The sequence below is a fragment of the Juglans microcarpa x Juglans regia genome, chromosome 4S (genome assembly GCF_004785595.1).
Source record: "Juglans microcarpa x Juglans regia isolate MS1-56 chromosome 4S, Jm3101_v1.0, whole genome shotgun sequence".
NCBI lineage: Eukaryota > Viridiplantae > Streptophyta > Magnoliopsida > Fagales > Juglandaceae > Juglans > Juglans microcarpa x Juglans regia.
Window position 1 is genome coordinate 5,785,074 of NC_054601.1, and position 144,179 is coordinate 5,929,252.

At 35.0% G+C, this 144,179-nt stretch overlaps 11 protein-coding genes across 21 annotated transcripts; 6 read left to right on the top strand and 5 right to left on the bottom strand.

Moving 5' to 3' along the window:
• Positions 1-3,165: 3,165 nt before the first annotated feature.
• On the top strand, positions 3,166-7,724 carry LOC121262884 (VIN3-like protein 2). Of its 4 annotated transcripts, none has more exons than XM_041165558.1 (5): positions 3,166-3,813; positions 4,385-4,495; positions 5,169-5,805; positions 6,264-6,574; positions 6,766-7,724. In XM_041165558.1, the coding sequence occupies exons 2-5, from the start codon at positions 4,444-4,446 to the stop codon at positions 7,584-7,586; spliced, it is 1,821 nt and encodes a 606-aa protein (XP_041021492.1). In that variant the 5' UTR covers positions 3,166-3,813; positions 4,385-4,443; the 3' UTR covers positions 7,587-7,724. The 4 variants fall into 4 exon arrangements, with proteins under 4 accessions (XP_041021492.1, XP_041021494.1, XP_041021493.1 ...); XM_041165559.1 differs by lacking the exon at positions 4,385-4,495 and having other exon boundaries at positions 3,167-3,536; positions 3,737-3,813; XM_041165560.1 differs by lacking the exon at positions 4,385-4,495 and having other exon boundaries at positions 6,769-7,724.
• Positions 7,725-10,379: 2,655 nt separating this feature from the next.
• LOC121263030 (double-stranded RNA-binding protein 1) lies at positions 10,380-15,446 on the top strand. Of its 2 annotated transcripts, none has more exons than XM_041165801.1 (3): positions 10,380-10,615; positions 11,751-12,016; positions 14,282-15,446. In XM_041165801.1, the coding sequence occupies exons 1-3, from the start codon at positions 10,591-10,593 to the stop codon at positions 14,981-14,983; spliced, it is 993 nt and encodes a 330-aa protein (XP_041021735.1). In that variant the 5' UTR covers positions 10,380-10,590; the 3' UTR covers positions 14,984-15,446. The 2 variants fall into 2 exon arrangements, with proteins under 2 accessions (XP_041021735.1, XP_041021736.1); XM_041165802.1 differs by having other exon boundaries at positions 11,754-12,016.
• A 1,041-nt stretch (positions 15,447-16,487) lies between these two features.
• LOC121262864 (geranylgeranyl transferase type-2 subunit alpha 1) lies at positions 16,488-21,382 on the top strand. Its single transcript, XM_041165524.1, has 8 exons — positions 16,488-16,647; positions 16,754-16,916; positions 17,236-17,396; positions 17,476-17,580; positions 18,499-19,293; positions 19,393-19,573; positions 20,398-20,584; positions 20,797-21,382. The coding sequence occupies exons 1-8, from the start codon at positions 16,532-16,534 to the stop codon at positions 21,183-21,185; spliced, it is 2,097 nt and encodes a 698-aa protein (XP_041021458.1). The 5' UTR covers positions 16,488-16,531; the 3' UTR covers positions 21,186-21,382.
• A 2,550-nt stretch (positions 21,383-23,932) lies between these two features.
• LOC121263164 (60S ribosomal protein L21-1-like) lies at positions 23,933-24,844 on the top strand. Its single transcript, XM_041165990.1, has 2 exons — positions 23,933-24,263; positions 24,519-24,844. The coding sequence occupies exons 1-2, from the start codon at positions 24,021-24,023 to the stop codon at positions 24,750-24,752; spliced, it is 477 nt and encodes a 158-aa protein (XP_041021924.1). The 5' UTR covers positions 23,933-24,020; the 3' UTR covers positions 24,753-24,844.
• A 1,268-nt stretch (positions 24,845-26,112) lies between these two features.
• On the bottom strand, positions 26,113-26,748 carry LOC121262757 (anaphase-promoting complex subunit 7-like). Its single transcript, XM_041165352.1, has one exon. It carries the CDS (start codon positions 26,746-26,748, stop codon positions 26,113-26,115), a length of 636 nt encoding a protein of 211 aa, XP_041021286.1.
• Positions 26,749-29,864: 3,116 nt separating this feature from the next.
• Positions 29,865-45,588, bottom strand: LOC121262823 (serine/threonine-protein kinase CTR1-like). 3 transcript variants are annotated; one of them, XM_041165446.1, is made up of 15 exons: positions 44,064-45,586; positions 43,483-43,781; positions 43,239-43,383; positions 41,978-42,093; positions 41,308-41,516; positions 40,435-40,872; positions 40,302-40,342; positions 39,839-39,907; positions 38,990-39,090; positions 38,796-38,880; positions 38,615-38,713; positions 38,428-38,496; positions 30,910-31,041; positions 30,638-30,732; positions 29,865-30,245 (listed from the first exon to the last, which is right to left on the bottom strand). In XM_041165446.1, the coding sequence occupies exons 1-15, from the start codon at positions 44,823-44,825 to the stop codon at positions 30,143-30,145; spliced, it is 2,763 nt and encodes a 920-aa protein (XP_041021380.1). In that variant the 5' UTR covers positions 44,826-45,586; the 3' UTR covers positions 29,865-30,142. The 3 variants fall into 3 exon arrangements, with proteins under 3 accessions (XP_041021380.1, XP_041021381.1, XP_041021382.1); XM_041165447.1 differs by lacking the exon at positions 38,428-38,496 and having other exon boundaries at positions 44,064-45,587; XM_041165448.1 differs by lacking the exons at positions 29,865-30,245; positions 30,638-30,732 and adding an exon at positions 31,392-31,443 and having other exon boundaries at positions 30,908-31,041; positions 44,064-45,588.
• A 14,814-nt stretch (positions 45,589-60,402) lies between these two features.
• LOC121263054 (GATA transcription factor 25-like) lies at positions 60,403-67,859 on the top strand. Its single transcript, XM_041165836.1, has 7 exons — positions 60,403-60,938; positions 61,284-61,364; positions 61,451-61,587; positions 65,544-65,651; positions 65,836-65,941; positions 67,161-67,220; positions 67,352-67,859. Exons 1-7 carry the CDS (start codon positions 60,621-60,623, stop codon positions 67,457-67,459), a joined length of 918 nt encoding a protein of 305 aa, XP_041021770.1. The 5' UTR covers positions 60,403-60,620; the 3' UTR covers positions 67,460-67,859.
• Positions 67,860-83,458: 15,599 nt separating this feature from the next.
• LOC121262798 (E3 ubiquitin-protein ligase UPL2-like) lies at positions 83,459-111,591 on the bottom strand. Of its 3 annotated transcripts, none has more exons than XM_041165401.1 (17): positions 111,367-111,591; positions 111,026-111,159; positions 97,610-97,705; positions 97,328-97,534; positions 90,677-97,223; positions 89,437-90,527; positions 89,038-89,337; positions 88,798-88,933; positions 87,954-88,231; positions 87,572-87,864; positions 85,963-87,082; positions 85,704-85,850; positions 85,521-85,601; positions 85,205-85,430; positions 84,930-85,069; positions 83,855-83,961; positions 83,459-83,734 (listed from the first exon to the last, which is right to left on the bottom strand). In XM_041165401.1, the coding sequence occupies exons 2-17, from the start codon at positions 111,119-111,121 to the stop codon at positions 83,632-83,634; spliced, it is 10,968 nt and encodes a 3,655-aa protein (XP_041021335.1). In that variant the 5' UTR covers positions 111,122-111,159; positions 111,367-111,591; the 3' UTR covers positions 83,459-83,631. The 3 variants fall into 3 exon arrangements, with proteins under 3 accessions (XP_041021335.1, XP_041021334.1, XP_041021336.1); XM_041165400.1 differs by having other exon boundaries at positions 88,729-88,933; positions 111,367-111,590; XM_041165402.1 differs by lacking the exons at positions 111,026-111,159; positions 111,367-111,591 and having other exon boundaries at positions 88,729-88,933; positions 97,615-97,700.
• A 13,973-nt stretch (positions 111,592-125,564) lies between these two features.
• Positions 125,565-128,390, bottom strand: LOC121263197 (transcription initiation factor IIA subunit 2-like). Of its 3 annotated transcripts, none has more exons than XM_041166029.1 (5): positions 128,264-128,373; positions 128,148-128,184; positions 127,917-128,065; positions 127,758-127,808; positions 125,565-125,904 (listed from the first exon to the last, which is right to left on the bottom strand). In XM_041166029.1, the coding sequence occupies exons 3-5, from the start codon at positions 128,043-128,045 to the stop codon at positions 125,764-125,766; spliced, it is 321 nt and encodes a 106-aa protein (XP_041021963.1). In that variant the 5' UTR covers positions 128,046-128,065; positions 128,148-128,184; positions 128,264-128,373; the 3' UTR covers positions 125,565-125,763. The 3 variants fall into 3 exon arrangements, with proteins under 3 accessions (XP_041021963.1, XP_041021964.1, XP_041021962.1); XM_041166030.1 differs by having other exon boundaries at positions 128,167-128,184; positions 128,264-128,367; XM_041166028.1 differs by lacking the exon at positions 128,148-128,184 and having other exon boundaries at positions 128,264-128,390.
• Positions 128,391-130,963: 2,573 nt separating this feature from the next.
• LOC121263201 lies at positions 130,964-131,670 on the top strand. The gene is made up of 2 exons (XM_041166035.1): positions 130,964-131,232; positions 131,522-131,670. The coding sequence occupies exons 1-2, from the start codon at positions 131,074-131,076 to the stop codon at positions 131,645-131,647; spliced, it is 285 nt and encodes a 94-aa protein (XP_041021969.1). The 5' UTR covers positions 130,964-131,073; the 3' UTR covers positions 131,648-131,670.
• A 627-nt stretch (positions 131,671-132,297) lies between these two features.
• Positions 132,298-139,770, bottom strand: LOC121262875 (probable rhamnogalacturonate lyase B). The gene is given in 16 exon segments (XM_041165541.1): positions 132,298-132,619; positions 132,741-132,867; positions 133,440-133,556; positions 133,741-133,897; positions 134,030-134,171; positions 134,560-134,600; positions 134,603-134,649; positions 135,137-135,243; positions 136,102-136,266; positions 137,495-137,665; positions 137,895-138,036; positions 138,151-138,270; positions 138,408-138,527; positions 138,713-138,772; positions 138,952-139,073; positions 139,409-139,770. Coding segments are annotated over 16 exon segments (1,914 nt in total). The 5' UTR covers positions 139,448-139,770; the 3' UTR covers positions 132,298-132,382.
• Positions 139,771-144,179: the final 4,409 nt, after the last annotated feature.

Consider the following 144,179-nt stretch of genomic DNA (forward strand, 5'->3'; position numbering starts at 1 on the left):
TAATTTTAAATTAGTCTTAGATCTTCTCATATTTCGTATAAATCTCAAACAAAGAGAGAGGACAACAATTTGATCAGATCCACCAACAATCACAAGGATTGGAAAAGCAACAAAGATGCTTAAATGATAAAATTATGAATCAACTTTGCAAAAAAAAAAAAAAAATATGCCACCAGACGGAGAGACGGAGGAAAGGGAAAGAGATTAGAGTGCTCGCCGCTCGATCACAAGATGTCGGATGGACTACAAAGGAATTGGGAGTCTGAGAGAGGATAGAGGCATTGGCTGGGACACGGCAACCGTGGGGCGTGGGGGTTCGTCGATGGCTGGGATTGAATGGGAGGTTGAAAGAGGAGCGAGGGAGTCTGAGAATAGAGATGTAGAGTGGAGACTTGGAGTTCGGTAGAAGAAGAAGGGGGAATCATGCGATTCTTAACCCTAGCCCAGAAACAGGCATTGTTTCTTTTAATTTTTTTTCATACGTTTAAAATAAAACGATGTCGTTTCACGTGAAACACCATTTTTTTGTATAAAAATATATATATATATATTATATCGGTTGATTTGGTCAACGACGTCGGTTTAGGTTATTTTCTCCTGTCGGCAGACTGGTTCTCCACCGATTTCGGCTGGTTCCTGAATCCGACGGTCGATCTCCATCGACGATGGTCGGTCCAGCCGATTCTTTTTCACCCCTAGTTGTTCGACTAGTGTTCCAAACTCCTAACACTATTGGCAATGATTGTCAAGTCTAAAATTTATCTAAAAATTAAGGTTTTGGCTTTAGCCATTAGAAAGGTTAATCTACATTGGACTATCTATCAAAAAGTCAAAATAATAATAATATAATATTAGATTTTTTAATATTATTTTTTTTAAAATTTTTTTATATTTTGTAAATACACTTCATATATTAATTATTGTTTCCCAACTATTTTTTTCCTCAACCTAATTATCCAATAGTAGTCATTGAGAATATTTTTAGAGTAAAATATTATTTTGAAGATGAATAGCAGCTAACCAAATATGGAGAAATGGATGCATTTACTGTAGCTCAAAAGTGGAGTTTTAGAGTTTTGACTACTCTAATGCAGACCACTTTTGAACTACTTAGCCAAAATTTGGCTAAGCCAATATCAGTGCTCTAATACTCAATACACAGTGATCTCATCAATTATCCTTTACATATACATTGTACGATGCTTGTTCGATATTCTGCATTAAGCTTAGGCTGAAGTTACGACAGGCTCCTACTCGTTTGGATATTAAAAATATTTTCTATAATTTATAAATAATAATAAAATAATTTATGAATAATAGTGAATAATAATTAATGAATATAAATGAAGTAATCTCAAAATATCTGAGAACAATTGTATTTTAAAACATGTCGTTACACGTCTCTAAGAATAATTACGCAACTATACCATTATTAATTTCCTAGTCTTATATCATGATGAGGTAATGCTGTCCATCGATATTTGAAATTTCCTTTTAAAAAATAAAAGATAGTTCAATGATGAGATACAAATATGATAATAATGTAGTATGTTATACGAAAAGAGGGGGGAGTTTGAAAATGGTTTTGTTTATATCAAACTTAATTCTAATTATTATGCTAAGTATAATCTCAGAATATGCAAATATCGTACTGTCCATTTAAAAGAAAGTGAGACCAATTATAAAAAAAAGTTCATTTTCTAATAAAGGTTCCACTTTTTTTTTTTTTAAAGGTTGAGTTCATTTTCCTAATTCTAAACTTTAAATTATGTCAATTTCTTTCTCTACACAGTTTTGCATTGAAATTAACAATGAATATGCAAAAATATGAGTGGGAATACTAACAAAAACCTCGTTCCAATCAACAGAGCATATGAAAAATAAAATAAAAAAGTGGATAATGAATCATCACTCCTGATCTAATACCATCAATCTCCTTGACTCACAAGTATCACAGTAGGAATTGTATTGTCATGAGTTGGAGCTTAGAGCAAGGATACTTTATATATTTTACCTAATGACTTTTCAAATTCACTTAATAAAATCAAAGATACAAGAGTAGACTCTAGAGATGAGAATCTTGAACAAAAACCTCATTCCATTGAATACAGTTTGTCATTCTCAGTCATATTTGTTGATATCAAATAAAAAATGCGACCAAAATTAAAAATAAAAATCTAAAAACTAATAAAATCACTTGTCAAAAAAAGATGAGAATCTGGCCCGTTTGGATATAGAGGTGTCTTCTCATTTCATCTAATTTAATTTTAACTAATAATCTCATTACTATTTAGAAAACATTTCAACTCATCTCGTTTGAGTATTAGTAGTGGACTCAACAAAATTAAATTTTAGTCAATGAATAGTAAGGTGTAAAATAAAATGTAACAATGGGTTCAATAAATGAACAGTAATTTTAGCTTCAGATTATATCACTAGCTAAATATTATCTTCTTGTTGATTGATTTCTGGATTATAGGAGATTGCTATATTTCCTAGCAAATGACCTTCTAGGCTCTTAACTTTTTCCAAATCCTGGGTTCCGCCTCCATAAAATCAAATATTATTTAGATCCGAACTTAGTTCGAAAAGGTATAGGATTTAATTGTTCTCTTGAGTTCTAAGATGAGAAGGCATAGTTTTTTTTTTCCCTGGGATTATAGGAACTTGATTTCTGGATTCTTCTTTAATTTATGGAGCACCAGTAGCCTTGTTCTTCTTCCTTGCGATTTGTTTGTTATGTTGTTTTTAATGGTTCTTGGTTTGACTCTCTGGTCATGATTCTTGATTTCTACATATACTTTTTAAAATAAATAAAAAGTTAAAAATTAATATTTTAATAAAATAATAAAAAATTTATTGAATTTATTATTTGATATTATTAAAAAGTAACAAATAAATTTCTTAATCAAATTTTAATCAAAATTTATTGGATCGACAATTAATGCTCTTACTATCCAAACCGGCCGGAAGTGAATAATGAATAGTAGCTACAGGTATTGAACAATAAATCACATTGACTCAGTTTGAATTACAGCAGGAATTGTATTGAGATGTACGATGAATGGAGCTAATTAGAAGTACGTTGATTGGGTAAAAATCGAGTAGGGAAAGGCCCACAATGTGGTCCTGCACAGGCGCAGGCACATCAACAAAAACAGTGGGGCCGTAAGTGCACGGCAACCAAAAGGAGGGACTCGCCCAATAGCGGGAGAGGATCAGAGGACACACCGCCGCGCCGTGCCACTACCAATACCAACCAGAGTCGAGGCGCTGCTTTTTGTCTCACTCTCGAGCGAGAGAAGAGAGGAGTGAATAAGGGCGAAACCCGAAATCCTGTTATCCTCTCGACTCCAGCGAATTCAAAGTGAGAGCAATGGGGTGCGCGTGGGCTTTGCTATATGGATTATGGTGGTATGGAATAAACTAAAGTCATGCAAACTGGATAGCCAGAAAGCAAGAGGAGACACCAACCCCTCCAAGGACTCCAATCGCTTTGTTCGCTCAGTTTTATGGAATTTTGATCCCTGATTCGCGTATGCGATATATCCATACCGAATCTCTCTATCATGTCTCTTGTTTTCTATTTATTACTTGAATGCCACTTTTGCATCTGACTCTCTCTCTCTCTCTCTCTCTCTCCGCTTTCCGTTCTGTTTTCGTCAATTTTGTTACTTGTATTCCTTCTCTCTTTGCTTCTTGAAATCCCTTCTCTGTCTAAAAATATACTGGTTAGATAAAGGGTTATTTTTTACCCGAGCATGATGAGCGAACCAGAAGAAAGGTTTTCAGGCATGGACTCGGTGTTATCAGGTCGGTTCACTTTTCTCTTCCTTTTCTTTTTCTTTTTTTGTTATTGTTTTTTTTGTTTTTTTTTTTTTTTGGTTTTTTGATATATGTTTTTCGCCCTACGCTCTTTCAATTGATGGTTATGTGTTCTATGCTCGTTATTGTTTTCTCGGACAATGCCTGTGACATTATTTTACTTTTTTCCCTTTGCCTTTTTGGGTTTTGTTCCTTTTATCACAAGTGGTAATGCCTGCTGTATTGTTGAGAATGAATGTCGGGCAATGCGTGAGTTTTTCTGGGTTTTTTCTTTCACATCCATTTAGTAATTTGTGGGTTCTTGATAATGATTGTACTTTGGTGGTTGTTTGGGTTATTTATTTATTGTTTGGGTAAGATTGTTTGGGATATTTTCCTCTGGATTTTAACATTGATTATCAATCTTACAGTCTTATTGTTCTTCTTTGGATATTTATGCACAAGTGCGTGCGCTTTATTTCATCTTCTTAATATAAGCGTTGATAGAAATATCTGTGCATGGGTACTAATATTAGTTGTGGGTGTCAAAGCTTTAAGGAAGATTTTTTCAATAGCGTAGGCACGTTTTAAGAGCATACTTATTTATATCAGCTACATTCGGAGTGGAAATTCAAAGAGATGTTTTTATCAGAGGATATAATTGAAGCATTCTTGTTTGTCAGAGATTTGGGTATGATTTTTAGAAAGTACTTGAACTTCACGTAGCTTGTTATGATTCTTAAACGAGGTTTTAATATCACCAATCCAATAATTCTATATTTTCCTAAAGCCAATATGTGAGATTTCCACATTTTTTAATGTCCAGAGTTGATTTATCTTGTTTACTAGAATAAGCGATGGTTGGAAAATTTGGGAATGAGTTTATGTGACTGGTTTTTTTCAATTAATTTTAAAGGGTTTTAAAACAGCTGGACAAATACTGGGCAATAAAAATGAGGATTCAATGCCAATGAGCTCATGTCACGCAAGATCATGTTCAAGCATGTGGTGATACTTTTGGAATGTGATGCCTTTTTTTTTTTTCAGCAAGGCTTTTTTATTCGAGTATGGATCTCTGGGGGTTATGGGTGTTGTTCATACAGTCATTTTCAGTTCTGCAATTGCTGCTTGATTGACTACCTCAGTTAAGAGAAAGCACGCACACACACGCGCGCGCATTGATAAGTAGATTATATATATATATATATATATATATATACATACTGTGGACACTTGATTGGAGAATGCGAATGACAACTCTTTCCTTCATAGATTTTTGAGAATTTTTCCTTCATGTTAAACTTGTTCTAGATGTGACCTTGGATATCTGAAGTTGAAGTTAGATTCCTTTTTCATATTTGAAGGTTGTGCACTTGATCCTGCAAAATATAGCCAGCTAAGCTTGGGAGAGAAAAGAGCACTAGTCCGCGAGATTGCCCGATGGTCAAAAGACGCCCCAGAGATTCTTCGTTCTTTTACGCGTCCAGAGCTTCTCGAAATCATCTGTGCTGAAATGGGCAAAGAGAGAAAGTACACTGGATATACAAAATCTCAAATGATAGAACACCTTCTAAAGTTAGTTTCTCAGAATTTTGAGGGGCAAAATTCATTTGCCTTTTCTCCTGCTCGTATTGGATTAAAAAGGAAAAGGAACGTAGTCCCTCCTTCTCAACTATTGACTGACCTAAATCATGCTCCTCCAGAAAACAATGAAGAAGAACATGTGAAAATTCTGCTCTGTCAGAATGTCGCTTGCAGGGCTTCTTTAACTCCAGAGGATGCCTTTTGCAAGAGATGTTCTTGCTGTGTCTGTCATTATTATGACGATAACAAGGATCCTAGTCTGTGGTTGACCTGTGAGAATGACCTCTGCGGATTGTCTTGCCATCTTGAATGTGCGTTGAAGCATGAAAGAGCTGGTATTTTGAAGAATAAGTGTTGTAAAAAGTTGGATGGAAGCTTCTATTGTGTATCATGTGGAAAAATCCATGGGCTAATGAGGTAAATCCTATGAACTTCTAGACAAAATTAACTTTTGCTGCCAACTTGATGAATAGTATCTAGTACAGCTGGGCAGTTGCAACCAGACCTTGAAAACTCAACTAATCGTTGATAGCTGTATAACACATTGACACTTTTTATTTAAAAATCTATCACACATCGACGCATGCAAATATATAGGCAATGTTACTGCCAGTTATACTTGTTACTTCCTCAGCAGTTTGAAGAACCTGGCTAGGCACTTGCAATTCAACTGCCTTGACATATTTGAATTATATCTCCAACATGCCAACACAGTAGGGTTAGAAATCGAGCTAACCAACCTAATCCCAAAGCAAACTATGACATGGTAACTCAATGCACTTAGTTACTTGGTAAATTGATCCTACCAAGTTCTTAGATTTTATTGCTAAGATACTATGCGAAAGAATTGGCTGGTTAATATTACGTTTCTGCAGAACCTGGAGGAAACAATTGCTGGTTGCCAAGGAGGCTAGAAGAGTGGATGTGCTATGTCTACGGTTATCTTTGGCTCAAAAGATTCTCTTGGGAACAGCACTATACAAAGAAGCACATAGGACAGTGGATTCTGCGGTGAAAATACTGAAAGATGAAGTGGGGCCTCTAGATCAGGTATGCAAAAGTATGGCACGCTGCATTGTCAACAGACTCCCTTGTGGTGCTGAGGTCCAGAAGTTATGTGCTTCTGCTGTGGCATCTTTTGATTCAATGTTTTGCCTGGATTATATGGAAGAGAAATATCCATTTGGTAAGCTTATTTCTTTTTCAGAATGTGAATTCTCAATTTTTCATGACCCGATGTGGGTTCATTTTTCGAGTTTTTGAATTTGGAATAACATAGCGAATGTGTAAATATGAAGAAAAAATAACATTTTTTTTACCCCTTTTAGAACTTGCTTTTATTTTTTCGCTGATGATATTTGATCAAAATCTTTATAGCAGCTTGTCGGATCCAGTTCGAAGAGTCCACCCCTACCTCGGTGATCATTGTGCTAGAATATGAAGATCATCTGTTAAAAGAATACCTAGGCTGCAGACTCTGGCATCGCAAGTCTGTCGTGAAGGATTATCCAGAGCAACCCACTTTCATTGTATTTAGGCCAGAGAAGAGATTCAAGATAAGCCACCTGCAACCTTCTACTGAGTATTCCTGCAAGGTTTCTTTGTTTAGCAGCACAGGGGTATTGGGTGTTTTGGAAGCTAAATGGGAGACACCCGCATCAGATAGAAGCTGTTTTACAGCTTTAAAACATGGAAAGGCAGAACATACAATTATAGCGCAAGATCATCTTCAGGTGGAGTCAACCAAGTTTGGTAACATTAAATTAGCACCTCCTGCAAAGCTTCAACCGTTGGTCGACATCAACAAGAGCAAGAGTGAAAGGTTTTGCTCGCCGTCTCTTTTCATTGAAACTGTTTCTCCTTCCACTCCTTGTAAGTGCAGTGGAATGCGAGCAGTTCCCGATATGGGTTGTAAAAAGCGCTTAGAGGAAAGTGATTATGAGCATTCCGTGCAATTGGTCAAATGGTTAGAGCATGAAGGGCACCTGGATGAAGATTTTAGAGTAAAATTTCTCACTTGGTTCAGCCTCAAAGCCACAGACCAAGAGAGAAGGGTGGTTAATGTCTTCGTGGCTACTTTGCTTGACGACCCTCCTAGTTTAGCCGGACAGCTTATGGATACCTTCATGGACAAGATATGCTGTGAACAAAAACCAGTTGATTCTAGGCATGGCTTTTGCTTTAGCTTGTGGCATTAATGCTGAATAGTTATTTTGTTTTGCATGAACATTTTAGAGAGTAACCAAAGACATGTAGGCTTTTGCTGGCAAAACAGAAAAATATATTTGGCTACTTCAAGCCAGAAAAATGTGAATCTCCTTGATTTCTCTCTCTCATTATGAGTTTATGTTTGGCATTGCCGGTTAAAAATTGTACATTTTGAGTGCATATGAATGGAAGAAAGATGGTATTTGGTCCATAACCACAACGTTCTTCCAGCACTAGAGAGAGAGAATTTGCAAATACTGAAGCTTTGATTTCGCCTCTTCAATGTGGCTTTGGTTTATGCCCACCCATCAAACCCCTGACAAGAATTTATCTTTTCATATGGGAGAATGATTCGGGTTTTTTCAAATAAATATATTTTATATTGATTAATGATATTTATAATCTTGGAGTGTACAATCTTGTTAGTTTTCGAAAGTAGCAAGCACAAACATCTCTTTCTGTTTGGTGTCGTAAAAAGGATGGGAAATGGAAATGGAAAGAATAAATAGATAGGAGGGGAGACAGAGGTGAATATAGTCTGGAGAGAATATTTTTGAAAAGTAGAAGGATGAAAAATGAAAAAATTATTTATATTTTTTTCAAAGGATTGCGAGTTGCGACAACCGGCGACTGGATACCACTGTTATCATTTATCAACGACATGTTATGTCGGTAAAAATATTTTCATGACTCTCGGACTCGGACTTCCCTCAAATAAACTGAGAGAACTGCATTGTTACTAATTACAAATCTTAAATGTATAAAATTTATATAATTTTTTTGTAAAAATATGGATTCTGTAAAAAAAAAAAAATTGAATTTTTCATATTTTTTCATGATGAAGTTCATTTTCTTTTATAAAGATCTTATATAAGACTTGTACATTTAAAACTTATATATATTATTTATCTATAACATGAGTGTTGTTTAGAAAACAGTAACTGAATTTATATATAGTAATGTTATCTAGTGTCTCTTTTATTATTCTTTCATCATTTTATAATATGGCATTTAATAATAAGAAGTTATTTATTATATTTTATTTATATATCAATTATTTAATATTACGTAAAGTGATGTTGAGAGAATGAGATTAAAAATAATAATAAATAGAAATTTTTTTCATATATATAATATTCATTTTCCACCATTTTACTAAATACTAAAGTACAAACTAGTAAGTAGTAACAAAGCATCCCATGCATCATGTCGTGTCACACAAAATCAAAAACATGGATCAGAAAACAAAAATTACAACACATGCATGCCTATAGAACCATGCATATTTTTATATGAAGTAATCTGACGTCATCAAATATAGAGTCATAGAGAGGACAAATTAATAGCGGAGAGATAACAAATTACCTAAAGAAATTGACACACATTGTAATTATTTTTGTTTTATTTTTATTATTCAAAACTTTTTTTCATATATTGTTGATGTGACAAAATTGACAAATGGTCATTGTTAAAAAACTCTATTATCACTTAAGTACTACGTATCACACGTAATTTTTTTTTAATTTTTTTTTATTAAATGTATGATGTATGGATAATGAGTAATTTTTTTTTAATTTAATAAAAATAAAATAAAATTAAAAATTAAGTGTGATATATAATATAAAAATAATGAGTAGAAGGCGTATTTGTTATAGGGTGACAAACCCATTGACTATGAACCATGATACATACGGGTGAAACCATACCGAGGGAAAATGAAGGACAATCAGTACGTTAGTGTTCATGTACTCTTCTGGTCGATCATTTTTTTATTGGCTTTATATATGGGTTACTTTTTTAAAAAAAAAAAAAATTAATTAATACAATTCAATTTATAAAATAATTTTTAATAATGATTTTTTAACCAAATGTTTCTCAAAACAAGTTCATTTGTAGTTTGGTGAATTTAATATCTAATGAATAATCTTAGATATAATTCTAAAATATGGATGTCTCGTATATTACTTTTGAAAAAAATAAGACTCATCATGAAAAAATTAATTTTTTAATATATCTCAATTTTTTTTTTTAAATATGTATAACTTGTATATTCTAAAATTATATAAATCATTTCCTATTCTATTTGAGCAATCATCGCCAAAACTTTGAAAAAAACTAGTAAAGTTTTTGTTTGAATTAAAGAGTTTCAAAGGGACTTCTTATGGTATTTATTAATTAGATGTTGAGGCGATGAAATTGTCATAATAACTCGGGATTAGAGCACTGGCATTAGACCAGCTAAATGCCAACTAAGTCTAAATTTTGACTAAATTTTTTCAAAACCAATTGTATTGGACTAGCTAAATCATTTCAAGTTAAGTTATGAGTTATAGTAAATGAAAAAGCAAAGTCATATTTAGTGAGTTACTATTCACCAATCAAAAGAATATTTTATTAAAAAATATTTATTTTCTCTTACTTTTTTCTTCCTTTCTTTTCATATTAAATAATTTATTCAAACAGTAAAAATTAAATTATTAATTAATATATACAATATATTTGTAAAATATAAAAAAAAGTATTAAAATATATAATATAATATTATTAATTTAATTTTAAAATAGCTAGTCTAATATGAATTAATCTCTTCAAAGATTTTAACTTTAGCTAAAAACTTAAGTTTTAGTCAAAATTTAAACTTGGAAATGACTAAACCATTACCAATGTTTTATTGATTCGATGGCGGAAAACTTGCGCCATCGATCGGCTCAGAATGTCACCTCCATGGTGTCGTGGAGGTGAGTCTTTCAGCTGAAAAAACCTCTCACGTACGCCGATTCCAATAAAGTACATAAATGCTATTCCCTCTCCTCGCTTCATCGCGTGAGGTTCTCGACTCACGCCTCCCGATTCTCCGCAATCGTATGGACCCAACAACTCCAGAGGCTCACACTCCCAGCGTCTACTTTGCTTAGTCTCGCACCTTCAATCTCTCACGCATTTCCTTGGAGAGACCAAGACCTTCCTCTCTGTTCCATTAAATATTCCACAGCTATGCCCACCAACGAAGGTTTCCAAGGTATTCCCCATTTCCGATTTTTATTTTTTGTTTGTTAATGTTATGTTTTATCTCTGTTGTGGGTATTTTTTATTTCTGGAAAACTGGGTTTTTTTTCCTGGAATAGTGAGCATAGGAGACAGTCAATTGAAGGCTGATAATCGATAGAAACATAAGATTTATCAAGATTTGAGGAGGAAATAGCAGAAAGGGTTAGGACTTGGAGAAAATACAGATTATGGGTTCGGTTATTTGAAGATTCGAGATGTACAAAAACCGAAGATATGACATGAACGGGAGAACCTTTCTCCCCCTCTGCCCTCGTTGCCGTCGGTGATGTCAATGATTTAACACGATGGATTCGATTATTTCGAAAGATGATAAAAATAATAGTTCGTGAACGAGGGATTTCTGAATTCATTATCTGACATAAAAGTATTGAGAGAGTCTACGAGTCGTGTGCGAAGTTGTAAAACTGGTTAAAGAATGAGCAAGTGCAGTAACATTCCCACAATTTGGTTTCTTATCTGAAAAGAAAAAAATGACTTTGTTACTTATCTATCTGAACCAAGGATATCGTGTTATAGCTACAAGTGTAGCAGTTAATGGATGAGGTTTCTCTGAGTGGTATTGGTAAGGGTTTCAGCTATCTTTGACATAACACAAAGCACTCTCTCACTTCTTTCCTTATAAGCATTGAAAGATGTCTCAATTGGGAGGCAACATGCAGGATGTAAATAACATATTATTGGTCTTATACTTGTTTTAAAAATGAGATGGACTGGTTCTGATTTTTGCCCTTCATACTTTATGTACTAAATGTGTTCATACGGTTGTACCTGTTCCTCCACGATGGACAATGGTGGGTATTAGCATAAATGAATGCTTTTGAAGAGCATTATCTAGTCAGAGTTGGTTTGGATTAGCAGGTCTACCCACTCAGACGCAAGAAATTCTTGAAGGGATGCACCTATAGTTTACTGACCTGTTTTGCATACAAAGGTTGAATGAAATCTTGGAGTTTAGGAAGAAGAGTAATCCTGTATGCAATATTTGCCTGAAAATTATGTATTAAATATTTTACCTTTCATGCCTTTTATGTTCATGTTTGGTGAGATTCGTACTTTAATTATTTTTCTCACTTTCTGAAGCACAGCAGGTGTTTCAAATTGCTATGTATTCAAGAGCCGTCTGCAGGAGTATGCTCAAAAAGTTGGACTTCCTACACCTGTGTACGAAACTATCAAAGAAGGCCCTTCCCATGAACCTTCTTTCAGATCAACTGTGATTGTCAATGATGTTAAATATGATTCTTTGCCTGGGTTTTTCAATCGTAAGGCAGCCGAGCAGTCAGCTGCCGAAGTTGCTCTGTTGGAGTTAGCTAAATCTTGTGAAGTTAATCAAAGCATCTCTCAGCCTGTTGTAAGTTGAATTATGGTTTCAATGAATAACTGTAAAAGCTTGGTAATTGAGCCGTCTTGAATGCAATCTCATAAAATTTTTGCTTCCCTGACTCTATACTGGATCCCCCCTCCCCTGGGGGCAAGCACACATATGCACGAGTTCGCAATTCGTCAGTCTATACTAGATCTAGTAGTGTATTTATATAATCTTCAATGGTTTATTCGCTACCAAATTTGGAAATTGTCAGCTTTTCTGCCGAATAAAGTAATGATTTATAATTTTGTAGAGATTGGGTCTTCTTGATCTTAAGGATCTTAGTTTTATGCAACACTAACCCCCGCCGTGAAACAAGTAAATAGGCATAGCCCAAGTACACAGAAAGTATACATCAGAGAACACGTAGTTACAAGTTAGGAGCTAGAAAGTGATACAAAAAAGTCATGAAAGCTGGCTCCATTAAAAACACTAGGAGAAGCCCAAAGAAATAAGTATGGAAAAAGAAATCTCTAAGCTCATCCAAAGAATGTTCTTTATCTTCAAAGCTTCGACCATTCCTTTCAACCAAAACACACCACACATGCAAGTCCAGTCTTGTTGAAGTTCTCAGCCCATAACATCCTTGCCACCTCACAGTGAAGTAAAAGATGATCCACAGACTCACCACTCTTCTTACACATAGCACAAGTCCCTCACTACGAGTCCACACAACACTCTCCCCTTTTTTTAAGTAAGAAGTAAACACATCACTCCCCCTTTTAAAATTCATTTGAAAATAAGGGCTCCATCAATTGAAGAGCATCATAGTTTGTGGGCCATTGGGCTTTCACGTGTGTTTCTGCATAATTCATTTAGTTTAGAGTATAGGTTGGTAGTTTTGTCTTGTAGGACACCTTTAGTTTGACGTTCAGTGTCCCATATCACAATGTTCTATTCATACCCCTATCCTTTTTAACAGCATAAAACATAAAAATGCCTGATGGTTTTAGATAAGATATACATGCTTTTTTTTGTTCTTATAAGCTTTGTTAAATTCTTTCTATCCTCTTTCTCTACCTGTTGTCAGCTAAACTTTTATTCTTCTATCGACAGTAGTTTACATGGCATGCCTTAGTCAGGCAGCTTGTATACAAGATTATGGCAATTGATTTAATATTTCCAAAGCAAAGTGCCCTCTCTTTGCCATTATAAAAGTTTTGTTATGGATTGTAGACTCGCTAAACATGCATATGTGCACTGACAAGGTATATCATGTGATCATCGCCATCATATTCAAGTACCGTCTCACCCAGTAGAATTTCACTTTTATCATATCCTTCCCACTTGCTGTTGGGCTCCTTCAAAGTGAGGGAGTTTGATATTAGATCATTCTACAAAGCATTTCTTCCTTAGGGTAGCTTCTCTCCCTTGGAAGCAAATTTGGAGGAATATGGCTCCATTGAGAGTGACTTTCTTTGTTTGAACAGCGGCTCTAGAGAATGATCCTCATGTGTGACAATCTTTGAAAGAGGCACATGATAGTGTTGGGTTGTTGTTATACTTGTAAGAAGAGTGGAGATAGTACTACCGATTAAAAAAGAAAAAAGAACAAAGAAAAATAAGAGTGGAGATAGTATAGATCATCTATTGCTTCACCGTGAGATTGCCAATGCTTTGTGGAACACTATTTTTAGTTGTTTGGGCTCAATTTGGGTTATGCCAAATAGAGTGGTAGATCTATTGGTGTGTTAGAGTGGCAGGTTTGATAGCTACAAGAGCTACTTTAGGAAGCTGATCCCTTTTTGTGTTATGTGATTAATATGAAAGGAAGGTCTGAAGGGAATGACTGGACTTTTGAGGACTGCAAGAAGACGATGGCAGATGTGAAGGATGTTTGCTTTAGAACCCTTTTTGTCTCGGATCACTGACCAATCTTGTTTATCTATTTACAGTTTGCACTATTTTTTAATTTTTTTTTTTTTTTTTTTAAATTAGGTTTATATTTTGTATACTCCCTGTGTACCTACATAACATCCTCTTTTTTTTTTTTTTTTTTTTTTTTTTTGTCACTTGTAATATGTAGAGCCTTCATTATAAAAAAGTTTTTTTTTTCAACTGCCATATGGTAAACAAAAGCCATTTGTGTTTCATTTGACTTGCTCATTGCTCTTATTAGTTGGTAATTTTCTATTTCTCACTTATAATAATGATGATGATAATAATAATAATAATTTGCTATCTCTCGTAATTTTTTTGACCTGGATATCTCTCACTCATAATTGATATTAGCTTCTGTATTTATTGCAGCATGAAACAGGACTATGCAAAAATCTACTTCAGGAATATGCTCAAAAGATGAATTACGCAATTCCATTATACCAGTGTCAAAAGGATGAAACCCCAGGCCGAGTACCACTTTTTTTGTGTACTATTGAGATAGGGGGGATTCGTTACATTGGAGCTGCAGCAAAAACAAAGAAAGAAGCAGAGATTAAAGCTGCTAGAACTGCTCTTTTAGCCATTCAGTCAAGTACGACTCAGTCATCCGAGAAACCCTTTCTCAACTCACAGTTAACAGTAATCCCAAGCAAGAAAAGGGGGACCAAATCCGTCAATGATATCGAGGAGGCTGCGAATCCTCCAAAGGCTAAGAAAGCTCGATTCAAAAAGAAAATGTTGAAAAAGAAACTTTCTGGAGACAAGCTAGGCAACAGTCAAGGTGAGAATGCAGGCACTATGGAATCCCTTTTGGAGAATAATGGACCAGAATCAGATCAAATTGATGCAGCTGCGGTCCAAGAAGCAGGCATGGGAATGTCGTCCATCGAAGCTATTGGGAATCCCCAAAATGTTAGATCATATGTGAGCTCAAGCGAGAAAGAAATATCTGCTGGGGAAGGTGCCTTGGCTCAACAAGTGAATGGAAATTATGAAAATGGGAAGTCATCAGCTTCAAATTCTACTCTAAACAACGACATGGGGCATTCTCCATATTTTCTGGAGATCTGACTGTACTGACGAAGGAGATGAATGAGGTATCTGAATTTGAAGATATAGTTTCGGTTGCAGACAGTGCTACCATGGGTCACGTAGGGCTTCAAGTATCCAGCCAGCTTAAATCAGTAAGAAAAGAGGATCCAAGTGGGTGCAAATCATGTTGGAGAGATCAAGGGTGAGGTTCAATTGTTTGGAAATCATTTTGCAGTTAGGAGAAATAGTAAATTGAGGTTTTTAATAGATTTTTAGACATTTCAAGGATTCTATGATCAGTTTATACTTCAGTCAAAGACTTTACAATCTTATGGTCTCCATCAGCTTCATTTGCATGTATTGGTGGATTTGGAGCATAGACCGCAACAAAGAACCTACTGTTATGGTTTCAGCTTATTGTGTTGTCATGAGAATGAGAATGGTACTACTTTTTTTAAGGATCTTTTTAACAGTTTATGTTGCGAAAATATTCAAGATTTGCCATTAATGGTTGCAATATGAGCTCTGATTTAAGTTATCAACACCATCATCATTTTGGTTGTTATTTACTCTTCATCTTTCCATGTGATGATTCTCCCCATCTTCCCGTTCTGAATGTGAGGAAGAAATCTTTTAGCTCTTGTTATTATTTTGAATCAAATAACCTGCAAATTATTTTTATTTACTCCTTCTCATACTCATACATTTTCGAGAGACCAATTTACTTCTTTCCATTTCATATAGATACTGTAATATATTATCATTCGTATAAATTCTGAAAGAATAATGCATTTTACATGGGTAGCTCATAAAAAAGGAAATGTGTATAATAACTACTAGTTTAAAAAAAAAAAAAACCTACTAGTTATATAACTTAGACACATATATATAAGGTAAAAACGACAAAAAGAATATTAGTGGTTGAACTTCCAAAATCCACGAGCATGTAATTAAAATTTTTTATCTAAATTTTAAAATTGAGTTTTGCTATAAATCAGCTACTGTTCACGTCACACATCCCACACCTATAGCTTTTCATAGGGTATGAGAGTATTTTCATAGGGTGTATGAATGTTTTTCATAAAGTGTAAGATGGTAAATAGTGATTGATGAAAATAATTTTTCTTTAAAAATTAGAGATAAGAAAAAAATAATTATATAAGGCGAGTCGTATGCAATTTCTTATTGCATATATAAATATAATAACATATGAATTCCAATCGTCACATAATTAATTATTAAATAATATCAAGATATAATTACATGCTATTCTACACTGATTTGTGGTGATACGATTTGATTTATAATATTTAAATTTACAATTTCTTCTTACAAATTAAATTTTATTACGTTAACAGTATACAGTATCTGTTGACTGTAATCTACACTTATTTGTGAATATAATTTTTCTTTTAAAAACTAATAGGTGTGTAATTAATATTAATATTTACTGAATAACTAATAAAATTATTAGTTATCAGAAATTCTATAAGCAAAACGGATTTTATATAAATCGTTAATCCGTGGGCCAAAAATATTTCCTATCTTAAAGGATCTTTAACTCTCTGAAACTCCATTCGCCCGAAAATGCACGGTCGGCCTCGCAAGGACCCAAAGCCAGAGGATGCGGCTGCTTCGGTAGCCAAAGCTGAGAAGCTTCGCTCTCTCCAGTCTCAGTTCCTCTCCAACCACCACAATAAGATGTACCCATTTTTCTCTTCTTTTTTTCCCTCTCGTTTTCTTTTCGATCCTGGGATCCAAACACCTCCTTCTCTTCTTTTAATTTTCGTTTTTATGAAAATATTTCAGTTATACTAATGAAGCTCTAGAGGTTAGCGCGAAGCTGCTAGAAGTCAACCCCGAGTACTATACGGCTTGGAACTTCAGGAAGCTCGCAGTTGAACACCGCCTGAGTCTGTCCGACCCTGATCCTGACTCGATCAAGTCGATTTTCAGTGAAGAACTCAAAGTGGTAGGTTGTTTTTTTTTTAAAAAGATTATTATTATAGCTCAATTTCTTTTTTCTTTCCTCTTTGTTTGCTTGCCGAGGGGAAAACTAGACTTGGGAAACAAAAAATTAAATGAATTTGGATCTCACGTATACATTCTCTCAGAACTGGAAGTAATCTTGGTTGACTGTGCCTATGGGCAAAATATTTGATCCCCGCTAATTTTTTTGACAAGTAAACTGAAAATTTGTTTGCTAATTTTCTCAGTGTCTAAACCAGGGTTCTTTCGAACTTAATGTTTGTGCAACATTTTTTTTTATTATATGTATCAACTTTATGTAGGTTGAGAGCGCATTGAAGCAGAATTTTAAGTCGTACGGAGCGTGGCATCATCGAAAATGGGTGCTAAGCAAGGGTCATTCATCCATAGATCACGAGATGCGGCTTCTGGATCGGTACCAGAAGCTCGATCCTCGGAATTTTCATGCGTGGGATTACCGGAGGTGAAATATTGACCTTAATTTGAATGCGTGCAACCTATAAGTTCCTAGTTAAATTTTGTATTTAACATTTTTTGGCCAGATTTGTGGCAGCATTGATGAACAGATCAGAGGTGGACGAATTACGGTATACGACAGATATGATAAATTCCAATTTCAGCAATTATTCTGCATGGCACAATCGTAGGTGTGATTCCATTTGCTAATAAGTTTTTAATTTTCCTGTTTGGGTTTTACTCGTTGGAATTGGAATTTTTTATCATTGGTTCTCTGGATATAAAAAAAAATTAACTCAATCTTCTGATAGTTCTGTCTGGCTCGTATATTCTAAAATCATTTTAAGGCTGCATATATGAGTCTTTTCATATATTTAAAGTTGTATTAAGGAAGGTGACCTGTCTTGATTTAACTCAATATAGGCATGAGGGTAATCTCACCCATTGGTGGAATATGTATTGGTGGCTGCTTGGGCTTCCATTGGTTCGATTTCTCTACCCATGTTGTGTTTGCAGTGTTCTTACAAACATGAAAAGGACAAAAACGATAAAGTCCAATTGAGTTGATGGGTAAAATATTTAATATGAGACACATTTGTTAATCTGCGATAGAAGGATATGCATTCCAGTGTTCCCAATTGCTCATGGAGGACCACTTTGAAAGCTTAAAAATGACTGGTAATGGCTGTAACCATATCTTCATATTTTCTTCAACTGAGAATGTCTACAAAGAGTTCTTTTCCCCTGGGTTCAGCATAAGAATTTGAGATTGGAATTAACAATTTTATTCATAAACATAGTTGGAAGCCTCACAAGGAATACTAAAGGTGATTGTTTGATATATGGACCTTGTTTAATTGTGCATGAAACATGCCAAAGTTGCATCTTTAGGTTTGATTACCGAGTAACAAGGAACTTCTAAAATTATGAGTAACAGTATCTTTATGTTTTATTATCTTCTAGATAATCGTGGTGCCATCCTTCTGGTTTTGCATTTATTTCATCTGATTTTCTTTATGAGAAATTTACCCCATTTGCAAACTTTCAATAGTTTTAGTGTACATTTCGCTGCTTGTTGCTATTTTTACCTTACTGAAGGACTTTTGCAGTATACTTCTATCTAATTTGCTGCAAAGAAAGGTTCAAGGGTTTTTCCCAAAAGAGGTGGTCTTGAATGAGGAATATGAGCTTGTCCACCAAGCGCTTTTTACAGATCCAGATGATCAAAGTGGCTGGTTCTATTATCTTTGGCTTCTTGATCAAACAGTGAAAGCTGATGCTCCTCGACTTGTTTCTTCTTGGCCTGCGCGTGATTCTAATCTCATTATATTGGAAGATCAGTGTCTGGATGACTGTGCCTTGTCTCCATTCAATACATTCCATTCTGATTCAGGAACATTTCCACTCATTGTTTATTTTAATCAAGCTGTGGAAGGTGTAAATTCATCGACAATATCTGTCGAATCTGTTCTTAATGCGAACAGTGAACTTAATTGGAAACCACTTTCAACAAATAATTCTCAGACTGCCCAAGTTTGGGTGACTTATCTCAATTATCCCAAAGTAGATGTCCATTCAGAAGCTTATCCTGTGGAGGTTAGCATTGGACATTCTGGAGGCATCATTTCCTCTAGTGGTTTTCACTATAGCCATCCCTCTAGATTTGCCTTTAAAGTGTTTGCACGGCCTGTTAAAACCCCTATTGGGCATGGTGGAGAGATCATTTCTTGGCAAGATGGTAATTTTGCTTTATATGAAACATCTCCTGAGGAACCAAATCCAACTATTTCTTTAGATCAACTAAATATTAAGGATGACAATGAGAAAACATCTTCAGAGTGGCGTGCAGAGACTATAGCTAATGAAATAGCTCTTTTCCGGGAATTATTGTCAGAAATCAGCTGGTAAGCTTCATACTTTTGATGGGCAAAGATAAAATGTAGAAATAGTTACAACCTTGACCTTTAGCAATAGTAAACTTAAAACATTTCTTGTCTATGTAGCAAAATTGGAAAGCTTACACTTGCAAGATTGTTGAAGGCTCATGACTTGTTGCTATCTCCATGTGCTAATAAAATGGTCTATTCTGAAGAAGTAATCAACCTTTATAGTGACTTAAGAACCTTGGACCCACCACATTCTCAATTCTACAAGGACGAACACAGCTTAACTTTATTGCAGCAGGTGAGTCTCTTCTCTTTGATGTAATGGTTGTCTGAGTTATCCGTCCTCTGTTGGTAGTAATTCTGCATGTACATCTAGTTGTTGAATCTCTCTTTGCTGAATCAATGTGTGATATAAGATATTCCAAACCGTTATAATTAATGGAATTGAAGTGATCTCTAGGCTGATCATAAAATTCTTACAATTGGCTAGATTTTGTTACTGTACATAACTGGTGACCTTATGGATCATATTGAATATTTTCTGACCACCTCACCAATTCGCTGGAAACCAATCCACTTCTTTGTAAATTTATATTTGTAAATCCCTTTGTTAATTTAATTTTAAGAAAACCCAAATTGATACAATCGCCCTCAATATATAGGTATTCTGAGTCTTCAAAAGGCAACTAATTATAGGGACCCCTTCCTTGGGATCATACTAAAAATCTTTTGCATTTGGATGTGAAGAAAATCCCTCTTTTATATGTGGGTGGCCATATTTATTTCTTCTTACTGTTCGAAATGGACCTGTGAATAAGATCATTCCAATAAAAGGGTATTATTACTTTTATTATATCGAAATCTTGTTTTAGAGTAACTGGTAAGGGAAGATATTGTTTTAGCGTAATTGGTAAGGGAAGGTGTTATTTTACTCACCTCAATTTGATGCATAGAATTCAGTTCATGCGCACAGTGTGCTACTCGCGGTTCTTTCAGTAATATTGGGTTATCTCTTTTTAAGAACTCGTAATAAGTATGCATTTTATTCTTGCTTTGATTTTGGATACTGATAGCCAGAAATTGCTCAGACGTGTAGAATCTGATATTGTGCTAGTCCTGTAGATAACTTCCACTGGAGAGTCTTTACTGAGATACTGCTTTCTTCATGGAGATGGGACTTCATCATTTATTGGTAATTCTATGTGCTTACGACTGAATAATTTATCACTGTCGCGGATGGGATCTTTTGAGAGGTTATTATGGGTTCAAATGCTAGACCTGAGCTACAATGAACTCAGATCAATTGAAGGTAAACTTATTAACTAATATTGTGAACTCTATTGTACAATATTTCCTTTTCTTTGAGTTCCTTTTTTGTGGTGTCTCTGCTCTTTAAAAATGAGCCCAGGTCTAAGTTCTTTACTGCTTCATGATGCATCGTAGTAGTTACCAATCATCATTGTATTGCTAAAGGAAATAGCCTTATATTGGGTCTTTTTCTTATATGGGGTCTTCTGACAGGGTTGGAGGCAATGCAGCTTCTTTCTTGCTTAAATCTTAGCAACAATAAACTCAGTGGTTTTACTGCTCTGGGACCTTTGAGACTGCTGAAATCGCTTAAAGTGTTGGATATTTCATGCAACCAGATAGGTTCACACTCGATTGATACAACAAGGTATATGTGTTCATCGCCTTTGTGTCATACAGAAGAAATTGATTGGGGTCGTGATGAAATGGTGACTGGTGATGTCAACCTGGCAAATTATTGGGAAGCTTTTGTAATATTTAGAGGCTTGAGCTTGACACAGTTAGATATTGTGGGGAATGCAGTTGCTGATGAAAAATTAAAGTCATTTTTGGTCAAGATTGTGCCTACACTTAAGTGGCTAGATGGTGGAGAATTGCATTAACCTGAACTTTGTGATGGAAGTTTTAATATTTTTTCCCTGCTTTCTCCATATTTTGGGATACGAATTAATACAATCCATTAAACTTGTTGGAGAACCATTTACTTTGGTATACTGATCCTGGACATGGGACATTTTTTCCAGTTATGTTAGCTTGTACGGTGACACTTGCTAAAGGGATGCGAACATTTTTTAATCTCTGTGCAAGCTTCAGGTATGTTTCAACTTTTGTAAATAGGTAACTTTATGTTTGTAACCATGTTAATGCATGTGCATATGCATGTTTATATCATTGGCGGTTCTCAGGCTCCACCTTACCCCTTAGCTACAACTGCCCTAGGAAAAGGATGGGATGTCCACTGTAAGAGTGTTCCTCGATCAGATCAATTTTACAGACCAACTTGATAAATTTTTAGGTGTTGATTATTTTGCAATCGCTTTTTCCCACCTTTCAGCTCACTTATATGGTCATTATGTGCTTGATAGATCTGGTTTACCCTGTTTTAGACAGTAGTTTGTTAATTTTCTATACCTATTAAGTTTGTAAGTAGCTCAAATAGGACAATGTTCTTGCAAAGGTTCTGGTTTTGTGATTGTTGGTAACCTCCAAAGTTTCTTATTTTGTACACGAGTGTCCTCTGCCATAAGTGAGTTTATATAAATAAATAAGAAAATATTGGTACATCTACAAAAGAATTATATAAAAATAATCCCACAAAATGACTTGGCTTCATCTGATCCGTTATATCTATTTTACAATAAAATTAACTTTATAATCTGACGAATCACATCAAGTCACGTCAGTTTGTGAGATTATTTTTATGTAATTTCTTTGTGGTTAGAGTATTTTCCTAAATAAAATGGGTAACTCCCTTTTGTTAACAAAAAATGCATTCACTTTTCGCCATCGACCAATCAGCTTGCATCCAATGATAATAATACAAGCAGCTCTATTGCACATGCGTCTAGTGAACTTTTATTTTTTTAGTAAATAAATAGAGAACTTTGCCACGATTCAAAAAATAAAAATAAAAGGCACAGAGGAGAGGGTGGGAAATATGAGAACGAACAGATGTGTTGAAGTAAATATTACAAGGAGTCATTGGACATGGATGAAATTGCCCGGGTGAAAGCTACCCAGAACAGCATTGAGATGGTAGAAGTTGCTGGCAACAGTGGTGGCAAATACCTGAACTGTAAACACCTTGAGACGAAGAAATGTAGAAATTTTATTGCCAAAGTGATGAACCCATGGTGAATAATTCTTGCTGCATTGCTCTGTAAGTGAACTGCACATTAAAATCAATACATCATTAAGAAATACCCTGCCATGGAGAGAGAGAGAGAGAGAGAGAACGAGAGAGAGAGGATAATGAAAGCTCACCGAGATGTTCTACCAAGTTGCCTCTATTCTCTTGCTCCAAATTTCGAAAGCCATTGAAACATGAGATAACAGTAACAATGGCTAGCAGCCCTAATAAGGACTGCAGATATATAGTTTTATTCACTTTGTTACACTTCGACTCCATTGTTATCTGACTTGTTGCTTTCTGTTTTGCACTCTCTTTTTTGGCTAATGCTGAGTCAACTGAAAAATGCTGAGGACACTGTTCTCTCCTCCTCCTTCTACAAGAAGCACTATAATTCCCCTTTAAATACCCGATAACATCGTTGAAAATATCAACAATAGAAAATTCCAAGTCATCGTCAGTACCTAACATTTTACAACAGGCTGCCAAGCCTTTATTGCCTCTCCTCCCAGTATTGACTGACCAAAAGACACGCTTCAGTTTACGTGTTTTAGATAATCTATAAATAATAATAATAATAAAATAATAAATATATGAATTGTTTGTAAATAATAATAAAATAGTTTGACTACTTCACTTACCAAATTCACTTTTAATGGCATATTGGGAATGTAAAGAGCTACTCTTCAAGATCAAACGGCTAATATTTCTTGGCAATTTGGACAATATATATCAACATCAATTCTGCTGATTTCGATATTGTATCAATCAAGCAGAGTCTCGTGCTCAATTAATCGAAATCATCCGACACGTATTATGGGTGGAGAAACATTATTCTAAGACCTTTACATCACGCATGATTATATAACATAATTTAATATGCAATATTTAAATTTGAATATAATAGAGATTCGAGAGATTCTTCATCTCCCGTATATATATATATATATATATATATATATATATATATATATATATATAAACAAAAAAAAAAAAGGGAAAAATTGTTCTTGAGGAGTACGAACAAGGAATTGATGAATAATTGGGGAGAATGATTGAAATTAGAGATTTCTTTTTTTTTTTTTTTTCTGGACATCTGTAATACTGAATAATTGTTCTTGAGGAGCACGGTGTCTAATGTCAACGGACTACTTGAAGGGAAACTTCCTGACACTGTCGTGTGGAATACGTAGTCAACACCGACTTTAGTACTTTTGTTGTGTCTTTTGGTTCGGACATTTGCTATACCTCGCTATTCATTTTACAATATATATTTATAATTTTTTTATAAGGATGATTTTTATAAAATATAAGAATAGTTTTCATAAAATAATTGCTGGTGAGAAAAAAAGTCGAGAGGATCAGGCCCAACCCAAACCCACCTCGGCCTTCAATTTTCTTTCTCTCCCAGTTGATTGGGCCTCTGCTTTGTTCAAAAAGGCCAGCATTGATTTTTAAGCCGACGAGGCCCGGCCCAAATATCTCCCGAGAAATAGAGAACGAACACTGTGAATGAAACCCAAAGCGCACAGGAACGATTTCAGAGCATTTGGCTGCCACGCTCTGAAGAGAGGGACAGTGAGCAAACATGGCGGCTGGTAACGGTCTTCGTTCTCGGATCAGAGATCTGCTTGCTAGGCCCTTCAGAAACAGCGGAGTCCATGAGGGCATACACCATAAGTTCACGAGGCCCCACAAGATCGGTGACTATGTGGACATCAAGGTGAACGGCGCCGTTCACGAAGCCATGCCCCAAAAGTTCTACGACGGCCGAACCGGTCGAGTCTGGAAAGTCACAAAGCGCACCATCGGCGTCGAGATCAATGAGCAGGTATCATGAATTCAATGCTCTTATTTGGGATTTTGGCTCTCTGGGTTTTGCGTAAATGACAGTTTAGGTTTGTTGAACGTTTATAGGGTTTTGAGGAGACGTGGAATCTTTTCATTTCCGATTTCGCTTTTGTTTCTTTATTGATTTTTCTTGTTTGAAGTTACGGATTCGTGGTTTTCGTTTTATACGTTTGGTTCTGTAGCTAGAGTGTTTGATGATTTGCTGGTGTTCTTTTTTTCTTTTTTCTTTTTCTAGAAATGGTGGTACAGGTTTGAAAACTCAAGTTCGACTAGATTGGCTTATGGTAGAGCCGACCTCGAGCATCGAAGCTCTTCTGGATACGGCTCGATTGAAACGCAACCCATTTCTCACCATCGAGGTGAAACGAGGGCGAGAAGAAGAAAGAATGAAATGGTTTGGCATAGCGGTACCCAATGGAAATGCCGGACAAAGGAGTATCAGCTCGGTTTTAGATCGCACCCTTACTAAGAATCGTGTCATTGTGCCTGGTTCGTGAAGGAGATTATTCTTCTTTCTTGTTCCACACATTTATATATAAAGATTGAAAGGTGAATTCATCATTTTCATTTGTTTGATCTTTTGAGACAAATGATGGTTGCGTGCTTCAAAATTTGATTGTTTTGAGTTCTTTAACCGCACAAGCATGGAGTCGACAAGGAATGCAACCCTTCGTTTTAAGGCTGTGCTGTCTCTAAAATCGAAAGAAACTAACACAGCCTTAAGAAGGAGAAGAAGACAATCGTATTTAGTGTGAGCGTCATCGGATAAAAGAAAACATAGTTCTTTCTGATTCACGCTGCCAATCTTATTTCTTCCCCGACTGGAAGTCGAGAACTTGCTGATGTTGGTCTAAATGCATTTTAGATGTTTCTTGACTTGATTTCCCAGTTTTTTTTCTACCTGGGGAATTGATTGCTACGTAAACAAAGAAATTTTACAAAAATAAATTTGAATGAACCTTACAATCTGTCGTGATATTAAGCTACATAAAAAAGATTTATCTTTCTACATGACGTTCAATCAGGTGTCAATAACATTTGATTCACTTATATGTATAAAAGGGGTCACCTGAAAATTGGCTTAGGTGATTTAATGCACCAAAGAGTTTACCCAGGCCCGTAATTCAACTGTAATTAGGAATTGAAAACTGATGCCCACTTCTTTTGAAATGAAAAACTCGGTTTCATGCATAATGTTATAGCTCAGATCCAGCGTCTGGAGCTCCTTCAATCCACAGAAATTCAGATATCAACTGCAGAAAACTGTGACTGAAAACTGCTTTTGAGAACCATAAAGGGTAGACCTTCAAGTTACAGCAGTTTTGAGATAGTCCCCAAAAGCCATAAATATGAAATATAGATCTCATCTCCAAACTCCAGTGGAGCCTCTGCTCTTTGCATTGCAGCCATAAACAAGAATGAAACGGGGAAAACACAAAGCTAATGAGCACAAAATAGACAAATGAAAAGGCATTACTTTCTAGTACTTCTCACTTTCTTCGAACACCTACTCTTCGTCTTCGGCATACCGAGAAGAAAAACGATTGTCCCCAAGCAAAAAAATCTTTGGATGGTGCAAATCTGACATCGAATTTTCTATTTTTATATGGATTTGCGAGCCTAAACTGAAGTAATTAAACAATAAGCTGCGAATCAGTACTGCCATCTCGTTCAAAAAAAAAAAAAAAAAACTCTGGAATATTAATTTCCTCATTTGATCGTATACAACCCAACAAGAAGAAATACAGATACAGAAAACAGAGTAGGGAGTGCTGTTTTTTTTTCTTTCCTCCGGATCTCGAACCAAAATCAGATCTAGCCTTTTCGAACTATGAACCCAGCCGGTCCAGTGCCTCGCGAGCTGCGGTCAGTTCAGGTTCGACCCTTAAGGCATCCTCGTAAGCCTTCTTGGCTTCCTCTTTCATTTTCTTCCCCTCATAACACTCCCCTAATAGACGAAACGCCTTGGCGTTTTCCGGACTCAGAGTCACCGCGTCTTCCAAGTCCGCCACGGCAGAGTCGGTCCGGCCGCGCCTAGCGATGGCGACCTTCAACTCGGCCCTCTTGAAGAGCGCGTCCCCTCGCTCCTGATCGCTCAGAGACTTGGCGCACAGAGGGGAAAGAGCGGCGTCGAGCGAGTCGAGGGCGGAAGTCTTGAAGCCCTGGAAGTCGAGAGCCAGGGACTTGAGGATGTGAGCCGCGGCGTCCTTCGGGTCAAACGCGATGGCCTTTTCGGCCTCTTCCAGGGCCTCTTTGGCCAGAGAGGTGGAATCGGAGCGATTCTTGGAGGATCTGGCGCGGGCGAGTAGCTGGGCGCCGAGGACGAAGTGTCGCTTGGCTTGGAAGTCGGCACGGTTGCGGTACCGGATCTTGGATAGGACCTTGTTGGGAATTCCGTGCATAGCGAGGAACAAGTAAATCATCAAGAGGATTAAACCCACTTGTAGAAGAATATCGAACAACATCTTCTGATTTTCTTTCGTCGTTTTGGTGCGTCAGTGTTTGGTTGATCGGAAACTATATGAAGGGAAAAGGGAGAAAATAATAGGAAGTCGTCTATTCTGTCTACGGAGTGTTCGTAATAGGTGGACCAAAGTATATAGCCATCTACTGCTTCGCCGCCCAGTTTTAGGCTCCGTTTGTACGTTGATTTGAATTGGGTGGATGATAAATATTATTAAAATATTATTTTTTAATGTTATTATTATTTTAAAATTTTAAAAAATTAAATTATTTATTATATTTTATGTTAAAATTTAAAAAAATTATAATAATGAATTGAGAGAATTTTAATTCTAAATATACCCTTACTTTTCTTAATAGAAGAAAGTCTCATTTTCTAATGATTTATTTCTTATTTTTTAATAAAATGATATTTGGAGTTTTAAAATATGTAAAATTTGTATTTTTTTATAAAAAATTAATAATTTAAAACTTATATAACAAAATATTTTTTTAATAATAAACTCAACTTTTTTAAAAAAAATTTACACTTTTTTTCTAGCATTACTCTTAAGAACCTGTGTGGATATAGAAATAGTTTCATCTCATCTTATCATTACAATTTTTTTAAATTTTCACACAAAATATAATAAATAATTCAATTTTTTTTAATTTTAAAATAATATTCTAATAATATTTTTTTTTAATTTTTAATTTTTATATAAAATTATTTCATTTCATCTCACTATCCAAACGAAGTTGAGTGAAAAGTAAAAGATTTTTATCTTTTTGTACAAATTTTCTTTTAAAATAAAATCTAGTGGCTAATAAAGAATTAATAAAAGTCCAATATCTTTCCAAAATAATGATATCATGTGGGATACAGTTTCTTCTTACCGTCAATATTTGTTGAAATGTACGAGTAATTAATAGTATAAAAGTTTCTGTAATCATTGACAGTGATCTTATATAGCTTGAGGATACCTATTTCCTATAATTCCAATTTCTTCGTATTAGGAAAAAGAAGTTAATAGTTTTTAGTATTACAAATACAAACAACAATCAACTCATTAATATACGTATCTCTATACACATACATATATTCTCAAAGCCTACGCATAAATTTGGCTTTTAAGTATTTTTACAAACTACTATAATTTTTATTATTAACACCGTGTTTCGTACGCCTTTAGATTAGATTTAAGCAATTCAAGTCTTCAAACTTAATAAAATATTTTAAAAGTTTGTAAATAATGAGAAGTCCAAAGAGAATTCTCGTATCTAGAAATTGTTATTTATATCGAGAGTTTAGGGGGGATAGATCGTGTTTGCCCCTATGGAGTTTATGTCTTTTTTACTGTTCCTTATGTCAGAGTCATTTCAATGCGGTATGTTTTAGCAACGACGTTATTAATATGACATGTAGATCGAGTAATGATACCGTTAATGCAGGTTCCCTTACTTTTTAATGGTGTCATCGGTGGTCCATTGATGTTACTTTGTCAGATGATCGAGGGTCTATTTTACTTTCCGCTCGTTCATGTGGGCATGTACTTAAGGATTGAACGTTGTTCGATTGATCTCCAGGACAACGAGTCTCATCCCCTTTATAGTATGCTCCCACATGAGAGTTACATCTAAGCGAGTCTATTTACAGGTCGGTCCGAGGGCTTATTTATTTTGGACTAGATTTTTTTTTTATTCTCTTAGTTGCTCCTCACCCACGAGAAGGGAGAAAAACCTGTTACATTTCTGTTCACGAGTCCGTGCACAAAAGAAGTTAAAAATTGAAGGAGAAGGAGAAGAAACAAAACGAAAAAGAAAAAAGTGGGATGAATATGGTATGGGCTTCTTAGGCTCGTTGAAACCAAAGGCCCAAGCCCAGAGTAATCTATTCACCCTGCCTATAGGGCCTAGGCTATAGAGCATTGCTAGCAAACAAGTACCACTTTAAGGCATAATAATGTTTTTGTCGGGAAAAATTATGAAAGAGACTATAGCTAGAGCCTAGAAGCCTTGCCAAATCATAGAACAAAATTATTTCAAAAAATTAAAAAAAATAAAAATCATAGAACAAAATTAGAGTAGAAACCCCAAACTTATTTTTCTGTCCTCATTGTAAATTTTTTAGAAAGAATTCAATGCTGCAAGGCCACTTCTATTTATTTATTTATTTAAATTCTTAAATTTGAGTAAAGACTTAAAAAAAAAAAAAATCGGAACCTAATGAACCACATGCGTTCGTATAGACAGACTCGGCTTGTATAAAATGCTATAGGGTGTGCATCCAAACCGAAATTTTTTCCCTTACGATCCGAAATCCAGAAATTCAGATGAATCTGAGAGGTTATCCACTGATTGGACTTGAGCGGATAGAACAGCGGACTATTGTTATTTTGTGTAATACAAAATCGTTAATTTTTTGCACTAGAGTAGATAATATTTGGGAGCCAAGCTTGGATTTCCAACAAATTCTATATGTTTTCGCGTAGAAAAATTCTACTCATCATCCTCACATCAAACATGATTTTTTATTTTTTTATTTTTAATTTTTTTCCTAATCAAATATGTGGTCTATGAATGATAAGTAGAAAAAATCAATTAATTTAGAAGAAATAAAACCGATTTTTTTTTTAAATGTGATATATGTAGGATGATAAATATCGAAACTCTTTCATATAAATCCTTAATTTTGGAGCATTAGAAAATCCAAGCATGGATTTTCAAGATTCAAAAAATTCTCAAATCCATCACAGCTAATCAATTAATTACTTCTCATCTCAGCTCATTTGGATTCGAAAATCTCATTACTATTCACTACTATTTATCAACTTTAACTTATAAATCTCACTACTATTCACAATCTATCTTACTACTATCAATCAAAAGTGAAAGTACATTTTCCTCCCTCTAAAACGAGTAATGTTATTCTTTATTATTGATTTGATTGATCTTAGTCGTATTGATTGATGCTATACATTTTAAGTAGCTTTACAACTTAACCACACCATAACTTTGCACAATTTACACAAAATACCATACATTTGGCAAATTCCATTGTCTCCATTTATTATTATTACTATCATGTCAAAAGATTTGCAGTAGCATATTCCCAAATTAAAACATAACAAAGTTGGAATAAGAAATAGGTTATAAATATAAAGATAAGATGCAGTCTCCACTCAACAACACATGAACACGCAGAAGGCACTTCTGTGCAATCTTATGTACAGGCTTGAGCTTGGTGGGTATTGTCTTTTGGACAGGGTTAGAGAAAAAAAGGCATCTATAGTTGCCAACAACCAAAAAGGCGGCAGTCAGTCACCCTTATTTGGTTAGTCAACTCCCCTTTAGTTTAGGATATTGGTTCATATTTATGAATTATATGTAGAGTGGCATTGGGTGGAGTACTTCACCTTACGTTGCGTTCTCGCCCATCTGTATTAGCTGCACTGGGGACTTCAGCAACTTCTTCAGAGATTCAACTATACTTGCAAAAGATGGGCGCTGAACAGGATCACTGCCAAGCAAAGTAAGCCACTATTATATTCGAATGACACTGGATAAAATAAACTATACACTGCATATAGGACGTCTGCAAATCTCTAGAAGATTCGTCTACAAGTAAGAAACATTATGGCAAGCATTAGACATTCTCGGAAACCGAAGACAGTCAATCGATCTGATGGAATACAAGATTCCCATAGTCTAAAAGGTCGAGTGCAAGCTACCCTTGCTTTGCTGGAATGCTGGGTTAGCTGTACATTTCGGCGTGCAGTGGTGTTCTTGTGTCCCCAAAAAACTAAAATCTCAAGTTCAGGATTTTGATAAAATGTCCTGCTTCCCTTAATTCAAAAGGTTAAAACATCGCTGACATGCTACAAATGAACTAGTCGATGCAGACACACTTACTCGGCCCAGCAAGATTCCATAAGGGAAGCCAAGACTGGGGAGACATTCTGCCGGATAACAAGCTTTCTGTTTTGGAAAGCAACAGCTCCAACAACCTGAAAGTTTACACGATCATGTCAATCAAATTCAATGTTATTAAACACAAAATTGACAACTGATCCTCCAGATTTTTTCCTTTTTATATAAGAACTGATACAGAAGATGTGAATGGGTCAAAAGTGGAAACAAACTTTTAAAAGTAAACTATATGAATCTTGATCCTCATTGATTACCTGTGCAGGGCTAAGTCCACTCCAAGGCTGTTGCATGGTTACAAGCTCCCACAGGATCACTCCAAAACTGTAAACATCAGACTTCTCATTTGAGGGCTCTCCTCGAAGGAACTCTGGAGCCATCCACTCAGGCTGAAAATAAAAGCAAGAGTGTTACATGTTGATCACTATGCAATACCAAGAACTTCAACCTGAAAATTTTGATTGAATTATCTGACTTTCAATCGAGAGAAGACATTGAACCCTAGAGCAGATGAGAACATTCATAAATAACTTTGATGAAGAATGAATTGCCAATTCTTGTCAAGGAAAATTGAGCCAAGATGTCTACCATTTTCTTCTTTATGACATTGAAAATTTGCTTCCTGCTACTTCATTTTATAAAACAAAAACCTGTCCCATAAATTTGCTTCTAGTATAATGACGTTTTGAAAGTTAGGAGTTGGTTAGAACAGGCTGGGGGTGTTTATAAAGGAGTGAACCTTTTTGCCACTAAGCGAGCACTGGACACTTCCTCTCCCCCTTTGAAAAAGCCTGAAGTTGATTCGCAAGTCTTAGAAATGGGCCTAACCAACACTTTATGATTTGTCTTTTCGAAGGGAAAAACAAAATCCAACATTTACCAATGATAATTCAATTTGTAAAAAACACTGTTATTCACAGAGCCTTAAACTTATCTGCTATAACTAGCTGCAGTATTTCTGGAACACAAAACTCTGTCCTAAGTAGGTCCTAATGTGATCTAAATCGGCTTCATTTATTAGAGCATACACAGTAGGCATGTGCAAAAACCTGCCCGACCCGACCCGAACCAAACAATCGGTTTTAATTACGTCTCGGGTTCGACCCGTACAACCCGCCTCTTAAAACACGAAACCCTAGCCATTCACATCCCACTTCCCCTCTTCTCTTTGCATCGCCTCCGTTCGCCCCCTCCCCACTTCTCTTCGTCACGACGCTATCATCCACAACCTGAGAGTCTGAAATGATTTACTTGGAGCGACATACGACGCGTGGCGAAAGCTACAAGTTTTACTAGGAGAGAATCAATAGATTGTTTTGTTTGCTTCGTTCGGTTTGCATCGACTTCTCTTCTCTTCTCTTCTCCTTCCAATGTTCAAGTTTTGGTATTTTCGTCTCTGCTTTTCCTTTATTTTTTACCTCGTTTCCTTTCCCTGCTTTCATGGGTGATGGGCCTTGCTAGCTATGGCATTCAGTGGCTTGTGATTACCAGTATCATCACCTTACCTTACGTTTCGAATAAGACGATGATACGTTGATGGGTCTTCCTGCTTTGTTACACATGTAATCTGAACATTTTGTCTTGATGCCGTTTAACAAGGATAAAGCTTATTTCTTTTTTCCTTTTCAATAATTGTATGCTGTGGGAATCTCCGATTGATACCGCGTCTCTGTGCGAAAACCCGATATTTTCAAAGTACTCGATTCTGGGTAAAGCTTTTCTTTGACACTAGTGGAAAGCAAATATGTGTGTTTGTTTGCATCGGAGATGCCGATACTTAGAGGCGAGTCAGTACACACCCAAAGTTCAAACCAACAGCCAAATTAAATTTACAAAAAAGAAAGGAAAAAAAAAATACCGGGTCGAACACGACTAGAAACCGTTAATATGCGGGTCGGGTTAGTCCAAAAATATGGACGGTTTGCTTGGGTTGCAGGCCTAATACACAGCATGGAATCAGCACCTTTACATCACCAAATGATGAAGAATCAACTGCTCTTGGCAACATGAAGGGTTCTGATATGAAGGCTCAATTATCATCAAATGAACACACTGCTTGTAATACTTTTTTCATTTGATTTACTAGAAGGCCCTTCCTTCAGCTGAGGTGTAATGTACCTTTGTGTAAAATTGTTGTATAGCTGTACAAAGGTTGATGGAATAGTCGATTAGTTAGTTAGGATTTATTTCTCTCTTTTAGTATAAAGCAGCAGCACCATGCAGCAATGTACTATGCATGATGGAATAAAGTAGAAATCATTTTTCCATTCATTCTCTCTCTCTGCTTCTCTTCTCCTCAACCTCTGACTTCTTTTCATTCATCCTCTTTTGCTTTTCTTCTTTTAGCTTTTGTTATTCTTACATGGTGTCAAGAGCCACAGAGTGAGAATATTTTGCTATGGCTACTGATATAAACAATTCCATTTTTCTAAATTTCACAAACATCATCAACCCCTATCGCCTTGATCATGGGGACATTGCTTGGTTTCATTCCCTTGGTCCCTGACCTTCTCACCTCAGAGAATTATACAACCTGGTCAAGAGCTATGTGCAGAGCTCTTCGTGCCAAGAACAAACTTGGTTTCATTAATGGAACCTTGACCAAACCAACAGACCTTACTGACCCTTTCTATGATGCTTGGGAGAGATGCAATGACTTGGTAGTCTCCTGGCTCCACAATTCCATTAACCCAACCCTCAAATCCAGTATTGCATTGGTGGATAATGCACAACAAATATAGACTGAACTCAAAGACATATTCACTCAACAAAATGGGCATCGAATTTTCCAGCTCAAAAAGGCTCTCACAGGTTTGCAACAAGACAATGATTCAATTAGTGTTTATTTTGGCAAACTTAAAACCATTTGGGATGAACTCATCATCTATGATCCTATGCCTGATTGTACCTATGGCAAACTTGCTGTACTTCTTGATAGATACCAAAGGGATTGTGTAATACAATTCCTTATGGGCCTAAATGACTCTTATAACATTACCCGTGACCAGATCATGCTGCTAGATCCCTTGCCTCCCATAAACAAAATTTTTTCTATGATTCAACAGCAAGAAATGCAGCATCTAGTACTTCATGGCCACCCTTCACCTGATTCAATGGCCCTTGCTGTGAAACAGCCATACCCATCTTATAAGCCATTTTCCAGACCAACTCAACCTCCCAAACGTGACAGACCTTTTTGCACTCACTACAAAATTCAAGGGCATACTCTAGATAGCTGCTTCAAAGCAGGAAATGCTCAAGCCCCTATTTGCACACATTGCCATCTGAAAGGACACCTAGCAGACAAGTGCTACAAAGTGCATGGTTATCCACCTTGGCATAAATTTCATGGCAAACCCAAACAACTTGGCTTCCCCTCTGCCAATATGACCTCACTTGAACCAGAGAGTCCATTCAATGACAACTTAACTTTTACTAAAGACCAATACCAGCAACCCCTTTCACTATTGCCATCAAAGGACATCTCTATTGCCAATTATTCAGTCAATAATGTTCAAGCAGCTTGTACCTCTTCTACTACTATGACTGGTAACCCTCTTTGTTTCACTTCTTTCACTCCAACACATCACACAAACACACACCCACCTTGAATTATTGACACTGGTGCTACAGATCACATGATTTGTACCACCACTCTCTTTTCATCTATCACTTCTCATGTTTCTTTTCTTATCAAACTTCCAAATGGCCACACTGCACCTGTCACTCACATTGGCACTATTCATCTTACTCTTACCTTGATTTTGCATAATGTGCTATGTGTTCCCTCTTTTGCTTTCAATTTAATCTTAGCCAAACAACTAACCACTTCACTCTCTTGCTGTTTTATATTTCTTTCACAAATATGTTTTCTCCAGAACCTTTTGACATGGACCACGATTGGCATGGGTGAGATGAAGAATGGCCTTTACCATCTACTTACAGAACCAGTGTCTCCATCAGCTCTCCTTGATTACTTTTCTTCTTCTTTACAAAAGATCGTTTCTGTTTCTGTTGTTTTCAAAAATGTTGATCAAGTTTATGATCTTTGGCATTGTAGACTGGGCCATACTCCCATTTCAAGGATTCATGTAATAACAGATTCCTCTATTACAAATCATGTCTCCACTATTTTTGATACTAACCCATGTCATGTGTGTCCCATTGCCAAACACCATAAACTTCCATTTCCAGATAGCACTCATAAAACCAAAACCATCTTTGAAATTATACACCGTGACATCTGGAGACCCAACTCAATAGAAGTAGATGATGGCACCAAATACTTCTTAACAATTGTAGATGATTTCTCTAGGTGCACTTGGATTTACATGCTCAAAGCTAAATCTAACACCAGACTATGCATAGAGGCATTTTGCAATCTAGTAGAAACCCAATTTCAAACAAAACTCAAAATCCTTAGAAGTAACAATGGTCTTGAGTTTCAAATGAGAGACTTCTTTAATAAAAATGGAATCATTCATCACAGAACTTGTGTGGCAACCCCTCAACAAAATGGGGTTGTTGAGAGAAAACATCAACATCTATTGAATATAGCTCGAGCTCTCAAGATTCAGGCTGCGTTTGGATGTTGAACTGAGTTAAGTTGAGATGATAAAATATTGTTAGAATATTATTTTTTAATATTATTATTATTTTGGAATTTGAAAAAGTTGAATTGTTTATTATATTTTGTATTGGGATTTGAAAAAGTTGTAATGATGAGTTGAGAGTAGTTTAAATTCCAAACATACCCTCAATCTAATCTTCCCAACATCTACTGGAATGACTACATTCTCACTGCAACATACATAATCAATCGAATTCCCAGTCCCTTACTTGCAAACAAAACCCCCTTTGAACTCCTTTTTAACACACCTCCCACCTATTCTCACATGAGAATTTTAGGCTGCCTATGCTTTGCCTCCACTTTATCTCAAACCATAACCAAATTTGATCCTCGAGGAAGACAATGTGTCTTTCTTGGTTACCCTTTTGGGGTAAAAGGCTACAAGCTGCTGGACCTCAACTTTAAGACAGTTCTTATTTCTAGGGATGTAACCTTCTATGAACATGTTTTCCCCTTTCATCACTTCTCCCATTCCTCAACACCTACACCACTAGCATCACCCTATCCTTCCATTCCTTCTTATTCTCATTACACTCCTTTACCTTCAGTCTCCACTAATCTGCCTACCCGTTCACAAAATTCCATCACAACACCTATCTCTCCTCCATCAATGCCTTCCTCTACTTCCTCTATGGCAACCATTTCAAACCCTTCTTCTACTTCCTCCATACCAAACATTTCAGACCCTTCCTCTACACCAACCATTTCAGACCCATCCCAACTTGTTCTTAGGAGATCCACTCGAACTAGAAGAGCTCCACAATACCTCCAAGACTTTCACTGTCAGCAAGCTAGCTCCATCTCACCCTCTCAATCAGTGGACATGGCAACTTCTACATCAGGTATTCCATTCCCTTTATCTTCTTTCATTTCTTATAATCATTTATCCCCTGCCCTCTCTTTATTTTTTGCAACCATCTCATCAAATCATGATCCACACACATATAAACAAGCTATCAAGGACCCAGATTGGTGTAAGGCAATAGAGACTGAACTTGAGGCTTTAGAACTAAACTAAACCTGGACTCTTACTGACCTACCCCCTGGCAAAGTTCCAATTGATTGCAAATATGTTTTTAAAACCAAATATCACTCCAATGGCACTATTGAGAGAAAGAAAGCCCGTTTGGTTGCCAAAGGTTTTACCCAACAAAAAGGAGTGGATTACCATGAGACTTTTTCACCAATGGTTAAGATGGTGATTGTCAGAACCATCCTAGCCTTAGCTGCCATGCATCTTCAACAATTTGATGTCAACAATGCTTTCCTTAATGGCGAGCTCAAAGAAGAAATCTACATGAGAAAGCCACCTAGTTACACTAAGGGTCATCCTAGACAAGTATGCAAGTTGCTCAGAAGCATATATGGCCTCAAACAGGCCTCACGCCAATGGTATGACAAGTTCTCTGCCTCTTTAATTCAATTTGGTTTCACTCAGTCTAAGGCTGATACAACCTTTTCACTTACATCACTGCAACCACATTTATAGCACTACTAGTCTATGTAGATGACATAGTAGTTGCAAGTAATTCCCTTGAATCCATTTTTGTCCTCAAGAATTTTTTGAACACTCAATTCAATATAAAAGACCTTGGATCCTTGAGATATTTCCTAGGCATTGAGTTTGCTCGATTCCCCACTGGAATTCACCTCTGTCATAGAAAATATACCTTAGATCTTCTTGTAGATTCAGGTATGTTGGCCTCCAAACCTTTGAAACTTCCAATGGATCAGAACCACAAAATGAGCAAATCATGTGGCACACCCTAAACTGATCCTACCCCATATAGATAGCTCATTGGTTGACTCCTTTATCTCACCATCATAAGACCAAATATCAGCTATCCAACACAAGTTCTTAGTCAATTCATGGATCACCCTTCCACCTCCCATTTTGCTGCAGCTCATAAGGTATTAAGATACCTTAAAAACTCACCTGGCCAAGGCATCCTCTCATCTTCTTCTTCTCCTATTCATTTAAAAGGATACAGTGATTCAGATTGGGCCTCTTGCCCTGATACTAGAAAATTAGTCACTGAATACTATATTTTCCTAGGCCAATCCCTCATCTCTTGGAGATCCAAGAAACAGACAGTGGTGTCTAGATCTTCTGCTGAGGTAGAATACCGTGCCATGGCCTCCATCTCTACTGAATTTACTTGGCTCAGACAGTTGTTTAATGATTTGTCCATTCCCCATCAACAAGCTGCTGACTTGTTTTGTGACAACCAAGCTGCCTTGTACATAGCAGCAAACCCAGTTTTTCACGAGAGGACAAAACACATTAAAGTGGATTGTCGCTTGATCTGAGATCAAATTACAGAAGGTCGAATCAAAACTGCACATGTCTCCACACAATCTCAACTAGCTGATATCTTCACCAAATCTCTTCCATCCTATTTGCTTTATGCACACCTTTCCAAGATGGGAATAGTTAACATCTATTTTCCATCAGGCAGGGGGATATTAGAGCATACATAGCATGGAATCATCACCTTTACATCACCAGATGATGAAGAATCAGCTGCTTTTGGCAACATGAAGGGTTCTAATATGAAGGCTCAATTATCATCAAATGAACACACTGCTTGTAATACTTTTTCATTTGATTTACTAGAAGGCCCTTCCTTCAGCTGAGGTGTAATGTACCTTTGTGTAAAATTGTTGTATAGTTGTACAAAGGTTGATGGAATATTTGATTCGTTAGTTAGGATTTATTTCTCTCTTTTAGTATAAAGCAGCAGCACCATGCAACAATGTACTATGCACGATGGAATAAAGTAGAAATCACTTTTCCATTCATTCTCTCTCTCTCTGCTTCTCTTCTCCTCAACCTTTGACTTCTTTTCATTCATCCTCTTTTGCTTTTCTTCTTTTAGCTTTTGTTATTCTTACATCATTAAATTCTCCACAGGGGTGACATCCACTTCATGATATTGTGCCAGTTCCAGTTTTGAACAACTGCAAACTTGTTTCATGTTTTTCAACTCACCAGCAGACCGAATGCGACTGACATAGAGGTCTTTCTACCAAGGCACAGTGAATCTTTGTAGCGTCTTTCTACCCAGGCATCAAAGAATTTCAAACAACCAAATCTAGATCCTATGAAATACCAGTAAATGTTGCAAGTGAGAGAGAGACTTACAGTTCCAGCAACAGACTTCGATGAAATGAAAGTGTTTGCTTTGAATCTGGACAAACCAAAATCACATACCTGAGCAAAAAACACTGCATGAATTTATTTATGTGACTAGACACCAGTAATTTTTTTTATCGAACACCAGTAATTTTTAAGAGAGAGAGAGAGAGTTTCCATTCGTTTGTTATTATACCTTTACTGTCCAATTTTTATCCACCAATAAATTTGGAGATTTAAGATCCCAGTGCACAATAGGAGGGTTAAGACAATGGAGATAATTGATCCCCTTGGCCTGCATCCAATTTAGAGCATAAGTTTTCGCTCATAGCAATCACTGTTAGCAGCTAAAATGAGAGCTAATAATTAGTACAAACCACATCCAATGCCATGCGTAACCGCCTCCTTTTATCTAATAGTTCACCAGAAGCTGGCCTGTGTATGAGGCGGTATAGACTACCCCTGTTCCACAAAGATGAGGAATTTTTCAACGAGAAAATTGAAACTTGCTTAAAAAGAAGGGAGAGAGAGAGAGAGAGAGAAAGAGAGTTAAAACCCTTAAACGGTCTACCTAGGCAGATATTCTGTCACTATTGACAGATGTGGACACTTTGTCACTGCACCCATGAAGAGAACGACATTCGGATGCCGTACACGTTTCATTATTGCCACCTGAAAACAATCTTGACAGATTAAGCCTTGCAATCCAAAAGCATTTAGTAATCAGCTTTTTCAGAATCACAAAATGTTTTTGTTTACTTGTTTATCCTCTATTTTTTTATCATCTGCTCATTTTATAAGTTTTGGATGCATGAGAATGTGCATGGAGATTTTACACTTGAAAAATAGGATTACTAGTACTACTATTACATATAAATACGCTTTTGATTGTAAAATGATATAACCTACTTGTAAGTCTAAAAGTATACCAAAATATTATATTGTTATAGCAAGCAGTAGCCAATAAACATGAAATGAATGTGGTGAGAACTTATTAAATAAGATAATTCCAACGGAATCCATATATTGAATGTAATAGGGCAAGGCAACATCAATGAAAAATTGCAGGATTATCAACTGTGTCAACATACAAGATTGTAATTTTAGATCACATGTCAATAGACAGCTATCATTCACTTCAATAATCATCTGGTCAAAGCATCAATGTAAAGATATTAAACGATACACAATACATTCAAAAGTCAGAGATAAATTAAATTAATACTGATGGAAAAGGTAGAACTCCACCCCAAGCACATCATGGTTTGTCTGAAACAAACTTACCACCCAATAGAGGGAAAAACCAGGAAAAAAAAATATATAAGCAGTGGAAAACAGAAAAGTAAAAAGGTGTGCATCAACTCGGATATGGAAGGGACAAAGATAGGAAACTGCTGATACTCGGTCACCATGCACATACCTCTCTTAGAAACTCCTTCAATTGATCATCATGGAAATCCTGCATGGTAAGGACCTTGACTGCTACATCCTGCAGTTTTGCAGGCAATATATTTTACTTACTGTAGGAAAAATAGCACTACAAATTCCTAGAAAAGAATATATTATATATATATATATTGGGGGGTCGGTGAGGTTAGTAAAAATTAAAGTTAATGATGTCACATTGTAGTGAGCTTAAATTCCAAATAAAATATTTGAAGGGGAAGAAGTTGATCGTGTAGAAAATAAATATACCCTTGGACCATCTAACTTTTCCTTCATTTTGACAATCTCTCCCAAGGAAACACCATAGATTGAAAAATACCAAATCAGTTAATGCAGCACAGTTAATGCACTGATGCACTCTATATCAGAACCAAACCTTAATTGATCCTCCACTAAGTTATATTAATTACCAAATCACATAATACAAAAAAACTAACCGATCCATGCCATTCAGCACGATGCACAGTCCCAAATGACCCTGCAAGGAGAACATTACTTCAATAATTGCCTACTTGAAAAACTGTAGTTTTTAAATGTGAAATGTGTCCAATTAAGAAGCAGGGAAAGTACCAGCACCAACACGCTCCTTGATATGTAATTCATCCCATGATATCTCCAGCCAGTCTATTGCAAGGGATGGTTCAAGATTCAAGTATTTTGGGATGGTTACAGCAGGGAATCTCCCTTGATTCTCAAGCCTACCATCGACCTCCTTCAGATCTGACTGACTTGATAAGCTGATCTTAGGTTGCTTGATGCTGTTTTCTATAACTGGACTTCCAGATACAAAAATATCTTCTTTGTATGTTTGTTGTATAACAACTTTGTCTTCGCAAGGCCTAGAATACTCATGTAACAACACCTTCGGAGCAGAATCCAGTGGTTCTGAAACGTTTCCCTGGGAAAATGACAAAATGGGACTCTGAATTATGCAATGTTCAGTATTTCCTTCCAACTCAAAAGGTGTCAGAGATGATTCCATCACTTGTGGACCTTCTTCCCCAAAACCTGCAAGGAAATGATCATCGATCTCGATAGACAATGCTTGCTAAATGGGCTTTTTATATTCTTGGAGTACGATGGCATATAACATTATGCTGATGTTTGTATTATGAAAAGAAAAAATATATTGATGTAACTAACAACAAATAGATTGCATGGAATGTTATTTCTATGTAGCAGAAATGCACATAAATATTCCGCTTTTTCAGCATGATTGCAATACAAAACATTTACAGGCTTACATCTAAGTAAGAAAAAAGTGATGAAAACTTGAAGCACCTACTACATCAGTCCAACCAAAAGACGACTTGATTTTTTTAGGAGAATAAACTGACCTTTCAATGAGAATTTTTTTTTACCTTTGATGTAAAAAAATTAAGAAATAAAAAACTACTTTTTTAAATAAATAAAAACCTTTCAGAATATGCAAATGAATCGTACCCGAATACAGAGGATTTCTGGGAGAAGCACGTGTGTGCTGTGAGTTTAGAATTTGACAGGATGATGAAGCATCCACGTAAGGTTGTTGGAATTCTTTCAGATGAGAAACTTGAAATGGCGAAGGCATTGAAGAAAGCAATCCTCCATTGATAGAGGAATCTGGGCCATGAACATTTCCTGGTTGGCCAACTAGATCAACTACATATTCCCTGTTAACAAATATACACATAAAACAACGAAAAGCATGAAATATTATGGTCAAATGCTATACAAACAACTCTCATATCGAATGAAGCATGCATTAAAGGCCAAGCATGAGACAACCTAATATATATGAAATATAATACCTAGATTAAAAAAAAAAAAAAAAAAAAGGTTCAAGCTGGCATAGGATCAAACATAATTCATCTTCATAATTACAATGCATCTATCTGGTGTCCACAATTACATCAGAGATAACAAAAATGACAAAACAAGATCAATAGAATGACTGATGTGGAGGTCAATATCACTAAGCCAAACAAAATTCAAGCAATGTATTAAATCGTCAATTGCCATATTTTGGAAGAAATTAATATGCTTAATCATCCTGTGGCCATTCTGGATTTGAAGAACCTTCAAATTTTATTCGCAAGAAATGAGGACCGGAAGAACAGATAGTGTATCAAACCTTGAGGACTTCTTGCCATCCTCTACCTTGACAAGGCAAGAAGAGCGATGATCAGCCACACAGTACTTGCAACCTCGAGCTATACGACACGGCAAACCAATGTAGTCTGCCAGTTTCTGCAGGGGAAAAACAATCCCACCTGTTCAGTAACCAACCTCATAGAATGCATGGTGTTAGTAACTAATACTAATGTCATTAGATCCATACTAAGGAAAGGGATAGGTCTGATATCCTCATAACACCCTTAAATATCATATGTTCAAAAATTTAGTCCATTCACCACGGAAGGCTACAAATACCTCACTGAATAATCAGTGGATAGAAAAATTTATGGACTGCTTAATAATTGAGGGTGTTGCTTGATGATGCTTCTATTTTAGTTGCATTCTCATGCGACACCAAGGCACCCTGTTCAGCCAGTCATGCATGCTTTAAAAACACCTTGCAGTTCTGGAAGAAATATTGTGCTTCTGCGTCTCAATAGCCATAATTCTACAACACATGCACTTGCAAAATTTCTATTCTTGAAGCCATCAATGAAAGTTGGGCGGAAAGATTTTTTAAAAAAATAAAACCACAAGTTGCAAAGTATTCTGTCCTTTTCTTGTTAAATCAAAGGAATCTGAGCGGTTGCCTAGTAAATATAATAAAGTTAATAATTTTAGAGAGAGAGAGAAAAACAAAAATTTTCATCTGACACATACATTAGAAACATGTGTGATCATGGAAACCTCGATGACGCTGAATAACAGGTACCGTATTCAATACATGCTGTTTAGAATAACATACAACATATCTGCGCATGCAACAGAGGAGTTAAAGATAATAGGGGAATCTACGCACTGCATCGGTGCTAGGCTGCTAGCTCATATTTCCGACCTTCAGGAAAATCAATGAGGATGTTCTTGACTAGTATCGTCCACACAATATAAGCCGTTTTTTTGGTAAGAATACCCTCGAGACGGAACAGGTACATACATTGTTGTTTGCTTAAGCAGTCTTTACAAATTTAAAACATAAATATTATTAAGACCCTAATACAGTACACTATTTCAGGTAACAATGACTAAGGTTTGCTAACTTCAAACCGTCAACCCTCCCAACTAGGAACTTAGTATGAATGCCATATGAAAAAGAACAAAATGACAATGAACTATCTATCTTAGAGCGGAAGTGGCTTTTCAAACTAATGAAGTGAACTTATGATTCAATGAAGGAAATGTCAAATTTATGAACCAAACCGCATGGTGCATTCCATCACCTTGAAAAGAATGGCACGATGCCTGCAAAGTCCCATAGATAGACTGCCAATAGGGAGCACGATGCACTTCTGAAATTCCCTCAATCTCTCGCTAACTAATTTCCAGCGCATGTGGAGATCTCCTTGCTCCACTGGAAAATCGCCCCTTCAAAATTTCGAAAATTTGACTCAATAAAAATCACATAAGCCAATCAATCTTCATTGTTCAAAATTTTCAGCCCAAAGAAAAAAGGTTGAAACCTACCCCATGTAGATAGCAACAAGTTTGCCTAGTTTCTCCACCAACATTAAGGTATCCTCTGAAGCACAATACAGTTCTTGGGCTTTATTTTCAAGTTCCTTAAGGCGAGAGTCCCCCCGTCTATCAACAAGCACCACCTCCATAGATGTCTCACTGGGGTCAACTGCTTTAAGCGATATTAATGGCGGCAGTCGCCTACCTTCCTCCACATCATTGCACATCAGCCACAGATACGGATTCATTCCCAGTATGTTGTAGAAACCGTCCGATATCTTGTCAGTGTAAGACAAGCAACCACTAACCTGAACAACAAGCAAACTCACATTCATTGAAAGGTGATTCAGTGAAAGCTAAACGAACAAAACACTCCAATTAGTGATTGAGCTCATTCAATAATAAAAGTTAGAAGCATTACTACGAACTTAACAATGATCGCAGGCTTCAGAGTATTATAATACATTTGTTTGGCACCATGGCTAAATACGTACATGCAATAGAGCAGTATAGATACCAGGTTGTGTAGCAATACTCAAGTTCAATGGGAAGATGATAACGGATATGCAAGCGAGGTCTAGAGAGAGTACCCAGAGACGATATGAAACAGTGTCCACTTCCGAAGCCAGCAACGCTCCACTCTCAACCATGAGCACAGGCTCGCAAAGAAGACTGGCTTGAGAAGTAAGCCTACTAGCCAAAGCAAGCTGCAGATAGTGACTCTCCCTCACCCTCTGCGTCAAGTTATCCCTACGCGTCTCCACCTCCTCCCCCTCCTCCTCCTCCTCTTGCTTCGTAGACGTCGTGGTTGAATCCTTAACGATATCGCTGGAGAAATTGCCATCCAACGTCGTCGTTCCGGAAAACAAGCTCCCTGCATAGCTGCTACCCACGCTGGAGAGCCTCGGAAGCGAGACCTGGCGATCAAAGTTCCTATCAATTGCCCGATCCTTCACGAGCTCCGCTTCTTTGGGGAGCAAAAGCTCGCGGTCCTCCTCGTCAAATGACTGCTTCCTCGAGGTCCTGGACGAGGATTTCACGTGACCAGATCGCTCACCCTTTCTCTCAACTAACCAGTTACAAAAGGCAGCAAATTGCTGTTTCTTTGGGTGGAACCTGTCGTCGCACGTGAAAAGATCGGCTACAGCTGAGATGACCTTCTTGTCGACCGTGAAGGACGCATCCTTTGATGACTTTCTGTCACTTTCGATGTTAAAGGCTTCATTGCCTGTGCATGCGGAGCTGGTGATTGTCAGCTTCTGCTCCTGATTAAATAGTTGCTTGGATGAACAAGAGTCGAATCCCCGGTCCGGGAATTGCCTGGGGAAGAAGTAAGTAGTTTTGTGAGGCATTTTCTCACGGGTCTCACAGGCTCACAGGCCCAGGGACTCACGTGCACTCTTCGTTGACTCCCCTCCCCCACACCCACCCCCCAGCGTATCAAAAGAGAGTGGAAATGAAAAACCCGACTGACCGGCCGCCGGACGATCCACCTGGGAATTCTTTCGCAGCGATCGAATTTAAGATCACGGATATACTCAGAAGCGAGCACGTATGCATTCGCTAGCTCCGCCTTCTAAATCCAAACCTCTAACAAAACTTTGCTACACTGCAAACAAAGAAAGGAAAAATAACCATAACTCCACCTTCAAAAACACTCACAACGTTTTTCCTCCTCTTTCTGAATCAACTTCAAATGCGATCTCTCAGAGCCACGCCGACCACCTCAAATTATCGGAACGAAGCAGATCAAGCCGATCAGTAGCATACGCAACAGCTTGAGAGGCCGTAGGAAGAGAGAGTAAACGTAGGTTGCCTATTGGATAACAGAATGAGAGAGAGAGTATTTTGTGACGTTGGGTGTGTATTTTAAGCGGAGGTCCGAAGAGGACGAATCGAAGGAGGAGACAGCAGGCACCGGGGGTTGGATGCGCACCTTTTGTAGGGAGAACACACGTAAACTTTAGGACGAGAGTCGTCGCGACACGTGAGATTCAGGCGCAGGATGTGTACGCAATGCGCACCGGGACTAGGATAGAGAAGTTGGAACCGATCGTTATGTAATTAATGGGACGGAAGCGCCGGATTTTAAAATTTGGTTTTATCTGTTGGAGTTGGGGGAACCTGTTGTATGCCAAAAGTCTTTTCTCGTTGGATTTAAATATTTGTGCCGATGTTGAAAATAGACCAGTGGATACTGATACAATCGTCCTCTTGTGGATTTAAGGGAGAATTTCAGTGCTCTTTTTTTTTTTTTTTAATATAACATTTTTTTTATAAATATTTTATTCACAATTAAATTTTATAAAAATAAATTAGCAAGACTCATTATGATTATTAAAGAATTTAAATACTATTTTTTTTTGTTATTGTATAATTTATTTCATTGACGTGTCAAAAATAAATTTTCTATTGCTACAAAAGTCATTTTTTTGCTACAGTCATAGAAAATGAGTCCGGAATAAAGATTCTAAACAGTGTATTTTACTTTTTTATTATTATTTTTCATGTATTTTTTTAATCATCATAAACATTTTTAAAAAAAATAAAAACTTTACAATATCATTAAAAAATACTTCCTTAATCACTAAATAAAACAAAAAAAAAGTCATTCAGGACACAAATTCGAGATCCATTTTCGAGACCCAAAGCATTTTTTTTTTCCACATATAAAATTCATTTATTTGAGCTATGGAAGCTTGAACTTGCTAATAACTCTTTTGGTAATCCATGTCCCTCTCTTGTTGAGTTGAACTTATGTCTTACGGAAAAAAAATAGTTGGATATGTTTTTCTTATGAATAGACAATATTAATATATTTATATATCATAATTTATTTGCCAATTTATTATTTACGAGAAGTATTAGATCTACACAAAAATATTACAAAAGTAATTAGAGCAGTACTACACTTTTCGAAAAAAGCTCCCGAATGCACTTCCCGAACAACATATTTTATTTTATTTTTTTATTTTTTTTCATTTATTTTTTTAATCATTATAAATATTTTTAAAAAAATAAAAAAATTCACAACATCGTTAAAAAATACTTCATTAATCACTAAGGAAAAAAAAATTCATTCGAAACACTTTTTACGTCCCGAATTCGGGACGTTTAGCATTTCTCAAGTAATTACAAACTAATCTACCTTAATATAAAACTTGCTTTTGTTTTATAATAAAAAAAGGTTTTATAATAAGATGTCTCGTGTCAAGTAACGTGAGTTTACAATTTAAATTTTATAAATTTTTTGCATAGACCAAACATTTATTTTTACGTATACTATTCAAGTAAGGTGGATTCTAATTCAAGTAGCTTCCTTGAGGCATGTTTTGAAAATAAATTTCATAGGCGTATTTATTTTGAACAAACCAATGGGTATTCGATATTGTACATCATATTATAACATATAAGAATAATATGTGTTTAGAAAAAATAGAGTGCGTCAAAATTTACACGAGGTTGTCTTGTTGTGAATTTTTTCTAACAAATATTTTATTTTTATCATTCAATGTGTAAATATAAAATAACAAACATAGTTTTCCTCTAATATAAAAAGTTTACTCGGAAAATATTTTAGTTACAAAAAAATTATATAAAAGTAAATTATAAACTGATGTGTCTTGATGTGATACGTCAAATTGTAAAATTATTTTTATTATAAAATAATATGACTAGTGTCTATTAAACATAGAATAAGTGTACTTTTAAAAAAAGTCTAATTTAAAAAATCGACACGACATTTCATTAAAAAAAAATATGTACTTGTCACATGTTTAAGAGACACGTGTTGAATGAACCGGAGGAAATCTCTTTAAACCCATTTTTATTGAAAACTTTATTATAAAATAACAACCATATCCTGTTTATATAACATTTGACATAGTGAATTATTTAAGCATATACAAATATACAAATAAAGAATTATCATAATTTAAGCCATTTAGTATTATTATAACCCGCAATAACTTTTTTTTTTCAGGTCGTTTTATATTCGACCGGAACATTATGTCATGAAATTTGGAAAAAAAATATATTATTATATTTATGTGTTTAAAACAATATCAACTAAAAAAACTAAAGAACTTTCGTGAGTATTCTACATCTGCAATAAATTAATAATCAGCGCGTTATGGGCTTGATTCAATGTACACGCAGTTATCACTACCCATTTTAGGCATTAAATAATACTAGATGTAGGTGTCGTTTGGACAGTGAGTTGAGATTAAAGTTAAAAATTAAATAAAATATTATTAGAATATTAATTTTTAATATTATTATTATTTTAGAATTTAAAAAAAATAATTGTTTATTATATTTTATGCATAAATTTAAAAAATTTGTAATGATGAAATGAGATAAGTTGAGATTATTTCTCAATCCAAATAGGGCTAATCATATAGTGTGAAAGTTTCGCGCATTTTTATTAAAAAAAAAAAAAAAAAAGTAGAGTTTGCCATTAAAATAAATGATTTTTTTTTATGTGAATTTCAAAATTATTCTTTTTTTTTTTAAGTGAGTACATAAAATTTGTCTACCCTAAGTCGGTGCAAATCATTTTCTAACAAATAATCCAAAGTGGTATATATCAATATTAAAATGATCTGCTAATGTCGACCCAAGTGAACGACTAATAAACATGTTAATACTAATGCTTTTACTCTATTGGGCTCTTTAGTTCCATTCATAATGTGGGTAAGTGACCCTATAAGGGAGGCCATTTCGTTTATTCTTAACAGATTGGTGGATTTTATTGTTTAATTATCGTCATGACTTGCACATGAATTGATTGGCTTTTGGAGAACAAAGATGGGAACATTTGATACATTAGAAAAACGGGGTATTTCTATTTGAAGAAATGAATAGACCTATATTTATCGATTCCTTCCTTCTATTTATACTTTCAAAGGCTTCCTTTTCATTGTCACATACATAATTGCAAATTTCTCTATCTTTAATGGAAATATGTGCTTTTTTTTTTTTTTTTGTCCTTGCAAGATTTATTAAATGATTAAGAAATAGCTTGTAATGGATAGGCGTCACTCTTTTCGTAGCACATGCTAGTTAAACTTACAGATTGACGTGATTTAATACAATAATATACTAGATTGTAAAATTATTTTTACTGTAAAATAGATCTAACATATCACATAAAGACACATCAGTTTATAAATTTTAATTTTATACAACTATTTTCGTGATTGTGACAATTCTCCAAAATTGATGGATTGAAAGGCTATGTGATCAGTTAGAATATTTTTATAATTTCTTGGATTATAACCCTCGCATGATTATGACAAGAAAAATGAATGCAATATGATCAGTTAGCTTCATCTTAGAGAAGATGCTAATGCATTCGTTATGTATGTTAGCAAGGACCAAAGTATACTCCTCGAGGAAAAAACAAAAAGAAGAGGATTTTTCTTTTTTTTTATTGATGTGGCAATTGACAGATGATTAATTAATTAGAAATAAATGATGGGATTAGTTGATTATGTGTGTAGATAACGAGGTTGGGCCACTAAGTCAGCAAAATCGTACGATACGTATCAGACAGTTGGATCTCAATTGGACTATGGTTTGACATTACATTTTGAAAAAATTTTCACAACTTCCTCACATTTCATATTTTATATTTTTTTTAATTTTTATCATTATTTTTTTTTATCAAATATTTATTATATAAATAATAAATAAAAAATTTGTAATAATTTAAAAAGAATAAACTCAAAAAATATTTAAAAATTTAAAAATTTTAAAAAATATAAAATATAGAATGTGATGAAAGTTGTGTAACAAAACTCTTACATTTTTACCGTACGGGTACGCGATTGTTTGGTGCGTACCAATCCTTACCGTAGAGTTTGGCTTGATTTGGTTGAAGAGACGGGACGAGACGAGATGAATATTATTAAAATATAATTTTTTAATATAATTTTTATTTTATAATTTGTAAAAGTTAAATTATTTTTTATATTTTATTTGAAGTTTTTGAAGGTTTAATAATTAGATGAGATGATATGATTTGTAAAAATAAACCAGGCCTTAAGCTCTATTAAAAAGTATTTCAAATTATTTGCGAATAATAATAAAATAGTTTGTGAATAATAATAAATAATTTATAAATAATAATAAATTATTTGTAAATAATAGTGAAATAATCTAATAATAATTTTGTTTTCAAACACAACCTTAACTCGTGGAGTAACAGTCACCATGTTGACAAATTTAAAATGTTTTCGCCAAGAGATGTTAAATCCACGTATAAAATAAAGAGATTTTATAAAATAAAGTTTATAAAGTGATGCGATATTATACATTACGTTATATTTTATTGTAAGATAAATATGACGTATTATAACCAATTGTTAGCATGTAAACTTATTTTGGTATAATCTTTTTGTAGACCCGAGACTTTTTTGATTTGATAATATTATTCATATCAATTTTTCGAGCAATATTACATGTTTAATAAATATTATATGATTCATATAATGTGAATATCTCTCTAACTTGAAACCCTTAAGTTTAGACAAATACTCAAAGAGATATTGATCTATTAACTTTTGACACGATAATATCAAAACTTGTTAAAAATTATTTAAATTTGAAATGACTTCTGTGGCTCAATTCATAGGAATTTCATTGTAATACACTCTTATATCAAATTCGAGATATTGTAACTTTGGAGTACAAGTGTTGATGATCAACTAACTAATGAAGCAGATAATGATACCTGATATGCATGAGGCGAGGAGGTAGAGAGATACAGTTAAGAGTTAAACATGGATCTTTAATGTTATGTTTCCTTTCTTGTAAAACAAAAATATAGTGGACAGAACATAGATTTACACAATCAAGACTAGTTGGGAACTTGGGAGAAAAGTGACACCACGTAAAATCACCAAATATAATGAGATTCACCTTCAAAAGATTTTTGAAAGGAAATAAGATAGAATGAAATGAGATGAGACAAGATGAGATGAGATGAGATGGGATGAAAAATTTTTCCAAACATTATCAATATACAAATTGTGACGAGAGGAGTTGGGTATACAATTTTCTTAATTGTTAAAGCCTCGTTTGTTTTCAGAAAATTTCTCAATTTATTTCATTTAATCACATCTAATCATTACATATTTTTTAAATTTCTATATAAAATAAAATAAACAATTTATTTTTTTCAAATCTTAAAACAAAAATAATATTAAAAATATATATTTTAATAATATTTTATTTAATTTTTAACTTTAATTTTAAAAAATTTCATCCCATATCTAAAAACAAATGAGGCCTAAATTTTATAGCTCAACTAATAGAAAAAGAGAAAAGCTACTTTGCCTCCTTCATTTGACCGCTCAAGTTGATCGCTGGTCAAAATTTTTTTTTTCTTACTTAGTGATTAAAAAAGTGATTTTAAGTTTATTGGTGTATTTTTTTTATTTTTTAAAAATATTTAAATGTATTAAAAAAATATAAAAAGAAAAAAAAAAAAAAAACTTGTAAAATAACCGGAAAGGAGATAGATATGGCGGTAGAGTGGTTGAGAGAAAAGTGACGTCACGAAAACTTGTAAAATAACCAAATATAATAAGATTCACCTTCAAAAGATTCGTAGACTTGGTATCTCTCACTTTTTATTGTTTGCACTTATATCCATTTCAATACATGGATAAGCACTCCAAGCACGGCTCCTCCGTCCAAGAACCATCATTAATCATTCCATCACATTATGTCACTCAATCTTGACCCAAAAATACATTAACAAAATATTTAGATTTTAACATATCGAATCTTCATTTTTAATGTTCACCATACAAGAGACTTTTTAAAATTTGAACGATAAAGAAAATTCAATATAAAGTGTTAAAGATATAAAATGCATAATCAAATTGTTAAAAATACTAGATTAAAGTACATAACGGAATCGATATTACCTCGTTGGTAAATTATAGATCTAGTACAGTTGTTTCACGGATTCTTCATCATTATCGTTGTTCATCCGTAATATTATATATCAATGGTGTAGTGTGTTACGTGATAAGACCATAGAAACATTCATAAATTTCACAACTTAAATATCGGGACTATAAAAGATAGAAAAATATAATTATAAGTGATTTTTGTGCACTAATACGTACACTCATTCAATATAATTGGTCAGAAAGTGGATTTTATTGAAAACTGTGTTAATTTGAATTTAGAATATGAATGTAACAACATTAATACGTAGATTAGTATGCAAACTTGCTTGTACGTAACAAAACTGATAAAAAATTATTTGAGAGTGAAATTTATGCTTTCGTATCATATTTAACATGGAGATGAAGTGTGTAATAGTCATTTCCATGTAACCAACGACTAGACATTTAAATCCATCCAAGTGGCCATTATGCCACTTTTTTGGTCAATGCATAACTCCTAACATCATATCAGATATTACATGCCTTGGCATGTGAAGGCTCACTTTGGACGCCCTTTTTTATTATACAAATTGATCTCTTTTTATTAATTTAAAATTTTAAAATAAGTGATAATTTTGATTAAAAATGTTATAAAATGATCTAAACCTTAATTTTCATATGTAAATACTTTGAGTGGCCCCAAAAATTTCGAAATTGTGCACTCATACCTTGATATCAACCACAGCTTAGGTAGCTCCACGTGGCATATCTACTTTAATCCTCATCTTTCTCAACCATTTCCTCGTCCTTTTCATACCCCCTCGTCATAAGATAAAGGTGTTCGTACGATGATATGGATTACTCGTGAACAAGAACATTGAATACCAGCTTAGGTTTAATAATGCACACATATACTTGGAAACTGTGTCTTTCGTAGATTAACATTAACGTAACAAATACATAAAACGAAACCGAGTGTTCTCCACCTCCTAGGAATTAGCTTATTTCACACGTTTGTTCATTGTTCTCTTCTAATTAATGTCTATCTATGTACTTTTAGAAAATCATTTCATGTTTGTACTGAGCGGATCTTAACCTGTCTTCTAATAAATGGGATTCAAATTTTTTTCTGAATTAGAACTGACATTCCATGTTTGTGAACATTGGGTTCGTTGATTCATACATTTGACTTGAGCAATGTTATATATAATCGTAAAATGTGCAACGCCATGTAATCGTTTTGAAAAAGAGTGGGATCTACTATTAAAAAATTTATTTATTTTCATTTGGGTCTCATATTTTTTTTTTAAAATAATTGTACGATATTTATACACTCACGACGGTAATTATCATTTCTCTATTAATTTTGTAAGTCCTACCCCTTAGGTATGTGCTGGCCTTTGCTGGCCCAATAGGGCTTTGGGCCGTGAGATTTTAGCAATATTCAGTGTCAATGGAATTTTGTTTGGGCCAACTCAAATATAGCTCATGGGCTTACCCTTACTACTATGAATTTTCTTTGGGTCCTAGTTCACCCTATGATATCATATTCTCCCCGATCATTTAAGCAATAAATAAATAAATAAAATTAATACTCTCAAAATTTAAAATCGAATAGAAATCTTAACGATTTTCTTAAGCATAGTAGTTCAGATGAGATAAGATGTAATGTTTTATTGAAATTTTAATAAAATATTGTTATAGAGTAATACTATGTATAATCCTCATTTGGAGACTACTCATGCAAGCCTGGATAATTTTGTTTAATTTTCATTTAACGAAATATATCAATGGGTTTGCACACACAGTCCTCACTTGAAGACTGCAAATAGAATTTCTCATTATTATAATATATTTTTTTAACAGTTCCGCTTTGGAGCGGTACTGTCCGTTTTGTGCATTAGATCAGCCACCAATTACATTTTAACACGTCACATTATACACTATAACACAATGCGCCCCACTACATCAGAATAGCCTCCCATACCCTACCTCAAATGTATACCCGTTGCACAGCATTGCATTCGCCGCTCTCCCTACACGCCGAGCCGCCCACGCCACAACCACCAATAGCCAATTCGACGCTGGCAGCAGCCACCCATAGCCATTTCGACTCCAACGGCAGCCACCCATAGCCATTCTGTCGCCCATGTTAGGGAGCCCGACGCTTCAATCAGCCATTTCGACGCCCACGTTAGGCTCCCTGATGCCACCCATAGCCATTCTGTCGGCACCCGCAACCACCACGAAGTCCGACAGACACCAAGCAATCCGACGCAGCACCACCGTCGACCTCCATGGTATTTTTGCAATTCATTTTGCTCTGTTTTTGCATACATACCGTTGACACAGCCATTGCTCAAGAAATTTTCTCTTGCCATTGTATAGCCATTTGCTTAGATAAAGAACAAAGAACAAGAAAAATCCAGTTTCTGTTTGAGAATTGTTTGCACAGCCATTCCTCAAGAAATTTTCCCTTGCCATTGCACAACCATTGCTCTGTTTTTTTTATGGTCTATATATAAATTTTAGGTGAATGTATTTTTTATGAGTAGAAAATTTTGGTTTGTATTCACATGCTTAAATTTGAGTAATAACATTTTTTTTTTTTCCTGAAAATTTTGTGGAGTGACTTCTACAAGGGAAACAGAAAGATTGATGATTTTTCCAAATTTAAAATATACAAACTATTTATTAAAAAAAAAAAAGTGAATCACATTATAAAAAAAATTGTAACAAGCATCATATGTTAGTTAATAAAATTAGAATTGTGGAGCCGAATTTGTTGCCATATTTAGAAAAGCATCATATCTTAGTTAAAGTGAATCCCAAATTTAAAATTACTTTTTTTTGTCTTCTGATTCATTTTTTTATTGAATTGTGGAGCCGAATTTGTTGCCATCTGTTGCCATCTTTGGAAAAGCATCATATCTTAGTTAATAAAATTAGAATAATTGGCAAGTATTGAATGTATTTTTTTTTTTCGTATTGAAGGATCGTATATCGAGTTAGGATAGTGATGAAGTTGAGATAACGATGAGTAGCAATTGTCCAGAAGTTGGAGATGTAGGTGTTGAGGTCGAAATTATGGAAGAAGAACGTGATGGAAATGAGACTAAAATTGTGGAAGAAGAATGTGATGTGGATGTGGAAGAACGGGTGAATATGATTTCTTCTTCCACTAGTGATCCTGAAGAGCCATTTATTGGTATGACATTTGATGACGTAGAAGACGCACAGGCATTTTACAAGGCGTATGCAAGACGGAGAGGTTTTTCAATGCGGACCAACCATACAAGATTGTCAAAAGAAGAGAAAAAATTAATTGCGGTAGACTATGTTTGCTCAAGAGAATGATTTCGGCGTGAAAGTCACAAACAAAAGGAACGAGCAATTCCTGAACCCGCTGAGACAAAAATTGGCTGTAAAACAATAATGGTAATAAGGAAAAATGGTGAACAATGGACAATATCCAAGTTTGTGTGTGAACATAACCATGAGCTACTCACACCAAGAAGTACTAGCTTGCTTCGTGGACATAGAGGAGTGACACGTGCTCAAAAGAAGCTCATTCTCACTTTGAATGAGTCTGGTGTACCGACAAGGAAGATAATATCGATATTGAGTAAAGAATCAGGTGGTGACTTTAATGTCGGTTACATTGGCAAGGACGTGAAAAATTTCATAGGAAACAAAAGAAAAAAATTATTTGAAGAGGGAGATACACAAAGTTTATATGCTTACTTTCTAGATAAACAATGTAAAGAACCTGAGTTTATGTATTCTATGCAAGTTGATGAGAATGGGTGTATGGGAAGTTGTTTTTGGGTAGATGCAAGGTCAAGGGTTGCATACCAATACTTTGGAGATGTTGTGACTTTTGATGCCACGTATTTGACAAACATTTATAAGATGCCGTTTGTGCCATTTTCTGGAGTTAACTATCATCACCAAACCATAATGTTTGGTTGTACCTTATTAATTAATGAAATTGCAGAATCTTATACATGGTTATTGACAACATGACAAGAGGCAATGCTTGAGAAGGCTCCTCAAACTATAATTACTGATGACGACAAGGCCATGACCAAGGCCATTGCAGAGGTACTCCCAAATACAACTCATAGGTTATGTTTATGGCATATTTTACAAAAATTTTCAGTACATTTAGCTCATGTATATAACAAATTTCCAGAATTTGGAGGGGATTTTCGTCATTGTATCCATTAGACGATCACGACTGATGAGTTTGAAGAAGAATGAAGTTCAATATTGCTCAAGTATGGGCTGGTAGATAACACTTGGCTGCAAAATCTTTACAACCGACGTGATATGTGGGTTCCGGCTTACTTGCGAAGCGCATTTTGTGCCGGTATGTCAACAACTCAAATGAGTGAAAGTATGAACAAGTTTTTTAAGGATTATGTTCGTTCAAGCACTATGTTGAGTGACTTTGTGCATCAATATGAGAAAGCCTTAGATGCACGTTACTTTAAAGAGAAAGAAAAGGATATGCGAACAAAATCTACACGGGGCAATACTGAAAACGTGTAACAAAATTGAAGAAGAGGCGGCCTTAGTCTATACAAGGAAGTCTTTTATGATTTTTCAATATGAGCTTTTCAATAGCCAACGATACAAGTCAACCAAATTTCAAATGGATGGTGAAAGCAAGATATATGGAGTGACACCTTATGGTAAATAAACTCCTATCTATTATGTGACATTGGATAGTGGACAAGAGAAGGCGAAATGCACATGCCACATGTATGAGTTTATGAGAATTATTTGTAGGCATATTCTACAAGTTTTTGGCAGAAAATCTAAATTAGATATGTTGCCAAAACATTATATTCTAGAGAGATGGACAATCAATGCTAAGAGTCGAGCCATTCTTGAAATACCAACTTCTGAAGCACATGTAATAGCACAGGATGATCCTGCTATGAGAAAAAGCAAATTAACGATGCAATTTTACGAGATTTCAAAACTTGGCTCACAGTCAATACAAAAATTCAACCATCTCTCTCTTGCCTTAGACAAGGTCCACAAAGACTTGCTTTTAATTGAAGAAATTGTGGATTTAAATTTAGAAGGTGGAGATCCCTCAACCAATGATCCTGTAATGTCAAAAAGTCAAGTTATATCAAAATTTTCACAAATAATACAGGATCCCTCACGGGTACCAATAAAAGGTCGACCAAAATCTTTGAGGACAAAGAATCCAAAAAAGACTCAACCAACAAAGAAAAGGCATTGTAGCATTTGCAAGCAAGAGGGACATGCTAAGAATAACTGTCCTTCAGTGAGTTATACAGTCAATGCAATTTTTCTTAGTTATTTACGTTTAAATCAATGTGCTTCTTATTTCTTGTGTTTTATTTGTGTTTTGTTTTAGGGATCTTGGGCATACGACTGACAACACATCTCAGAATTTGGATCTTTAGTTTAACTTCAGTTGTACATTGTATGTGATATTTGTATTCTTTTCATTTTTATGTTATGGTAATAATTTTTTAACAACTATAATTGATTTTATTCACTATGTTACAGTGAATCATCGTTGGAGTGAAATGGTGAAGCTTTTGCAAGAAGACAAGTATTTGGCTTATGTTACGGTGAATGAAGAATGATGTATTGAATGGAGACTTTTTTTTGTGTTATTTTGTATTATTGTGGAGTGAATGAGATGGAGACATTTATTGTGTTATTTTGTATTATTGTAGAGACTTGTGGAGTGAATGAGATGGAGTTCATTTATTGTGTTATTTTGTATTATTGTGGAGCCCAGTGGAGAGAATGAGATGAAGACTTTTTTTTTTGTGTTATTTTGGCTTATTGTGTAGGGAATGAGATTTTATGTTTTTTATGTTATATTGAACCCTGTTTTATGGCATTAAATCCTTGAGTGAAATATTGTAGCCTGTCATATTGAAGAGTATTTGATAAGATCATAGCAATTAGAAATCACTAAGGAATTGGCATCCACGAATTGCAAACAAACGTGCCAAAAGAATTGCAAAAGAGATTGATATTGTCTTCCAATGAGGTAGAAATTGACATAATGATTACATGAGTTTTAGCAATGACTGTTGTCCATCACCATACAAAAAGTGCTCACAACATTAAATAAAGTGACTTAATGATTACATGAGTCTGAGCAATGACTGAGATGCATTCTTTTTTCCTGGATACATAAAACTTACAACAAAAATCACAATAAAAAACAACCATGACAAGAACAATACTTTCAAGGTTCACTTGTAATTCTTCTCCATGGCTTGTAATTTGACTTCTTCGATCTTTAGATGTTCATGATATATCCTATCGTTCATTCGTTGAGCTAACTAGAACGTCATTTTGTAATATGTGTAAAAAGGTCTCTCCAAACTAGCCACATCTTTCCCACTTGCAGTACAAGAACTTGAACCGGAATAAGAAGTTGAACTATTCATTTGCTGAAACATAGATAAAAAATGTTATAAGCATGTTACATGTTATAGAGATAGATAAAATATGTACAAGCATTAACTCCCTGTCTTACACCTTATTCTTTGTTGGAAAACTAACATAGAGAATAACAACCTTATGGCTGATTTGAATATCAAGTATCAACCATGAAGATACCAACTTAAAATATGAGAATATGAGCTTTACTAGTTTCCAAATCAGATAAGGAGCAGCTTTATCACATGATTTTTGCACTCAAGTATTAAAGCAATAATTGATCTTTGCACTCATTTTTGTTGAACAAGTTGAAGGTAGGGAGCTAGAGGATTGGATTAATGAATGGGAATGGGATAATAATTTGGAGCAACGGGAATATGTTTGATGGGTTTTGGGAAGATGGGTTGCCAAAAGGTAACTGGACTTTTAGGTGGTCGGATGGGAGTTTTAATGTGGGGATGTAGAGTAAGGATGGTAAAAACCAGAATGGTACTTATTATCCATCAGGGAATTCTGATGGGGATTTGGATTGGGATCCACAATAGGTTTTTGAAGTAGATTTGAATGAGTGTAAAATTTGTCCTGGGGAGAAAGTGCTGATTTTTCCTTCTCAGAAGATGTTAAATTGGCCCGGGATTGAGGGGGAGTTCAGCCATTCCTCTGTCAAAAATACTATATCTGAGGGGGTACTAAAAACAAAGACTAATAACTACTCAGTCTTCACATCCATAGTATATTTGCATGCATAGTCACCCAACATCGTCAATGGTCATGTAGACTAAGGGCTCGTTTGAGATGAAAATAGATGCCTAAAATCCAGATTTAAAGAAGCATCAAAGATAAAAACCTCATCATGCCCCTAATTTGATAGTGGATTTTAATACTCAAATTTTCCATAAGGAAGACAAAAAGGACAAAGACAAAAAAATATTATGACTTTCTTTTGGGTGGTATGTAGTGTACCTATGGGGTGGTATATATGCGGGTCATAAAAAAAGTCTCAAAACAACAAGTTTCAAAACCGTAAGTCTTTGAGGAAATATATTAAACACCTTCCCTGCCTTCCACCCATTTTATTACCAGATACTTCAATTACATTTGGTTGGTTACCTTAATACAATACTGCAAATAACATATACATTCCATAATCCATAATCCATAATCCGTAATCCATCTACATTAAAAAAACTCCAAATAAAATGAAATATAAAGCATTTCCTACCTGCGAGTTTGACGAGGGTGAGAGAGGGAGACGAGAGTGATTTGATTCGGCAAACAAGTAAAGAGAGAGACGAGGGTGATTTGATTCGACTTCCTTCATAACGTTGATTGGATTTGACTTCCTCACAGCATTACAATGGCTGCGGATTTCAAGAGGGCGAGAGAGAGAGAGACGAGACGAAACGAGGGTGAGAGAACAAAGAGGTGCTTCTCCGCAGATGGTGTGAGAGGGATCGAGAACAGAGAGGGTGCTTCTGGTGTGAGACGAGGGGTTCTATTTTTTTTTTTTTTGATTTGGTGTGCAGTGTCCCATTATTAGAGAAGCTGTTCTCACCACGTGGTTGTCTCTTATTAGAGGCTGTTCTTAGCCCAAGAGCAGATGGTATCGACTAGAAGATTTTTCTTTTTTTTAAATATTTTTTTTTTAAATTTGAAAAAGTTGAATTATTTATTGTATTTTATGTGAGAGTTTGAGAAAATTATAATGATTATATAAAATAAGATGAGATAAGATAGTTTAATTTTGTATAACTAAATTTGCATATAACAAAGTTTGAGTTTGAAAAGGTTTGTCCCTTTGAAAAAAAAGAGATAAGGTTTAAGTATGTATTTTGGGTCGAATTTGAGTCCCCAACACATTTTTGAAAACTTACTTCTAGTTATTTGAGATCACATATTCTTCATAGTTTTTATTTTCAAATAAAGAAATTTGATTCAATTTATTTATAAATTGGTTCATCAACTTAATAATAGATTATAAATTGTTTAAAATTAAATTTATTTACTTATTTGAATATCCAAATCTTAATATCCAATTTATTTACTTAAGAATATTAGCAATGGCTTATTCATCTTCATCTTTATCTTTAAATTTGAATAATATGTCTTTATATTCATCTACATTGACTTATGCATCCCTAAATTTTTGCATAACTATAAACAGTGAAGAAACATTGTTCATTCTTCAAATATTATTTTACTATTTTTTTTCTCTTTTACCCATTAAAATCAACTTTGTAGAATTTATATTAAGATGATATTGATACATGAAATTTATATTAAGTTGATAATACAAAGTGGATGCTAATTGTAAAATATATATAAAAAAATAATTTTAGGAAACAAATAAAAAAATAATATTTTATTATCATTTGGTTTAAAAATGTATAATTTAATATGATAATTTTTCTTGATATGCAAAATCAATATTTAAAAAATGTGATTTTAAAGATGCATATAGAGAAACCATTATTAGTGCTCTTAGGGACAAAAATCAGATTTATTTAAAATTAAAAAATAATAGAAATACAAAATCAGAAAAAAATAAAGCCACAAAATCCGGGGGGCATTACATGGTAAATACCTACACTATTTCCAGAGCCACCCTTTTCTCCATTGCATACAGTCCTCTCCCGAGCTCCAAAAGCTCCAAAGACAACAATCGCTCTCTTCTAAAATACAGGCATATATTCCCCGTTATTTCCCTTTCCCAACCCTAGATTTAGGGTTTTCTTCGCTGCGCTCGTTTGCCTCTGTAATGCCCCATCTACACTCGCTTCAATTACGGAAATCCCAATGTACGGACACCCACAGACCCTAAACATGCCCAATCAGATCTCCGCGGCAGCCGAGGACGACGACGTTTCCGGCGCCGGTGCCGGCGCCGAGTCAATCGATAACTCCCTCATTCGCTACGAAGCCCACTCAATTGACGACGCTGCCGGCTCAGTAGGCGGTATAGTCGATGACGTCACTGCTGACGCTGTGTACAGTCATGGTGGTAGTGATGGTGGAGCCTCGGAGATGGTGATTCAGCGTCACGACGGCACCAGCCAGCTCACGCTCTCGTTTCGAGGCCAAGTTTATGTGTTCGACTCTGTTACCCCCGATAAGGTGCAATGCTTCTCTATTATTTGGTTTAGGGTTTCTTAGTGTTTCTTTTGATATTTTGTTTGTGCGCCGAGAAAATGTTGGAAGAGGAAAGAAGCTGAAATTTTGAAAGTTTGATCTTTTCTATCTGGAACTTGAGATAACTAAACTCTAAAATCAAATGAGCTCAATGAGATTTAAATTTCACCTATTTTGATGAAAACGAAGCAGCATGCAACTAAAGATCAACCCAAATTCCACTTTTTCTCTCCGAAAATTTATCGGCGACTAAACATAGGATTGTGGTTCAGCTTCTACATGTTTCTGAGATTTTGATTATGAAGTCGTGTTGTTGGTTTGCATTGTAAGGTTCAAGCAGTGTTGCTGCTTTTAGGTGGATGCGAACTATCTTCAGGCCCACAAGCGGAGATGTTGCCTCAAAACCAGAGGGTACTTCCTCAAACCATGAATGTTTTGGACATTTGTATTTTAAAATGTTATGGGATGCTTTTTTTAATCGACTGCATTTTCTATAGGGTGGTGTGATGGAGTACCCTGTAAAGTGTAGTCAACCGCAAAGAGCAGCTTCATTGAATAGGTTCCGGCAGAAGAGAAAAGAGAGATGCTTCGATAAGAAAGTTAGATATAGTGTTCGTCAAGAGGTTGCTCTCAGGTTTGGTTAATTTGTGTGTGTGCGCATGCGTGCGGTCCACATAGATCTGACCTCTATGAATCAAAAGCGAGCTCAACTCATGTTCACATACAGTTCTTTTAGAAGCTTGATTTTATTAACTCATGAGCTAAAAAATCCAGTTCATTTATTTCTTAAATAGCTCTTTGATTCAAACTACTGTCTACACCTTCTAAGGATTCTACTTATAAATAAAATAAAAACCTTCCAAGGTTTTTATTTGATATGGATAGATATCAAACTGTTTAGGTGGATGTATCTGTCAGGTGCTACCAAGAATCAAAGTAGGGCTGAGCAAAAATCCGACCCTGACTCCACACCAACTCCACTCTGGCTCAGCTCCGACTCCAGTGGCAATGTACCGACTCCGACTCCGACTCCGACTCCGACTCCGACTCTAACTGTCCGACTCCGGCTCCGGCTCCGGCTCTGATATTATACATATTTTATAAAAATATATGTATTTTTTATATATTAATCATATATATTTTATATAACTATAACTTATATAGTTAATTAAATTTAATAATATACTATTATGAGCAAATTATTATAAAATGATGTGCTTATACTATAATATAAATAGACTAAATTCACTAATAATAGTTTAGTACATGTAAGCACCATACTATTAACTATTACTACCTTGTAACATTAATGTATAATAACAACTAATGTATATACACTAATGTATAATAATACGTAATACTAATTATATAATAACAAATGTATAATAACATTTAATATTAATGTATTATGTATAAATAAAAATATATAAATTTATAATAACATGTAATACTAATATATAATAACTAAAGTATAATAACATGAACTAGTAATGTATAATAGTTAATGTATAATAACATGTAATTCTAATGTATAAACACTAACATATAATAATATATAATACTAATGTATAATAACAATAATTTGTACAATGGTTTATTTTTCAATTTTGGTTATGTTTTAATAAAATTGAAATTGAAAAAATATTTAAAAAAAAAACCTAAAATTGTCAAAATGAAATTTTAAATGGGTTAAGAAAAAAAGCTCAAATCCAACTCCGCTTGGACAAGTCGGAGTCAGAGTCGGATCGGAGGCTATGTGAATCAGAGTCGGAGTCGGAGTTGGAGGTAGGGCACTCCGACTCTGACTTCGACTCCGACTCCGACTCCGTCGGTGCTTAGCCCTAAGTCAAAGGGCGAATTGGCATGAACAGTTGATTCTTACGCTTCTAGGTTAGATTTTATGCTGATGGTTCCCCCTGGATTACCTACTACATGGTTTTGATGACTAGGGTCATGTATCCAGAATTTACTTCCCAGGGTTAGGGCTTGAAGGGCCCTGCCTTTGTGTGGTTTCACACCATTAAAAAAAAACTGAAGTTGGTGGATGTAAGAGTTCAACACTGTTGTGCGTACTAGTTGATTTTTACTTGGACAATTCCATGCATTTTGGAAATTTAGATTTGTCAAAGTCTAACTACCTTATGAAAAAAAACCACCTTTGTAAACTTTGTGCACTCTTTTGGCGAATGAGTATCCTTCATGAACCTAGCCGTCAAAACCCTCCATGAATTTTCTACGCATTTAGAACTAAAAATAAAATCTAATATTGCTTTAATACTCTCTAAATGAGTTTTAATAAGCTGCTTTACTTATAAAAAAAAAAACTCTCTAAATGAAGAATATTTTTATCTTCTTGGGGAGAGTAGCTCATTGGATGTGGTATGCATGTACTTTTATCTTCTTTTCTTATTGCTTCATTTTTAGGAGGCATCGATTAAATATAAAAGCAAATATAATACATTTTAGGGACAAGGGTGGGCTAATTTTCTCTTATTGTGTGTTTGGACGGCCGACTAAGATCAGGGCAACTAGCCGGGTATTCCATGCAAGTCAGACTTAGAAAAGATGTACAATGATATGAATTGGGACTTCTTGTTGTGTATGCTGAGGAGGTGTGGTTTTTGGAAAAATGGTTCGGCTGGATTGCTCAATGCATCTCCACAATGCTTTTTTCAATCTTAATGAATGGCTCCCCCATGCATTTCAATAGTGCATTTTTCAATTTTTGTGGGCAGTGTAGATAATAATCATAATACTGATGGCTTGGCCCATATCTTAGGATGGTGGTTGTCTTCATTGCCTATATTTAGATCTCCTCTTGGAAACTCGGTTTAAAGCCAAGACAATTGAGAGGTAATATGGAGAAACTTGAACGTTGATTGGCTGGATGAAGGAGGTTGTATATGTCTAGGAGAGGCAGGGTAACCTTGATTAACAATACTCTTTCAAACTTACCCGCTTACTTTATTTCTCTGTTTCCCATTCCTGTTGGCATGGAATGTAATGAGAAGTTACACAGGGATTTCTTATGGGGTTGTTTGGGGGAGTAGAAGAAGTTCCATTCAGTGAAATGGGCCAAGGTGTGCTCCCTAGTCCTTGAAGGTGGTGTGGGTTAGTATCCTACTATCCTTCAATAGAGACCTTATGGGGAAGTGGTTTTGGCACTATGCTTATAAAATAGATAACCTTTAGAGAATAGTGGTAGATGCGAAGTACGGCAGTGAATGGGCAGTTGCAGCACAAATGAGGCGAGTAAGAATTATGGGGTGGGGTTATGGAAGATCATTTGGAGGGTTTTGGGGGAATTCTCCCAACACATCAGATATGAGATGGGGGGTAGAAAACACAATAAAACTCTGGTATGATGCATTGATGGCAGATAGCTTTGAACTCATCAATGACTCTCCTCAATGGGAAGTGTAATATGTTTGTATGGCACACGATTGATGGGTGGGCCTCATTACCTTGTTTTATGATCAGCTGTATTCTTTTAGAGTGAGATGGGGAGTAGAAGATTAAATGCGCCAGAGTTTATCCCAAAAATGGGTACAAGAGGTTGTCATTCTACAATTCATTTGCCTTCCAATACAACATTACTTTCCAATAGAAGTCCATTTGGAGTAAGGCCTTGAGAGCGACTTTCATTGTTTGGACGACTGTGCGTGGAAGATCCTTGCTTTGAGCAATTTGAGGAAGAGACATGTGATGATGGTCGATTGGTGCTGCATGTCGTAGAAGTATGGAGAATTTGTGGATCATCTTTTACTACACTGTGAGTTTGCTAGTGCATCATGGCAAGTTGTGTCTAGCTAATACGGACTTAGTTGGGTGGTAGAGCTGTTGGCTTTCTGTAGGGGTGCACCAATAACCATCATAGTGGGACATTGTGGAAATGATCTAGATTTGCTTGACGTGTTGTGTATGGAAGTAAATAAATGATCAGATTTTTGGAGACAATACAAGGACCATCAAGAATCTCAAGCCTTTCTTTTTTAATGAATTGTTCCATTAAATGATGATAATATGTGTCTCTCTAGTTTCAGTCTCCAGGATTTTCTTGTTCTTATCTTTTTCTCTATCTAGGTATAGTTGTTGTATACCCCAATGTACTTCTTTTTTGTTGTTAGTCAATCAAAATAATATGAACACTATTCCCCTAAGGATTTATATTATGTTCTTGGAACTTCTCCCCTTAGAACAGGAAAAATAAAACCACCACCACAAAAGCTTCTTGGCTAGGTGGGCATGGTAGTCTAGTTTCAGTCTAATAAGATTATTGGTCTTCCTTCCAAGCCTCGGCATCATTAGAATGATTTTTACATAAAAAAAGAAAACTCATTCTTACAAATGATCTATTGAATCTATTTTAGTGCCATATTCTTTGCAAAACATGTCTTGTGAAATCTTGTTTAAGAAAACTATGAGAAGAGAGGGGGGGGGGGGGGGAAGGAACAATTTTAATTAATTTTCAACCTAGTACCATTTATATTTGGTCTTGAATTATTTGTTTTTGCTAGTTGTTATTATTGTGACACTTTGTATGTATCTAGGCTTTTCTGTTTCTGATTCGTATATTCTATACTGCACCAGGATGCAGCGTAATAAGGGCCAATTTACTTCTTCCAAAAAGTCTGAAGGAGCTTATAATTGGGGTGCACTCCAGGAGTCAGGGCAAGATGATAATCCACAAGAAGCCTCGTGAGTTTAATCTCAAACATTGTTACCTCCAAGATACTGTTGGATGTGAATTTTTCTCTTTTGTTTATAATGTTTAATTTTTCCTGTTGTTTTAATATATATAATCAGATTTCTAAGGCTTATTTACATCTCAATATTTTATTTTACGTCTTTTTAATTTTTGTATTTTTTCATGCTTGCCTAGATGTACACATTGCGGCATAAGTTCAAAGTCCACTCCAATGATGCGGCGGGGGCCAGCTGGTCCAAGGTCTCTTTGCAATGCCTGTGGACTTTTTTGGGCAAACAGGGTTAGTATTATCTAGAATTATTTGCTTACTTATTATCCTCAAGTGTTCTATGGTAGGCATGAAAATATTTGTATTTTTAATGCTTAACTGTTTTAAAAATGTTGTCCATCTTCGATTCATTGATTCAATGTTGCATGCCACATCTTAATGCTCATGCTTTTGATTCACTTGTCCGCTAATGTTTTATGCGTTTTAGATTCAAGGTTGATATATCATTGGTAGATTCGAGATTGATAGATATGGTATGTGGATTGTGGAGTCAAATATAGGGTTCAATAAAGAAAAGCAAGAATTTCAAGACATGGGGCCAATAGTTGTAATAAGTACGTGAGAACTTCTATTTTCTTTTCTCATTTTATATATTCGGGAAGGTAGTTCATTTCAGCAGATTTTGAGATCTTTCCTGTACCAGCCCACCTCAGTTCTAAACAAAGCTAATTACCAACAATATATTTAATTAATAATTAAGATGATTTTATTACTAAGTGAATCTTTTTTTGATAAGTTATTACTAAGTGAATCTAAGTACACAGTTTTATACAGTAGGTACACCCGATTAGAAAGAGGTAAAATTATTAAAAAATCTTGACGCCTGAAGTTGGTCATTTGTCTTTCTTTAGATGATGTAACATATATCAGGTTATGCGTACTGCTTGTGTTTTTCAGCCACCCAATAAAGTGGTGGTTGTGGTCTGGCAATATCTTTGTTTGCATTAAGAGTTTAATCACCACATCATGGTGACATTCTAAGATAAGTTAACTGAATTTAAATATAGTTAATACACGTTCTGTTTCTCCACGAGGACATCTTCCACACCTTATGCGGATAATTCCTACAGTCTTGACTTGTTCATCTTGGTGATATTTGCAAGAACTTATCATGAATCGCTGGATGAGTTATTGTTGTATCTGACTTTTCTTCACCTTGCACAGTTTATGATTATTAGATTTCTGGTTACTCTTATTTATTATACTCTGCCCTGCCAAATTTTCAACCATAATAGGTTCATTCCATCCTTCAATTGAACCCTTAACTTTAGACATTCTTTGTGGGCATTACTTTAGACATTCTATGCCTATCTTTCTATCAATGAATTACTTATTACCTATCAAAAAAAAGAAAAAAAGAAACCTATAAATCTGCTTGGCTTCTGTGTGCATCTGCACCTTCTTCGCTGCTTTCAATATCATCCTACTTTTTGACAATGGAACCCTGCAGGGGGCTTTGAGGGATCTTTCCAAGAAAACCCATGATCATTCTCTGACTCTACCTGAGCAGGTATGCTTCTCATGAAGTGTATAGGTAACAGGCTACCAATATTGTTTTATCGACATTACTCATACATTGTCCCTACAATTTTAATGATGCATCTCTCTGTTTTATTTTTGGGCATTTTCAACCATGATCAGGGTGAAGGTGTAGCTAATGATTCGGACAGCGTAACTGGAATCCATACAAACAACAATCTCGTTACTTACTCAAATGGTGATAACTCGGCTTTAATAGCTGAGCAGTGAGTTGCAGTTATCTTTACAAAAAAGACTAATAGCAGTTGCCTCTGGCATCATTCAAGTAGGTTTGTAGTATTTTCATTTGGCTTGTCCATCCAGTCAGTGTACAGATGTAATAGTGCCACCGTCATCATCATCATAATCATCATCGTCATCATCTATCAAATGCAAGAGGATCTCTCTTTTCTTAATTATTGGCACAATGCAAAAGATTATTGCCAGTGGATCATCTTCTGATGTATCAGCATGAAGCCTCACTTATCTTATCTATATTGGTAATCATGTATACCATATAAAACTTTTGATGCTACAAACACCCATGCCGTGGCACGGTTCAGTGAAAGTCTATAGCATTTCTTTCTTCTTAATCTTTTCAATAAAATAGTCGAGAGATATGAATTGTTCATTTTCAGTCCCCGGAACTAACAAAATAGTTTATTTGGGCTCGAGCAATTTATATGTAAGTTGTATTAGATACTCGATTCATTATTCCATTTCTTAGATGGACTCAAATGTTTAGAATAATTCTTTTTGAAAGCACTTGCATCTGATTTAGAAGATAAATTTTAAAATTTAAGTTTTACAATTTAAATTATGTCATGTTGATAGTGTGGTGAAATGATGGAGATGAAATGTGACGATTTGGAAGATAAATAATGGAGATGAATGGTGTGCGGTGAAATGTGACACAAAGAATGTTCCAAACCCAGAGTCTTATCAAGAAAAGGGAGAATAAAAATTGATATGTGTTAGACAGTCTTATAATTATTACCCAAGAAAGTCTTTTGTTTGTTTATTTATTTTTAGAGTAATTTTACTTAGTAAAAAATAAATTTCTCAAGTTTTATTTATTTTTTTTAAAATGATTATGCGATGATTGCATAATTTATTATTGTAAATATATTTTCTCTTATTTTTTATATTTTTATTTTTAACTCTGGTGGTGAAGGACTCGGTAGATGTTTTTTTTCCTCATGTTACTCGTGTATGTGAACTCATATTTCTAAATATCCTAGCTGTCGGATCATTTACAAACCTTATCGTTCTAGTGGGATCCACCTGAACCATCACCCTTCGCGGGCCCCGCCAATAAACCCCCACAAGGGCCACAAACAATCCGACTTTGTGCACACGCGCAACATACAGGAATATTTACCCCTCAATATATATATATCTATAGTTATTATATAAGTGGGGATCGGCGTACTACAATAATTCTATAGTAATTTTTCATTCCGTTTTTTCCTTCCATGCATGTTCGGTTCTGTCTTTTCTGCCCTTGCATTTCTACCGTTTGTTTCCGTGCGTTGGGGGATTTTTTTGTCTTTTCGCTGGGTAGATATTTAGGTGGGTTTGTTTAGACGCTTAGGTTGCTTTTCATTTTTGCGTTTCATCCGTCCATTGTATTTGGTCTTCTCTCTCTCTCTCTTTCTCTAGGTTTTTGTCTTCTCCTTCTCTATGTATGACCCTTTGTGTGGGTTGGTTTAGGACGTTTGGGTTGCTTTTTATTTTGCCCTTCCGTTCTCTACGTCATATGGCTCTCTATGTGGGTTTGTTTGGGACGTTTGGCTTGCTTTTCAATTTGCCTTTCCGTTCTCTGCGTATGGCTCTTGGTGCTTATTATGTTTCTTTACTCTGTGGGTTTGTTTGGGACATTTGAGTTTCTTTTCATTTTGTCCTTTCGTTCGTCCATTGTTTTCGATGGTACTTGTCGAAGAGCAAGGGCCTTTACTTCTATGATTGTTTTGTGGATTTTTGGTAGGTTTTTTAGAAAGTTACGATTTTTTGTGAGTTGAAAGTTACAGTTTTGTTTCAGTGGGGATGTTGTTGTGGATTCAAAGTTGAGGTTTTTTTACTGGTTTTGGAAGTGTTTGAGATTTTTTTTTTTTTTTTTTGGTCTTTGGTGGTGCATTTTGGTCAATTTGAAGGAGTTGCAGAGTTTGGAAGGGTTCGAACATGTTGTTGTTTGGCTTTTTTGGGGACTTTCTATGGGTTGAAGGTTGCGGTTTTGTTTCGGTGGGATGTTGTTGTGGGTTCAAAGTTGAGGTTTTTTTGCTGGTTTTAGAAGGGCTTGAAGGAGTTGCAATTTCGTTTTTGTTGTTTGGCTCTTTTAGGTCTTTTTTTGTGTGTCTTGTGTGTTTTTTGGAGGTATTTGGTGGTGCATTTTGGTTGCAGAGTTTGGAAGGGTTCGAACATGTTGTTTGGCTCTTTAAGGGATTTTCTTTAGGTTAAAGGTTGCAGTTTTGTTTCGGTGGGGTTGTTGTTGTGGGTTCAAAGTTGAGGTTTTTTTATTGTTTTGAAAGGGTTTGAAGGAGTTGCAGTTTCGTTTTTCCTGTTTTGTGTGTTTTTTTGGGGTCTTTGGTAATGCATTTTGGTCTGGTTTACATTTTTCTTTTTTCGCTTTGATCTTGTGGTCGATGATGCACTTTCTTTTTCTAAAAAATAGTGTATAAAATTGCATTTGGGTTGTCATTCCGTGTTTTTGATGTATTTTTTCTGGTGGTGCATTTTAGTCTTGTTTTAAGGTTTACATTTTTCATTTTTTTTCGCTTTGATCTCGTGGTCAATGATGCACTTCGTTTGATTTGTTTTAGTTTCAGTAAAATTTACATTTTTTGTTCAATAATGCACTTTCTTTTCCTGAAAAGCAGTATATAGAATGCCATTTGGGTTGTCTTTTCGTGCTCTTCCTGTATTTTATCTGTGGTATTATTGTGGTGGTGATTGAGTGTTGTTTGCGGATTTTATTTTGAGTGTAAGTTTTGATTCCGTGGTCGATGATGCACTTTTTTTTTGTATGAATTTTTATAAAAGTTATTTGGGTTTTGTTATTATTGTTGTTTGTAGATTTTTTTTTGGGAGGAAACTCTGATCAAATATATGATTGTTTTGCTTTTCTGTTTCATGCATGTAATCATAAATCTGTTGTTGTTTTTTTTTTGGAGTTTAGGTAACTGTTTTAATTGTGGTTTTTGGTTTTTTTTTTTTTTTTTTTATTTATAGCTATATGCTTATTTTATTAGTTTTATTAGTATTTCTATCTCTATTCTATTTCTACTTTTCTATTATTTTAGGGGAAATTTATGAACTACAGTGTTTCTATAGTAACTTTCTCACTCCGTTTTTTCCCTTCCGTGCATTTTGCTTTATATTGTTTTGCCGTTTATTTCCTATATGTTTATGTCTATGCTGTGGGGGTTTTATTTTAAATGGATGTGCCAGCCTTTGGTCAATGCATTAATGGTGCTCTAAGTCCTTCTGTCACTGTTGATGGAGTCGATAATTGTTTTTTGAAGATTTTTTCTTAATAATCGTGTAGATATTTTTTATATGGTTTTCAAGATTTATTTTTTTATTTTTTGTTTTTTTTTATATTCAATTTAACAACTTCTTTGTTTCTTAGTTCCTTTTATTTTGTTGGTTCCACTATTCTTTTTTCGTTTGGTTGGAGCATTCTTGTTTCATTTTTATATGTAGGGGACATTTAATTTCTGATATTTCAGTTCTTGAGAGGCAGCTTCTGAAATATTTTTTTTGTCATTTTCTAGAAATTCCAACCGTCTGAACTGTTTGTCAGCTTGAGAGGATGGGTTGAATATTTGGATTTTTGTGTTGTCGGTGTATTGGGAATGAGAAAATGTGATCTGATTTATATTTTCTGTGGAAAAATCTTTTCTTGTTTTATTACTTTTCTTTCTATACGTCATTCCTTCCGGGATCCCGACTTTATGTCCACACTTATATAAATCGCAACATATCCTTTATCATACACTACCTCGCTCTTCTATTCTCTCTCGCTGTTTTCTAATATTTTTTGGTCGAGTGTTTTGTATTAAAAAATGAAGATTGGACTTGGAGTTCTGAACTACAGTGTTGCTACAGTAATTTCCCCCCTCCGTTTTATTTTTCTGTGCATTTTGTTCTGTCCTTTTTGCCCTTGGATTTATTAAGGTTTGTTTCTGTGCGTTGTGGGTTCTATTTGTCTTTTCGCTTGGATTAAATATTTAGGTTGGTTGTTTGGGTTGCGTTTCATTTTATCTGTCCATCATTTTTGGTCTTCTTTGTTGGTTTCTCTAGGCTTTCGTATTCTTCTTCTCTTTTGTTCTTTACGTATGACTCTCGGTGTTTACTTCTCTTTCTTTATTGTCGATGTTTGCAGTTTGATTTTTCCTGTTTGGCTCATTTGGGTCTTTTAGTGTGTTTTATGTGTTTTTTTGGGGTATTTGGTGGTGCATTTTGGTCTTGTTTTAAAATTTAGATTTTTAGTTATTTTTAGTTTGATCCTGAGGTGGATGATGTACTTCCTTTTCCTGAAAAACTGTAACGCCCTAAAAGAAGGCCCAAACCACATGGCCTATTCTCCAAAAGGACTAGTCAATGATACAATTGGAGCCCCATTGGAATCTTATAAAGAGCATGAACTTCTTCTTCCCAAGCAATGTGGGATCTCATACGTCACCTACTCTTATCCATATCATATGAGGTATCACAATTTACCTCTCTTAAATTCTCGACGTTCTCGACGAGCCTGTCCATTGTAGGTGGCACGGCCCAAGTCCCACATTTTTGGTTGGGATAACCTTTGATACTATTTGTAACGCCCCAATAGAAGGCCCAAACCACATGGCCTATATTCCAAAATGACTAGTCAATGATACAATTGGAGCCCTATTGGAATCTTATAAAGAGCATGAACTTCTCATTTCCAAGAAATGTGGGATCTCATATATCACCTACGCTTATCCATATCATATGGGATATCACAAAAACAGTATATGAGATGGCATTTGGGTTAGGGTTGCGCAGCGGGGCCCCGCTGCCCCGCCCTGCCCCTGCATGGTGGGGCGGGCAACCGCGCTCCTCCCATGCAGGGATTGGGGGCCCCCGCCCTGCATCTAGGGCCCCTAGTGGGGGCGGGGAGGGTCCAACCCCGCCCCCGCTTACAATTTTATATATATATTATATACATATATATAAATATATATTACAATTCATTAGATTTGTTCACAAAATATGTATTGGCAAATTTAAAAACTACATAGTTTAAAAACTAATATATTACAATTTACACACAATATGCACTAGCAAATTTAAAATTTTTAAATTATAGTCATATTTACAAAATTTCAATTTATAATTTGGGTCTAAAAATATATTTTTAATTACTTTTGTACTTATAAATAATTTTTAATTCAAATAAAATGTAGTATTTTTTTTTTTAAGTAGAAGGAGGCAAGGCGGATTGGGAATCCGATGGAATGAAGTTCAGTTTGGGGAAATGGAAGCCGATGGAATGAGGGGTGATTTTGTCTTTGCATTAAAGGATTAGCATGTGAGAAGCACGTGGGTGAGTCTTCCGTTTGATTTAACTCTCATTGTAGACGGAAGGGGGGATTCAGACTTTATAAAAGTAAGAGGGCTCACTTTGATGCAATCAATAGTTTCGAGGGTACATTGTGAATTAGGTAATAATTGGAGGGGGCAAAGTGTAATTAACCTTTTTTTTTTTTACTGTGTAAATGTTTGGCAAAACATAGCCAAACAATTTTCATTTGGAGGTTCATTTTTCTGTAATGGAGGAATGTTCTCAGTGTTTTCTGTTATGCATTTATAATGATTTTTAACAATTATAATGATTTTTGTTGCAATGGAGCAATTGCTTCTTTTGTTCAATGCATTTGTAAAGTTATATATTTATTTTTCAGTAATTTTCATTTTTTACATCCCAATGTATCAGATGGTTTTATTTTTCTTATTTTCATTTGTATAGCTAAATAGTCAACGGTATACAACTTATAAAAAAATAAAAAAAATAAAATTATTAAATATTTAAATTTTTTAAGTTTTGTTTAAAATTTTGAATTTTTGCAAAATATTTTTTTATTCATTTATGTTTCGGATCAACAAATTACTCCCAAGTTATATTTATATATATATAACAAAGATAAAAATTTATTCAAGTAAACTCCTTACAATAGTTGCTAGAAAAGTGTGATTAATGATACACTAGAATAAAAAACTTGTATTGAAGCAAACTTTTATCAAAATTTAAAATGTAAATACCAATGAGATTTGCCTCCTTTTTTGTGTAAGTTTTAGTTATGTTTTTGAAACTATCTATTCCAAATAATAACAATTTTTTTTTTTTTTGAAAAAAGAGTTTTTTAGCTATGAAAAATTAACCCTTAAAATTATGTTGTATAGATCATTTTTCACTTTATTTACAAAGAACTTGTGCAAACTGTTTGTATTTTTCTGAACATTTTTGTCTACTTAAACATTTTTCTATAACCTTCTATCTAATTTTGGGTTTTGAAATTAGTGCTAGCATCAAATATTCATACCACAAAATCACTTTATAATTTTTTTGTTGTTGATTATTCGATTTTACAAACACTTTTATTCAGAATAAACTTTGTGATATTCTATTGATACTTTGAAAAATTTTAGATGGCTTATTGTTAAGGGTGGATATTTTGTTTTTTTGTGTGACAGAATTAAGGACAACAATTATAAAGTATTGTATAGAGTACAGTTTATAGGGACATTTGTTTCAACAAAGCGCCTTTTTTTTATTTTTATTTTTTGAATGGCTGAACTCCTTATGGAGTCATAGAATCTATTGGTGTTTGTTGAACAAATATATATTTTTTCTTAAACATAATGTCATCAATTTTAAAAATTGTGATGGGTTTTCAAAATAACATTAGAGTCGATTTCTCGTCGTTAAAATTGCTATGCAAAATTGACAGGATTCAAATCGTATTCTAACATTTTGTTTTCTCAATCAAATTTATTTGAAAGACGAATTATGAAATTACTGTGTAATTATTATCTTTTATCGTGGTATTTTTTTAAGCGAAAATTTTTTCATGAAAACACTTTTGTCGAAAATTTTAAAAAAGAGTTCAATCTTGAAAATGGTATTGGCATGAAGTTTTGATGTAAAAATTACTGTATAAATCTGTAATTTTCGAAATGATGCTTTAGTAAGATATTGATTTCTATTCAAAGTCGAATTTATCAAGTTGGAATATGTAGCTTTAGATTCAGGAGTTTTTTATGTCGAGTTGTTTGATAGTGAATATTTGTAGAAGCAAATGCCTTAATTTTGTCTGGCTTATTAATTTTTTTCCAAAGAGGACTTACCAGTATATTAAAATTAAAAAAATTAAAAGTTGTGACAAATCTAAATATATAATATACAATTAAGGTTTTTACTGTTTTTTTAACACAATTTATTGACGTTATAAGTACGAAATTAATTTATTTAGAAGAAATGTGTTGATCAGAATTAAAAATTGAAACAAATTCTAACTCAATATACAATAAAAATTGTAACCATTTGTTTAACGCAATATACTGTTATTGTTTACTGTTTTTTTTAACAGTACTAATTTAACCATCCAAAAGAATTTTTCAACAATCCATTTAAAAAAAACATGGTCAATTTTATTCTTAATTATTTTTAATTTTAATTTCCTTGTATTATCAGACAATTTGACTTTCATAAATAGTTGCGGATTTTATAGATTTAAATTATTATTGCATTATTCTTAACAATATGTTCTTTTTTTTCTAATAGTAAGTTTACAAACATTCAAAAAATTTCCCCTTTTTTAAGATTAAGTTATATAAATTAAAAGCTTCTTTTTGTAATAATGCAAAAAAAAAAAAAAAAAAAACTCTTAGTTATCTTTTTATTAATTTTTTATATTTTTTTCAATAACAGATAAATATGTTTTGTGTTTTAGATTTGATATTTCAGAAACAAATGAATGGTTTTGGTGTTTTAAATTAATTCGAAAATAGATTTTAAACTTTTATTTTATTAATTCTTTATTTTTTTTATAAATAATTGTTGTATTGTTTGCATTCAAAATTAATTATAACAACTTAAAAAGTTTTATTTACTTTATAAATTATAAAAAAAATATTCTCGCCAAAAAATAACATAATGTTTTTTTTTCTAAAAAATAGGGATTATTTTCTCAATCAGAAGATCTGAATTCAACCAAATATTTTTTCCTTTTGGGAAAAAAACTGTAAGTATTTTTTTGTGTTATCTATTACAAATTGTTTCTTTTGTTCCATGCATTTTTAAATCTATATATTTATTTTCCAATTATTTCTATGTTTTGAAATACTATTGGTTCAAGTTTTATATACTTAGACATATTTATTTTGTACTGTTTAGTGTTGGAATCAGTAAACATTTTAGAGAATCTAAAATATATTGTTCGTTGAGGATTTTACATTAAATCGTGATCATTGGTTCGTTTGCTTCTAGTTTTATTGCAATTTACAATTTTCCATCCTGTGGTTTACTCTGCTGATATAATGAGTGGTAAGATTTTGTTAATTAATTATAAAATATTTATTATAGCAAAAAATTGAAATTTTTTTTCCATAAACTTAAATTTTAGAAACATGTTTTTGATGCTCCAGAGGCTTCTAGCGTAGGTGGGATTATTAGAAATGATCATGATAAATTAATTCATGCTTTTTCTGCGTTCATTGGTGGAGGAGTAAAAGATGTGGGGTATGGTATTTGGAGGATTTTTGAGAAGAAGTTCTTGATATTATGAGTTCCATGAATTGTTCGATTCACCATGCTTTTCGAGAAGGAAATAAAGTTGCAGATTGGTTAGCCAAACATGGGGCTTATAGTAGTGATTCAGTTTTTTCCCACTTGACGGAAACTCCCCGAGCATTGTGTGGCCTTATTTGCATGGACTACTCTGGGATGCATTCGTTTTGTATTATTTAGTTTCGTTTGTCTTTTGCTTGAGGTTTAGTTGTTCTTGTTTTTATTTCTTCCGGTTTGGTTTCTTTTGGCATGCTGGGTTTATGTTGTAACCCAAATGCTTGATTTGTAACCACAGTTTTCCTCCACCACAAGTGAGGGTTATTAATAAATTTGGGGAGGGGCCACTATTGGACATGTGAATCTAACTCTTCTTAAAAAAAAAAAAAATCTCGTATAAAGATTTTCCAGAAGAGAAAAAAGCTGAACTTCGACAAAGAGTTAGAGAAAAATATGCTCAGAGAAAGGCTGCTAAAAGAAATGTGATCAAGCTTAAAGATTCAATAATATCTGATGCTGATCAAATGATTATATCAATTGATGATACATCAGATGATCTTTTTCAATCTATCAGCGATGGTAAAAACTATAGTGTTCAACAATCTCAACGAAAAAGATACCGAATTTCCCATGAAAATGTTGACATTGTTGGAATAACCTCCTCACAAGAGGCAAATATCTCTCTAGATGTTGATGTCCTTGGGGCAGATTCAGAAGGATCTACACAATTAAATATTTTATTGAATTCTTCTACTAGTTTGAATTATTCTGTAGATTTGTTGAGACAAAAATCAGCAAATGCACTGATAGAAACAATAGAAGTTTCTGAACAACATACGATTCCACAAGTTTACTAATTTAACCTATTTTTTTATTGTATCTTATCATATTTTTTCCATTCAATAATGATTTTTTCTCCAAAATAGGCTCTTTCTGTTGATGACCTACAATCACCTCCTCAAAGGACTCCACCAACAAGTCTTTTTGGTAAAAAGTCAAAATTGAATCAGTTTCTTCATGACATTGCATTCTACCCTTAACCATACTTCAAGTATCAACCCCAAAGGAAATCATTTAACTAATTTTAATCAGGTTTATTCCATTGTCTTGATTTTACCCCAATATGATAGGTGCATCGCATTGCCGTATTGTTGTGTATAGCAAATATTACAAAATGTTCCGCTTGAAGTTAATTATTTACCGAATGTGCCACATTGTAAGCATTGTAAAGTAAAGAGATTCTTTCATGAAACAAACAGTTTTTGTTGCACTGATAAATTAATTTCTTTAGTTGCAAATGATTTTCTTGATCAACTTTATAGTCTGTTTATTTCAAACACTCCTGAATTTGTACAATTCCAGGCATACGTTCGAACGTACAACAACAAATTTACTTTTACATCATTTGGAGTTAAATTTGACAGAAATTTGTGCCAAAGAAATAATGAAATTTATATATTTCGAGCTCAAGGTCAGATCTATCATTGTCTTTCTGATTTGGTTCCTTTAAATGGTCGACTTTCTAATTTGCAACTGTATTTCTATGATACTGAACATCAATTTGAAAATCGCATTATTGATTCAGTTATAATGAATCCATCAATTATTGCTCAACTCATGGATATTCTTTGTGTAAATCCATATTCTATATTTTTTCGATCTATTGGTGATCTACCAAATTTAGAATATCAAAAAATCCGTATAAAATCAAATCCTAGATTAGATCAATGGGTATTTAATGCTCCAACATCATCAGAAGTTGCAGCAATTTGGGTTGAAAATGATGATGTAGAACAGTTAACACCTTGTGACATTTTTGTATTTAACCATGTTGGTGGGAGTCATATTGTTCAGTATTATTTCGGATGTTATGATCCACTTCGATATCCATTGTTATTCCCCTTTGGTGATCTTGGATGGCATCAAGGTATATAAAGAATTAATAAAAGAGCTTCATCTGTATCTGCTGATAATTACACAGTTTGATCAATTGATCCTCATCAATCAACATCTACAGAATAACTACTTACAAGATAACAAGAAGGTTAAATTTTTTACACTACATTTTTTATATAACAACCCACCATTTACATATTAGGTATGTAATTTTCTAAATTATTTCTCATTTTTTTGTAGTGTTAAGGAAAAAAAGAAAAACTCCAATTGTTTTGTGCCGTAAATATTATTGTTACAAGTTACAAATCAGAAAAAATATCAAATCTATCCTCCTACTATCTGGTCAGCTTCTTCAACAATTTGTTGTTGATATGTATGTGCTTCTTACTTCCCTCTTCTCTTCACTTTCTTCTCATACCTTTTTTTTTTCTTCTCCTTCTTTCCTTGCTCGGAGTGGCCATCCTCCTTATTTTTCTTGGAGGGTTTTCATAAAGGACCAGGAATTATATATGAAATCATGAACGAACGCCCCTGAACATAAGAGCGATTGGGGGACATCAGAAATCGGTCAATGTAATCAGACGTCAACAAAAAATTAGTCCAAAGATCTTCAAGGTGGGTTGTGGGCCGCAACCCAACAACGGACAATCTCAATTCGGGCCAGCTCTTGATGCGACAAAGGCCGCATGTTTGCCAACAAACTCTTATCGTCAGGAAGAGGGCGCCAGATCGCCTTAACTGAAAAATCTTGGAAAAGAGCTTCTTGGGTGGGAAAGTCCCAGCCTTGGCTAGTGATAAAGAAAAACTTGGTTGTCCAAGTTTTGGCGTTAGAATATCGAGTTTCAAATCAGGCCAAAGTATTCCCTTTATCTTTCTTGCGAAAGTTGGCAACATTGCCCTTGGTGGCTGGCCTCTCATTGTAGAAAGCCAAAAACTCCCGAGCGGTTAGGTTGAGGTAAAGATCCCCAAGAGGCTCTAAGACCATGCGGAAAATAATGCAGGCACAAAGATAAGCCTTCAATGCAAAATGATGGAGTTGAGCGGGCGCTATATCGAGTAAGTCCAAGATGTCGTGAAAGGACGACAGAAGGGAAGTCTCAACCCATGGGACATCAGGGACGTGGTTAGAGTAACCTTGCCTGCAAAACCCTCATCATCATCATCACATGGAAGTTCTTTCCATGTCAAAATAAGGTGAAATCCTGTATGAATGGACGAATCATTGGCCTTGTGATTTCTCTCTATTATATAAACTGTATAAAGAATTCTATACATGGAAAGAACTACGTATATGCTAATTTTATCCCTATACAATCTGTCAAATATTAAGCTAATTATTCTGAAGAGTAAATCAAGGAAACAAATATGGACAGCAAAGCTGTCCATTGACATATGGATGGTATATGATGTAAAGGCCTTCAAATAGAATTATTCTATTATAAATATTCGTCAAGCACAGACCCACACACACTAATACTGGATAGAATATCTTTTTCCTTATGTTTCTTATAATTGTGTTCAAATGACATAGATTTAATTGAATCTGTTTGTATCCAGGTAAGATGGGAGGGTGGATCAGAAGAAGGGAGAGAGTTTTAATTAAAAAACAAATCCGGGGCCGGCCTTTTCATTGTGGAGACCTCCCTTCTACTAAGCCAAATTTGTACAACTGCAAAACTCAAGAATGAAAACAACCACACACTCACGCTTTTTACAACCACACCCTCATGCTTTTGGTTTTTTGAGGAAACTTGGTTTAATTGAAGGGAGGTCTTGATACATTGTATGCCCATCCCTTTCATATATTAAGTCTGTTGCTCATAAGAATAACAAAAAATACCTGATTTCTGATATCCAATGGTGATGTATCTTGTTAGAACATCTACGATTCACTTTTTACTTTGCTATTTTATGGAAAAATGTTTTTGTTGGAAAAATTTATTGTAACAACCTAAGGAAGGCCTAGGTCCTATCTAGAGCCCTTTGAAATTCATTATAAAGCGCAAAAACTTCTTCTTCCCAATCAATGTGGGATCCTATACACTACCTTCTTATACTCAATTTGAAGTATTACATTTGTTTAGCCTATAAGAAGACCTTTGGCTTAATCTTCTTTCTCATCTCTTGGGATTTTTTTAAACCGTAATATTTATTTTATTGGTTTCCCTGGTGACTTTAAATTCTGTGGAACATGGTTTGCGTGGAACTGCATCTTACTGATACTCTTCCCGATGGGATTGTTCATTCTTCAGTCAATGATGATGAGCCAGGTATAATAGCTGTAATACTGTCTTGGCTAATTACAAAATTCTAGTAATTTATTGATTATAAAAGCATGTCAATGGAATCGTTCGAGTTGAAAAAACTCATCTTCTTTTGTAACTCTATGTTTGGATTTAGAATTAGGTGCGTGTTTGGAAAGAATGGGAATGAAAGTGGTTGGAAGAGTTGGTTTGGGTCTTCACAATGGAATTTGGATACCCTGTACATACACTATATCAAGTGTAAAAAATGCCATTCCCAATCCAATCTTTACATTTGATTTAATAATTTATCACTATCAGGAAGATGAGACTGAACTCACTTCCCAGCACTTCTGGTGGCAAAGAAATAAAAAAATGTGGGTCTGGTGTAAAGTTTCGCTCTCCCAAATGTCTTCATTTCCACTGCGACGTACTTCCTATATATATATTTTTTGAGTTGTACCACACAGAAGCCTCACACTTTGCACACCACTTAAAAATTATATGATTTTACTCTTTTATCCTCGTGTTTCATATTTCATATTTCATGAAACATGAGGGTAAAAGAATAAATTCACATATTTTTAAGTGGTATGCAAGAGTGTAGGGCTTATGTACAGAATTTTTCGTTTTTTTTTTTTTAACGTTTCATCCTTTTACTTCTCATCACTTCCCTCAAACCTATGCATATATTACGAGGCTTCATCTGCTATTTTCAGTTCCATATTTGTCAAGTGCCCAAAATTCCAGGGATTAAGGGGAATGAAGTTAATGAATTTATTTAGCTCTCCTTTACAATTTGCATGGTAATGTACATATTTTTGTGTTTATGCATATTGATTTGTTAACTCTATAATTTTCAAGTGTAATCTGCTGATAATAGTTGTTTGAAGAGAGATTCTGGATGTATATTTTTTACATGAAGTTCTGGTGTCCGCAGGGTACTTTGGTTGAGCTTGCTAATCCTTGAGATACAGAAATTGATCTACCCGATAACTTTGATTAGAAGGTACTACTGGTTCCTAATCTTATATTGGATTGCTAAAAATCAGTTTTGTCTTTTTTCATATCCAGTTTGGCTTATATCAATTTGATTTCTAGAGTAATGCTATATACAGCCGTGGAGTGCGCAAGCGCTGTACAGTCGCTTTGAAAAAGAGTGAAGTCCACTATTAAAAAATTAATTTCTTTTCATGTGGGTTCTATATTTATTCACTTTTTTTTAAAGCGACTGTACGACGCTTGCATATTCACGACTGCAAATATCATTTTTCTTGATTTCTATCGTGTTTTCATGCTAGGTACAGGTCAACATTTGATGATGCTTGTAAAGTAGGGGCATTTAGGGATTTCATAGTTGCTATAAATTACAAACAACCGTGGAGGTGAACTCCAAGTGCAATGATCAAATTGTGACTGCTGCTTTCAGATGACATTAGATACTTGGCGATAGTTGATGTTGATACAAAGTGCTGGGATCTTGCTTGTGTACGTGAAGTGGCTAGGAGAAACACATTTTTTTAGTGCTTTTACTTGTTTGTGATTTATTTATTAGGGCTGTTCTGATTGCTTAATATTTTTTTTGTCATTTTTCCATTTTTGTCTCATGCTAATGGTGATGTCCTTCGGGGGTTTGCACATGCATATGGATATGCCACTAATACTATTGTTGAATGTAGAGCCTTGTATGATGGACTTCGGTTAAGTTGGCAATTAAATTTACGGGATGTGTTGGTAGAATCAGATTCTGCGGTTATTGTTGGTTGGTTAGCTTCCGGGATATGCAAGTATTGGTTCCTTTGGGATTGTTGGGAGGAAGTGACAAGCATGGTACGTGAGCTTAATGTCCGATTTCGTCATATATATATAGAAGCTAATATGGTGGTAGATTTTTTGGCAAAGCAGGGAACTCAAGGTTTAACGTCAGATTTTTGTGATGCGTCTTCCATTCAAGGCCGTATTCGGGGATTAATTCGATTAGATAAACTTGGATTGCCCTATATTAGAAAGTGATTGTGATGGTTTATTGTTTTTTATTTGTGATTTTTGGCACCTGAGTAATTCTTTGGTGGCCTTGAGATTGTTATTACAGTATTTTTCCGTCATAAGTGAAGGTTTTTTGAATAAAATTGGGACGGCGTCTCTCATGGACAGGAGACATTCATCTATTTTTTTTTTTTTTTTTAAAAAAGGCTCCTCAAGTCACTGAGACTCATGATAATTTCTCTAAAGAAGTATGTCTTGCGCCTCCAAATTATTAAACTTTTTTCTATTTACATTTCAAACTACCACGTTTTGGTAATTAATACCATTGGTTTAGATCTGTTTTCTTCTTTCCTCAACATTGGTTTGGTTTGATCATAAATGGTCACGTTACCTTGGTGTGAAGTGTATTCCTTTCTGTCTTCTTACAGAGGATATATTTGCTCATGATGAATTCCAATTTGATATTTGGTTGGCAAAGGATATTGTCTTGTAATCTGTTGAGAGGGAAAGCCAATTTAAAAGTTATGAAGTGAAATCGATGCAAAGTCAAACAAGTAGGTAAACATGGGATATTTATGCTGTTACATGATAGTTGTTATGTTTTTGCATGATCAGTTCGGCTTGTTCATCATCTCTTATTGCATGAACTCCTTGTCGCTATATGTTTTAAGATATAACTGTTTACTTTTGCCACCACTATGACATTGAAAAAAATAGTAATTTTCGTCATTTTGTTGCTAAATTATCTCTTATATGCTGATGTGATTTGAAGCCATTTTGATTGCTAAATCATCATTAAACTTCCCTTTTCTCCATATTTGCTTCTGTTGCTGGATTGGGTTCTTAACCGGATTGAGGGAGCATATGTCAGATTTGAAAAAGGCTGTTCTTTTACTTCATTACCTGGGTTAGTTTTCCCAAATTTCACTTGGTTAATGGCTCATCATAGCAACACAAGGACTTTTACTTCTTAGGGTCTGTTTCAGAAGTTCTCACACTACTTCACTACTATTTACAAACTATTTACAGATCATATGAGATACCTGCTTTAAAGTGTAATGACTAATGAGGGACATTATTTTGCAGTCAAACTAGTACTTATGTTTGTAAAATCTCTGCAAAGCATCCACTTTAAAGTGAGCATTCGGCTGACAAGGGCTCAGTTTTAATAATTTCCGTTATAATAATTTGAGAGAGAGAGAGAGAGAGAGAGAGAGAGAGAGAGATGTTGCACAAATGAATGTTAAAAAGATGATGGGTAATCACTTATAAATAAATAAAGAAGATGATGGGTAAATCAAAAACTGCCAGAGGCATTTCCAATAGAAAATATACGACTATACAATATATCAACCTGCATTACCCCCAAAGTCCCACAATTAACACCCAATTTCCCCTTTTCATGGTAGCATTTGACATAATCTGTATTATCTACAAGGTTATCTTGATGCCTCCCATTATAATTCTCAACCGAATCCAAACCCTTCACTGCCTTCATGAATTGCAAGTAACAGCCTTTCCTCCAAGTTTTGTTTAGAAGGATATTCCGGTAGATCCAACTGGTTGAAACTGCATAAATCAAGAATTTTGAACCAATTTTCATTCCCATTAAACAATGCTACTCACAACAAACCAAGTACGTAAATAAATTACATCAAGACAATTAGGAATATTTTTTAAAAAAGTTACCAAGTATGAGCAGAAGGCAAGTGATCAGGGCTGCCATAAGCCTTGTGTATCTGAAACTTTTGTGAGCCTGAAATCCCTTGAAGTTCACGGAACCCTTCCAAAGGCACCTGGTAAATTGGAAAGAGGAGTGGAGTGCTCAAACCATTACCATATTAACTTAAAAGTAAGTGTACCAAACAGGTAAAGCTCAAACGTACACATTTTCCCAAATGTATCCACACAGAAATGAGGAGCATACATAAAACGCATCATTCGGTACAATCAAGGTACAAACAAGTGAAGTCTGTCCCTTTTGTGGATCAATAAGATATGCACTGCATGCAAGTGATGGATGAGAAGAGAGCTTTATAAGACTAGAAAGATTCTATTTTTTTTTTTTTTTTTTTTTTTTTTATCGGTAAACAAAATTTTTATTTAAAAAAAAATTATAACCAGAAAGATTAGATATACAGAGAAATTTGAACCACCTAGGTCATGGGAATAAACGAAATTAAGAATAAATGATTACATGGTTAAAAGATAACGTTTCTACTTACCCAAAAAAATGACAGTTTCTCAATGTGTATTAGGGACTTCAGATTAAATCCCACTGATACAGGGATGGGAGATTTATTAAGGGATAAAAGAGGGATCCCATACCCAGGCCCCTCCACCTGGTTGCGTAGCTCAGTCATTAAACCCAAAAAACAGCATGGGGGGAATTCTTTTATTACCCTTAAATGCTTCATCACGACAATTGTAAGTAGTGCAATCAAAGTACACTGCAATCAGTCCAACTTGATGCATAACATTTCTAAATAAGAATAAAGAAAGTACATTGTGACAAAGCTGATACTGTCGTGGACCCAACAGTCAAACTTACAAATAGAATCACTTGATGATTAAACATGAATATGAAGTAACTCGTAGATTTATGTAATTAACATGTATGGGACCAACTGCTGAATAAAACGCCAACAAACAAACAGGCTTATCCATGTGTATATTCAGACCAAAATGGTGTGTTCTGAAATAAAGAGTTGTGTTATTTAAAAATCTGCCAGAAACCAAGTTCAAAAAATATTAGGAAAAATACCTTAGAGGTGCCAGTCACAAACTGCAAGAGACGAGCCTTATCCTCCTTGCTGAAACCCTGAACAACTTCCCAAAACCACTGAATAACAGGAGATGCAGGACTGTACCCAGAATACTCAGTATTCGCCCTCATATCATCCACTGAAAGACGGGTACAAAGACATTCTGTCAGAGGTGAATTATTTTGTACTTTTTACAGTCTTTAACGGGGGAAGAATGACGGAATGCCTCTCTATAAGGAGGCAAAGTGAATAAACTATTTTGAAGGAAACTTACAATCAATATCAGGAAGCCCACTAATCAGTAATTCAAGTTCCTTGTCATTGAAGATAGAAATTAATTCCCTGGTAATTAATTCATTGAATCCTTCCAAAAAGGCATTTATTTGAGGACGAATAGCAGTTGTTAACCGGTGCTCAGCAACTAGATCAACATACTGGTGTTTATTCTCCCCGGTAACCTTAATATTCCGTCCACCAGGAATGAGTTCATAGTCGGTCACCTGCATTAGATCCATGACATGTAAATATAAACACTAACATCTTTCCCCAGAGAAAATGAAGTTCTTAAAGGAGTACGGAAAAATCATTACTTCTGTCCTCTCATACAATATCAGCTTCTCCTCATCGGCATCAATGCTAAACGTAAGATCCAGAACATCACTTATATCATTCTGCAAACGCCAGCAAGAAACAAAGTAAAACAAATTGTCACTTCCCAAACATGGAGGGAAACTCCACACACGCACACACACACACGGTTGTATGTAGCCTACCTCAAGCATCCATTTAAGGTTTTTAAAGTAATCTGGATCAATGGCTTCAATGTCATGATAAGTAACTTTCACCCCCAATATATGCTTGTAGAATGATCGAGTGAAATGGACATCCAAGAGTTGCCCATCAAGAAGTGCTTTCCCAACCTGAAAAGATGAGGAATAAGTCGGAAACATACAAACAACTCTCAATGGGATAAGAGCAACTTTAAACCATTCTTTTTTTACAAGTAATAGAGCAACTTTAAAACATACTCACCACTCGCCCAACAAATTTGAAATATGACAGATGTTCTGTTTGATACACAGAGTTAGGGTTTGGTTGAAATGTCGACTCATTACCCACAGTTGTAAAAAGTAATGCCCCCTTATCAAAGATAACCCTGGATAGCGATTGATACCACTCCCTTGTAAGTCCACCTGCATCAATACCTTCCTCTCCTTGAAAGTGAACTGTCAACCTCCCTTTCAAATCTTGAGCAGATCTCATACGCAGCTGGTTAAATGAATCTTCAAGAATGTAAGCTCTTCTTACAGAAATTCTTAAAGGACTCTGATGATGGTCAGGTTGATGCTTTATTTTTGATCTGAAGTGAGCACGCTTATTGTCAAAGTCAATAAATCTAGGAACCTTTAGCATGAGGGAGAAGGACTTCTCAAGTAACCCAGGGTTTTGCCTGATGAAAGCATTTAGCAGCTTCCTATGCTTCTCCGAGAACTTCACAAAAGCAAGGTGTTTTTCATCAACTTTCGAAGTATGCCCTGAGGTTTTCTGCTGGCCAGCATAAGTGGTTGCATCTTCGACCTCTGAAACTACAGCAATACTAAATTCATCATTAGACCCTGGCTGCATAGGATGTAATTTCTCACACACCACAAAGAAAGATTCTATATATGGCAAGATGTTCTGAGAGCCTGCAGGGAGTGGAGTCACTGCACCAGAGGGTTTAGAGGCTGACATTTTAGATGAAGTCAACAAATCAGGTGCCGAGTCTGAATAAGTCTCTATTTTGCTTATGCAAGTGCTCAGATCCAGCCACAGAGGCTCCAAAGCTGCATTTATGTCTTGCAACTGAGAAAGAGCGGCTGTATATTCCTTTTCGGGAATAATTTGTAGATCATCCTCTTTCTCACTCACTGAAGCAACAAGAGAGCTTAATGCCTGCAGAACCCTTAATATTGCAGCTCCACCAGAGGATGTTGTGCTGAGGAGTGCTTCCACAGCTTCACCAAACATGTGTAACTCATCTACAGCAGATGAAGTCAAGTTTTGAATGGCCCCAGCTAGCTCAGTAGCAAACAGATGACAATGAGTTGGAGCATTTGCCACCAACTTCTTCATTACCTCCGCCACTAGAGTATATGCATTGTCTGACAGTCTGGGTGTATCATGTAATTTGTTAAGCCAAATGTACAAGGTCAAAATCACATCCACTCTCAACGAGGAATTCAAACCAAATGTCTAATGCAGGCTGTCACAATGAACTTAATAGAAACTACGGTACGGGCATCAGAGAATTATGCGTTGATCATGCATTGATTGTTGGATGAATAAGCAAGGAACATGACCGCTATAAAAGTCTGGACACAGAATGAGTGATGTGTGACCCAAACCAAATACGTAACAGAAGCTTTCCAACAAAAATGTAATTGCTCAAATATATAGATGAATGTTTTTTCTTATAAGTAATAAGAAGTTTTATTAATATAAATATATAGATGAATGTATGGAACTGGAAACAGAATGGACAATACTAAAAAATGAACAGAAATCCAGCGATACAGCTTTTGGTATTCAAAGGTATAACAATTCATACGATATAATACCACAGAAAATGCAATTTAATAGGCCAAAAGCAGCATCATACCCCTCTCGTGCAAGCAATGAGCATAGAAGTCGGAGTTCTGCTTGTGGTAGGTTAAGCAATACAGCTTGCGGATCAAATTCCTTGCGCACACCAGTGGTGCTGAGCTTGGAGATATCAATGTCCTTGGACGATGCTGCAACATCTGAAGAAATTTGACCAGATTCTCTACTTATCCCAACATCAGACGTTACACTTTCTGAACCAGATGGTTGCTCAGATGCAGATGCCCGAGATTTGTCAGATACTGATTTACTTTCAGCATTATTAATGATGACCTCCAATAAGTTAAGAAGCTGAAAAAGAAGCAGACAGTAAAGCCTAATGAACACATCTAAATTAACAATTGTAAGAAAGCCAAATAAAACTTCATGCAAAGCATCACCTGTTCAAGATGGGCTACACTCCTCAAATAAAGGGGTTGATTTAAGAGGTTCAAAAGCAACGAAATCGATATATATCCTTTCCAATGATCACTCCTATCCATTCCATCATCTTCAACAACCATCACGGCTTTACCCCGTGCCCGATCAGTATTTTCTGTCTCCAGTACAGCAGGCTGAGGCAACCTAAACTGAAGCAAAATCTTCGCCACTGATGGGTGATTACGAGCCAAATAAGTAAGAGTTTCAAGAATACGCCGAGACACCAAGGGAGGAACACCTATAAGGACAAAAAGTTCATAAGAAGCTGAACACAAGTTGCATGCTACTGCCACATGTCAAAACCACTAACAACATAAGAAATGATATTTTTTTTTAATGCATAAATCCTTGATACTACAGAAAAGTCTTTTGAACATCAAGTAAAAATATATCAAGCATACAAACCGAAAAAAATGAAAATACAAAATAAATTTAATTTCTTTCATGCTCCTTTACTGTCTATTTGAATGATAAACAAAGATTTAAACTCTCTCATGGCAAAACTCAAACTGGGAAATAAACTTGGATAAAACATCAGATATACCACCCTATTCAACACTGGGTGACCAGGGCAACCTTTGAAGCACCAGGTGCTCTTATCACATATATTTCCTCAACAGAAAATCCAAGACCATGTTCCACCCATTCTTGAAAACAGCTTGACTCTAGTAATTATAGGAAGGGCAACCAAAACTTACCCATCAAAGGAGTAGTAGATTAAATAAGGGGTCTTACCATCGAAAGACTGAGGACGTGAATACATCACATTACTCTGACAAGCATAAAGCCGATAAGAAGGCTCACCAGCACTCAAGTTGTTAATATGCTTTCTTGTATCAAGCATTAACATGTCCATGAGAATCTTCACCATAGAACTTCTGGTTTCATGATGAGCACATAAATTCAGAAGCAGCCTCTGCAGCTGACCTTTGTACAGTGGCTGCAATATTTATGTCCATAAATGCATAGTTCATAACGAATACACATAAAGGACATATCTAAATACTTATAAAAAAGGGCATATCTAAATAACCAAGATTATACCTGCACTACACGAAGCAACCTAATCATGGCATGCAGAGCATCTGTATCAACTAAAGGAGCTCCATCAGCTTCAACTAGCTTAGCTCCAATTGACCTACGGACAATGCTTCCCCCGGCTCTTTCCAGGCTGGACCCTATACCTTCACCTCTTCTTGGAGTTTCACCTCTGCGATTCCTAGAGTACATACCAAAAAGGGTGCGGCTGTAACTGTGTGCAAATCTTTCACGCAATATGTTTGCCTCCGCAACAAGGTCTGGCGTCAGATTTGCAAGGATAGCATCAGACGAAGTTAAGAGAACCTGATAATAAAATACAGACAAAAAATTGAAGAGGCTCATTTCAATTCTACATTTGGTTTTACGAGTACTGAATAAAGGACACTCCAAAAACCAATGTACCTCTTCTCGCAAATCTGAAGGAAAAGTTGCAATTATTGAGACAGTGTCCATTTCAACAGGTTGACCTTCCAGTTCCTGAGATTGATGTAGCCTTTGTGCTTGCTGCTGTGCCAGAACTTCTGCTCGTATGTCAGGGGGAAGGGCTGCAAGAAATTCTGGATCAATATCTCCTGAATTTTGTGGTTCAGCATTTGAGGGCGGAGCCGCTTGACCCTGTTGAGCTGAAAGAACCTCAGCACGCAGCTCCTCTGGAAGAGCATCCAGGAATGCAGAATCAATTGCTCCAGGACCAGCATCACTGTTGAGTTGCTGCTCTGCTGCCGGACCATCCTGATCCGCTTCTCGGCTGGAACCTTCTGAAACTTCAGTCACACTATGAAGGGACACATCTCTTCCATCAACAGGTGTAGAATTCACAAAAGAGACATTTGTCCTTCTAGAGCGAGCTGCCTGTGGATCACCCAATGGCATTCTATCTGCAGAAGCTTGCCTTTCTCCACCATCATCATGGCCATCAGCACTTCCAATTTCGACGTCAAGGCTTCGAAGGCTCTCACCCAAGGTCGCCCCACTTCCACTGCTTGCTTGGCTCACAGCTTCAACATCCCGTACAGCTGCATCATTGTTTTCAAACTGCATTTCAACAGATTGCAATTGCGAGCTGGATGCATCAGTTCCATGTAGAGGTTCACTTGCGGCAGGCCTCAGATCAGCATTGCCAGAGCTATCATTTTCAAGAGTTGAAGGTGGCATGCTACTACTTTCATTGTTTTCAAAAGAAATGTCGGTCCTTGCACCTGCTTCTGTTTCCTGCAACAGGCTAACTTCATCTTTGCTTTTAGGATCCTGTGCCATTGTGTTCTGGTCAGAAGGCTGCTCAAGGGCTGGTCGTCTCAACTGGGAAACAAGCAGCTCTTCAAGGCCATGTGGCACTAAACCTACATTTGATCCACCACTTTGCTGGTTATCATCCACCCACAAGTTCAAACGGTGTCCATGGCGCCCATTCCTCAGGGAACGGAAAATAGAATCCAAGCGTGATGAGGTGCTCTCCAAGTTCCTATCTGGAAAGACCATGTCACGTGCATTCTCTGCAGCAGTGTGTTCCAGCATCAGAGACCAAGAATGCCAAATATTTAACCTAGAGGAAATAATTAAGCTAAAATACAGGTAACAACAGAAATTGCAGTAAGAATTCAACTATTTCAAGGTCTAAAAACCATCCCTAGAAGAAGCTTACCAGATTGCCGAGGAGAAGCTGAGTGCACAGATGACGAAGGTGCCAGTAGAAGAGGATGCCTTGACGGGGTAACACTGTCACCACTTCTGCCCAAAAGACTGTAGATGGACGTAGTACGCCCTTCACGTCTAGAACCAAAAACTTCAACTGGCATCACATGGAGAGCTTCATTGGAAAAACTATTGTCTCTACCAAAAGCCTCAATATGGTCTAAAACATTTATTCCATTTATGCCCTCCTCCAGCCTCAGTATTACTCCATCCTCGTCATCCTCGTCATCCTCTTCTTCCTCCATTATTTCTTCATCAAAATCATCATCATCAATTTCATGATCATCTTGATCCGTGTCAGGATGGGGAAGATGGTGTACTTCATCTTCTTCAAGATCATTATGTTCCTCCTCATCGTCTTCATCTTCATCCACTTCATCCCCATCATCCCCAGACATCTCCTCATCATCATCTTCATCAATATTTTCTTGTCCACAACGGATTTCAAATTGTATTCCCACCGTATCAATTCCATTTTCAAGACCCCTCACATCATCAGAGGTTTCATGCATATAGTCATCCCCATTAGCAGGACCAAAACCTCCATCAAGATCTTGATCATGTTCCATGTCATCTGTAACAGCCTCAGAGCCACCGTAAGGTTGGACAGCATTATACGACCCAATGTTGTCAGCTGGCACAGAATCAGGATTGATTTGAGATGCTGCTTCCACAGACTGAGATACATCACCACCATTATCCATTCTTGCAGATTCAGTAAGATCGGGAATTTTTGTTGAATTATCCTCCTTCTCTATGTTAGAATCAGCAGAATGGATATATTCCTTTGTTACCAACTCCAGAGCTTTAATTAGACCAGTAACAACTTTAGGTGAGTCAGCATGGTCCAGATCCAAAACTTGAAGAGTTTGAGTCAATGACCTAACCAGACCAACATCTATAAAAGTGGCAGAAGCTTCAGCTAAAATGTATGAACCAGTAGGTGAACGAGCACCTAGTACATCATTAAGCAGATCAACAAAAGCTGGTATATTGTTTCCCGGCGGGCTAAAACCATTGCACGAATTAATGAAGTCATTGAATATATAATTGCTCTCTGTTAGAACCCTCCTCCTTGCTTCAGTGGAACGGACACAAGACGCCACCAAAAACTGGCTAGCCCTGGTTGCTAGTTTATGCCTCCAGTCACCATCTATTTTCTTGTCCTTTCTTAAACTCCGAGAATATAGAAGAAACTTGTGAAGAATGTGATGGAATATTCCACCAGCATACACACCAGCAGGACCTTTTTGTTGAGGACACCGGCAACTACTAACTTCAGCATCCTTCCGAAGCAAAATGTGAACAGATGAAGCATACATCAGCATAATCTCCGTCAAAAGCTTTAATATGAATACAATCTTTGCAAGTGATGCAGAAGCTTCATCCCCATTGGCTTGATTATTCTCTTCAGACATAGTGGCAACGGCTTTTCCTTTCCCCTTAATAGCTGCAGCATCAATGTCCATGTCAGTTGACGATGGATCAAGGACATCTGAAACCACATCATCTTTCAGGGGAGGAACAAAAGTACAGACAGAATCTAAAAGAAGCTCAATTACGTTTATAAAGCTCTGTGGAGATTTTCTATGAGCTTTGACACTCTTTAAATTCGTATCATTAGGTTTTCCATGCCCATTCCCAGAAGCAACTGGATTCACATTACTCAAAGCAACTTTCCCATCAGTAGTTTGTTGTTTATCTTTCTCCAGTGATTTCTCCTTCTCCTTCTCTTTGTACTTATCTTTGTCATGATCTTTCAGCAAGACAATATAGGGCCTTTCACCGACCATCTCAACTTGGCAAACAGACCAAGCAGCCTGCATAAAGACTACTGGATCCCGTGTAATGACGGAATTTAAATTTGACAGGAAGTTACGTGCAGTGACCCTTCCATTCGTATGTCTATTGGTGGCAGCCACAAAGCTGTGCCTTATCTCAGATTCCATTGCTTGCTGTAGGGTTTGCGGATCTTCAAGAATATGACGGATGATATTAGCAGCCACATTATCAAACCCAGGAAAGAGGCTAATTGTTGGCAAAGAAAGCAGTAAACTCAGTCCCCCAGCATCAAGAAAACTAATAGCAACAGAATGAGTTCTAGTGAGAGTAGAACACAGTTGGAGAACAGCATGCATTGTCTCAGCAGGAAGCTGGTTCCTGATACAACTGCAAGCAATCTCAATAAGTCTCTTCTGCTCATTTATATCAGTATGCTTTGGAACTAATCCCAATGCAGACCGCAACCTGGTTTGCTTATCCTCATCAATGATGAGAGATGTTTGGTGGTTATTAGCAGTGTCCTGCTTCAACTGCTCCACAATTTCAGAGTTCAGTTTTTTATCCACCTGCAACAGCCGGTCAACAGCAAGAAAAGCAGTTGTCACCCACATAGGAACCTGGCATTTCTCCATTCCAACTGATCCAGTACACCATTGCAAAAGTAGATCTGCAGCAACTGCAACCAGACCATTCGTTGTGGCAAGTTCTCGTGACACTTCATCTTCATGAAAAAGTAGAGCAAGAACATGAAAAAGACTAGATACCATGGCACCATTTTCGCTTTCAGAAATCAAAGTACAATCCTTCAGCCGATCAACAAGAAAGGAGATGACATTTGACCTATATTGTCCATCATTTTGGGAGCATATCATCACGAGCAGGTCTCGAACTGGAAAAACAATAGATTCCTTCATCTGCAGGAGCCGAGTACATGTAGATAACAACTCCTCAATGGGAGGAAGTTGCACCATCTCTTCTTCAAGCTGTTGAGTATCTCCATTTGTGCTCACTTCCTTTGTGTCTGATGCGGCATTCCCAAGGGACATGGCAAGTGCACGAGCAAGTTCATCATCTTCTTGAGCATCCTCTGGATGGGAGAACAACCACTCCATTGCCAACTCCACACTATTTGATCCAACTCGCCTGAGAGCTTCCTCTGCACGAGACCTGGAAAAACCCATCTCTACAATTGTTGAAATAGCAGTCTCATTAGGAGGAGGTCCAGTCAAGCGAGCACCAGTGTTGCTACTGACATTTTTCACTTCAATCCCAGAATAGACATGCCTAATTATAGAAATAACCGAAGTAATTAAATCATTACTGCAATCAACAAAGTGGGGGTGAGTCCAAACAGGAAGCACTGCCTTCAGCACCATTGACTGGAGAACCTTCACAAAAATCTCGGCATCCCTTGGAAAGGGAACAATGCTACTTGTTAGAGGTTGGGCAAGCAAGTGTTTTGTAAACGGGGTTAATATAAAAGATGAGGTCACCAAGTGGTCCATGAGTTTCCCATAGCTAGATAGAGGACCATAAATCCATGAAGTATCAGTAACTCCCTTTTCATCCTGCTTTAAGATCCCATCATCAGTTTCCATGGGAGATGCAGGAGTACGGTTCACAGCAAACAGCAATTGACTGGTAGCTTCATATGTTGTCAAAACTGATTGAATTACACCATGTCCATACAAGCAATTTAGCAAAACCGGATTACAGGAATCTGGCCTGTCCAGTAGAAAGCCATCAATGAAATCGATAACCTTTCCAAAGTATCGGCACTTTGTTGATATGGATGCCTCGGTTCCAGAAGGATTCACATGACCCCCAAAATTCATGTGATCCAGAGCAATAGATGCGACAGTAGAAGCCACTGATTTTGAAGAAGGAGAAACATTCAAAATATCATCCCGTCGACGAGAGGGAAGCAACATTACCTTCCCCAACTCTTGAAACAAATGGGTAATGTGAAAAGAAAGCGACCTCATCATGTCGCAGCAAGAAGTATGGTAGGATCTCTGCTTACTAACATCTCCAGCAGAATCTGAAGAAGCAGAATGATGGACTTGATTACCAGCTCCAAATCGTAAGTTTGAAGAACTATCGGCACGTCTTTGTTGGGAACTGGAGGCACGACCAAGATCACGGTATGTGTTTAAAAGGTCAAAAAACTGGGATTCAATACTCCACCCCGATGTCCTCCTCCTCAATAATGGATCAAGGAACTGCCTGAAAGAGTTGAATCTTTGGTCTTGAGTTTCATTTGTAGCCAATTCAGACTGTTGTGATTCAGATGTAGAAGCAGCACCATCATCCTCCACTTCAGGCTTGGCATCTTCAAGAAGAGAAATTTGCCACAGAACTTCTCGATGGACACGCCCAATATCTTCCAGAACATCCTTGCTACCATGTCCAAATTCTGCAAGCAACGCACTTGCCCAACGGTTGTCTTTTGAGGCAGCAAGAAAGAGAAGGAACTCCACTAGAAAAAGTGCAGAAAAGATTCCATCATCCTGTGGCATCTTTGGATCTAGCAAAAAGGTCCCTGAAACGACTCCAAATCCAGTCAAAGCTTTTTTCAGATGGTCTCTGAGAGAGGAACAGAAAGCATGTGCCAGTGGAGTAGAGTGATTCTGAGTAAAACCCTTGAAAACCATGGTGCTATGCAAAGCAATAGACATTCCATCAGATGACTGTGCAATACTAGGCCGTAAAAGAAGCATCATTAAGGCGTCAATTCCTGACTTCTCCACAAATAGCCGACATGTTTCAGAGTTTTCCATAGTCCTGTGAACCAGTACCATCAAATGAAAGATGCACAGTTGAATGAACTGCTCATCGTTGATCCCTTCTGAAGCCGAATCAACTGCACCAACCAAACAGCAATGGCTTTCGTTGCCTTTGTCTTCGGAATCCATTTCCATTGAAGTGCTCTCATTCAATTTGCCAGATGATCCTGAGCAGCTACTGTCCCCAAAAGAAGCAACTTTGTTAACAATTTCGATGATTGTATCAACACCAGTGCTTCTCAAAGAAGATACATGGCGCAAAAGCTCTTCCACTGCATTTGCCAAAGGAACAATAGCATCATTCATTGGTGTAACATATTTCTTACTGCTGAAAATGTCAACAAGGAACCGTAATGCAGAAGTTTCTTTCACTGCCTCCAAGCCTTTTTCATTAAGACAAATGGCACCAAGACCATTAGGAACACATGTAAGAGCCTTTGATGAAGGAAGTATACCAGCTGCTATCGATGATAAAAAGGCAGCTGGAAGACCCACTTCAAACAAAACAGGAAAACAAGTTGGGTCTTTGTGGATCATCTCGCTCATAACAGTCACTGCTGAGTGATAGATGTCACCTCCAAATTTATCTATATTGCCAAATATCAACGTAAGAGTAGCCGGTAAAGAACTATCATGGGAATGTTGGGATCTCGTAGTGTTAGTAGGAGCATATGTAGCAGATCCAAGCGCCTTCAGCGAAACCTTAATGAGCCTCTTCTGGGAGTACAGCTGATCATCACTGTTTCTGGAGCTCTCACCAATGATCATCGAGTTTTCAAGAGCCCCAGTCAAACCGATAACCCTAATTACTTCTATTTGCAGTCTTTGAGCCAAAAGCTCCACTCCCCCCAACTCTTTAAACAGGGAAACAGCTGAACTACTGTAATCCATGAGCTTTTGTAGAGTTTTAACAGCATAACAGACAAGATGCATGTGTGTAGGATCAGAATCCTCCAAAAATGGTAAGAATGTAGGAACCATGCCTGACCCCCTAATATTATTCCCAGAACTCGAGGATGAAACAACATGAAGCAAATAGAACTGAAGAAGTGCTTCAACAAAGGCAAGAGATGATGGATCATTGGAGGCCTTCAGCGATAAAACGGCCCTCTGGAGCACATTCAGGAGTATCATCCGGTTACCCCCAGCAAAACTGATACTAGATCCACTCAAAATCCGTGCCCGCTCATGAAAAGACATGTATGCAGCTAACTGAGCTCCCAGGGCAAGCATTGCAAGTGTCCTAATGGTTCCAGAAACAGCTTCCTCGGACCGCACAATCCTGATTAACTCGTTCGTATACTCTGGCTCATTAGCAAAAAATGAAACAAGTTCATCATGAGCATCACTAGACTGAACAAGCACAATGAATGCAAGAAGGCAAATCCTGCTGTACAGCCTGCATATTCTGCGAGAACGGAAGGCATGAGCATATCTAATTCTTGTCAACAATGAAAACCGTAGCTCGGTAGGTACATTATATTGCTCAATGCACTGTTTCAACAGTGAGAGATCATCCTCCTCCTGTAAATGAAGATCCGGTATATGTATAACTCTCAAGCTAGAAGTATTTTGATTGCTATTTTCCTTGCTGCTTTGAGCATTAACCCCATGCATCTCAAAATAGAGAGTAGAGCCTATCCTGCAGTTAGACTTGTCACAGTCATTTTCTAAATCAGCTGGGAACAAACAAAGCCCTTCTTCTTGGGTTCTCTCGTTTGCCATTACACATGAATACAAACCCAAACCCTCCTCCTTGCTTCCCCATCCTTGGGCTAGAGACAAGAGAGAGCTGTTTACTGAGCCACAACCAATCAACTTTCCCCCTCCATGCAACATAGAGGGGTTTATTTTCACTAGTGCAGATAGAGTTTCAAGTGTAGCTATAAGAATCTCTGGGTCAGTTGATGAAAGCAGGAGCTTGAAATTCTGAAGAGGACAAACAGTATAACATATCAGGCAAGAACCAGTAGCAGATGCTCATACCCAAGTCTAGACACTAAACATGACCTGTGACACTAAAATCAACATACCTCTAAGCCATCAAATGAACTCTTGTTATGGCAATTCTCAAGAATTGTTTGCATTACTCGTAAAATTTGTAGAACTGCCTGCTTGGGAAATAGACTATCATCTTCTAAAATTTTATCTGACAACAGGAGGTCATTCCTAGAAGAAAGGTATGTCTTGAAGTATGTATCAAAGTGCAGAAACAGCGGTCTCCAATGGTGAAAGTTACCCTGAAAAGCAACAAAAAAATAAGCAAATAAAAAAAACTATGCACAGCAGTACTAGCAGAAGTAGCATTATATTACCTTACCATACTCCCATCGAAAACCAGAAAGAGGTATCGCTATATCTTGCAATGGACACTGGATCACCTTATCAATAAATAATTTGATTTTTGGAGGCTGCAAACAATGATCAAGAGAAAAAATTTTAGCATGTTTTTTTGTATACATATTATTTTTCTTTTAGCATGTTATGGGTAAAATAAAAATAAAATGGACGCAAAGGGCCTATGCAACTTGATTCAACCCTCATAAGGAACCAATCCATTCATACATCCATACATAAATATAATATATATATATATATTGGATAAATAATCTCATCTAATACAACCAAAGATAATCTAGCAGTAGTCACTAGAGTGAAGGACACAAATCTTCCAATTCCTGACGCCATGAAAGGGATGCACAAGTCCAAGTACAGCTATAAAACCTGTATACATCACTGCAATGGCATCATCGGTAAATTCAACACTACAGTAATGCCAATTTTCTGACGTTTTGGTCATGGTCATATCTAATAGTATGTGCAACAAATTTTTTTCTTTTTTCTTTTTCAATTCAACTCAGTCACCCATGCCAGATTTTTAAATCACAATCCCTCCAAGTGGAGGACAGGAGACCATTTGACCTGACAACCATTGGCAAGGACTTAAAAGGGAAAAAACCACCATCAATATGAGCTATTTCAGACAAAAATGTGCCAGGTATACGATTTAACCCCTAAGGGTTGGCTCAAGTGGTAAAGGCCTTGGGCTTGGGGGTATGCTCCCCCCAGGTCTAAGGTTCAAATCCCCTTGGTGCAAACAATCTCTAGAGGCCATCAGACTGAGAGATTTTTCCTTTGAATTACCCGAGATACACTTGTGGGAAACTCCTTGCCAAGGGCCTGTGCACCCCCGAGATTAGTCGGGACTAACCGCATTCCTAGACACCCGGTCCCAATAAGAAAAACATGTGTTATCATTACGTAAAAATGACACTGGCTAAGTCTGAACTTACCACATTCCAAAGCTGCACAATCATGAATGGTTCAGTGGTTCATAAAATAAGATTCACTGTGTAAACAGAACCCTTAGCTTTAAAGCTGAACCTACCATTTTTCCCAATCTTGCTTTAAAGCTTTCAACTTGCTTGCCAACACAAAACTCAGGGGAACCATTGTAGTTTTATAAAAGCAAACGCTGATCCACTTTTTCCACAAAGCCATTAGCTTTTAGCCACATGTTCTCAAATTTGAAATACCCTCTTGCCTAGCTACACCATCACAGTCAAGTATCAAGGGAAAATGATCTAACAATAATCTGGGAAGCCTCCTCTAAGAATTCATACCAGGTTTGGTTGGCCCAGTTATTTTTTTTTTATAAGTAAAAGTATATTAATAAAAGAATAGGCAAAGCCATGTTCAGTACAAAGAAGGCCCTAAACTACGTAGGGGCAAAAGATACAAGGAACTCATGAAAATCTTGGCCATTAAAATTAACGGCTATGGCCCAAGTACAAAGAGTTCTAAAAAAGAAAGCTTTTAGTTCCTCCATCGATCTCTCTTTGTCCTTGAACGTCCGTTCATTGCGCTCCTGCCACACACACCACATGATGAAAATAGGCAGCATCTTCCATACAGCCTTGATCTGCTGATTGCCTTTTAGATCCGTCCAACTAGCCAACATCGCCACTACTGTCTTAGGCATAACCCAACCCAAGTCTAGTCTACTAAATACCTCGTTCCATAACCCTCGAGCTACCTCACAATGTAGTAGAAGATGGTCCACAGATTCACCCACATTCCTACACATGCAACACCGATCTGCAATAATCACCCTTCGTTTCCTCAAATTATCCGTTGTGAGGATCTTACCCCAGGAAGCCGTCCACATGAAAAATGCTGCTTTGAGAGGCGCCTTATGTCTCCAAATCCTTTTCCATGGAAACTGAGTTTGAAGCTCTTGAGAAAGAGACTTATAAAACGAGCGAACCGAAAACAGGCCTTTATTTGTAGGAGTCCACCACAATAAATCAGCATGCTGGTTACTCGGTTTGATTGAGTACAAGAGGCTGAAAAAAGTTGAAAAACTGTCCATTTCCCAATCATGTGCCGCCCGGCTAAAATTGATATTCCACTGGATTTGTTACCCTACTCTCGCCATGACTTCTGCCACTGAAACATCATTGGCACTTGCGACCCTAAAAAGAGCAGGAAAAAGATCCTTTAGAGCACCTTTACCACACCAAGTATCATACCAGAATTTGATCCTAGCCCCATCTCCTAGACGATAACTTGTGTGGCGAGAAAAGACCCCCCATCCTCCTCTTATATGTTTCCAGAAAGGAAAAATCTTCTAGTCGGTACATCTGTTATTGGGCTGAGAATAGCCTCCAATAAGAGCCGACCACATGGTGCACCCATTTCTCTAATAATGGGACGCTGCGCACCAAATAAAAAAAAAATGGAACCCTACTGTTCTCGATCCCTCTCGCACCAAAAGCACCCTCTCTGTTCTCAATCCCTCTCGCACCAAAGCACCCTCTCTGTTCTCTCACCCTCGTCTCATCTCTCTCTCTCTCTCGCCCTCGTCTCTCTCTCTCGCCCTCGTCAAATCTGCAGGTCGACGGTGGGGCCGGTCGGACTGCATGGTGGCTATCGGACTTCGTGGTGGTTGTGGGTGCCGATGGAATGCGTGGTGGTTGACTGGTTGGCGTCAGGCTGCCTGCCGTTGGAGTCGAAATGGCTGTAGGTGGCTGCGTCGGGCTGCTGCTGTTGGAGTTGGAATGGCTGTAGGTGGCTGCTAGCGGCGTCGAAATGGTTATGGGTGGTTGTGGCGTGGGCTGCTGGGCGTGTACAGGGAGAGCAACGATGGTTGTGCAACGGGTCTAACTTCTAAGGCAAAACTAAAGCATTTCACGCAGGGTATTACCGATATTCTGATGTAGTGGGATGCATTGTGTTATAATGTATAATGTGACATGTCAAAATATTATTGGGGGCTGATCTAAAGCTTAAAACGGACAGTACCGCTCCAAAGCGAAACTCTTCCAGAAACCCACTCCATTTGCCCCTCTCACTTCGTTGGAACACCATCCTCCCCATAAGCCACCATATTTACTCTCAATCACCAACTTCCATAGAGCTTTTGGTTCTTTATGGCATCTCCACAGCCATTTTCCAAGTAGCGTCCAATTGAAAGTTCTCAAATTTCTAATGCCCAAACCACCATTAGAGAGAGGGCTACATACCTTCTCCCACCTGACTAGGTGAAATTTAAACTCCTCGCCTATTCCACCCCACAGGAAGTCCCATTGTAGTCTCTCAATACGAAGTGCCACACTTGCTAGAATAGGGAACAATGACAAAAAATAGGTCGGTAGGTTAGATGATGTACTCTTTATCAAGGTAATCCTACCACCTTTTGACAGGTACATTCTCTTCCAACTTGCTAATTGACGCTCTACTTTCTCAATCACTGTATCCCATATATAGGTTGCTTCGACCAACGGGAGACCAAGATATGTCAAAGGGAGTGAGGCAATCTTACACCTCAGAATATTAGCCAACTGTCTTATACGTTGAACCCCTCCTATCAGCACCATCTCTGATTTGTCCAAGTTTACTTTCAACCTTGAAACTGCTTCGAAACAAAGTAGGAGGGCCTTCAATACTCGAACCTGTTCATGATCTACCTCACAGAAGATAAGAGTGTCATCTGCAAACAATAAATGTGAAATATTAATAAATCCCCCTCCCAGAGAACCAATCAAGAAACCAGTCACACGCCCATTGGCGACCAGGGCTGAGGTCATTCTACTCAAAGCCTCCATCACAATAACAAAGAGTAGAGGGGACAACGGATCTCCTTGTCTTAGATCTCGTGAGGTATTAAAAAAACCTGTTGGACTTCCATTTATCAAAACTGAAAACTTCACCGTAGATATACACCAACGGATCCATAATCTCCATCTCTCCCCAAAGCCACACCTCCCAAGAAAGTCAAGTAGGAAGTCCCAATTAACATGATCATATGCCTTCTCCATGTCTAACTTGCATATAATCCCTACATTTCCAGCTTTCAGTCTACCGTCCAGACACTCATTTGCAATAAGAACCGCGTCTAAAATCTGTCTATCCTTTATAAAAGCATTTTGAGGCTTTGAGATTATCTTCCCCACTACCTCACTAAGGCGATTCGCAAGTACCTTGGAAAGAATCTTGTATACCCCATTTACTAGACTAATAGGTCGGAACTACTTAATCTGCACAGCCCCAACCTTCTTCGGTATTAAAGCAAGAAAAGTGGCATTTAGGTTTTTCTCAAATTTTCTATCCGAATGAAACTCCTAAAACACCTTCATGAGATCATCCTTTAATACATCCCAGCAAGTTTGAAAGAAACCCATAGAGAACCCATCAAGACCCGGGGCTTTGTCTTTAGCCATTTTCCTCACCACTTCGAAAACCTCGACCTCCTCGAAAGGCCTCTCCAAACGGTTACCATCCATAGGCCCAATAGCATCAAAAACTAGCCCATCAGGCTTAGGTCGCCAACTCTCCTGCTCGGTAAGTAGCTGTTCAAAAAAACCAACTACATGATTATTAATCCTCTGCTCATCCTTACAATCTACCCCATCAATCTTCAATATCTCAATGTTGTTGGATCTTCTGTGAGAATTGGCTACCCTGTGGAAAAACTTAGTACTTCGGTCACCTTCCTTCAACCATAACGCTCTCGACTTTTGCCGCCACGAAATTTTTTCTAATAGAACGATCCTCTCAAGGTCTGCAACCAGCACTAACTTTTGGGCTCTCTCCTCCGGAGTTAAGGTTCTAGACTCTTGTAACCTTTCTAGCTCATGGATTTCCCTTAACCTACTTTTTTTGTGTTCCCCAATGTCGCCAAAAGACTGTCTATTCCAAAGCTTTAAGTCTTGTTTTAAAGCTATCAATTTACCCCCAAACGTGAAGCTTGGGGTACCCTGTATCTGATAAGAAGACCACCATTGTCTTGACCCTATCCACAAAACCTTCCGATTGCAACCACATGTTTTTTAACTTAAAATACCGACGTCTTCTTTGAATCCCGCCAAAATCCAACATAATAGGCCAATGGTCCGGACACAGCCGAGGCAATCTCTTCTGCCAAACCTCCAGATAATGACTTTCCCACTCCGGGAAAATTAAGAATCTGTCTAATCAAGACCACGTCTAATTATTGGCCCACGTACATGAACCCCCCGCCATTGGTAAATCCCCTAAATTCAACTCAAAGATGCAATTCGAAAAATCTGACATTGCTAGACGCATTCTTCTATTTCCAAAGCACTCACTGGGATATCTTATAACATTAAAATCTCCACCAATACACCATGGAAGATCCCACCAACTGTATACTCCAGCTAGTTCATCCCACAATAATCTACGATCATTATCTAAATTGGGACCATAAACACCTGCAAAGGCCCACAAATAGCCATCTGACACAGTCCTAAAAGAGCATGCTACCAAAAATAACCCTATAAACGCCTCCCTTTTCTCCATCACCCATTGGTCCCACATCACCAACACTCCTCCTAAGGCCCCGCTAGCTGTCAAATATACCCAATCCACATATACTTCGTACAATTTTTGTAGTAATAACTTTCAACTTCGTCTCTTGTAAACAAACGATGTCCGCCTTCCACCCTCGCAACAAGTTTCTTACTTGAATACGCTTACTAGCCTCATTTAGTCCGCGAACATTCCAAGATACAATTTTTGGTTTCATTTGGGATAGGCCAGCCCCTTCCCTTTGGTCCTATCCCTACTAGAGCTACCTTCAGACTTCATGGACCAGGTTAGCCTTCTCAGTTCCTGCTGTTTCTTAGAACCAGCTTTCCTTTGTTGTTGGTGACCCGCTTCGATAGCGGTGAGTAGTGCCATGAACTGTTCCTCATAACCTTCGCACTTCAAACCCACAATTTCCTGTATATCATTCACCGTGTTAGACACCCAGTTTGAAGCACTAGCATGGTTTGGAAACAAACAATTCAAAGGATAGGGTTCTGCATTCTAAAATCCGGTTGTTCGTCTATGTTCTCTTCCCCAAACACAAAACAAAGTCCCCCACCAGGGTCATTTGAAACCTGAATAAGCCTCTGAGAGTTCTCATCTGAAAGAAAAAGATCATCACTATCTGAGTCCTCAGATCCACCTTTTGCGCTATCTCCCATTACAACTACATCACTGTGCAACTCAGGGTTACTCACCATACCCTCATCTCCTCCCCCAAACCCCGTCAGCAATTTCTATGCACTCCCCGGAGGAGGAAAGTCACTCGGTGGTGGTGGAAGATCCACCTCCCTCACAGTCGGCATTTTCTGTGCCTCTGCATAATCAATCCACCTCTGCTTGCACCACCACCTTCGTCAGCATCTTTTGGTGGCTTCGCAAGGACGACTCCAGCAGGTCCACCACCCTCTATTGGCGGCGCGACATCGACTCCTGCACAGAAGGCCTCCAGCCTACTCCCGCGTGACCTGCCTGAGCCCTCCCTTGCCGAGCCATCTTCTGGAAGATAGGCTTGGCGCAATTATTAGACCACATATAGCTGCCGCCTTCTAATGGAATACCCATAAGATCTAGATCAAGTAAAAAATGAACTCATAAAATTCCATTTGAACTTGGATATAATGGTACCATTAAACCCCATGCTCGAGAACCAAGTAATACTAATCCATGCCTATAAACCTCGAGATTGACCACTTCAAAAGAAACGGAAAAAAAGCAACCACAGGATTGTCCAAGTCATCAATTCAACCAATTCCTTCCAAAGTCATCTCCTCCCACTATCAATATTCAGCCCATAAACATCCATTCAAAGTTATCTTCAAACATTTTTCAATGTTCATACAATTGGGAGCCGAGTAAAATTCAAGAAAAAAAAAAAACAATTGTATGGGAATTTTTTTTTTTTTTATAAGTAATCAATATTATATAAATAGAGATTGGTAAAACCCAAGTACACAAGATGATATACAAGAGAAAAGACCTATCTAAGTCGAAGTAAGAGAAACTAGAAACTCATGAAAATTCCGGCCATTAAAGTCTAGAGCAATGGCCCATAAGCATAAAGTACGGAAAAATAGGGTTCTAAGTTCCTCCGAAAACCGCTCCTTGTTTTCAAAAGTCCGATTATTGTGCTCTTGTCATATACACCACATAATACAGATCGGGATCATTTTCCACACCGCCTTGATTTGTTGGACTCCTCTTGGAAGTGTCCAGCTGGCCAGTAGATCTACCACAATTGCAAGCATAACAAAAGATAACTCTATCCGGCTAAAGACTTCCATCCACAAGGCTCTAGCTGTCTCGCAATGTAGCAAGAGGTGTTCCACTGACTCGCCAGATCTCTTGCACATGCAACACCAGTCTACTATAACTATCCAGCACTTCCTCAAATTGTCGGTAGTCAGAATCTTCCCCAACGCTGTTGTCCATGTAAAGAAAATCACTTTCGAGGGTGCCTTATTTCGCCAAAGTCTCCTCCATGGGAACGAAATATTAACGGCTTGGGAAAGGGACTTATAGTATGATCGAACTGAGGAGATGCCCTTACCCACAAGAGTCCACCACATCTTATCAGCTTGTTGTCTATCTGGCTTCACAGAATAAACCAGACTGAAAAAAGCCTCAAAGATGTCCACTTCTCAGTCTTGTGCCGCTCTACTAAACGTGACATTCCACTGCACTTGGTCCCCTGATAGAAGCATAAGATCCTCTATTGTATGGGAAATACTTGCATATTCACCTACATTTTCCTCACGCTTTTCCACAACCCTCCTATCCCACATAAGCACAATTCCTCCAAAAACCCTATTGACTACTACATAAACTACGCATTATGACCTTTACATCTGGCAATTTAGTTCTTGGAAGCTCACAACATCTGCCTTCCATTCCTTAAGTTTCGAACCTTCAATCTCTTCGCCCTATCATTTAACCCTCTCACATTCCATGACAAGATCTTGGCTTCATTTAAAATTCCTCAAGCCCCTTACCTTTTGCTTTGCCCTTGTTTGAGCTACCTCTTTTGAGATCAGAATTTAGAGAGCAAATCAAATTATTGATTACCTGATTCCTTTGTCAATGGGATGATATTATTGAGAAAATGGAAAGGAGAATAGTTGGTTGGCAGAATGCGTCTATATTTGTCAAAAGAGGCCAGGTCGTTCTGATCAAGAACACTCTCTTAACTCATTTTTTTCCCTCGTTCCCATCTCAATAGGTGTGGCAAAGTGTAACATACGAGTCCAAATTTAGGGCTTAAATCTAGTATTTTATATTTTTATTTATTTATTTATTTATTTATTAATTATTTTTATTGTCTTTATTATTTTTAGTATCATTTTAGGAAAATATGCTATCTATTAAAACGATGATTCTTTTCCCATCAAAACCTTCGTATCGTTTATCCGTTAGCTTCCCATATTAGATTCGGTTCCTAGTTCAAGACTAAGTCCAACTCAAACTCTTCAAAATCCTCTCAGAATCTGACTCCTCGTAGGAGATTGTTCCTAAAGTTTAGGCAATTTTGAATTATAGTCAATCTCCTAAAGATTCACGTTGCTTTCCTCCCGTCGCCTATAAGAAACCCACAAAGCCTCTGAGTTATACACACCAAAATCCCTGGAGAAAAACTCTTCCACGCAGAGAAAGAAACCACTCCCGCAAGCACCACACAGCCTCCCTCCTGGCAACCAACAGCCACCTCGACGGACCACCTCCCACACCACCACAGAAAACGCCGGCCAACCTATTTCCGTCGCACCCACTCCCTCAGGTAAGCCCCTACTGTCGCACACAACCTTCCTCCCTCTCGGTGAGTAAGTTTTCAATTCCATCTCTCTCTAAACTCTCTTTTTCTCTCTCCCTCCCTCTCTCGGTGTCGCACCACCATAGGAACCTCCCTGTTGCACCAACGTCGCTTCCAACCACCCCAGAGCTGCCGTCACCTCAGCCTCCTGCTCTCGGTAAGCATCGCTCAACCACTTCCTTTGTTCTTAGTTCAGCCCCTCTGTTACACGATGAGAGCCTTCTCCCGTAAGCCTATATCTTTCCTTATATCCAGTTTTCCCATAATACCCATGCCCATTAGGATGATTTCCCAAAATACCCTTAAAAACCCTTGTTCGTAGGCCTCCGTAAATCCTATTGAAGAAACTTTTTTTTAAGTAATTTTATGGTAGCCTATAGTGTCTTTGGAAGATTTCATGTTTTTAAACCTGTGCATTATGTGGGCTGATTTCCTACATGGGTTGGGTGAGTTCAATTAAACATGTGATTTTAAATTGGACTTGCCCTATGTGTGGGCTGTGTTGTAAGAGTTATTACTCTAAGGGACCACATTATGTTATTCAGGGGGAGGTTTACAAACCATTTTACGACAGCAAGTCTAAAGGGATTTAAAACATACACTATTGGGTAATAAATCATGATTAGCCTATCGTATTAATAAACATATTTCGTGAAATCAGTATATAGCTAGATATTTTATTAGATTTAAAGTTTATGATATGTGCGCAAGTGGGAAGGATGCTAGGACATTTTTCCTAGAAGATTAGTAACGTCGTGTACCTCGTATAAGTAACGCGCTATCACTTGGAAGTCAGGAAGCATCGCTAAGAGCTAAATAGTATGATCATATAAATGCATGCGTACTGTGAATATTATTGTTATGTATGAAAATATGATGTGTTTGTGACGGTTAACTACGCTACGCTAAGAGGCAAGTCAAGGTTAGATTCCTTTTTCGATCTTTGATGAAATGTGAGATTATGTTTGAATGAATAAATTTGTTGTTCAATTGATTAAATGTTACTAAAATCATATGAAAGCCATGAGATGTCCATGTAGTAATTCAAGTCAAGTATGCCATGTAATGGAATAGTCAGACTATGCAAGCCATGTAATACTAAAATTATGTATGCCATGTTCATATAGTAATTAGATCATGTATGCCATGTTCATGTAATACTTAGATCATGTATGTCATGGAATGTCATAAAACGTTCAGAGCATGTTATGTAATGTCATGTTATGCTATATCATGCTATACCATGTACAAGAATATGCCATGCTATGCTATGCTATGCCATGTACAAGAATATGCCATGTTATGTCATGTTATGCTACGACATGTACAAGAATATGCCATGTTAGAAATGTTCATGAAACCTAATAAATTCTCATGCATTAAGAAAGATCAGAAATGAAACGGTGCCACGGACTCAAGCGTGGTTAACCACCAGTTAAGTGAAACACGGACCCAAGCGTGTTTCACTCTATGTTATGCAAGTTAAGTGAAACACGGACCCAAGCGTGTTTCACTCCATGTTAAGACAAGATAAACAAGATATTATGCATTCACGTTACATGTTGCCATGATTATATATGCTTCCGCTTATGTTAATGATGAAAACGTATGCTATATGAGTCTGTGACGATATATGTATGTAAAGTCTTTCAGAAAGTCATGTTACATGTATGATTGTAAATCTATGAAGCTATATGTATGTTATGAAGAGTCTTCAGAAATTAAGTGCATGTTAGGCAAAAATTATATTTTACGGTATGATGTGCTACTTACTGAGTATTCAACTCATTTGTGTTTGTTTTCTTGTTTTCTTCCATGTTTAATTCTCATAGATGGTGATTATGATGACGCAGAGCTGGATGGCCAGGAATAGATCTTATACAAAGACTTAGGAAGGAATAAGTGATATTCACACAAGAATTAGATTTCTTTTATGTCATTCATAGGATTAGTTTATGTTCTTTTATTTTACGTTCAGTTTTTGAAACAATCATGTTCAATTCAGTTTTAACATTTTAATGTTTTTCAATAAATGAGGTATTTCAGGATCTGAATCTCTTTACCGGGCATTATGTTATGAATGTTAGTAACATCACTATCCTACAGGAACGGGGTGTTACACAAAGCGTACTGAGAAGCTCCAAAGGGAATTCCTATAAAGTGGGGTGGAGGGTGAGCATAAATATCATCTATTCAGTTGGTCAGCAAATAGTGCTCCAATCTCTTCCAATGGTTTGGGGTCATCAAAGATGTGTTTCTATTTACTCGGTCATTATATGGCAAGCAATTGTCGGGCCATACAATGAAGGAAATACTCAGAACTGTTTAGCATCTCTTCCTACAAGGAGGCATCAGTTGCTAAACTTCTCTAAGTTACAAATGGTAATCCACATTGGAACATCTCCTTCATCAGATTTGTACAAGATTGGGAAGTGGATTTGGTCAATTTGCTCCTCAATCTTCTATATTCACTAAGAATGAGGGGAAATCATGAGGATGAAATAGGGCGGATCTAGTCCAAAAGAAGGAAGTTTGAGATCATATCATTCTATCATGAATGTTGATGAAAAGGGCCAGATCTATTCCAAAAGAAGGAAGCTTAAGATCATATCATCATATTATGCCCTACACTCCCTGGCTGTACATTCCTTTCCCCAAAAAAGTATATGGCAGAACAAGGCTCCCTAAAGAGTGGCATTATTTTGATAAGAATGGGAAAAGATCCTAATTATTGAAATGAAATGGGGTTTAGCACTGCAGCTAATTTTGTTAGTACAGTCCAATAATGAATTATGAGTTCAATACATCATGTTTAGCATAAAGATGGATATTCCTTGTTCATTACCAGACAATGGAAAAGTTGAGGAGGAGGCCCATAATGGTGATGGATCGGTGTGGCAGAAGTTGATTTTTTTTTTTTTTTTTTTTTTTTTTGGGGGGGGGGGGGGGGGGGGGGGGTGGGACAATAGACCACTTGTTGCTTCAATGTGAAGTGTGTAGGGCTTATGGGCACCAATCTTTCAACTTCTTGGGATAGAATAGGTGATGCCACTCCAAGTGGTGGAGTTAATGGTTGCTTGGGTAGGTAAACCACACAGACATCAGGTGGATGGAAACTTTGTGCTGAATGTCAAATTTGGCAGGAACACGATGCCTGTAACTTTGAAGATTGCGAAAGAACACTACCATAGTTAAAAGCTTCCATAATTAAGGCTTTGAATGAGAGGACTACGGTCCACAACTATTCCTGCTTCACTTCTTTTGTATATTTTTTTTCGATAAACAACATTTTATTAACCATGATATAGACAAAGGCCCATGTATACAGGACATATACAAGAGCATCGCCAATGGGTGCTAGTTTAGTGATACATTGAAGTCATGAAAAGACGTGCCATTAAAATCAATTACAATTGACCAACGAAGTAAAGTATTAAAAAATAAAATCTAAGCTCATCCATTGACTGCTCTCAATCTTCAAAGTTTCCTGCATTCCTCTCCCTCCAAATACACCACCATAGACAAATTGGGACCATCTTCCACACTATTCCAATTTGAATGTTGCCCCAGATGCCTCGCCAAGAAGCTAGGAAGTTGATTACCCTTTTCGGCATCACCCAAGTTAATCCCATTCTACCAAGTGGAATTTAAACTCATCATTAATCCCCCCCCCCCCCAAAAAAAAAACACACACACACACACAAGAAATCCCATTGAAGTTTCTCCATGCAATGAGCCACCTTGGTGGGAAGAGAAGAGTGATAGATAGTAGGTTGGCAAGTCAGAAAGGTTACTTTTGATTAAAGTGACCCTACCACCTCTGGTTAGATACATCTTCTTTCAATTAGCCAATTTTCACTCCATTTTTTCTAGTACACCATCCCAAATCGATATATACTAATTCTTGCTACCCTTCCCTTCCTTTGACTAGGCATTCCCCTTTATATACATCCCATGTACTTGGGTTGCACCACTAATGCTTTTTAATAAAATGTGGTATCTTTACTTCATTTCTTTATTGCGTAAAGAAATTAAAAACTAAATTAAACAAACATATTTGTACATAAATCACAAACTAAACTAAAGCCATCTTTGACAATTGGAAAGAAAAATTTGTGTTTCAAAATTGCCATATATTTGTACATAGAAATGCTTTCTGAGTTTAAAAATAAATAAATAAAAATTACCAGTCACACGATATTAGAGAGAAGATGAAGAAAGCCTTTCAATCAGAATAAAATTACATCCTATAAAAAGAAAAGAAAAAAGAAAAGGTATATGGCAGTAACATTTTATCCATATTTGAAAATTCATAGTACAAAAATAACCCCATTAGATAAATAGTCAACAGAACCACCGGCCAAATACTTCGATTACTCAATGAAAGGCATAGGGAAAAAAAATCCATTTAAAATGTTCTAGATAGAAGTTACATGACAGCATAAGACCACCTTGTGTCAAATAGGAACGGTTCAGAATGCATAGGTTAACGAAAACCCTGACAATTCTCATAAAACCCTAATCAAAATCCACAGGCGGGTAGATACACACGCACATAAACACAATTTCCAGTATAGGAGGGACGAAAACTCACGGTCTCGGAGTCCAGTTTGACAGAGGGAACGAGGGAGCCCTCTCCGGACAAAAGTTGCCGCAGCCGCGACGGCAGGCTCGATCTTATGGTAGTCATCCCGCCCCGGCCTTGACTACTTTCTGACTACTACTTTTCTGAGAAAGAAGCGAAAACAAATACACAAAACATTAAAAACAGAAGCAAAATCTAGGATGGAAATAAACCCTACAAAAATAAAACTTGAAGATGAAAAACCCAATAATATGATTCTAAAATTTACGGATAGATCGGATACTTAAAATGATGGATATAAGCATACAAGTATAAACAGACAGATGTGTATATAGAGAGTAAAACGGTACCTGAAAGAGGAGAGAGAGAGGGCGATTGCTGAATACACATCCGAGAAGAAGAAAGAGATGGGATTTGAGAGTGAGAGAGGGAGAGAGAGAGAGAAGCCAAACCCAAGATTGCGGAAGGAGTGCGAAGCGTTGGGGTTAGAAGGTCGCTGCCTTTTCAATAAAATATGTTGCTTTGTTTGTTTTCGAGTCCTTGGAGAAGAAGAAAAGGCGAGTATACACTGAGAGCTGGGACACTCTCCTCTCGACCACAGGGTCGGTCTCTTATGACTATGAATAATGTGGTTTTGCATTCAAAATCAATTTTGAATTAGTCGTACCGATTAAAATATTAAAATATTAATATTATTTTATGTACTATTTTGAGATAATTAATATATAAATAAATTATATATATAAATATATATATAAATTAAATTTTAAAATAATAGTCTATATATAAATATATATATATAAATTATAAATAGCCTAATCTGAATTAGAGGTCAAAAAATAAGCTTATAGTTTGGAAAAAAAAAAAAAATGAAGGCCGAAATATAGGCCAGTACATGCTGAAATTTAGACTGAAACGACCGGTTTCGGCTGGTACAGCCGGTATTTAGGCCAGTACGAAATATATAGGATACCAGAGGCCGGTACGGAAAATTTTTGTCGTACCTAGGGGTGTAAGCTGGCCGGTCTGGACCGGAAAAACTTATCGGACCGACCGGTTCGGTCTGGACTGGACCGGACCGAAAATGTAGGGGTCGGTCTCGGTCCAGAAAAGAGTGAGATTTCGATCTTCGGTTCGGTCCTGGGGTGGAGATTTCTCGGACCGGACCGGACCGAACCGACCGAAATCTTTTTTTTTTTATAAGTATATTATTTTATATAATAATTGTAAAATAAATTATTATATTAATATTATATTAATCATATATTATCAATTAACCTATCAATTCATAATTAACTAATGTGATCGCCAACATGGCAACATCTATGAAATATAAAGCATGGATGGATGTATCATGTATGTAATCATGGATAATTAAATTATTTATGCTTATTAGTTATTGCTTCATATACAAAATATAAAAAATTGTAAATAGCTCATTATAATTTATGCATTAACTTAGAACTATCATAAATTATAATACATTAATATACTTTAAGTTAGTAACAAATAACAATTAACATCATCAATATAATTATATAATTATAAATTGATAACTAAACTAAATCACTATGTCTATAATACTATAAGTCTATAAGTCTATAACTATAGTCTATAATTATAAAGAAATCACTATAAGTCTATTATCTGTAAGACTATAAGTTACAACTATATATAGTATTAAATTATTAATATCACTATGACTAATGACTATAAGGTTATAATTAATAATAATATATAACTATACTAATAGTATAATATTAATACTATTATATAGTCTAATATATTATACAACTATACTAAATCACTATAAGTTTATAACTAATACTAATATATAACTATACTAATAGTATAATATTAATACTATTATATAGTCTAATATATTATATAACTATACTAAATCACTATAAGTTTATAACTAATACTAATATATAACTATACTAATAATATAATATTAATACTATTATATAGTCTAATATATTATATAGTTATATTAAGGCCTCGTTTGTTTTCAGGAAACATCTCATCTCATCTCACTTCATCATTACAACTTTCTCAAATCCCCACACATAATAAAATAAACAATTTAACTTTTTCAAATCCCAAAACAAAAATAATATTAAAAAATATATTCTAACAATATTTTATTCAACTTTTTAACTTTAATCTCATCTCATCTCATCTCATCTCTGAAAACAAACGAGGCCTAAATCACTAAGTTTATAACTAATACGAATATATAACTATAGTCTAATATTAAATATAGTTATACTAATATATAAGTTTATAATTAATATTAATATTAATCACTATAACTAAATTACTATAGTCTATTAAAAATTTAAATGTATTACAAATATATATAAATTAAAATTTTCAAATTTTCAAACCATAATTTTTTTTTAATTATCATTTGAAAAAAAAAACCACATTTGATAATTTGAGGGAGTCCCAGACTCCCAAGTCCTCAATAAACAGTGCCGTTTTGTCTCTTTTCAAACCCTAAAACTTAAAATCAATTCAGAATTTCTTCCTCCCAGACTCAGTCCCTCGACTCCCTCGTCTCGCCTCTCTCTCGTCGCCTCGTCTCGCCTCTATCTCAGTCAATGTTTTGAATACCGTACCGGATGCCGTACCGATCAAGGCACTGGAACGAAATATTTCGGTACCGGTACCGTTTCGGGATAGCATTTCGGGATAAAGTTTCGGGATATTCGATATATAAATAAATTATATATATAAATATATATAAAAATTATATTCTAAAATAATAGTCTATATATAAATAAATTATATACAAATATATATATATATAAATTATAAATAGTCTAATATAAATTGGAGGTTAAAAAATAAGCTTGTAGTTTGAAAAAATGAAAAAAAAAAAAAAAAAAACACAAGCCGAAATTCAGGCCGGTACGACCGGTACCGGCCGGTATGGCCTGTATTTTGGCCAATACGGAACAGATATAGTACTTGTACCGGCCGGACGGCTGAAACGAAAACTTTCGGCCGTACCGGCCGGTACGGTACGAAATTTAAAACACTGCTCTCAGTCCCTCGTCTTTGCCTCTCTCTCGTGAGTCCGTGACTCGTCTCTGTCTCGAGTCTTCACATACCAATCGCACCTCTCTCTCAATCCCTCGTCTCACCTCTCTCTCAGTCCCTCGTCTTGCCTCTCTCTCGTCGCCTCGTCTCGCCTCTCTCTTAGTCCCTCGTCTCTGCCTCTCTCTCGTGAGTCCGTGACTCGTCTCTGTCTCGAGTCTTCACAGACCAATCGCGCCTCTCTCTCAATCCCTTGTCTCGCCTCTCTCTCGTCCCACGCTGCCAAGCACGGACGCACAGACCCACGGGCCACGGACCACAGTAATGAAATTGTGAATTTGTGATTGTGTTTGTTATTCATTTTGAATCCGAAATTTATTCATTTTGTGATTGTGTTTGTGAATTGTGATTGGGTTTGTGTTATTAGGGTTTTGTGAATTGTGAATTGTGAATTGTGATTGGGTTTGTTTTATTAGGGTGTTGTGAATTATGATTGGGTTTGTGTTATTAATAATTAGGGTTTGGTGAGGTTTATAACTTTAAGAATTCTTGCATGGTTGAAGTGTAATGTGTGAGTAATGAGTATTGTAATGCTGTCTTGAACCAAAAAAAATTGCAGAAATCCAACCCACAAAATCGAGTTATGACTGAATGAGGTTTATAACTTTGAGATATAACTTTGTAATGTGGGAGTAAATTGTAAATTGTAATTCTAAAACTGAATTATTGGTATATTGAGATATAGATGCCGCATTGCCGATGGATACTGCTTGTGAAAGATCATTTTATTTTTTATTTTGGGGTTGTTTTATGTAGAAGTATGGTTTGGGCAGTAAAATCATTTCACTTCCCATTTTCCTATATATATATATAATTGATGTAACTTATATACTAAACCCTTAATTAGTATTTAATTATCTTTCTTTTTTTTTTAGATGGACTATATTCCAGAATTGATTCCACAAGATTCTACTACAGATGATGTAGAGTCAACACAGGCTACACATGGGCAAGACATTCCTCCACTCCTACCCAATGTAAGTGCTAATACTAAACCGAGTGGTAGTGGTAGACAAAGGTCAATGGTTTGGGATCATTTTACAATAATACCAAAAGGTGATCCAACTAAACCTAGGGCTGCATGTAATTACTTTGGTGCTTCGTATGCATGTGATACGAAGACCAACGGTACAAAGTCCATGAAGTATCACATTGAAAAACAATGTAAGAAATGTCCATTGAGACAGATGGATAAGTCTCAAACTACTCTCGGTTGGAAGGTGGGTGTAGGAAGTGATAATGGGGGATTTGTGCCCATATCATTTAGTGTTGAGACTTGCAGACAAGCCTTAGCAGAAATGATTATTCTTGATGAGTCACCCTTTAGGCTTGTTGAAGGAGAGGGTTTTAAGAAGTTTATGCTCATTGTTTGCCCTAAGTGGGTAGGGATTCCATCCCGTGTTACGGTTGCGAAGGATTGTTTTAGTGTGTATATGAGGGAAAAAACTAAGTTAAGAAGTGCTCTTCAAGGGCAACGAGTTTCCCTCATCACGGATACATAGACATCCGTGCAAAACCTCAATTATATGTGTCTCACGGCACACTTTATTGATGATAATTAGAAACTACACAAAAGAATTCTTTCTTTTTGTTTGGTTGAGAATCACAAGGGTGATACACTTGGTAGGGCCATAGAGATGTGCTTGCATGATTGGGGTAGACCGAAAGTACTTGCAATCACACTTGATAATGCAAGTTCTAATAACGGAGCAGTTTCTTATTTGAAGAAAAAAAACCAAGTATAGGAAGGATACTATTTTGGAACATGAATTCTTGCATGTTCGATGTTGTGCCCACATCCTAAACTTAATTGTCCGTGAGGGGTTGAGAGAATTTGATGAGTCTATTGTGAAGGTAAGATTTATTGTGAAATATGTTAAGTCCTCACCTCAAAGGTGGAGTACATTTAAGAAATGTATTGGGTTGGAAGAAATTGCAAGCAAAAGTGGCATTTGTTTAGATGTATCAATAAGGTGGAACTCCACCTATCTTATGTTGGAATGGGCTTTAAAATTTCGAAAAGCTTTTGAACGGTTGGAAGAATAAGATTCAGGGTTCCTTAGTAGTGTTGGAGACGATGATGAAGATGATGATCAAATTGGTGATATGGTGCATAGGAGAATATCAAAGAAGTTAGGGCCTCCCAATAATAACGATTGGGAGAAGGTAAAGTTGTTTGTAAGATTTCTTGAACTATTTCATGATGTAACTTTATCTTTTTCGGAGAATGAATATGTAACTTGCAACTCTTTTTTTCTGGAGTTAGTTCAAATATCCGATGCAATTGACGTGGAGTGTGAAATAGGAAACCCTGTGGTGGGATTAATGGCCACAAATATGAAGAAAAAATTTAACAAATATTGGGGCGACTTAGATAATATGAATATGTTGTTGTTTGTTGGGATTATTCTTGATCCTCGGTATAAGATGCGATATTTTGACTTTGTATTGGAATGCATGTATGCCAATGATCCCACAAAAGCTATTGATTTTAGTTGGAAGGTTAAAAATACTTTAATCCGCATGTATTAGGCATACGCTGATAATGAGGGAGGCAACAATTTTGATCTACAACAACAGCGCACAAGTTCCCCACGTGAAGAAGTATATTCTACAGATGATAATGGTAGTGTTAGAGTTGATAGGACGGCAGAAAGAATGGTCATATTCAAGCAACGGTTACAGTCGGAAAACACTTTGGGGAAGAAGAATGAGATTGATAGATATCTAGCTGAAAGTTGTGAGGAGACATTCCCAAGTTTTGACATTATTATTTGGTAGAGGGTTAATTCAGTTAGATATCGTGTACTTTCAAAAGTTGCACGAGATGTATTCGCAATACCGGTATCTACAGTAGCTTCTGAATCTACATTAGCACGGCGGGTCGCGTCCTTGATCCTTTTCGAAGTAGTTTATCTCCGATGATAGTTGAGGCTCTCATTTGTACACAGAATTGGCTTCGTTCTTCTTCTACTCCAATCAACCTTAAGACTTTAATGAATGAGGTGAAGGATTTTGAGAGGCAGTTGGGTATGTTTCTTACTTACTTCATTTTATAACTTTTTTTTTATAATTACTTCACTTTATAATTTTTTTTTTATAAGTACTTCATTTTATTGTATAGAACTTGTTCGGGACGGTGACAATTCTATGGAAGCTTCAAATACAATGTCTACAACCAATGCAAGTTAATGAGGTGAATTGTATTTTAGCTCGTTAGATATCAATTTTCACTTTTGCTATTTGCTAATAATTCCTTTGTTTACACTTTACAGCGTATTGTGAAAACTGAAAGGTGAAAAGTATGTCAAGCCAAAAGATGTAGGAAGCTAGGACTTATGAGCTGCCAGGAGAATAATTGTATAATTTGCATTGATGTAAATTGTAATTTGTATTTAAAGCTTTTAATTTTTCAGGTATTTGGGACCTGAATAATTTTTAGTTTTTATTATCTATGCTTGTGAATGGTTTTTTTTTTTTTTTTTGTCTTCCTTTTAGAAGCCAAATTTGCTTGGAAATGTTTTTTCAATTTTCTTTCATTATCTAGTATAATTTTTAGTTTTAACTTTGTTTAAATTGTTTGGATGGATTAGTAGTAAGAAAATCAAGTAGTTATTCATTTTTTTAAGTTTCTAATGGATATAGATAAAATTTATTTTTTGTAGTAAAACCTTTAATTTAAATTTATTCACTGTAATTTAGTTGGCATATTGCTTTGTAATTTATTCCTTTTTAGACTATCGGTGAATAGCTTTGTAACTTATATTTTTTTTTTATAACTATTTTGTGGGTGGCTTTATAAGTTATATTTTTTTGCTTCAAATTAGATAAAATGTTAGTGGATTTTACTATTGGGCCGAAAAAACAGAAGCATAAGCTTGGGCTATTGGCCCATCTGGAATAGGGTTGGACCGAATAGGACCGACCGACCGGACTAGACCGAATTGGACCGGACCGGACCGATCCTTATGCCTATTCAGTCCGGTCCCGAGTGAGAAAATCCTTGACCGAATTGGTCCGGTCCGGTCCACAAAACCTCCTCCAGACCGACCGCACCGGACCAAATTCACCCCTAGCCGTACCGGCCGGTACGGTACAAAATTCAAAACACTGTTCAAAACCCCTCCTCTTTTAACTATTCATTTTTTTTTATTATTATCCTTTTCTGTATTTTTTTCTTTCAAAAAATGTTATTTTCAAACTATATTTAATTAACATTGATCACATAGTTAATAAGACAGAGTTTAGCTTAATTTTATTTTAATCAAAAAATTAAGATGTCATTTAAAATATATTTAAATCAGCCAATATAACTGAAAATAATAAATCTAAAAGAAATAATACAATTGCTCCCATTTTTTCATTATTTATATGTGCTTGGTTTCTCTTTTTCTTGAACCTCTTAAATTCAAAGGATAGAAAAATTATTCTTCCAAATGTCATCCAGAGGAGACAAATTTTCCCCTTAGACCCAATGGACCCGTTATGCGGCCCAGGGGCCAAGTCCAGATAACTGGGCCCCGAGTAAACACACCACACAAGTCATAAAATATAACCATGGCCTTACGACTGACGACTTGAGACCCTAACAAACTCCTAACGGTCAATGAATCTCGATAACTCTCCCTAGATCATACGAACTGTAAATAACGAGAGAGATTCAAATAATGAGCCCCCAGCCCCCCAATCTGATTTCAAACAGAGGATAAGGTCGTTACAAGGCCAAAAGGGAGCATCCGTTGCCACTCTATATATATCCATCAACCAACGTACCAGGAATTACACAAATACTAGTCTTATATTCTACGATTGATACTAGATTATTCTCTTAACTTAGATACCGGAGGCATCCCTACGCCTTGGAGCCTCTTCACTCATTCTTATTTTAGGTTGTGAGTGACCAGAAATGCCATTCATCAAACTATTCGTAACAATACATGAGCAGTTATTTTCTAATTATTTTACAATTTTAATATAAATGAAAGATAATTATGTAAAATTAAAAAATTAAAAATAATAAATTTTTAACATTTTATGTGAAGTAGAACTACCATGTTGATTAGTTGTAAAAAATTATAAATGTATCATTATTTTAAGGGTAAAATAATATTGCATTAGTCTCAATGTTTTTGTTGAGCATATTTCAAGTTATAGCAAACTCGATGCAAAGTCATTCATTCTAGTGGAGTTCTTTTTTTTTTTTTTTGTTAGGCTTTTAACCTCTATACCTTATGCTAATGTTTATTTTAAAATTCATTAAGCAACTAAACCCACTTAACTTGTGTTTACTTTAATATTGTGCATTATTATCGAGGTCTCGTTTGTTTTTACAGATGAGATGAAATGAGTTGAGATAAAAGTTGAAAGTTGAATAAAATATTGTTATAATATTTTTTTTAATATTTTTTTTAAATTTAAAAAAATTGAATTATTTATTTTATTTTGTGTAAAAATTTGATAAAGTTATAAGAATGAAATGAGATGAGATGAGATAAATTGAGAAGTTTTGTAATAATGAACGAGACCAATCTTTTTATGCCTTTTCTACTTTGCATTGCCCTCGAATGCGTGTCATTTGCAATTCCTTTATTTGTGATTTAAATCCTTCCACGTAAATTTATTCAATAATTTATGAAATTTTGCCTAAATTTAAATTGATCCCTAAGATACGTAGTTTCTTAAAAAAACAGCATCAATATGTCACGCACCGTGTTCCAAAGTGATTCTCAGTCCAATCACTATCAACTTATGGATGAAAAAAATTGATGCGACATTCACTTGCTATGTCACGAGTAGTCGTATAAGAACAGGTGTTTAACCTGATAAAAATGACTGACAGAAAATACATGTTATATTAGAAAAAACAAAAAGTAAAGACATTAGAAAATAATCTTGTTATAAAAAAAAATGAAATTGAATGTAAAGAAAAAAAATCAACTAAAATTTGAAAAATACAAAACTTAAAACAAAAATTAACGTTGAGACAAGAAAAAAATTAATAAAAAAATTAAGAAAAAAAAACTAAGAAATTTCATTAATACTGAAAAATATAAACTTTTATGTAAAAAAAAACAAAAATTGAAAACGAATACAAAAACATATCGTATTTTACACTTATTATCAATTTGAACAAATAAATACAAAACCATATCCGTCCTCTGCCATTCGGAGCCAATTAGAGCGATTCTCTAATATCATCATTGAGAAGTGTTATGGATTATACACAAATGTAATCACAAATTGATGTAATTTTATGCGATTCGTTAAATGTATCTTACAAAAAAAATAATTTTACAATCTGACGTATTATGTCAAATCATATCATTTTATGAATTTAATTTACGTAATTCCTTTATGGCAAAAATATTTTTCATCATCGTTACATTGAAGTAAATACAATCCAAGTAAAAAACCTAGAGTCAATGTGCAATGACCCAATCCAAAAATTCTAAGATTAGAATGGTGATTGAGCCTAAATTTTATTTAATTGACCATATTGGATAAGCTCATGAGTTATAATTTTTTTAGGTTAATTAAGAGTTTTTAATTAGCTTCAATAACTAGGTTAAATCTCATTTATTATTTATTAAATAAGTTAGACAACTTTTAAAATTTAAAGATCGGCTATTAGAAACTAATTTCAATTTAAATCACTACTGATTGAAGTTTCCTACACAGTCTCAATCACTCTCAATCATACATTAATTGAACTACTAAAGTATGTTTTTAATTTCAAACATACTAGGATTACAATTCTATAACCCTCTTCACCTTAAAATTCCTAAACTCAACTCATACCATTACTTGCATAGTATAAAATCCTATAAATAGAGTCTTATGCACTGTACGTGCACATACCTTTTCAAGCCTAGGTTTGTTTGCTTTTTTAGTTATTTTTTTCTTCAGCATGCCATAACCTCATCTCTCCCACCATGAAACACGACAAGGCCACCATCATCTATTCCTTCCTTCTGCTTACAACTACCGTTGTCCATCCATCGCATTGTGATCAATTTTGTGTTGAAAATTTTAAAAAGCAACGCTACAATGTAAGTAATTTGATTATAAATTAAGATTAGAACATGTTAGCTCATTATAAATTATTATTAAAGCCAATTATTTTGAAGCAATTTTTCATGTACCACGCATGTCATGATATTCGCAAGCATATCATTCATCATGTTTCATTTTGCGTATTATAGTTATATATGTATTATGTATCACGTGCATCTCACGTTGCATAAGGCATGTAAGTTTTCATAAGACAAAGTGTAGCTAAGATCAATTAATAAGATAGCCATTAGATGCATGGTACCAATGTGATTTATGGGTGAATGTGCAAGCCACAGACATAAACGTTGTCCACCACAGTAGGTTAAAATACTATTAGTGGCTCCTTTTGCGGTCGCGAGATGTAGGGTCGGTGCACAACCTTACACACAAGGTTAAGTATATGAGCCAGTAAGATAAGTATGATAAGTCAGATGATTCAAGACAAGTTATGCATGACATAAACATGCATATGAATGATCGTGATTTTAAGTTTTCAGTATGAAATATTTTATGAAAAACCTTATGTTTAGTATGTTTACATTATGATGAGTTTCTTGCTAAGTTTTCGACTCATTTTAATTTGTTTTATGCTTTTAAACCACCACAGGTCATAATATTTATGAAACTAGAACTGCAAGACGAGACTTGATCCAGGAAGATATGACATTGGCCTAGATCATGTATAAAGATTTTAAGTTATGATTTTATAGCATAGACTTTGAGAAATTTTAATAAATCATTTCGCGCACTCTCTTTGATTTCAGTATTTTTAATAAAGACTTATTATATTATAAGGAATTTTTGTACATGGCGCTTTCTTTAGAATAAAGAAAAAAAGTAAAGCTATACTTCATACTACCATCATATTTTCATCCCACTATATAAAATATGGCATATTTATCATCATCCAATAAATGATCATCTAATAGTGATAAATGTGTCACATCTTATATAGTATGATTAGAGTAAGATGATAGTGTATTGTATAAAATTTTCCAAAAGAAAATATTTTAAGTCAGGTTCAGTAGTAGCACTCCAGCTCCTGTAATTTTCTAAAAAAATGACGTATTTCTTAAATATGAGAAGTAAGGTATTACATAATGTCATATCATTTTACAAAATTTTATTTATTTTATTCCAATGAATATTCCCTATCCATTGTGCTATTGTATAGCTTTTATCTATTATTTATTCGATCTCCAAGTTTGCATTGGCTTCTACTGTTTTATTCAAAAGGTCTCGAAAATGATTTTTTACTTTTTGTTTGAAGGGAAGATAGCTATATTGTATTAAACTAAACAAAGAGAATACTTGGTAGACAAAGCTACCTTAGTCACATACATATAATAGGTGGGTCTTTTCTACCATGAAAATCTAAAAGACAGGGGGTATACTAATAATGGATATGCTTCCAAATATACATTTTGAAGCTGCCCATTGTGCTATATTATGCATACATAGATTATGATTTCGATGAAATTTTTTAATACACAAACTCTCAAAAGATTGCATAGATATTTTTGTGTCTCTAACTATAGGTTCGATGATCCAATCAGTAGATTTCTCAATATTTTCAATCAATTTAATAATAACTTTTGAATCACCACCCATAGCTAATATATTTATCCGGTGTGCTCTAGCTTCTTCAATTCCTATGAACAGAGTTGTTGCTTCTCCTTAGCTGGCATTCTTGGAATTGATAAAGCTGGTTTTAACAAAAATACCAAATCATCTAGTGTTTTGCACACTACAGTTGTAATATTGCTCGATTCTCGAAAATGACAAGTTGTAAAAAATCCATTAGAGACATGTGCAGATATTTAGTTATAAAACATATATGTATATATGAGTAATGTTATATATAGTCGTAGAATGCGCAAGCATTATGCAGTCACTTTAAAAAAGAATAAGATTCGCTATTAAAATATTAATTTTTTTCATGTGAATCTCTTATTTATTCACTTTTTTAAATTGATTACGTGGCGTTTGTACGCTCATGACTGTAACTATCATATATAAGTTGGATAGAGTAGATTTGAAAATGAGACATACCAAGTCATACCAACTCAACGATGACAAAAACACGTGGTTTAGGCTTGGTTTGATTTCATAAAAATTTTAAAATTATTTCATCGTATTTCATTTCATCTTAATATCCAAACAACATTTCAACACAAATATTTTTTATTTTTAAATTTTTAAAATTTCAACTTTTTTCATCTAATCATTATAACTTTTAAAACTTTCAAACAAAACATAAAAAATAATTCAACATTTTCAAATCTCAAAATAAAAAATTATAGTAAAAAATTATATTTTAACCATATTCAAACTTTATAATTTTTTATTCGACATATTCTCTCTTTTTTCAAAATTCCATAAAAATTTTAACTGGCTCGATTTAGATTGAGAGAGACTCTTAACTCATCTCATCTCATATCATTATTACAACTTTTATAAATTTTCATACAAAATACAATAAACAATTCAATTTTTTCAAATTTTAAAATAATAATAATATTAAAAAATAATATTCAAATAATATTTTATTCAATTTTTAACTTTCATTTCAACTCACTATCCAATCTTAACATAAAATCATTTAATTACTGTTAACAAATTACGTCACTATTATTCACATATTTCTAACTCATATATCTAATCGAGCCTTACTAGACCCCCGGTTGATTTTGGAATCGGATGCTAGCTTTGCTACGAAGGAAAGTTACATTTTCCCAATTCACAAAGTGTTATGTCGTTCTAGCAAGGGCTTGCAACAGGATAGTTGATGCCCGATGTGGATTCCGAGATCACCATCAAGCCGACACGCCTGAAATTAGGAATCTACGGAAAGAAGGAAGAGGAGAGAGATGGGTCCGAAACCAAGAAAGATCAACGTTGGACTCTTCAAAGTGCGAACTCTGCGCCCTTCGATGGAGGGAGAAAGAGATAGATAATTGGGACGGTGCATCCTATAAACCCGAGTGCTTAACAACGCGTGTTGACGTAGAAGATAACATCAAATAAATAAATAAATAAATTCTATAAGGTCACTCATTTATCTTATCTAATAATTATAATTTTTTCAAATTTTCATACAAAATACAATAAACAATTTAACTTTTATAAATCTCAAAACTTTTTTTAAATTCAAAAATTATGTGCAGTCATTTTTACATACTTTTTACGTACTCCACTGATGTAATTGACTGCGTCATTTTTTTAATATAAAATAAATATTAAGTTCCGTCACATCAATAGAGTGCATAAAAAATATACAAAAGTGACTATATGTAACAGAATTGTAAAAAAATCTATTCTAATAATATTTTATTTAATTTTCAACTCTCATATCATCTCATCTGTATAACTAAACGAGGTCTTAATGTTTATAACTAAGGAGAAATGCTAAATGAACTCTTACACCACACACATCCACTTAATTAATAAAAAGATTTAATATTTCAATTTTAAATATTTAAATAAAAAGACAGAAATATCAAATCACAAGATGAAAGTGTGGTGTAAAGTTTCCTTTTAGCATTTATCATGTTATAAGTAACTTGCACATACATGAAAAAATCTACACAACCTCCTACTATTCACACAACCTCTACACACATTTAAAAAAAATTATTCTTATTTTTTTTATCAAATATTTAATATATAAATAATGAATAGAAGAATTAAATTAGTTTTTAAAAAAATAAACTAAAAAAAATAAAAAATTTTAAAAAAATATAATATATAAAAGTTAGAAAGTTGTGTAGCATTGCTCTACATACACATATATAATATAATATAATATAAAATATTCTACTCATCATACTCACACCACACACCACATGATGTTTTAACTTTTAATTGTTTTCCTTATCAAATGTGTGGCGTATGATTGATGAATAAAAGAACTAAATTACTTTAGGAGGAATAAAATAAAATAAAAATGTGATGTGTGGAGTGAGATGATGAGTAGCAAAATTATATACATATGTATATATATATATATATATATATATATATATATGTAGGTATATTTCAAAAGTATAGGCTTACACCATATACATATATATATATATATATATTTATAAGTGAACGTGGAGATCTAAAATAAATTGTGCTTTGTATATTTTAAATCTCCACGTTACCTTCCTTTTGCATCTTACCGAATTCATCATTCAATTTTTGAGCCAAATACACTCTTGACGTCTTGTCGCTTGAATCGAGTTAAAGAAATTTGCGGGGTTTGGGACTGTCCGAGAGCCAGCTAGTTGTGTTGTATTGTATCCTGCACAATCTTTGAAATCAATAGTATCTCCACCTTCTGCCGTAGCCTTCCTTTATGCCTTTTCTGATTTAGCAAGTTATTTAACCAAGGAAAAAAAGGGAATGAAGAAAGAAGATTCGTCCCATAAACTTACACCATAATCTATGTGACATCAAATAACTACAATCATCATGGGTGGTAGCCAATTCATGATCAATCTCTGAAATTCACTGAGTTCCTACATGTAACAAACAAACACCCACTTTCTTGCCACCATTTCCCTCAACTACCAACAATAAATAGACAACTGACCATGGGTATCTCATTGCGTGAGCAGCTTCGAATCACACGCCACAATTTTCACCCGGCCTACAGTCTCCTGGCATTCCTCATTCTTAAACAAAGCATCCTGCAATATAAAGGTCCAAACATTGTCGCAAAATCTGTAGGTGTGCAGATGTCCCTGTAGTGGATATAAGGAAACAACAATGAGACTTACTAGACTGAGATTGATGGTCTCCTGTCAGCTGAAGAAGCAAATACAATACATTCTTAAGAAAAATTAATGGATCTGTGAGGTAGCATGGAGTGATTACTGATTCAAGTAGTTGAATGAAATGAAAACTTGAGACGAAACCGTTTAATATAAAAAACAATCCATAACTGATTAACCGGCCTTACTTCACCATGACACCAGAAATTTTCAAAACTTACGATACCCATATCACAAGATGCATTTCACAAAGTAGCATGCTTAACATTTCAAACACCAGTCTCCCAATTCCAAGCAGTGGGTGGGCGTGCAACCACCATATTAGCGTTGACTCAATACAGCAGTTAAGGTAACAACTGTGTTCTATTCCAAAATTCAGATAATCACTTTCATATTTAGCACAACAGACAACATATCAGATTCCTCTACTCTTAGGAACAACTCTTGAAGAGGTTGGCACGTCTAAAAATTTACTTATAAGAAAACAACTGTGTAATAGAAACCTCAAAGAAAATACACAAAGGAGCTATTAACTTTTAACAAGTTTTGTTTTCAGATGCTATACCAAACCTAAAGTATAGATGAGATTTATAGATATTAATGAAACTATAATGAGATTTTGTAATAGATTAAGGAATTTAACTGCATCATGCCATCAACTCCTTTTTTGTTAAATGCAACAACTATGTCACATGGATGCATCTAGAATGGATTCTAATAAGTACAAAATCCCACCAGACTACCGCTACTTCTTCAGATACTGTTAAATGTACATTAGATTGTCAGTAGATGCATGTTCTAGTCCAACATACCTATCAGATACTTCTTACTAGACCCTCCCACCGGGTATACTCCAGCATTAGGGTACTACAATTTAAGCCTGAAATATGAACACGTCTATTTAAAATTCAGAATATGGGTTTACGAGGGACGAGAACTTCCACCATGGGATAGAGAATGGGTCCTAACTCTCTTACTTTAGGGATGAACGGATGATCAAATTATTTCAATTGACAACTACAAATAAAACTTAACCACGATTTGCCAATATCATTGCCTAGATGAAAGAAATGGAAGCAAAGCAATGTGAATAATATAGATACCATATAAGACCACAATGAAGTTGTATTCTTTCACAACTAATTATTTTGCAATAAATATTGCCTTCTTAGGCCTCGTTTGTTTTCAAAAAACATCCAATCTCATCTAATCATTACAACTTTCCTAACTTCCAATATAAAATAAAATAAACAATTCAACTTTTTCAAATCTCAAAACAAAAATAATATTAAAACATATATTCTAACAATATTTTATTCAACTTTTTAACTTTAATCTCAACTCATATCCGAAAACAAACGAGCCCTTAATCTCACATCAACAACATGATTTGATGTGCCATCAATTAGCATGAACAACAGCAAACAAGCAAAAAAAAAAAAAAAAAAAGCATGAACAACGCCAGTTTTCCACTATAAAAATAGCAAAGAGCCTTGGAAGGCTACGACTGCAAAATGCTAATCAGGTGGAAATTTAGTATCTTTCCCCGGTGTTTGTGTTGCAGTAAGTTCAACGCATAAATAATTATAAGCACCAAACCACGCATTAACTAGACGAACATCCAAAGCAGACACTGGTTTTAATGTAATAAAAGAAGAATAGGAACCAAAAAAACAATACCAATAAAAAAAAATAACTATAAAAAAGTAGAAATAAAAAATCTGTTGGTCCCCTTTACAATTGACAAACCCAAAGTCTACAATATTATTAACTTCATTTGAAAAAAAAAAAAAAAACAACCTGAGAGAGGGAGAAAAGCTCACCTTAATAGTGACCTTGCTTTTCACTTGAGTTTCCAAAGCTTCAGTCATAGACTAAAATGATAATACGTTAAAAAAAGGGTCGATAAAGATTAAACGCCTCTCCCAAACACTAATCCAAATTCGAAACGGTTAGCAAAGAGAAACCAGGCCTAGCTGTACCTTGTCGAACTGGACAAGAACTTGTATGGCCAGGTTTGGATTGAGAGCACCACTCTGGACCATCTCGTCCAAAGTCTCGGTCAGGCACATCCCGATCGTCGACCTCCGGTACAATTCGAAAGTAGCCATTCTCCGTCAATGCACACGATCTGAACAGTCACAATCCAAAAATTGAGAATCTAAATACATACAGAAATGGAAGCATTTTGAATCGAAAAAAGAAAACACAACTATGAATAATGGAGAAAACCTAGCCGACTGTAGATGTCAGAAAGAGAGAGGGATTAGCAATCAAAGAAATGATAAAACGTAACAAATGGGAAATTGATGGAGGAATCGAAGGTTACGAGAGGATCGGGTGGCGAGGATTTGGAGGAGTTTTTCGTCTGAAACTCTCTCTCGTTAAACGTTTGCTCCCGCTGGAATTTGGGGGGGAGTGATTTGGGGCTTTTATACCCTAGCTTTTGTAGCTTGAGAGTACGACGGTAAATGAATCAGTCTATTTGATAATACGTTCGGTATTCGCTTAATTAAACTTGACTTATAAAAAAAATAATTTGTTCGTGAAAATAGATACTCAATCGAATTATAAATGATACATACCTGACAAAACTCGATTCGATACGGCTAAACTCATCTAAATGAACGAATTTAAATTCGCTCATTTATACTTGAGTTAACTCGTTAGCTCGACTCAATTAAAATTCATTTATATATTGATAAATATATACATACATTTATGTGTATACACACACATATATATATATGATATGAACCGTTCCCATTAATATATATGTAGTAACTAATAATATAAACATATCATTTTTATAATTAAATATATAATATGTAATCTAATTACTTATATCTATATAGTGAATATACTTCATAAGTATATTTTATAATTTGTATAATAATTAATTGATAAAATTTAATAATTTCATATACTAGTATGTGAGAACTATATATAAAATAGATATATACTATCATATTAAGTGTATGTATTAATAATATATGTAGGCATATAATATATTGTTATTTTGAATAAATATCAACTAGTTAGATATTAATTATATATAAATTTTTTAAAATTTTATAATTCAATAGAGGTTCTACTTATTAGTTGTGTAAATTTAATATTAGACTTTTTATTTTTTTATTTATTTAATTTATTAATTATTAAATTTTATTCAAAAAATAAAAGGTTCGAGCTTGAGTTTGAGCTCGGCTCAACTCGAACTCACTTGTGAGACGAGTTCGAGTTGAGAGTTTCGCTTATCAAGTCGAGCTCGAACAAAAAATATAAAAAAAAAAAAACCTCGAATTTGAGTATTTTGAGTCGAGCCAAACTCGGCAAGCCAAAAACCAACTCGACTCGGCTCAATTACAGCCCTACTTGTGGATAATATATAGATGCGACATATCTGGAAAGATGAAATGATGAATACACCCACAAAATTTATTTTTCCCATTTAAGGCCTCAAAGGGAAATTTGTAAATAATAATAAAATAATTTATGAATAGTAATAAAATGATTTGAGTTAATATTTTTATGAGATTTTAAAAAATGGGAGAAAAAAAATTTAAATACAAAAATTTACAAAATTAAAAGATGGTTAAAATTTTTTTAATTATTTTTGTAGAGCAAATCCATAAGAAAGAAAACGAAATAAGAGGGTTTTTAAAAAATTGAATTACTTTTTGTATTTTGTTTGAAAGTTTAGAAAATTTTTTATTATTAAGTAATAATTAAATAAAAAAGTTGAAAAGTTAAAAATTTGAAATTAAGAAAATCTGAATGATGTTTAGATGTTAATATGAGATAAAATAAAATGATATGAAATGAAATGATTTAAAAGGTTTATGAAACCAAGTCAGGGATTAATGATACAATCGGCCCAAAATTATCCATAAGCCCTTTACATCCATGATGTCTCATGAGTGTTATGTTTAATTAGGGCTCGTTTTGATTCTAAGATGATATAAAAAATTTGTGAATAATAGTAAAATGATTTGTAAATAATAATGAGATTGTTTGAGTCAAATTTTTACTTTGAGATCTGAAAAGATTGAATTGTTTTTTTTGTTTTGTTTTAAAATTTGGGAAAATTTTAATGATTAGATAATAAAATTGAATATTTAAAATTAAAAATAATTATATTTGTAGTATTTGAATGTTGAGATGAGAAAAATAGAATAAGATGCGATGAGACCATATTGTAATCTAAGTGAGACCTTATTGTAAGAGGAATGAATGTTATTTTTAGATGTAGTTATTTTTTAATATTTAATCTATAAAATTATTTAATGTAAGATGAGTGATATTGTTTTAAATTAAATAGCCAAATTCAAAACAACATAATTACCAAATAAATGTTTGTCTGGTTTGGTTACATAGATCAAATTATATCATCTTATCTCATCTCATATAATCATTACAACTTTTTATAACTCTCACACAAAATATAATAAACAATTCAATTTTTTCAAATATCAAAACAAATATTATATTAAAAACTTATATTATAATAATATTTTATTTAACTTATAACTTTTATCTCGTCTCATTTATATAACCAAACAAGTATTATTTTAAAATTGGGATTGTGGAAAAGAAAGAAGCAAAAAATTGTTTCCAATATTATTATATTCACAACTTTGCCAATTTGATCATATTTTTTTGACAATATTATTATATTTTGAGTAATGTTACATGCAGTCGTGGAATGCACAAGCACTGTACGTCATTTTAAAAAAGAGTAGGATTTACAATTAAAAAAATAATTTTTTTTCATATGAGTTATATATTTATTTATTTTTTTAAATAATTGTATAATATTTATACATTATTGTAACTACTATTTTTTCACAAAAAATGGCTCATAGACCGTGTTTATGGGTGAAAATGAGGTGGGTTCTGATTAGGGTTGGTCCAGCCCGAACCACTGGGCTTGACCCGCTAGATTATTTCCAGCGAGGCCCAAGGATTTTCATTCCGCTGGCTCGAGAATGAATACGTGGGTGGGGTCTAAAGCTGACACGTAGAGGAAGAAGCTGCACGAACGTGTAGCCCTCGAGAAGAAAGCAGTCGTCGGTCGAATAAGTTTTTTAGCTCTTCAACCCAATCCGTCACGGATTCATTACGGAGAGAGCGAGAGCGATGGAAGAGATCAGGTCTTCGCCACCGCCGGCGGAAGCCTCGGCTAAGAGAAAACCACGATCGTCAGCAGCAATGTCAAGAATGAAGAAGGACTGCTTGTGGTTTTCAACTTCGATGCAAGAGTGTTTTAGCTATGTCAAAGCCTCCTTCACAGGCCTGGTACTCATTTCGCTCTCCCCTCTTCATTGTTTCTTCTGCTGATCTGCTTCCTTACCAGTTTCCTACATGTTTACCCACACGCATGATGGTATTCTAAATAGTGAAAATTGATACATACGAATATTAATTTTGAGAAGACCTTATAATTAATTATACCCAAAGTACTAAAACAGAAAACAAAAAAGATTTCAGATAATTAAGAGCTGCTGTATGTATACGTGTGTGTGTGCGCGCGCGCGTGCGTGTTGTGGGTCTATCCGTTGTTTTGATGTGTGAAAATGGGAAAAAGGCGAAGAAGATGACGGCAAGGAACGAGAGAGAAGCGAGTGAAGCAGACCTAAGGGCTGCCAAGATGCAGGTCGAAGCTGCTGATGCTGCCGAGGAAACAAAGAAGGGACTTGAAAAAACTATGTAATATATTGTGCATAACTATTTATATCCAAATGCTAAGTCTTTTTTTTTTTTTTTGGAAATATATCCAAATGCTAAGTTAAATGTACTTTTGGGGCTTAATATATATGCATGTATGCAGATGTTAATTTGCCTATTACGAGGACCTTGGATACCTTTTCCCTATGTTAGTTCAGGATCCAACCTCTCCGGTGGAAACAATTTAGAGAAATAATTTTATAAAAATAAAATCATAAATTGACGTGTTTTAATGTGATACTTCATATTATAAAATTATTTTTTTTATGAAATAGATTTAACATATCATATAAAATCATATTAGTTTGCAAATTTATTTTTATAAAATCTGTTTATGACTATAATAGTTCTCAACAATTTATAGTACTGTAACATTAATTCATATTGTGGGACCTCGTGGTACTAGGTTTGAGATTGGTCTCATTAATTTCATATCGGAACTAACTCACCCCTAGTTTTATATAATAAATATATTCATCATTAATCATTTACTCATCATTCTATGATATGGTATTAAATAATAGGTTTATAAGTGAAATATAATAAATAGTCTTCAATCATCTAATGCTACATCATAAGATGATAAAAATTGAGATAATAAATAACATTACTCAATTTTATATATAGAATTAAGTATTGGGTTTATACACTCAAATATTGAAGATGTGCATGCATGTAATGTACAACACCTATAAACGACTGATACAAATCTAGTAGCTAGCTAGGAAGGTGGGCCTTCAAAACGAATGTAGTCATACATGATCCCCTGAAGAGGGCCGGTGACCGATGTTTGTGTAAGGAAAATGGTATTGTCCCCAATCAGGAGCAAAGCGCCTGGCACTTCAACGTTGTACAGCCGGTACAGTCCATGGATTCCATGTCTGGCAATTGTGTTGTCGTGCCCAATTACTCCAGTTGTAAACATGGGAGGGTTTGCTTCAGGATCGTTTACACGAACCTTTTTTCGAGGGAAAAGGGAAAATAAAAATGAAATAGAACACATTGGATTTAATGACTATAATCAATTATATATGCATGCATGCATGCATATGCTCACGATCAACGCTCAAGGTCCAAACCTGTAATTCAGAGGCATTCACTGTTGCAAGTGCCAATCGCAGTTTATAGACTCCGATTGTATCTACTTGGGGGAGTTGGAACTTGATTTGCCATGTGGTTCCTTGATATGTGTCCTCATCTACTTTCCTAACATACTCGCAACAAAAGTATAATATATATATATATTGAATATTCATGTATTAGTGTGCATAGATATAACTCCTGTTTGGGGGGATAAGAAAGTATCTATCTTTTAACTTAGATATTGACATAACTATAATTAATGCTAGGTGTGTATATATATATATATATATAAAAGTAAAGAGAAATGATATTTTGAGTCATAGGGTGTATTAGATTCGTGTGCTCCATTTGAAAAAAAGTAGATAAATCTGGACTATATAAAAAAATTATTTTTTTTTAATGATAAACTCAACTTTCTTTAAAAAAGAATGCACATAGACTTTGGCCTGGTTTGCTTTCAAGACTAAAATACAAAATTTTGAAAATTTTAAAAACTTCCCATCTAATCATTACAACTTTCTCATATTTCCACACAAAATAAAGTAAACAATTTAACTTTTTCAAATTTTAAAATAAAAATAATATTAAAAAATATATTCTAATAATATTTTATTCAACTTTTTAATTTTAATCTCAACTCATCTCATTTCTAAAAATAAACTTGACCTCAAATAGCTGGGAAGAACTGTTGGTACCTGGTAACCTGAGCAAAAAACCAGTCTTTCGTATAATCATTAACGCCCACTGTGTAAACCAAATCCCCATTGGGATATAAATCTGCATATCTTTCCCACAATCCGTACTGCCTAAACCTGTAAAAACGATGAAATTCATGAGTATGAAAAATGATATATATTTTTTCTTAATTGAAAGATAAGTATATAGAAAACGAAAAATAATGTATTATGTAATGATCAAAACTAACTCGAATGTTGATCATTTATATTATATATTTGTGGTAGTAGTAATTAAGAGCGAGCTGCATATAATATATACCTATCGGGATGATTCACATAAAGCTTGTTGATATACTTTGGATCAGGATCGGGGATGTAGAATTCAGCAGCAGAGCGATTTGGAATCCCTATTTCCCACATTGTAGGACCATCTCTTGGTGGCTCAAATATTAGGTCTCCCAACTTCATATCAGAACCTGTAATATTTTATATATATATATATATATTTATTTATTTATTTATTTATTTTATACAAATTATACTCTTGCATGCATGCATGCTAAATTAAACAAATAATTTGTAACTCTTTGATTAAATAAGAATCAGACCTGCAGTTATGGTAATGACAACATCACACCTATAGTCACCAATAATTCCAGGAATCCATGCATAAAGATTGTAATCGCCTGTTCGTATGTGATTTATGGAGAAACAACCACATGCGTCTGTTTCGGTCCAAAACTGGTAACCCTAGTGAGTCACAGGAGTTTAGAATTGTTATCGTGTTTTAATGTAATGTTAGAGTATATATGAAGTATTCTATTTGAATAAAAATTAGGTCTGCCATTTAAAAATGAATTGTTATGCGCGAGTAAATTTGTCTATTTTTTTCAAAGAGAGTATGCAGAGAGCATGCACACTTTAAAACTGTATAAATCATTTTACTATATTTTATTATCTTTAATAATACCAATTGGTATAATGCATTTATAATGCCTTAAAACTTATCACATGAGTGTAATTGAAGAAGACAAATCTTAAATAAAGAGAACAATCTTTTTCTTAAAATAAATGATGATATATTTATTGTTATACATAATAATAATAATAATGCTTATAATATGATGAGTTAAAATACCTTGCATTCTGTTTGCCAGGATCCAAGCTCTCCAGGTGGGCCAAGCCAACGTAAGCGAAGTTTGCGGGAATACACTCGTCACTCGAATACCTGCGCAAAGCACCCAACTACAATAATCTTTGGTCCTTTTTAAGGTTTTTTTTTTAAGTCATTCTATATGAATATAAAAACTTATATTTACAAATCGATTTAAAGATATTTATTTTGTAAAAGAGTTTAACTTTAAGTTTTTTTATAAATTAAATAAAAATATCTATTAAGAAAAATTATAGTTGTAATCGTAAGTGTGCAAACGTCGCACTAGTACTTTATAAAAAGTGAATAAATATAAAATTCACATAAAAAATTAATTAATTTTTTAATAATAAATTTTATTTTTTTTAAAAATATTTTTACATATTTATAATTATATATAATATGACTCATTTATTAAAAATGAATCTGAAAACAATTGTGTAATTATTATGATATAATCCCAGCAGGACTCGACACAATCATTAATATTGATACAAGAGTTAACGTAAAAGAATCATAGACGGGTCACGGGACATGAGTTGAAGGCGATTAGGGAACTTACCTGTCTTGAATGAGCAATCTACCACTGACACCGCCCCTTTGATCGGATGATGGAAAATCCTCAGAAGCCGGAAAATGGTAGGGCCAGCTTTCAACTTCAATCTTCATCTGAATAAAATGATTCACTTTAAATTAATTAATTTAGTGCTGTCCCATCTAAAGGTTTGGGATTGGAGAGATTACTGTGCAGTGTGCCGCTCCACGCCTCACTTTTATTTTTATTTTTTTAATATATTTAAATATTTTTATAAAATAAAAAAATACATTAATATACTTAAAATCATTTTCTTAATTATTAAATAATTTTTTTTTTTTTTTTTTTTTTTTTTTTTTTTTTTTTTTTTTATCAACGTTCAACTTGAGCAGCTAAATAAAAGAGGCAAAGTAATTTTTCTTTTGAGGTTATATATATATATATATGTTGACAGAGGATCAGGATTTTGAAAAGAGGAATGCGGTCTAATTATGTTAAAAGAGTAGAGTTATTTTTAGAAAATAAAATTATTTTATATACGTCTCATATTTATTTATTTTAAAAAAATTACATGACACTTACATACTTTACAACTTCAAATAGTTTCTTTTTTAACACCCCCCTAATTCTTCTAAAAAAAAAGATATCTTTGACCCCTAAGAGAATTGAAATAACTCCTCTCACCTCCTAAAAACCAATCATGATTACACAATTTTTCTTTTTCCAAAAATATAAAAATATATGTAATCGAGTTCTTGCTAAAACTTAAAATATACATAATTTTTCTTAAAAATTAACATTTTGGCTCCAAAATACTATAAAAGGCAATATATATATATATTTTTAAATTTCATAACATCCGTAACATCATGTATCTCTATATAGGTTAATAAACATGTTGATAACTTCTTTTATTTTGATTCACATTTACAAGTTCTTTTTGTATTGCTATAATATATAATAATCTCTATACCATGTTATGTATTACTCACTTGTGTTTTAGCATCTTCCCAAAGGAAAAATGGGTCACTTGCATGATCATCTGTCGACATAGAATTAAGGTACATAAAAATGGGGCCAAAAACTTTCTTCCATGGCTCGTTGGGCTTCAGTTTGAGTACAAGATCCTCTCCTGCATAATGAGCGCTGAGAAACATCTGTTTGTAACATCTTCATTAGGTTTAACATTATAACAAAATCACATTCCCAGCAATTGAAAAACAATACACATACAATCATTTTCACAATCGTTTACATAACTATATTTTGAATTATCAACATGTTTGTGTAATTAGTTCTAACTAAGGTTGCATATATATATATATATATATATATATATATATATGAGTGTTGCAGATATGCCGCTCCAGCTATACTGCTCACTTTGTCCTATTGATGTGGCAGTACCATCATGTGATGCTACGTAATTTATTAAAAAAAATATAAAAGTGTGTTTAAAATAAAATGGCGTTCGAAAAAATAAAAAGAGGAAGACTGAAATTCTAAATTCCCCCTACTCCTTTTATGATTGCATTTTAATTTTTTTTAATAAATCACATGTCAATAGGACAAAATGAAAAATATAATTGGAATGACATGGTATTAATAGCATTTCTCATATATATATATATATATTTGCACATGTTTTAGGTGCCATTTGAATGGTGAGTTGAGAATGAGTTGAGATGAAAGTTAAAAGTTAAATAAAATATTGTTAGAGTATTATTTTTTAATATTATTATGATTTTGAAATTTGAAAAAGTTGAATTGTTTATTATATTTTGTGTGCAAATTTAAAAAAAAATTATAATAGTGAGATGAGATGAAATGAAATATTTTCATAAACAGGGCAAGCACTCCCAGTGACTCTTGTAAAATACACTTTTCTTTAAAATATAAAAAAAGATGGCCAAAAGTCTCTTTTATTGGATCATTTATTCTATTTTTATTTTACATTCAACTACAGTAAATCATCTACATGTAGAGGTTACTGTTCATTCCTCTAAATAATTTTTTATTATTTATCTCTCATTTCATCCTCTTTCATTTTTATCTTATTTTCATTTTAACTTTTTATCACTTTTGCACCGGCTCTACTCTCTTATCTCTCATCTACTCTCCAACTCTCCGTTTATAGTCCATTCGATTTTTATGTATACAGAAGTTTGATATTGTCAATAATAAAAGTAGGTATTTTTTTATCATATTATTGTATTTTTAAGTAATTTAAAATATTACATTATATATTAAGAAATATTACAAATATATGATGTATAAAGAAATATTTGAAATATATAATGTATAGAAAATATAACTCTGTACTCCACGTGACTACTCTCAAAATTAAGCTTTTTGAACGTGGAATATACACGCAACATTACTTACAGCAAGGTTGACGGGCCCCACATGGGAAGTCAAGTTCTGTTTGATGGGCCCACCCGATCGAAACTCACTGCTAGGTGTGATTTGCCAGAACCCCACGGGCGGGTCGGTACAGATCCATCCATGGACCTGAAGATCTTTGTTCTCACACGAATACTGGTACTTGTCATCCACCTACAACCATAATATTTAACAAATTATTCCCATATATATACAGTACTATAACCTAAACAATTTCAATGATTTGAAAAAAAATTGTATCCCTAGTTGTATATATTGTAATTGTATCAAACTAAAAATGAATAGATTTTTTTTATATTTTTTTACAGTACTGAGACTTCTTTTTTATAAAAAAATTGTACGAAATTTGTATTTGTACAAATCAAAGATTTGTGTACAATACCTCTCCCTTGAACTCCGGCTCCACAGGATTAACGAGCAAGACTGCTTCTGGTGTAGCCAGAGGTTCACATCTTTCTGGCAACCGATCGTCCGGAAGAGGCATGTATCTCTGTCTGTTGTCCGCTATTGCCATGTAGTGAAACCTATATATATATAATTAATTATTTTTAAGAAACCAATATCATGGTTCATAATATAATTAATTAATTCATACATATATATATATATATATATATATATTACATGGGTACGCATACTTGTCTTTTCTGAGTTTGAAGACAATCCTGGTTTGTGGGAGGTTGAAAGGAGGCCATTCCTTTAAGTGATCGTAGATGGCGTAGGTATAGAATCCCGGGGAATTACGTAGCATTATAAACCTACGTACAGATGATCAAACATCATATATATATATATATAACTAATATATAATTAATCATCATCATCATTAATTAATTGCATGCTATATAGCTAGCTAGCCGTGGCATATCGGTGGCATGCATGGAATACAACGTACCTTTTGTCTATATTTAAGGGGACGAGGTTTCCCTGAAGCGAGGGATCCCATAGCCTCGTGAATGAGATCTCTACCTGTTCATCCTTTTCTACTACAATCCTAAAACTGGTTCCTTTGATCCTGCATTCATGCATGGTAATTTGGATTAGTACTTCAACTGCATATCTGCATACATTAAGGAATAATACCCAAAAGAAATGAATATTATAAAGGCAAGGTGGTGCATATATATATATATATATATATATATATATATTTGAAAAAAAATAAAGGCTTTTTAATTCATCGTTGCTTGAGGTACATACACATCGAATGTACCCGTTGTTCCTGTACTTCCTGTTTCACTCCAGACAAGGTCCCAGTACCTACATATTTCACCCAAAATATATATGTAACACATGTAGCTATGTAAAACATTAACAGCCCCTCCTTTTCCTTAAAAGAAGGAAGGAAAAAAAAGAAGATCGAAGAGATCAAATTAAGAAGCTAGACGCCAAGATCTAAGAAAAATTTAAAGAGCAATTTAAATATAAGGAGATTATACCCTCTATTGACCTCCTCATTGAGAACTTCAAGCAAATTGTCGATGCCATTATATTTTATACCAGTCACAATTCCATCTGGATTTGATAATGTTACTTGGAGTATACCATTATCCATTGTCACCTGCACATGAACATATATACAAGAGTCTGATCAACAGATCAAGATCATTACCTAAACTAATTAAAATGTAATATTGATTACTTATAAGTTAGCATGCATTCAGATTAAGATAGTTATAGAAGTTAAGAAGGAGGAGCAAAATGAATTTAGAAGTCCTAATTAATGTGCATATATAAAATGGGAACTTATAATTCATCATCTATATATATATATATAATTAACCCTATCTAATAATTAAAGCTTGTTTATGCATTTGTGTCCACTCTTTAATTTCCATATGTATAAATTTATAAAGAGTGTATGTGTGTATATGTATATACATATACATGACTTACATGGCTGTCCTCAATATACAATTGTACCCCTGCAGACATGGTGATGATGATGCCCTTGGTTCTCTTTTCCTTCTTTTCGCAGATCAAAAAAAGTTCTGAATTTTGGGATGCAGCTTCCGAATCAAGCAGGCAGATTTTGCGAAAAAGGATGGAATGTGTTGAGGAGAGCTAGAAAATCGATCTGATCTGGTACTCCATATATCGATGATCATGATCTATATATATATATGTGTCTTAAATATTATTGCCTCCTCAGTCTGGAAAGATTTTAAGTTTTTAATTTAAAGCTAGCTAGGTAGCTAGCTAGCTTACGTACTGAGTGATAATTGGCTAGGGTTTGCTTGAACTAGAGAGGAAGATATTCATTCTTCAACATTTTCTCTCTTGATTTCTTTGCTCGGTTACCAATGATGTCATAGACGTGCAGGAGTCGCTAGCCATGTGTAAAAAAGCTAATGCACTCCAAATCATGAATAGAGTGTGATCAAAATGAGATACTAATTATATATATATATATATATTTGTTGATCACGGGATTATATATATGTTGATCACGGGATGCAATATTATATATATACATGTTGATCACGGGATGCAATATTATATATATATGATGATCTTGGGCGGGCCATGCACCATGCATGGTCGTTAGGTACATATGTAATCTCAAGTCCGGTAAAGGGTCCAAAGAGGGAGAGCTAGAGAAGGTGCCAAGTCATGATAAGCGTGCTCACTTTTAAGCTAATAAAGCGTAGCCGGTAGCACCATATTGAAACACAGTGACAGAACCGCATGCAACATTTAATTTTAGAGAAATGTTTTGTACAACTTCAAATAGATAAGTTTTGTGTATCCTTCTGTAAAAAAGTAAATCAGTTCATATAGGTAAGTTCCGTGCATACCTTTGTAAAAAAGTGAACCTTACTTTGAAAAAAAGTATGACCTACCTTTTTATAAAAGGTCTGCGCAAAACTTATTTATTTAGTTGTGTTTGGTTGTTGAACTAAGCTTAACTTATCTTAATTCATCTCAAATCAATTATTGATGAGACCAACTACTTTTTCAAATTCTCATAAAAAAAAAGTTAAACTCATCTCAACTTACTTCATACATTTTATCCTAAAAAGTTAAACTCATCTCAATTTAAAAAAATTAAACTCATTTCAATAGAACCCACAAAATACTACTATTTACAATTCAATTCAACTCAAGGGTGGCTCAATACAAATTGAGGCCTAATGTGAGATTTAAGTGATTCATTCGTAATTATAATACAATAAAATATAAATCATTATATGGAATATTTTCAAACTTTACAATAAAATGAGATTTTATTTAAAATCTTTAAATACAGTTTTTGTGAATTTATATTTACAACAACACTTAAAATGAGGCCTCAATGCAGATTTTTTGCCTTAATTTAGCAAGATCTTAAAAAAATTATTTAAAATATAAATAATTCTTTGCATTAATTATCAAAAAAAAATTCATTGTATTAAATATTAAATTTAGTATTATGGGGCCTTGCATACATTGAAAACTATAAACATTATTTAAAATTTTATTTAATGAAATGGTTTTTATTTTTATTTTAAAAAAAATCACCTCATTTTTATTTTTAGAGACCTTAGATAGGGTGGAGCCTTAGGCAATGACTTAAATAGCCTTATTATTGAGCCGATCCTAACTCAATTTATCTCAACATCTAAACGTAGTCTTAAAAGCTTGTACCTAGAAATTAGCTAGGCTGACCGTATACTCGATCCGCTGTGCTCGTGATCTTCGTACTCTGTTTATTAAATTAAGTGACATGCATGCTTGTTCATATTGGAATTATTTTGGTTTACACTGTAAACTTTACAGGCTTGCTCTGCAGAGGAAGGAGATGGATTCTTTTGGCATTCATTCACCTTTGGGATGGTGAATGTTTCGGGAGATATTATTGGGCCAAGGGATCACGATTGGCTCAAACACACAGCCCAGAAGATTAATATATACATGAGCCATATCAGTATATTTTCAGATGGTTTAAGATACAGATGAATTGTTAAATAGAATAGGTAGCTCTCGAGCACATTTACATAACTTGAATGATCAGTCTCTCTCTGCTGCTAGTCCACTTGATTAATGGAGTCCATTTTTGATCAGTGCTACGTACGTTAGCAGGGGCGGAACTAGGATTTGGTGTGTCGGGGGAGGGGGGCGATTAGCAAAATGTATCGTATGTAGGGGTGAACAGTAATTGACATTTAAGGTAGCAAAGTGTGTCACCGACATTTAACATTAACCATATAAGGTTTTTATTTAGGGACAAACTAAATTATTAAAGCCACCCATCTAAACCTCTTACTTGAGCTCCATCGGACTCAAGTGAAAGATAAAAATTAATATAGAAATAGCCATGTAAGATTTTTTGAAGCAAATAATAAAAATTAAGTAAACAAAGATAAATTTTTTTGTTGAATCTAAGATTGAATATTGTAAAGTCTCTATAATATAAATAGAAATAAATATGCGAGATTTGTTGCATTCACTCCTAATTGTTAACTTGATGGTAGTATATATGTATTTACTAACAAAACTAATCCAAACAAGCTAGCTAGTGGAAGACTTAAAAATGAAAAGTGTAAATAAATAGGAAAAATGAGGTTGTAAATTTACCAAATAGCTTATAAAAAAATATCAAAATATTTTATTGCCTCTTATGAGATGTAAAAAAAAAAAAAAAAAAAAATGAGAATGTGAGATTTTGTTAATGACAAAAAATAGGTGTAATTATGAAAAAATTATTAAAAAACTAAAAGAAACCTAGACAACTAAACATTAAATGAAATTTTTAAAAATGTTTTTTTTTGGGGGGGGGGGGGGCAAATAATCTTTATATTAGGATATCTTAGATAAAACCATGTACCAAAGCATATTTTTGAAAACTATTGTCCCCCCAACTACCAACGTAGGTCCGCCCCTGTACGTTAGGTATTAAAAAAATTAGGTTTTTTCTTTCCTAACACCGTATAAAGCACTAGAGTTAGGATGAAAAAAAAATATATTAGTGAATCGGTAAACCGGACCGGACCGAACTAGTGGATTTGGTCTGGCACCAATTTCATTTTTTTCAAAATTGGTCAAAATCGGTCTAGTTCCTATTTTTTTTTCTAACACCGGACCGAACTGGTTGATATATATTTTTTAATTTTTATATTGTATAAAATATTTTTTATATGATTTTTTTATATTATATATAATTATATATTAAATAATTTTGTATTGTATGATAAATTACTAATTAATATAATATTAAATTTTAAAATCCTATATCACTATAGTCTATAATATAATTATAATATATTATCACTATATTATTATATACTATAATATATTGTATTATATATACTATATAATATATCGAAAAAACTAAACTGAACCTGACCAGAACCGGTAAAATCGGAAGTACTGGTTTAGGGGTGTAACCATTGCGGTATCGACAGAGCTGTAAATGAACCAGTCTGTTTGATAGCCCGCTCGATACTCACTCGGTTAAACTTGAGTCGAACTTGACGGGTGAAAAAAAAAATTCGTTTGTGAAAAACCCGCTCAATTTTTAAATGATACATACCCGACAAAACTCGACTCGACTCAGTTAAGGATCGTTAAGATCCGCTCGCTTATGCTTGAGTCGACTCGATTAAAACTCATTCATATATTGATAAATATATACATACACCTATGTATATATATATATGTATATGTATTAACTAATAATATAAGCATACCACTTTTATAATTAAATATATAATATGTAACCTAATTACTTATGTCTATATAGTAAATATACTTTATAGGTATATTTTATAATTTGTATAATAATTAGTCGATAACATTTAATAATTTCATATACTAGTATGTGAGAACCATATATGAAATAGATATATGCTATAATATTAAGTGTATTAATAATATATGTAGGCATATAATATATTGTTATTTTGGATAAATATCAACTAGTTAGATATTAGTTATTTATAATTTTTTTAAGATTTTATAATTTAATAGAGGTTTTACTTGTCAGTTATATAAATTCAATATTAGATCATTTATTTATTTTATTTAATTTATTAATTATTAAATCTAATTCAAAAAATAAAAAAATAAACAATTCGAGCTCGAGCTCAAGCTCGGCTCGGCTCGGCTAATCTAGAACTCGTTTGTGGGACGAGTTCGAGCTCGAGCTCGAGTTGAGATTATCGAGTTGAGCTCGAACAAAGAATAAAAAAAAAAATATTAAGCTCGGGCTTTAGCTTGAGTATTTTGAGTTGAGTCGAGCTCAACAAGCCAAATATCGACTCGTCTCGGCTCGATTATAGCCCTAGATATTGGTTGTTCAAATTTCAAAATTGGTATATATCGGTTCCATTCTAAAATATGTCCAAAATCGGACCGATTACACCCCTGGTCCATGCGTTGTTCAGGTGATGGAGGCGTGATGCGAGCTTAGTGTTGTAAAGACAAAATTCACCTCCAAACTTCCTCCGATCCATTTAAAGTTTTAAACAAAGAAAATAAAATTGTACAAGCCCTAAATAAATAAGCAGTGTAAGTTTTTGTAAAAAATTGTACCACATCTTGAAAAAGTATTAAAAAAAAATTATTAGTTTTAGTGGGATATACTTTTTTATAACAAACTTAAGCAAAAGTTGTCTATATGAGTCTTGAGTCTTGTATTTAATATTATTCTTTAAAAAATTGTAACATGTCTATTTAGTAAGCGACA

Excerpts from the sequence above, each read along its gene's own strand:
- LOC121262884 (XM_041165558.1), top strand. The coding sequence starts at position 4,444 with ATGTTTTTATCAGAGGATATAATTGAAGCATTCTTGTTTGTCAGAGAT. Across the intron at positions 4,496-5,168 it reads CTTGTTTGTCAGAGATTTGG|GTTGTGCACTTGATCCTGCA; the intron begins GTATGATTTTTA and ends TCATATTTGAAG. Across the intron at positions 5,806-6,263 it reads AAAATCCATGGGCTAATGAG|AACCTGGAGGAAACAATTGC; the intron begins GTAAATCCTATG and ends ACGTTTCTGCAG.
- LOC121263030 (XM_041165801.1), top strand. The coding sequence starts at position 10,591 with ATGCCCACCAACGAAGGTTTCCAAG. Across the intron at positions 10,616-11,750 it reads CACCAACGAAGGTTTCCAAG|CAGGTGTTTCAAATTGCTAT; the intron begins GTATTCCCCATT and ends TCTGAAGCACAG. Across the intron at positions 12,017-14,281 it reads AAAGCATCTCTCAGCCTGTT|CATGAAACAGGACTATGCAA; the intron begins GTAAGTTGAATT and ends TATTTATTGCAG.
- LOC121262864 (XM_041165524.1), top strand. The coding sequence starts at position 16,532 with ATGCACGGTCGGCCTCGCAAGGACCCAAAGCCAGAGGATGCGGCTGCT. Across the intron at positions 16,648-16,753 it reads TCCAACCACCACAATAAGAT|TTATACTAATGAAGCTCTAG; the intron begins GTACCCATTTTT and ends AAAATATTTCAG. Across the intron at positions 20,585-20,796 it reads TGAACTCAGATCAATTGAAG|GGTTGGAGGCAATGCAGCTT; the intron begins GTAAACTTATTA and ends GTCTTCTGACAG.
- LOC121263164 (XM_041165990.1), top strand. The coding sequence starts at position 24,021 with ATGGCGGCTGGTAACGGTCTTCGTTCTCGGATCAGAGATCTGCTTGCT. Across the intron at positions 24,264-24,518 it reads GCGTCGAGATCAATGAGCAG|AAATGGTGGTACAGGTTTGA; the intron begins GTATCATGAATT and ends TTCTTTTTCTAG.
- LOC121262757 (XM_041165352.1), bottom strand. The coding sequence starts at position 26,748 with ATGTTGTTCGATATTCTTCTACAAGTGGGTTTAATCCTCTTGATGATT.
- LOC121262823 (XM_041165446.1), bottom strand. The coding sequence starts at position 44,825 with ATGCCTCACAAAACTACTTACTTCTTCCCCAGGCAATTCCCGGACCGG. Across the intron at positions 43,782-44,063 it reads CTGTTTCATATCGTCTCTGG|GTTAGTGGTTGCTTGTCTTA; the intron begins GTACTCTCTCTA and ends CTTGTTGTTCAG. Across the intron at positions 39,091-39,838 it reads TGAAGGAGTTTCTAAGAGAG|GTGGCAATAATGAAACGTGT; the intron begins GTATGTGCATGG and ends GATTGTTTTCAG.
- LOC121263054 (XM_041165836.1), top strand. The coding sequence starts at position 60,621 with ATGTACGGACACCCACAGACCCTAAACATGCCCAATCAGATCTCCGCG. Across the intron at positions 60,939-61,283 it reads ACTCTGTTACCCCCGATAAG|GTTCAAGCAGTGTTGCTGCT; the intron begins GTGCAATGCTTC and ends TTGCATTGTAAG. Across the intron at positions 65,942-67,160 it reads GACTTTTTTGGGCAAACAGG|GGGGCTTTGAGGGATCTTTC; the intron begins GTTAGTATTATC and ends GGAACCCTGCAG.
- LOC121262798 (XM_041165400.1), bottom strand. The coding sequence starts at position 111,121 with ATGACTACCATAAGATCGAGCCTGCCGTCGCGGCTGCGGCAACTTTTG. Across the intron at positions 87,865-87,953 it reads GTGTAGCCCATCTTGAACAG|CTTCTTAACTTATTGGAGGT; the intron begins GTGATGCTTTGC and ends CTTCTTTTTCAG. Across the intron at positions 87,083-87,571 it reads TCATTGCTTGCACGAGAGGG|ACTGTCAGACAATGCATATA; the intron begins GTATGATGCTGC and ends TGATACACCCAG.
- LOC121263197 (XM_041166028.1), bottom strand. The coding sequence starts at position 128,045 with ATGGCTACTTTCGAATTGTACCGGAGGTCGACGATCGGGATGTGCCTG. Across the intron at positions 127,809-127,916 it reads TTCTTGTCCAGTTCGACAAG|TCTATGACTGAAGCTTTGGA; the intron begins GTACAGCTAGGC and ends TTATCATTTTAG. Across the intron at positions 125,905-127,757 it reads AAAGCAAGGTCACTATTAAG|GGACATCTGCACACCTACAG; the intron begins GTGAGCTTTTCT and ends TATCCACTACAG.
- LOC121263201 (XM_041166035.1), top strand. The coding sequence starts at position 131,074 with ATGGAAGAGATCAGGTCTTCGCCACCGCCGGCGGAAGCCTCGGCTAAG. Across the intron at positions 131,233-131,521 it reads AAGCCTCCTTCACAGGCCTG|GCGAAGAAGATGACGGCAAG; the intron begins GTACTCATTTCG and ends AATGGGAAAAAG.